Genomic DNA, 123,871 nt, shown 5'->3' with positions numbered 1-123,871 from the left:
TGAGCTTTTAGCCATGTTATAATAATCAAAAATGTACCAGGATTGTGTTTTGTTTCATGCACTCATGTTCGAGTAATCCTTTATTATTTTTCTGTTTACATCTCCAAAGCTGAAAATGCTCTATTCCGCCTTCTGATGTCATGTAGTGGTAGTTTTCATGCTAACACCTCCTTCAGCCTTGGCTTCACTTCAGCAGATTGGCAATTCCAGAGCAAATGTTTCTAGTGAAGGTGTATGGAGTTTAAAAACATAGTGGAGCACTTCCTGTATTACCACAAGATGACATCACAAAGTGGACCAAAGCGTTTTCTGTTCGAGAGGAAACGGCATTATAACATATATCAGAAAACAGTGAAATATGGGCCCTTTAAACAACTGAGTACTAAATCTGTTCAATCTTGTGCAAATAAGTGCATTTCCTGAAACAGAACCTCTCCCATACATCACCACTTATGTCAAAAGAACAGCATAATATATTCCTATATCAGGGCTGTATTTCTCCACAGTGTGCTGAGATTTCAGATTTATCAAAGCCCCGGTCTACACGACAGCAGTGGAGGATTCAAAGAGACAAGGTGTAAAGACAGAAGACGGGCGCGTGCTGTGAACTCCCAATAACCTCTGTACCTCCTATTGATATCAGCATTTCATGGCTTTAATAATTCAAGTTCAAGAGCAGATACTGTACGCCCTTATAGTTAAAAGGCCCATATTACACTATTTTCTGATCTGTTATAATGTTGTTTCCTCATCACAAACATACCTGGAGTTTAGGAGTTCTTCTCTAAAACAAAAAACACTGTTCAACCTTGTGATATCATGTGGTAATACAGGAAGTACTCTGCTGTGTTTTTAAACTCCATACACCTTCACTCGAATCATTTGGAGGATTTCAGACATGAAATTGCCAATCTCTACTGAACTAAAGGTAAAATGTAGCTGTTAACATAAAAACTCTGCTCCCACTCCTGTCCTCAAGCAACTCCACTGGCTCCCCGAACAATACCGCATTCAATACAAGGTCCTCCTCATTAAGTCCCTCCATAACGTGGTCCCTCCCAATCTCACTGACCTCTGTCTGCACTGTCCCACCCACCGCTTCAGATCAGCCGACATCAACCTCCTCACTTTCCTTATCAGGATAAAGTGGCGGACCTTGGGGGACTGAGCCTTCGCCTTTGCTGCCGCCCCTTCCCTCTGGAACTCCCTTACTCCCTCCTGCAGTCCATCAGGAACTTGGATTCACTGCAGCGCTTCAAATCACTACTAAAAACTCACCTGTTCAAGCTGGCATTCCCCTTTTCTACAGTGTCACTTCTTATTTGTTTGTAAAGCGTCTTCGAGTATCCAAAAAAAAGCGCTATCTAAGTCCAATGTGTCATTATTATTATCATTAAGGGTGTAACAATAACCAAAATATTGAGATATGGTATCGTCAAAGTTCTCACAATAATATCGTGGACCATCACAATATATCGAATTACAAGTGTTTTTGCTTAAATTAAGAGTTACGGTGCAAAAATAGCTAAAAAAAGACTACATAGATCAGGGGTGGGCAAACTACAGCACTCCAAACTTTAATAATAATAATTTTCAGTGTTTTAAAAGTCATTTCAATAAATAGTGAATACCGTGGGACTCGAAAGACAGATATTTTGTTATAATGATTTGTAATGATTTTCAGTGGGATATTTCCATAACATGGGATATATTTTCTACACATCCCATGCTATTTTTTTCTCTCATAAGGTGGATTACCAAAAAACTCAATCCATCTGCACCTGGTCCGGCCCTTCCGTCATATTTTAAAACCCTCTGTGGCCCGTGAGTCAAAAAGTTTGCCCACCCCTGACAGAGACCATGATTCTTTGCTCCATTTCAGTGTAGACTACATGAAGAAATAACAGTTCTAAGCACTTTTAAGTCTTAGTTCTTTGGATTAAGTCTTGTCAAGGCATTTTAAGACAGAAAAGTAGCATATTAACAGTTTTGTTAGCCTCCACAACATATTGCAATAAATGGACATTGTTACATCCCTAATCATGAGCCTCCCCACCATATCGTGAGTGATATCGCAATAAATATCATTCTGTGAGGTTCGTACTGTGACGATATCGTATTGTGAGACCTGAATATCGTTACACCCCTAACCACTACATGACATCACAAGGTAAAACAGGGCATTTTGAGCTTTGGAGATGTAGACAGACTAATAAAATTGGATTAATCAAACATGTGTGAATGAAACAAAAAACAACTCTGGCTATGTTTCTGATTAGGCGTCAACATTATAACATGGCTTAAAGCTCAATTTGTCTAATATAAATATAAAACCTTTAATATAACAAAAAGCGTTGCAAAATCAAGAAAAGACCATTATGAACCACTGCATTTCTTCCCATTAAAACAACAAGAACAAGAACTGCTATCATGTTGCTTTGCGGGGCTATTGCTTTAAAATCAGCATGAACATCATTTATAGTTGATGTATTTTGATGTTAAGGGAAGAAGCTCAAAGGCATCCACTTGTTTTCACACTGGGATCGAGACTGACTTACGCTTGTAACACATAATATTAGATAATTGGATTTTGGAATGATTTTAAGCAAGTGCATCCAAATGTGGAGTCTGACTTAATGCTACATCCCTGCACAACATGGAACTGATAAAAAGGGCTTCACATAAATGAGTCTCCACCAAAATCTTCTTTTCTTCCTCCTCCAACAACATCTGAGCTTGAATACCCTTTGGGATAAAACAGATCTTTCAAGAAGCAAGAGCTGCAGAGGCATCTCAAAGTGCATAAATGAGAGGAACTGGGAGGAAGGGAGAGAGGAGAGGAGAGATGGTTGGCTTTGTGAGTTAAAGATGAACATGGACCAGGGGCTAATGGGCAGACTCTCACACCAAAGAGGAAACAGGACTTTTGGGGGTGGAAAACACTGCCAGTCAATTAATGAAAGATTTTTTTTCCCCCCCTCTTAATGCGTACAATTAACTGGAGGGGAGGGAGGTGTGTGCCCTCTGATCTTACTGGTTTTGTTGGTGAGTATTCAGAGCAAAGAGAGTGCTTTTAGATTTATTTTCAACTGATTTTCTGATTTCAGTTGTGGGAACTGTCAGCCCAAATGTGAGACTCATTCTTCTTTCCGACTGGATAATTGTGTTGAAAACAAACACACCAAATTATAACATATCATAACAACTTGTGCAATCTTTTTCTAATTAAGAATACATTGACATTACAAATTTAAATGTTATCAATAAGACCAATATTTGAACCTGTTTACTTTCTATGAGGGGACACAGATAGATCATGTTTGTGAAATTTTAAATAAAAAAAATCTACATCTCCTCCCCTTAAATCTCAGTTTGACTGTGGCATTGGTGAAATTCAGGCCAATAATTGTAAATAAATATATGTTAAAACTTATAATCCTGTTGATAATAAGAAGAATATTGTACATGAAAACAATGCCAATACTGAGAGGAAATGTTAACAGATCTTTTTTCAAACCAGAACATTTTAAAAACAATTTAGAAAGATTTGCAATTTGATGGAAAATAAGAATGATTAAATTCACAGAGCACTTTTTTCAATTATCTTGGACGATTAACATCTCTGAGAAAATTGAAATAAAATTTAACTGTCAAATCAATACAAGAATGACCAGGATTTCACAAAAATGATAAATGTTGAGACCCCATGGAGATTGGATGTTTAGTTATCTGCAGAGCAAATTATTTCTCACATAAATAGTAACTTTTGCTTTTTGCTAACTGTGAACATTCTAAGTGTGATTTCAATTTAATTTTGATAAATCTCCAGCCACATTTCAAACCAAAATTTCTGTTTTTGTTAATCCCCAAACAAAACCCATTCCGATCACATCTGCAAATCAAACAACTTTAACTTTTATTCAATCCATGTAAGGACATCAGAGATGCAATGTGAACAAACAAGACATGTACTGATCCAAAGCAGTCCTCAGGAGCGTGTGGTCTGTAAGTGTCTGAGCCTGGGCCCCTCACACGGTGGTCACCCTCATGACCAGCTCCCGTGTGTTGTGGCTGGGCGGGCTGCTCCGGGGCTCTGTCTGTCGCAGATGGCTCAGGAGATGGAGGATGCTGTAAGGACAGTGCTCTGGGACCACACTGCCATTGGTGGTGTCACTGTGTGGGTCCAGTCCTGTCCCAGCTGTGACCACTGTGGTGGAGGTGGAACCAGCAGCTGTGGAGGCCACCACCATAAGCGAGGAGGTGGAGTGGGACACGCCCACCCCAGTCTGAAAACCAGCCTGTCTGGGCTGAGTCCTGTCCACTGTCACCTCCTTCAGCTCCTCACTGTCTAGAGACTTGTCATAGTTCAGCACCTTCCACTGCTGGTTCACAGCCTGCCACCGGTGGAAGATACGGAAAACTGAAGGACCCTCGTGGACTATCAGAGCTGTAGAGGAGAGGAACAGTTAGTAAAGGAGTCATAACAGGAAGTCAATCAGTATTTCCTGTTTACTTTCTGCTGGTATACAGTCACTGACTGTTTGAGACCAATTCTCTGAATGTTTTCAGACCTAACCTTGTTTAGTATCACTAAAAGAATAAAAAAATGCAGCCCAACCATGCTGCTGTAGGATCTGCTATAAAAGCCTGACTCATATCTAATTGTATGATCTGTATAACGCCTGAGCCTATAGGTAATTGTGAGGAGTGAGAGAAAATCTAACCTTGAAATGAGAATCCAGTATATATGTCTGCAGTCTTTTAAACCAGAGACACCATTTCAAAGAGAGTCGGTATGACACTGGTGTCAAGAATTTCATCATGTCCTTCACTGTTTAAAAAGCATACTGGTTTAAAAATATTCTGACAAATAATCTATTGTTATCACCAAAAATAATGACAAAGCAGAGGGGTAATTACAGAGGCTGATTCGCCCAAATGAAATCCATGTCACCAGCACATCAGTCATATCAGCCATAAATCGGGGTCAAGAAGGAGACTTAATTAGCCTCCTCGAGATATTCAATAGGATCTTATCACAGTTTAAAATTACATATTGATCTGTGTGCAATGAACTTTGAGAACAAAAATATTTATTAGACATATTCAAGGAACTATTAGAATGTGTGTTTGTAACAGTATTACAGCATAAGAAATGTGAAAATGTAACATTTCATAGTTAGACCTGTCATGATAAATATTATATTGACTTATCCTTCAGTACTAGTATATGAAAGCTGGAGTCTTTCTGAGGTCATTATTTATCATTTCTACAGTATCTTTGCAATAACTGGAGAATTTTATGTTATGTTTGGCTATTTGAGACATAAAAGGTTGAATTAATAACTTCTATGATTCATTACAGATGCAAACTTAGTACTAAAGTGTTTCATTCTGCTATTTATTTATTGCAACTGATGTTTTTTTTTAACAGTGTTCCACATTTAGAATAGTTTTAGTGGTTTAAATCTACTCTTTTGTGTCAGTACATAAACCAATTTCAATATCATCATTTAGTATACATATTTACTTACAATATATCAAGCCTACATATAGTCGAGTCAGAAAATATCTGGATACAAGGATTCCTCATAGCCATATAAAGCATCAAGGCTGTATTCTCTGGCATACGATAAAATGGTCACGGATCAGGTGCACCAGAGGGGTCAGGAATCAAGCCGGCGTTGTGACAGTCCAGGCTGACCTTTTCAAAAATATTAAGCTCAGTTCCACCTCTATATCCTCAATATGCAGCCTGTTCAAGTATGCAAAGGTTAAGTCACACTCAATAAACTCACTGTGTTTCTATGGCCCATGGTTTTCTGCATGAATATACGCTCCCAGACACATTATTAGCAAGACCTCCTTTAATACTAGTACTAAGAGTCTGGACAGATTACGCTCAAATTCTTATAGGACTATATCACAAAAATATGGTTATTATGATATTGTTCTGATTTTTATTTTTATTTATTTTTTATTGTTTTATGACTTCAAATATTAAAGGTGCATTGTGCAACAGTGAGTGGGGTCACCTCTTCATAGATCTGACCTGTAACTTGGTCTGGTTTGGTTTCCATGAAGATAGAAAGGTTTGATATCATTCTAGAAACAGCAAAAACATTTGAAGGAGAAAAGCATTTGACGAACCCTCCCCCAGAAACGTTGCACAGTGCACCTTTAAATTCAGAATTTAAATTCACAATTACCTTTGTTTATAATGCTTAAAGTGCTTTTCAAAACACTCAAGGACACTGTACACAACAAGTTAAAAACATAAAAAAGGTGAATAAAAACACACTAAATGCTACAATACAAAAGCGGATGATGTGGCGTGGTGTGTGATGTGGCATGAGTGGTTATGTGGTGTAAGATTGTTGGATTTTGGTCTCAACGTTTGGTCTGGCCTGATTGTGGCCTATGTGTGAAAAATATTATTGCAATAGTCTGTGTGCACAATAGACCTTTTTCACAACGGCTGGAAGTGCTGCAATATACGGTAAACGTCACTTATGTTAATGCTTTTCTATGGCAAAATATCTGTGGAAATGTCTCACGTATTCTCCACCAGCTTCATAAATTTGCCCCATCACCAAATCTTCAGCCAACAAGGTTGACAAAGGACATATTCTGTCCATGAAGTATTTATCCACAACTATCAAGGTAAGAAAGACGAAAACATAAAGGCGAACAACGACGAGCATTAGTGAACTACTCCTGAGCAAAACTAACATTATGGCCATGATTAAAACATAAGTAACTTGTTAACTCAGACTGATTCTACAATTAAAATAAAAAATTGATTTCATGATGTAGATATTTGCATAGACAGAGAGATTTGTGCAGTTTAAATGGTAGACATGTAATCTGTAGCATTCCAACTGCACAAATCTCTATGTATGCAAATATCTACATCATGAAATCGATTTTTTATTTTAATTGTAGAATCAGTCTGCGTTAACAAGTTACTTATTAATGAATTACTTATTACTTATGTTTTATTCATGACCATAATGTTAGTTTTGCTGAGGAGTAATTCACTAATGCTAGTCGTTTGCCTTAAAGTTTTCATCTTTCTTACCCTGATAGCTGTGGATAAATTCTTCATAGACAGATTAAGATTTATGAAGCTGGTGGAAAATATGTGAGACATTTCCACAGGTATTTTGTCAAAAACTATTAACGAGAAGTCCTGCTAACCTGCAGCGCGGCACGTCCAGCCATTCTGAAAAAGGTCTACAGGCGAGTTTCAGCTGACGTCCTTGTTATTAAAAGCCCGCGTTGCATGCTGGGAAATATTTTGGTCGGAGGCAAGAAACACGATAGCGGTCAAACACAGTGCATAACCTCGCGTATTTATCCCCGATAATGGTAAATTCCTGCTGCATTATCGGATGCACAAATAGAAGCACGAAAGAAGGAATGTCTTTTTCATATTCTGAGTGAAAAGAACCACTAATGGCAAATTAAATGGCTTTCAAACATCCGCAGAGCAAACGTAGATGATCCTAGCAAACCATGAACTCCAACAAGTTCAACAACGCATCGAGACTCTTGGAGGCTTTCATCTTTTCTGCTGTGAATGGCCCAGGAGTTTCCACCAAGTCATTGTGGATGTCGCTGAAGTGAATAATCGTCTTTGGTCCTCTGCCGTTAGAGTGGATAAATAACCGGTATCAATACCCTTTACGTGCTTTCTCACTCGGTCCGTCATGTTGAGTTAGTGTTTCTTGCCGCCGACCAAAATAATTCCCAGCATGCAAACGCGCGCTTTTGTCAACAATGAAACTCGCCTATAGCGCCTGGAAACCACAGTGTTAGGATCACTACTTCCTGTCCAATTGTGTAGCTATAGGTTTTTTGCTAAGTTGTGCTAAAATTCCTAAATATTTAAAGATAAAGATAAGATATTGGACAGTGAGTTACGGGTGGATTTAACCGACAACATGAATGAATGAATACTTCAGAGGAGGACACTTCTGCGTGTAGAAAGAGATGTTTTTTGTCTTAATGCTAATGCTAATGCTAACGAGCTGTTTGTGTCTCAGTACTAATGCTAACGCTAATGCTAACGCTAATGCAAATTTGAGGCATATTAAATTCTAAAACAACAATGCCACAAACTGAAGTATTCTACATCTAAAAATTATCTGGCAGCCTTTTTTAAGTAATTAGAATTTTAATAGATTGTTTATTTTATATTTTACGATTTTAATAAAAGTGACACTGTGAACTAGCTGGCGTACTTACATTGTTATAGAGATATTAAACTTAATAACTGATTTTTAATTTTTTTTTAATAACAACAAAATGCAAATTCAAAATGTACCCTCACTAACAGGTAATAATGAAGCAGTATATGAATATGTGAGTATGTGTTATTCATTACCCGTGATGGTATTAGCTGATAAATGAATCTGCACCAACACTGAATGAAATGACTCATCTTTTCCTATTGGCAGCAAAAGCCACTGTCTTCACTTCAGTGCCCCTCTCCAACCTTGTTTTCAGATAAGTGGAAGTCCGCCCTTTGCTCTTAAATGTCTGCGAGGTGACAAGTTAATCTGTGTAAAGACTCCACGGCCAACCTGAACAACTGCACTGGGCACGCTCACTCTTCTGTCTACCGCTGTAACAGTCAGTGGTTTCCTAATGTGAGACGCCTTCACCAAAAGTCTGCAGGGCCCCGGCTCCAGAAGAGGACTGCTGCTCAAAGCTCAGAGCCCACACACACCGAAGGAGGCCACAAAACACTCCACTCATCCCTTATTGTTTTTCTCAAGTCAATGGGGTGTGCAGAGTTCAACTGAGCAATGTAGTTTTTAAAGGAAACAGACTACATAGAGATTTTATAACTGCTGCATTTGAGCTTTCAGTTCAGTATTTACCGGAATGGTTTTAAAGGTCCTATGTTACACAATATTTACTCTTGTGAGCTTTGTTAAAATGTTGTTACCTTCTCAAAAACATACTTGAATTTGTGGTTTTTGTTGCATTCACACATGTCTGAGTAACCCTTTATTATTAGTCTGTCTGCATCTCCATAGCTCAAAATGCTCTGTTCCAACTTGTGATGTGATGAAGCAGCAATTTTCATGTTTTATCTTTAGTTCATTCACAAGTCATTTATATTGGGAGCACAATTTGTCAAGAAAAATAAAACATGATGACATGCTTGTCATCCAGACAAGTCATATAATTAGTACAATATGCATATGCTCCAAATTGTGTTTAATTTCTTTCTTTCTTTTTTTTTTTTTTTTTTTTTAATATATAAAGCCGGGTGTACACGATTTTTCACTCATGTGACTGTTTTTGGGATCTGGCTGACTCTTGGCTTAATTGTGTGACGTGTTTCATGTAGTATGTCGGTGTATGTCCGGCATAACAAGAGTCAACAAATACACACATAAAAACAGAAAGAAAAAAAAAAGGGCAAGTGAAAATTTTTAAAACCATGTCTGCTCTCCTGACATCCTTACATTCACGCAAAGTCAGGTCTCAAAATAGCAATATATTGGATCCACTTCTGCTAAAAAGAGCAATTCCAGGGCTTAAATCATCCAAATTATGTTGAAAAACACAGTGGAGCACTTTCACTGTTTTCTGTTTGAGAGAATAAATAAATTTGCAGGGTTTGTGTGTTAAATATGTGTGAATGAAATAAAACACAACTCTGGGTATGTTTTTGATGAGGATACAACATTATACCATAGATCAGAAAATAGAGTAATATGGGCTTTTTAACAGTCATAAAATTTGTTATAGCCTACCTACCATTCAACCATTTCAGCCATTTTGTTGAAAATCAAACTCCTAAACAGGACCATGGACACTTGTATTGATCACAGGCTCTTGAAAATGTGTTGCTTAAAACCATTTTATATATTTTTTTGAGTTTTCAGACTATATATTAAACATTTTGTCAGTTTTTGCATTTATATGTGTATTGTATCACCATGGTACCTGAACATTCCACCAATAGAGATACAGTTAACTAGTATTTTTTTTGCTCGACAGTAGGCGGGTAGTTTTTCTATCTTTTAACCAGTCGCTGCTTTTGTTGTGATGTATGTAATGTGCCGCTAACGGGGTTAACTGATATATTAAGCTTTTCCCAAATCCCATAGGAAGAAGGGCAATAACGTCTTTCCCCTTGATAAAATTCACCAAACATTCTCTTTGTTCCACCTTTAAATCCTCGATCTCGGAAGTCATTGACAACACAGAATGTATGGCTTTGTCTACGTCCATCTCGACCGCTTTGTTTACTGTTGTGCTGTACCACAAAAGGGACCCAGACAGACTCTTGAGTTTGACGTCATGGCTTCACAGCTCTTGGCTGATTGGCCGGCACGCGGTCTACAACTTCCGGGGTTCTTGCAAACCGTCTAGTAGTGTATTCTGATTCCTGACCTAGTCGCTGGAGACTCTCACTCACAAGTACCAAGTGATAAAGACTTCAAAACACATTGTACTCTTGGTTTAAATTCTTTCTCACAGTGAATAGGTGAAAACTCCACTCTTACCGATGCAGACGACGTCCATGAAGCCGTACATGCCGTAGCAGATCTGGAACAGCAGGTCTTGCCGTTGCCATCGCGCCGACGGACTGAACGATGACCACACCAGCCACGAGATACTGGCCATGAGGAACAAGGAACCCAAGATGGCCGCTGCGATCTGCACCTTCTCTATGACTGTCAGGGAAATGGCTTGCCACTGAATGAAAAAACAAGACAATAAAATAAATGAGAATCGTTTACTATTCTTTCTTTTCTGAACCAGACCACATGCTGTGAATTTTAATGTAGTATTTTAGCCATTAGGGTTTGCTGCCATATGCTATGAGAGCCTATTTAATTGATGTATATGTCGCAATGAATGGTACTAATCTTTATTTGAAAAGTGCCCTTTAATTATTTACATTCAAAGTTAGTCAGGCTGATAATTGAATTTTTGAACTTCAACATATTTCCACATAGAAGAGTGAGCTTGTTATTGAGGTCACAATCAGAAGTTCATTCACACAACTGCATCGGGGAGGAGGGAGGAGTTTAGCTTCAGTTAATTTGTATTCTGACATAAGAATCTAACGTTTAAAATTATTTTATGTGTGTCTAAAATAACAGGGCCAATGGATTTATTTATTTTTTTCATCATCAAAGGGGAAGTGTGTGAAAGTTGTGTTTGAGGAGACTTGCGATTTAACATAGGAATGATAATAATAATAGGAATAATTCCACCTGACATCTCCATGGAAATGATATTGCTTTGTCTAGAATGTTCCACAGTAAATATTAAACACAGGAGACAAGCAGGTTACAGCACTACAGTACATTACAATTCAGATCTTTGGAGAGTCGTCCCTATTCACAGAAGGAATTATTGTATTTTTTAGAGATAGAAACACATGTAATTAATAAATGCTAGATGGAAATGTTTAAAGTCATACCATGGGACATTCCTGGGAAAACAATAGTAGACCCTCCACCAGAAAAGATGAGCCGTGCACCTTTAAGCAACATATTTGATACTGGAACATTTTAGAAATAATGGGTCAGATTTATGTTTGTTGTTAACAGAGGTAGGACCAGGTCGTTGTTTTGCAAGTCTCAAGTGAGTCTCAAGTCTTTGACCTCAATTCCAAGTCAAGTCCCATGTCAAATACAGGCAAGTCCAAGTTAAGTCCAAGTCGTCTGCTTTGAGCTTCAAGTCATTTCAAGTCATTAAACCAAACTACCAAATATAGTTTAGATTTTTGCAATTTATATGACTTTTAAGATAAATTGTACTTAAAAAATCATGGTATATTTTTATATGAGTATTTATATAAGAGTTGTAGAAATGTATTTAATTTTTTTTTATGTCTTGACAAGATCTTAGCGTGAATCATTACATTCAGAATAGAAAGAATTGACATTTAAAAGTGCTTCTCAAGTCTACTCAAGTCACAGGCCTAAAATCCGAGTCAAGTCCCAAGTCAGTGACCTTCAAGTCCAAATCCAGTCCCAAGTCTTAGTCCATTTTATCAAGTCAAGTCTCAAGTCCTAAAAATAGTGACTCAAACCTGACTCGAGTCCAAGTCACGACTTGCAAGTTCCTACCTCTGGTTGTTAATAATGTAAAGCAGAAAGGTTGGTGGGTCAGTCTTTGTTTTAGATTTACACTGTGAAGAAGATGACAGTAAAACAGTAAAATTGCAGACAAAGAGAGTTCTTGTTTGCTTTTAAGTAAAAAATGTCCAATTGCACCATGACTCACATCCCCCACTCAGACTCTGTTCTGACAATGCATCTGTAGATGTATCCTCACCTGCAGTGGGTTCTTGGTGCTGATGGCGATGACCTGATACTTGTAGTAGCACAGCTCGCACGCCCACGATCCTCTCTCACTGATCCATTTGATGAGGCAGGGCTGATGAGTGCAGCGGACTGACCCACTGCAGCGGCACGGGCTCAGGAGCTCCCCCTACAGGCAAGAGGCAAAGTCACAACCACTCAGTGTCAGCCTCATCCCAAAGCAACACACTCATACAAAAACGGTCCTGTTTTTGTTGTTGTAATGTGCAGTGAATTATAATGTGCAGCGCTGCTATAGGACTGCTTCCATAATGCCTACGTATGCCCACAGTTTTGACAAAAGAACAAACACTGGTGCAAAACAGGTGCCTAGAGCAATTACCGCCAATCCTGTCAACTTCTCACCCCCCGCTGAAAATCCATTTCACATGCATTGTATTGTGGGTTACAACATGCAGATCATTTTTGTGGCTGTTCCTTTCGTGCTCGAGTATTGATTTTTTGAGAGCTTTGCATGTGCTGTCAAGTGCGAAAATGCATCTACTCAGAGCATACGGCGAGCACACTGCAAGAATAATATATACACATAACTAGCAAAAACCAGCTTGGATTTGAAACCAAAGCTTTGTCTGAGCTGTCAGGTGAGACGCCTTGATTACTCCTGATGACTGACTCAGCCATTGAACTACTTTGTGGAAATAAATGTAGCAAAAACAGTGAGTGGCAATTTAGCAAATGATTTTATTCATAATGCAAATAGGCTCATGTAATTTTCCATTCATTCAATGTAAATGTAATCTTGCATAATGAGTTTAAAATCATGCATTTTCAACCCTCGCTGTCCACTTTAAAAGGGCCAATATTACACTATATTTTGACCGCCGTTATAATGTTTCCTCATTAAAAACATACCTGGAGTTATGTGTTGTTTCATTCACACATCTTTAACACAGAAATCCTGCATATTTAGACTGAGTTCTTCTCTCAAACAGACAACACTCTATTCCATCTTGTGATGTCATGCAGTAATACAGGAAGTGCTCCATTGTGTTTTTAAAATCCATAGACCTTCACCAGAATCATTTGGATAATTTCAGCCCTAAAGACAAAAGATCAAGATAGCTGTTAACTTCCACCTCATGACATCACAAGGTGGAACAGATGGTTTTGAGCTTTGTAGACAGTCTTATAAACCCAGGGTTACATGTGTGAATGAAACAAAACATAACTCCAGGTATGTTTTTGATGAGGTAACAACATTATAACATGGCTTAAAACTCACAAGAATCAATTCTGTATAATATAGGACCCAGAGGTGGGGACTTGTAAGTCGTGACTTGGACTCGAGTCAGACTTGAGTCACTATTTTTAGGTCTTGAGACCTGACTTGATAAAATGGACTAAGACTTGGGGCTCGACTTGGACTTGAAGGACAGTGACTTGGGACTCGAGAAGCACTTTTAAATCTCAATTCTTTCTATTCTGACTGTAATGATTCACACTAAGCTCTTGTCAAGACATTTAAAAAGTAAAAAACAAATTTAATTCTGCAACTCTTCTATAGTCTACCAATACTCATATACAAATATACTATGATTTTTTTAAGTGCAACTTATCTTAAAAGTCATGTAAATTGCAGAAGTCTAAGGTATATTTAGTACTTTGGTTTAAAGACTTAAAATGACTTGAAGCTCAAAGCAGACGACTTGGACTTGACTTGGACTTATGGGCCAGTGACTCGAGATTCGACTTGGACTTGCCTGTATTTGACTTGGAACTTGACTCGGACTTGAGGTCAAAGACTTACTTGAGACTTGCAAAACAACGACTTGCTCCCACCTCTGATAGGACCTTTAAAACCTGACATTAATTTAATATCCACTGAACTTGAATGGCCTTAACAGACGTCTCCACAATGGTTCCCTTGTACAATATGTGAACTTCATACCTAATATCCTCTAATAGTTTTCTTAAAGTGAATAAAAGTATTTTCATTCAACGCGACTTTAAAAATGCTCTTGTTCAGATCACCATGACCTTAAAGTAAACTCAAATGAGACTTACATTTTTACATTACAAAGGAATGTGCTGCTGGACAAATGAGAGAATTATTTCACTCACAAAAAGCCTTAAAACCATTATATCAAGTTTCTTTGAAGGTGCACTATGTAACTTTTTGGTTAGGGCTCCGTCACCTTCTTGTTTCTATGGATATGTCATTGCTCTGCCTGGAATATTATTATATATATTATATCTTACATTTATTTAATTACAGGTGGTTTTATAGCTCAAAAAAACAGGCATTCTGACTATGAATGCCTTTCTCCTCTCCACAGATCTGACCTGTAACTTGGCTTGGTTTGGTTTCTATGAAGTTAGAAAGGGTTAAAGCAGACAAAAACAAAGAATCCGTGTATCATTCATTCGTTTTTCAAAATAAAATCAAAAATAAGAAAACTAAAAAAAAACACGACTATTTTCTTCATTATTTGTCTCCAAAACCAAAATGAAAAAAGGGATAATGATTAGTTTTTTCAGTTTTTCACTGTTTAAATGAATAATGGAAAAAACGGATAACAACAGTTTCCCGTTTTGGTGACTTAAAACTGCGATGCTGGAATGAACAGGACTGAACCAGAACTGAACCAGGACTAAACCTAAACCAGGTCTAAACCGATTGCAGTCCTGATCTCAGTCCCCGTCTGGTCCTGGTCTAACTCCTGATCCTGGTCCCGTCTCAGTCCTGGTCTGGTCCTAATCCTGGTCCCGGTCTCAGTCCTGGTGTGGTGGTCCTGGTCTGGTCCCAGTCTCAGTCCCGGTCTCAGTCCCAGTCTCAGTCCTGGTCCTGGTCCAGTCCCGATCTCAGGACTAAACCAGGACTGAACCAGGACTGAACCAGGACTGAACCAGGACTGAACCAGGAGTGTCGGAAACGGGAAACGACCGTTGTCCGTTTTTTCCATTATTCATTTAAACACAAAATCGAAAACTGAAAAAATTAAGTATCTTTTTTTTTTTTTTTTCATTTTGGTTTTGGAGACAAATCATGAAGAAAACTGTTGTTTTTTCATTTTCTTATCTTTGGTTTTATTTTGAAAAACGCTCCGCCAGAAAAAAAAAAAATCACACACTGCACCTTTAACTGTCATACGATGAACAAAATGCAAACTAGACAATTCCTCCGAGTTCTGGTTTAAACAAAAGTGAAATCGTAACAAATTCAAAGCGTGTTCTCGTTCTATAGATATTTCTTCATCTAAAGGGACCGAACGCTAGCCAGGCTGTATTGAATGAAAAGTAAATTAGCCGAGCCCCTGGACAGAAGAACCAGCTCTCTCAGTCACTCCGAGTTAGCCATTGTTACCTGTCTATTCAAAATCCCTTCTCCCCCCTCAACCTCCAACATGCCAGCCATATTGTAATGAGAAATCCAAAGAGCCGAGAGTGTCTAGATTACTTTCACTGTGGCGTTATTGTACTGGCAAGCCTGACAGATGGAGCCCAGAGAGGAAGAATGGAAAAGCAGGCAGTATGGGGTACAAAATGGGCTGTATGCAGATGGATGGGGTGGGCGTGGATTGGCACAGGCTCCGTGACACTTGCGCTGTGTCCAGTGGGAGAGCGCACTGTGACTGGTCCCGCCGTAGCCAAGAGATCACCGCGGTTACCAGAAAGCTCCATATCAAAGCCCACGCACGCAGGGAGTGATAAGTAAATGTCTTTTTGATCAAACAGCTACGATCATTACCGCCACACAAAGGAACAATGAGAGCTATTGTGTCGGGGGTCTGATGTGAGGCATCCTGGGAGCGTGTGGCAGCGCAGATTCACAGTGTCGGAAATTTCATCAATGTAAAATGTAATTAGCCGAGGTGGAAGAAAACTCAAAATTTTGATTCACGTTACAAATTACAACATTATTTCTTGAGTAATATTGCAAAGACCGTTGTTACCTCAACCTATAGCCTATTATTTTAACCACAGAGTATTAAATTACGCTATTTTATATTTTTACGCTAAGTTATAATGTTGTTTCCTCATCACAAACATACCTGGAGTTGTGTTTTGGTTCATTCACACCCATGCTCCACTGTGTTTTTAAGCTCTATACACCTTCACTTGGGGATGTAATAATAACTGAAATATGGTGATATCGTATCTTCAAAGTTCTCACAATAATATTGTGAAATCACAATATATCCATTATGGTTATGGTGCAGCAATAGCTAAAAAAGACAGAGGGAACCATGATCCTTTGCTCCATTTCAGTGTAGACTACATGAAGAATTAACATTTAAGTCTTAGTTTTTTGGATTAAGTCTTTCCAAGTCATTTTAAGAGGATAAATATCGTACTGTGAGATGTATATTGTGAAAATATCGTACTGAGAGATTTGGATATCGTTACATCCCTAAGGCTCCTAATCTCGTGAGCCTCCCCACCATATAGTGAGCTTTCCCAAAATATTGCAATAAATATCGTACCGTGAGGTTCATACCGTGACGATATCGTATTCTGAGACTTGGATGTCGTTACGCCCCTACCTTTACTGGAATTATTTTGATCCTCAGCCCTGGACTTGCCAATCTCTACTGAACAAAAGGTAAAAGGAGTTGCTACCGTAAAAACTACCGCTTCATGCCATCACAAGGTGGAGCTGAGCATTTTGAGCTTTGGAGATGTAGACAGACTTAATAAAATGTTACTCAAACATGTGTGGATGAGACAAAACACACCTCCAGGTCTGTTTTTGAGGAGATAACAACATTACAACATGCATTAAAGCTCAGAAGAGTAAGTTTTGCGTAATATGGGACCTTTAACCTTTTTACTACTTTTACTGCTATTTTTACCTTTTTGCTACGTTTACTTGCTTTACTTTAACTTGATATTACATCTGCTATTATACATATAATACAACCTAAACTTTCTCACCCACATGTCTCAAAATTGTTGTTTTTAAGGCAATCCATCTGCTAATTTAGCCATTAGAGTAAAACATTTTTAGACATTAATTACATATTTGCATGTGCACCTATGCAAGCAGGTCAAAGTCTTCAAAATTATATTATATTGCAATCAGATGAAAAATATCAATTAGCACATTGCAAATATTTAAGTACAGTTTCCTTTCAAACAACAACATGTGCTGTTTTAGTGCATAATCCTGCTTTAAAACTCCAAATCATGCACTATAATGCTGGCAATTCTTCACTTTTATACTTTTATCTACACAGAATCCTCCAATTTAAGCATAAATTGCGAGTCTAATAGCGACCACAGCGCTTGCCAGATTGTTTTCCCATGTAAAACTATTTAAAGAAACATAGACTATACGTACATCGTAGCTTTAAACCACAGGAAATTACATGTTGGAATTGGTCGGGGCCAGGGATCAATAGAAGTGAACTCTATCAACTCACATGGAACAGGGAGATTGTGGGATTATAAAGCAGCTTCCAGAGTAACTCCAATTTTTACAATGGCCCGTCCAATAATAGGCTTGGCTACAGGCGTTTCAATTTTTAATGCTACTATATATACCAGGATTATTGCACACATCATTACACAGAGTATGCACTTCAGAGCCATTTAAAAAGGTTACAGGGGATAATAAGCAATCACTGACTTAATTGATTTACCTATAATCATTTTACGCACATTTGTAGCACTACCATGGCATTCTGACATGATCTCTGTGTGTCTTCTCCTATTCTCTGCACTCTCCTCTCTAAAAGGAAATCTTAAAATGCTCATATTACTCTGATTTATGTTCTAATATTGTTTCCTCATCATAAACAGATCTGCAGTTGTGTTTTGTTTCATTCACACATGTTTAATACAACAACTCTGCATATTTTGGCTGAGTTTTTCTCTCAAAAATCACCTTCACTGGAATAATATGGATAATTTCAGACCTAGAATTGCCAATTTCTACTGAACTAAAGGTAGTAAAGGTTAGTCAAACGTGTGAATGAAACAAAACAGAACTCCAGATATGTTTCTGATGAGGTAACAACATTATAACATGACTTAAAGCTCACAAGAGTCTTTTTTTTTTCATAATATAGGACCTTTAATCTTATCTTTCACAATACATCAATGCGCTGTCTCTCAGATGCCCACATTAATATTTAAACGCATTATTCCTGTCAAGCACTGGAATTTAATTTGCAATGTATGCTTTAAATTCAAGATCCCTTTAAGAGCTGACATTTTAATCTAGTCCAGGAGCATCAACAATTCACAGAGGACTAAAATTTGAACAAGGATTTTCACATAATAGATATAAGTGTTGTTTTTTTTTTAAGAAGATTTTTTGTAACTTTCATAATACTGCTAATTTAGTTTGATTGCAATTTCCATAATCCCAAACCTCAATTTTCCCCAGTGCTCTTATGTCCCTTCACCAAACACACATTTCTGGTCTCATAATATTCTGGTTAGTAAATATTTGTATTAGTATTTTTATATTTTTTTACTTGTACATATACATTTATAATTATGCCTTATTTGACACCAGTCTCTTGTTATTTTTGCTACTATTTTGAATTTATTTTTACCATTTATATGTTTGCTTTTTGTCATTATTACATATTGTCATGTATAAACTACTGTGTCCAAATAATTTCCCTCGTGAATCAATAAAGTCCATCTAAATAAGTCTAAATACATCCTTTTGCTACTTATTTTGAATTTATTATAACCATTTATATCGTTGCTCTGTGTTATTATAATTTATTGTGATGTGTGAGCTACTGTGTCCAAATAAGTCTAAGTACAACACACAGACTGAGACAGCATTTTTACAGCTTTCCCCATACAGTCTACATTCTGTTATATAACTTGTTTATATGCACAAACAGCTGATAAGCCATCACCCAGTGTAAAATAGAGCCATATAGGAAAAATGGTGCTTAGCTGGCCCCTGAAGGCTTCTCATTGTGGTGCAGACAAATGCAGTGTACGAGTGCATTATCTGTGCTGTGATTTAGGGAGAAGACTGTGCATCTCCTCTCAGTGACGCTGGGACAGAGGCAGCAGAGGCCCCAAAGGGCACTTCATAATCCTCCATGACACTTTGGGTAAAAGGGGGTTTTATAGTCAGCTGTAAATGATTTCAATATAACTGTACAGTACGCTGGCACACACACAGAGGAAGGCTTTTCTTTGGGCCAGGATTAATACAGCAACAATATATAATAGTAATCATTTCGAAATGTGATTGTAGCAGAAAATATCACAATTTCATGATACTATAAACGTAAGATGTGATCATTTAAGTCAATTTTAAAAAAACCAACAACAATTAAACACAATTAAAGGTCCAATATTACACGAAATTGACTCTTGTGAGCTTTAAGTCATGTTAGAATGTTATTTCCTCCTCAAAAACATAGTTGGAGTTGTGTTGATTTATGTGTTTATTTTGGGCAAGTAAGAAATTTTGATTCGGTTACAATGGAACATATAACATTAATAAAATCATAGCAGAAATAAAAACAACAACAAAATAAATAAAAATAATAATACAATATTAGCCCAAAAAGGAGTGGGAAAAAGAAAACTTATTTAATCCCACCCCCTCTTCTAATCTAAAACAATAAACTTTCTTTCGAATTTTTCATACTTTTACATTAAACTAATGTTTTGTTTTATTCACTCATGTTTGACTAATCGTTTATTATTAGTCTGTCTTCATCTCCAAAGCTTAAAAATGCTCTGTTCCACCTTGTGATGTCATGAAGCGGTAGTTTTCAAGTGAACAGCTCCTTTTTAACTTTTGTTCAATAGAAATTGTCAATTCCAGGGCTGAAATCATCCAAATGACTCAAGTGAAGATGTATGGAGTTGGAGTTTAAAAACACAGAAAAGTGTTTCCTGTATTACCACATGACATCACAAGTTGGAACAGAGTGTTTTCAGTTTCAGAGAAGAACACAGCCTAAATATATGTTTAACAAAACACAGCTCCAGGTATGTTTAGGATGAGGAAACAACATTATGATCAGGAAATAGTCATGACTGTATAAAGAAGTGGACTAAGATCAAGTGTGACTCTGTAGTGTTCAGCTCCACTCACATGAAGCTCACGGTGCCCGACGGTTACAGGAGCGAATTTGCTCTATGTTATTAATAAGATGTTTTTAAAGGGCAAGATAGCAGGAAAAAAAACAGGATCACGTAGAGCGGATTAATACGAAGATTTCAAGATCAAAATGACGAGGCTCACAGCTGTAATCACAGAAAGACACGCCGCAATATTCCAATGTAAGTCAATGGAAGCCAGTGTCAGAAGGAGCCAGAAGAGCCTGAATTCAAACTTCCAATTTAATTTATTTCGGTCACAGGTATATTCTGACATTATTTCACAGACAGTCATATTTAACATACACAGACTGAAAAGGTGTAGGCTGAAGCTTGAGTTTATTATGCCCACCATTTATTCCTTTGTCAGAATGTCATCTTGACACCAGTACATATTCATAATTACAGCAAGAGGAAACTATTAAGGAGGAAACATTTATAAATACAGTCTATGGAAACAGTGTAATAATAGTGTTTGTTAGTAACTGAGTGTCAAAAATATGGAAATTATTCTGAATAAATCGTTCATTTGTCGTTTCACAAATGTCAATATAGGAATTATAGTAACAGGCCCAGTAGAAACAACAGGCACAGAGCGTTTATCACTGAAAATCTAAAGTGTGATTTTCCTAATGACAACTGCTTAATATCCCAAAAATAGCCTTTTGTAATGGGAAGCATCATTGTGACGCATCCTCTAGGCAGATTACACACCAAATCCAGCACAAATGAAAATATATATTCAAAAAAATCAAACCACCAAGGTAAGAAATGCTGTTATAGACCACAATCAAAGACAATATAAGCGTGTGTATCTCTCAGAGCCATGTCAATCGTCTTGCATCATGAAATTAGTCAGTGTAGCATCAGATCATCTGCCAAAGCAATCTTATGATCTAAGGCATGTTTCATTTGAGGGATGTCAAAATAAAATCATTGATACTCATATATTATTCAAAAGTAAAGCCAGGATTGAAACTATACTGCCTTTTATCAGAACTGCAATAACACCATAGTCTGTATAAAGAAGTGGACCAAGGGATTGTGACGTCATCCAGTGTTCAGCTCCAGTCAAATGAAGCTCACGATGCTCGACGTTACAGAGGGAGTTTGGAGCTAAATCCCATATTAGCAGTAGGAATTTATTTATGGAAAAAATAGCTAAATAAAAACACCAGGATCATGTAGAAAGGGTTAATATAAACATTTTAAGACCAAAATGACGAGGTTTACTGCAGCAGTTACACAGAGAGAGGTGACAATTTTCCACGTAAAGTTAACTGGAGCCAGAGCTGATGGAGCTGGAAGCGCCCCCATGCTCACTTCCTATTTGGAACATGGCAGCTAGTGGGTTAGCTATGTCCATTTATACAAACAGTCTAACACAAAATTATAATATTATTGAAACGGCTAAACGACAAATAAAAATTGCTATCCAGTATCAGCCTTTTACTTGGTATAAGAAATAAGTTTGAAATTAGAATCCTAACTAGAGATTAGGGGTGTGCAAAAATATTGAAATATCGATATATCGTGTCATTTAATGTGATGATACAGTATCGATATCGTGGGCTGCTGTCGATATATCGCCAAGAGTATTTTGGGTATAATTTACTAAATTATTTTCTTATAGCGCTACTATTCTGTAGGAAGAAAACTTGTCTATGCAACACATTTGACATTTTCACTGTTTTGATTATTAAAATGGGCTTGTTTCATACTAACATTGCACATGAAGTGGTTTAACAAAGACTTTTATTATCACAGCCATGATTTAGCCTTTATTTTTTACTGAAGCGCATAGAATCAATTTGAAACATATCGTATCGAACCAAAAGTGCACTGCATCAAGATATGTATCGTATCGTGGCCTATGTATCAAAGTATGTATCGTATCAGCAACTTCTTAATGATACCCAGCCCTACTAGAGATGCACTGATCTCAAATAAGAGGGCCAATATTGAAAATGTTGGTGAATCAGATATCGTTATGCAAGATATCGGTTGGTGTAAAGACAATTTACTCACCAATGTTGACTCAAAACCTCTCATAATATTAAACTTGTATTTTTACCAAGCTATTCTGTATTACTGTATTATAAATAACAGTTACAAAACACATTTGGAAGCCAAATAATCAAAGCACAATGTCAATCTAATAAAATAAATATAGCTGTATTTTTGTTGTTCTTGGCTGACCACCAAAAAATAAACGTTGATTTCTTGACGGCTAAATTGTTACAGCAACTATTACAGCGTGTATATGAGTGTATATGAGCACTAGAGGACTGTTCACTGCATATTAAATCCGAGTGTAATCATTTTAAACGATCGGGTCAAGCAATAAAAGTGTATTATTTTCTCTGCTTCACTGTGCCATTTGTATTCCACTACGCTACACTGTCTTTACCAGGCCAGCCTTGAGATGGAAGTGATTTGGAGGTGGATTGTCAGATCAGATACAGACACTCGTGGTCAATGTGACATCCCTGAGGCCGGAGCAGAGGAGTAGATAACTAATGTCCCTTGCTATTCCAGCTCTCCCCTGCTATATTATCCCTCCTTTCAGACCAAACTGGGGCCTGTTTACACCTCGCCTGATCCATATTTGGACTCGACCCAAACCCCTGGACAGAGACAAAGAAGGGAAGAACCTGGAGAGGGATGGGAGCTTGTGTAATGATAGGATGATGTGTTATTGACAAGATGCAATTTCTCATGAAAGCATTGATGAGGAGCATGGAGGAGGCCAAGGGAAATGCTGCAAAGTTTGAGCTGTGATCTGTATGCACTGCCAGAGTATGCTGAGGATGTGTATAGGGTATTAAGAACCACTTGTGTTTCTATAACCAGACCAGCGAGGACTTTTCACTGTTAACAGATGTGGGTATCTTCACTCAAACAGCTTTCCACCAACCTACATTAGATTTGCATTAGTTTTTGAAATATAGATCTACAACCGTGGTTCTAAAACTGTTCACAGATAATATTTGGCTTTCCAAGGACCACCCATAAACCACATAAAGAAGTGGACTAAGCGAGCGTGATGTCACCCACAGTGTTCAGCTCCAGTCAAAAGAAGCTCACAAGGCTAAAAATGAATTTGGAGCCGAGTTCCATATGAGGAATAGGAATTTATTCACGATAATAAAAACCCCAGATGATGTGTGAAGTAGAGTGGGTTACGAACATTTTAAGATCAAACCACAATGCTTAAGGACAGTGATGTAGTGGGGATTTTTTAAGTGGGGGTACGCGAATTTGTGACGTCATCGAAACCGAAAATCAGGACTGAACCAAGACTAAAACAGGACTAAACCAGAACAGAACCAGGACGGAACCAGGACAAACCAAGTCTAAACCAGGACTAAACCAGGACTAAACCAGGACTACACAAGGACTAAACCAGGACTAAATCTTGGATTTGAGAGTGAGAGAGCCCACGGAGCAGGGTGTCTGCAAAGCGCAATGCGGTGACTGCTGCGTTTTGCCCCGTGGTGCGCGGAGCTCTGGGCCGGTCCTTTTGCCTGTGGTCACCCGACAGTCTACGCAGGCACACCTCCGGGCCTGTTCCGATACTCAGTCCTGGTTCAGTCCTGTTTTAGTCCTGGTTCAGTCTTGGTTCAGTCCTGGTTCAGTCTTGGTCCCTCATGTTGCATGTCACTATAGGACAGTACTACAGATATCATGAGCCTATGCAGGATGTTGTTACCATTGCCAATATCTCTAGTTTGACATTTAAGTTGTAGCTATTATATTTGTTATTTTTTATAATGTTGGGAGAAGTAAGGGGACCCCCGCATACCACGCCCACTACACGCCAGCTTAAGGAGCAGTTACAGAGAGAGGTATCATCAGATATGAACCTGGACTATATAAGGCTGAAATTAAGGCTATAGGCTTTTATATTATCCATTCATAAGCTTCAGGCAAATGATTCCTTCTTGATTTGAAAGATTTTGTGAGCACTCCCCATTCAAAAGATATATTAGCTGCTATTTGAGATATTTGCGGTTTTTAGTGAATCAACTACTGGCCTTAAATCTCCAGCACAGGCTTGATTTCTTGTTTTGCCCAACCTGCTGCCTAAAGAGTACATGAAGCTTTATTTGACCACTTAGAGTATGTGCAAACACATACCTGCACAAAACGTGACTACATAGCTCTCTTATAGGTAAAAAAATGGGGCTGTGAGTGAGCTTCTAGTAAATTTAAATAACAGAATTTGGAGGAAATAATAAAAATTGGTCATATATAATGGCCCAAATATATCGGCAGATCTAAACAATCAGTATCTGCATCAACCATGAAAAAACATATCAGATTATTTCTAGTTCTTCTTATGCTTTTTACCCATGAATACCAGGTCTAAAATGAGACTAAACCATGGCAACAGCAGTATTAAAAATGTTAACCCAAAGAAGACCAAAAACCTTAATACATTTGTCTTTAAATGAAACAAATAGCCCCCTCAAACTGCAGAGATCCCCACACACCACCAGAGGCAGCCTGTGTACCATAATAGTGTATAGTAAGTAAGCAACACCCCCAGGAAACAGGAAAATATGAAATAAGATACTAAAAATGAGACACAGAAGATATATCCTACGCTTTCTGTAGCAGACCCCAGTAAAAACATTGGAGTAAGGCGTCCAGCGCATAGGAACCCTCTCAAATAAACGTCAGTAATAATTAGTGATTCTGCGATCAAGGGTGGACTCATGCACTAAATTGTGGCTGGAGTAATTAGCTGATAAAACTTCGATGATGTAGACTAAATGGTGTGTAACGACCATAAACGAGGAGATGCTGGGGTGAGGGGAGGCTAGAGACAATAGAAAATACAAAATAAAAGTTTATGCAGATGTAAAGGGTGGCTGGCCGGCACAGAATAGTTTAATGAGATTTCTGATGTGTCCTTACAGAGAGGCTGTTGTCTAACTGTATTTCATTGGTTCATTACACATTTTATGAGACAATTATCACAATGGACAAAAAGCCTGCTCTCCATTTGTCTCTAAAAAAATGTTTGTATTAATTTCGACCACGAGGGCAGCTAACAGTTTGTATCTAGGGGAATAGTGAAAATTAAACAAAAAGACAACATACAAAATTTGACAGAAAGTCTTTGACCACATGATCTGAAGACACCTCCACACAAACAACCAACGTTAAGTTAAATTCTCTTTAAAGGTGCACTGAGTAACTTTTCTGGAGAAGGGTCTGTCTCCATGGAGATGTAGATGGAGATTGCTTTGCCTGGAATGTTCCGTGGTATGACATTAAACACATATATCTAGCATTTATTCATTAAAGGCATTCCTATTACAATAATTCTCTCTCATGAATATGATTGCCTCTCCACAGACCTGACCTGTAATGTAGACTATAATTGTCTCCCTTGTGATAGGTTCAATCTGTACTGTGGAACATTTTAGACAAAGCAATAACATTTTCATGACGACAAGCAGGTGACAGACACTCCATAAATATACATACTCAGCTTTTTAGTTGGGTGGAGCTGTTCATGTCATCTTTTTATTCAAGTGATAACTGTATAAAATTATTGTTGATCAAAATTCACACTTCAGATGTTAAAGAAAACAAGGGTTGTCAAAAGTAAGAAAATCTGATATGAATGAATACTAAAACAACTATAGAAACTAGATACTCATGTGAACAAGTATCACATAAATCCCCCCAAAACTGAATGACATTAACAGGATAAAAAAATCTGATATAGCGAATAGTTTCAGAATGATCTTGAACTATTATAAGACCACAGAAACGAAAGCACCATTGTCAAAAAAGAGCAAGTTTTTTATTATCATTGTTGTATTGAAATCAGCATCAAGAATGAACCCTGTTTCTCTGTATCAAAATTGAGTTTGAAACCTAGATAGGAAACCACTAGAAAAAATATAATACTCACTTGCCACACACCAGTTCTCCTGTTTTACTTTTCTTTATCCCCTTCATCTCCATTACCAACCGCCGAGATGTGACGTGCTCGCCAACGTGTGCTCAAAGACTCTGTCACACAGTGTAACTAATGTCTCTGCAAATTGCTAAGCGCTGGCGTTCCCTGTAACAATTTATTATATTTTATTGCAGCCCATCTTAGCTGTCGTGTCTCAGATTTTCCTGTCCTGATTGATGCAGTGCCACATTATGATCAATATAGCCCCAAAGGCGTGGGCTGGGGGGAAGGGAGGGGGGTGATTAACTAAAAGGCTGTGCCCGTCTGTTCACCACACTCTTTTGTCAGTGTATCCAGGTGGTGCTGGGGAGTGACAGAAGTATTATTTGATTTTTTTTTCATGCATGTAATGTGTGAGATGAAACCCTATTTATGCCTATAATGAGTTGTAACTGCATCTCAGTGTATCCTCCACACTTGTCAACTATGGGGACAGGGTATTTCATTATCCTCCTACTGGAAGCTATAGCTATCTTTTCCACACAGGAGTTCAGACTGGAGTGGGATTTCTCCAGCTGCAGTATGACTTCACAAACACCAAAGCACTGGGGGTTCTCTGACCTGGTACTCTGCTCATTACGGCTGCTCTTATGCTACTGCAGAACTGAGGAAGCCTATTGAGAAAATGCAAGAGCACATAGTAACACAGTCTACATATCATCTCCAGATGAGCCTCATTACCAACATGAGACAAAGGTAACTGCAGGTCAGCGTTTTTTTTTTTTTTTCGGTGCTGGCTCATTTGTTGCCATTGTAAACAGTTTAGTTGCTCCATCTTGACTAATTTACATTTTTATTATGAAGTTTTCTATTTGTTCAAAAAGAACATTTTTAATCTTTAATTGATTTGAATCCCATCAAAAAGGAGCATACCTGCCCCTAATAATGTGAACCTACGCTACTCTGCCTTTCCTTCAGAAAAAGCTTTGCACTTTGCACAGGATTTAGGGAGACTGTTACTCACGTGTTCAGGCCCCTGGAAGCAGATCCTGCACACGGGCGTCCTGAAGCCACTCTCGGTGTAGCTGGTGAGGGAGAACCTCTCCTCCAGTTTGCCCTTCGAGCAGTCATCTGATGAGCTGCTGTGGCCGCGCAGGGCCGCTGACAGCTCCGCGGCGTCCACCCATACGCCCGCTGGTCCACTGGCTCCCGCTGTGGCCAGCGCGGCTCGGTCCCCCGCCGGCTGTTGCTGGTGGCTCCGTGTTAAAGTGTTATTGTTGTCGGGGACGGTGACGCCTGGCTCATGGCTTGCCGTCGCTTGGCTGCTCATGGGGGCGAGCAGGAGCACCCTCAGGTCACCAAGCAGGACGCAGCAGCGGCTCTTCAGCATGCCCTGGCCGCGCAGCATCAGCCCTTGTCCGGCCGGCCACCAGCTCAGAGCACCGCGGAAAGGAGCGGGGAGGTACTGGCGTGTACTGTACGTGACCCCGGCATCAGCAAACACTTGGTGTCGTGACAACCCACACCATCAAGGATATTTGGATTTATTTGTTTATATCCGTTTTCCAAACGCACCGTTTTAATTTCCTCCCAGGGGTATGCAAATCCAATCGACCAATAATTCCAATTGATGCAAACAAGTGTCTGAAGCCATTGAGCTGGACAAACGGAGGGCTAAAAGAACAAAGTTAATGTTAGATTGATGGGAATATGCATTCAAGTAACAAGCTACGGGCCGCTAACTGCGTCCACTGTCATTTCACCGCTTCAATAGTCTGCCTGCTCTGCACATGACCACAGGACAGGCTATTACCCAACGCTCACAACGGGCTGAGGATAGCTGCTAATATTGCCTGTAAGTAGTCGAATATAATGGGATGAGCCTTTTGAGGGAATTTTAAACAGCAAGGAGCGACATTAAAGCGACATTGTCACGGAGCTCGAAAAGCAGATCAAATAATTGATGGCGTGGCACGTTAAAGGCTAAATCAGTCTTACCTGGCGAGCTACACCAATTGCTATAGGACTCACAGTTTCAGGCTTTTCTCATGGATGCCCAGGCAGACTGCAGGTCGAAAACAAGTCTGTGTGAAGCTTACATCCCGAATGATCGTGTTTCCACTTCCCGGGGACACGCCAGTGGGGTTTAAATCCGTGCGTAAAATCCAGCGCGGGCAGGACGGTCCTGCCGTAGGTGAACGCGGTTTCTCTTGTGATCATTGGCCGTGGAGTCGGTGCTGCAGCTTCAGCCCCATGGTTCCTGGGACAGCTCCCAGACGCCACACGTCATCACCGCACACTGATGCAAGCAGCCAATTCAATAGGCTACTACAAGAAGCCTATGGATTCAAGCGAAGCACTGGACGCCAGTAAAAGCCACTACGCGAAATACAGACCTATACGTCCCGAGCTCACGTTCCCTGCAGTGAAGTAGTCTACTTAGTGGAACCGGTTTGTTCTTCTTGTCCCTACTTGTCAGATTAAAAGAAATGTAGGCTAGATATTGTATATGATTTATTTATTTATTTTACAAATATATATAGAGGCTACAAGAAAAGACTACTTCTCCAACACAAGGCTACAGTAATCAATGGAATGCACCCATGGCACTGGCATAAAAATGTGTTCATAATCATACCACTGCTAAACAGGGACAAATTGCACTTTCTCATAGAGTTCCTCTTGATCAGTGCTGATAACGGCGAGGTTCAAAAATAAATTTATTCTAACCACATGAGGAACAGAAGTAATGTCATAAAGGATATAGCTGAAATGTATGTATTGTTAGTGCCCGCAGCAGCGTTACTCAGTGGTTACTTAGCTCTAATCAGAGCATATTGTTGTTGTGTCATTGGGCAAGACACGTGATCCACTTATGTTATATGAACACCATAGTGGTGGCGGTCAGGGGTACGTTCAAATAGTAGACTTCCCAGTCAACTGATTAGAAAGATTGTTCCTCTGCAGCTAGCTATTTTCTATGACCACTCTCCATAAAAGCACTTAAATGTGAAATAACTGGTGGAGGGTTTGCCGCCTTGTGGTCTCCATGGAGATGTAATTGCAAACTAGAGAACATACTGTACCTTTAATGTAGCCCCAGTAGTGCAAAAGTCCCTAATGAGTGAACATTAAAAGTTATGAATACCTTAACTTACCTCGAAAACACCAGCCCAAAAAGCTTTGGTATATGGAAGATTTATTTATTTATTTTTAGTATGTGGCAGAAAAGAGGCTGCACGTGCTTTGTTGTTATTCTACGTCACTTCCTGCGCGGCAGAAAGGAAACTACAGCAGCAACTTCACTTTTAGCTGTTAGCATGTTTGTTTTGAGATCATCGCTCCACAACACTCTACTCAGGAGTTGACTTTGGCTTTTCTGGACATTGGCTAATGGAATACCGTCGTAACACCCATGTTGTTGACACTTTTTACTTCAAAACCTGACTTTTTCTGTACTGTTGCAGATTAGCATGCTACTAATAGCGCTGGACGCTGCTCCTAAATTGGCTAATAACGTGAGAAAAACGGAGATCACTTTTAACTGTATGTACTGTACGATTTTTAATCCCGCGTAGCTCACAGCATATTTAGAGCAGATTTGCTTTAGCAGCAGAAACCATCATGTCCAATCAACTAACAGCAGAGCAGCAGAGAAGAATCGAGGAGAACAGGCGCAAAGCTTTAGAGAGGAGAGCGCAAAGACGCGGACAAACTGCGCCTATAGTCAGACCTGCCACCGCCAGCGCGTCATCGGTGCAGAGCTTTCAGTCTCACAAGCCAAATGCAGCTCCCGTCGGTGTTATTGAGCCTACAGTGCCTCTTTCTCGCCCAAATCGGTTTGTCCCTCCTTTTAAAACGGTCCACAACAGTAACACCAACGTCCATGTACCTGACTTATCATCTGGCACAACCACACAAAGCAGTCGCAGTATGTCCACTGCACCTCCTCCTAGAAAGGTGAGAGACTTTCTTTATGTGTAGGCATGTCAAATGGTGATTTCCTAATGAATGATTCTGTGTTTTCTTGTAGATACAAATCATTGATGTGCAGCCTCAGAATAAAGGTCAACATGTTAGCAGCCCTGTCTTGTCCACTGGAGGCCTGGCTGTGAAACCGCTACATGCACAATCTAATGTTCCCTCCAGCATCTCTGAAGGTTCAGCGAGCTCTTTTTATAAACCACCCAATAAATCTTCCACAAATCCTGTGGCACGGCCTGCTCCAGGCTCCTCTGCTGTAAACCCTGCACCTGCGAAGAGACCTGCGATCTCTGTGAGAGGCAAGTGTGTGCCTCACACTGAGGGCCGCTTCAGAGTGGAGGTGGGATTTCATGCAGCACTAATAGCTGTCTTTAAATCCATCCCTTCTAGAAATTTTGGTAAGTAGTTCTTTTAAAGATGTACTCAAATATAATTAGTAGTTTCCATCATGACAGAGGTATTTATAATATATTTAATAATGGTTATATTAGGCAAATGGCCAGCCCACCAAGGCAGAATACAATAGTGTATTATATACACTATTATATATACACATATTATATTTGACAGGAGGCAAAGGGGTCGATTGTACCGGGTCCCTAGGTCAATGGACCTAATTATATAATTTATAGTATAATATTGTCCACATCTAAATGACACAGCTTAAATTAGGCAGTCTGCAAAATCACTTGCATAAAAATCTTTTTTAGACCCAGCTACAAAAATGTGGAACTTCAGTCTTGAAGATTATCAGCATCTAAGTAAGTAAATTCTAAATAATTATGAAAAACAGGTTGTTGTTGTGGATGTGAGGCTGCAATGTAAAACGTGCACTTGTTCATTTCGTGCTGCTCCTCTTCAGTGCGTGATGTAGCGTCCCTCTCCTCCGTGTCTCTGGGGCCTCTTGAGGGGATGGAGATGCTGGACACTGAAGTCTCGAGTCGCGCTCGAGACGGAGCGGCTCTGGAGGCTCTACTGAAGCTGTGCAGCGGGTGGCAGAAACCCAGAGCCACTTTACAGGGCCAGTGTGTCCTTGTGTCTCCATCCAAGTTTGAGGTGGACATTGGTTACCATGTGGATGTGATTGCTGCTTTTAAGCAAATGCCAACCAAGAGCTATGGTAATAACCCTTTACTGATTCTTACTACTGCACAATAATTTGCTTTGTATTCATAATACATTTGCTTTTCTGCTTTATTTGAATGCCAGACATGACAACAAGAAAATGGAGCTTCTCGCTCGAGGATTACAAACCACTGAGTAAATATCAACATATCCTTTGCTTGTATAATGTATTTCTGTGCTTTTTGTCTGCTTGGATTAGTCACCTTTTCTAAGCCTGTTGTGTTCCTTACTCAGTGGACCTCCTGAGTGGGATAGCAGCCGTGGAGGTGGAGCCTCTTCCCAGGGCAATAATCCAGGCTTTCTCTGCCAGGTTCGAAGGGCCTCAGGCCAGGTCTGTAGCAGTCCCTGAGGCAGACCTTTCCAACATCGACCCCACACTCACCACAAGCCTTATGCCCTTTCAGAGGCTGGGAGTCAAGTATGTGCTGTTAAACCACTTTGTACCACTATGAATCATATATGTCTGTGTAATCTCTCTGTCTTTTGCTGTGAATTATATATCTTGGTAACAAAAGAATGGCAACAGATCTTTTTTGTGTGTATCAAAGTTTTGCAGTGTCCAAAGAGGGTCGGCTTCTCCTGGCTGATGACATGGGTTTGGGGAAGACCGTACAGGCCATTTGTATAGCTGCTTACTATAAAAGTGAATGGCCTTTACTGGTGGTGGCTCCTTCTTCAGTCCGATTTACATGGGCCGAGGTAAGTCAGTTTAATGGAAAATATTTAAACAGCTCTTCTCTATCTCCCTTCCAATCAAAGAGTAGGATTACAGGATACTGCCCTTTAAAAGACTCAATTTTTATCATAAACTTGACAAATATTAACTACTATATTATTTTTTTATTACTCAACATAATGTTTCAGTCAAAGTTTTGTATATATTTTCTACACATGATTAAATGAAAGAACTACATAATCAACTTCATGTGGTAAATCTCATAAAATTAACTACCCCGGTCACGTACAGGCCTTCAAGCGCTGGCTGCCCTCCCTGAGGCCTGAGAGCATTAATGTGGTGGTAAAAGCCAAAGACGACGTCCGCTCTGGTTTAGTCAACATCATCAGTTATGACCTCCTGAGCCGAATAGACAAACAGAATCCTGGAAACCCCTTTAAAGTTCTCATCATGGTGAGTTAATGCATGTAGGGACAGGTAAAGTGTGCAGGGTTAACTCAACTTTTAATTCACATTCATGATGTTTATTGCAGGATGAATCCCATTTTCTAAAGAACATAAAGACTGCCCGTTGTAAAGCGGCTCTTCCACTTCTAAAGGTACTTTTCCTGTTTATATTGGTACTTTGCATTGACATCATGTTGGGGGATTCTACATCTCTATTGGTGGAGTGTTCAACAGTTGCCATGATGATAAAATGCACACATTAGTAAAAACAAAAAAATAAACACTACCGGTCAAAAGTTTTAGAACGCCCTAATTTTTCCAGTTATTTATTGCAATTCAAGTCGTGCAAGTCCAATGAATAGATTGAAATAGTACAAAGGTAAATACTGAACAGACATAGGTTAAAAAAAAAGATAAAAGATAATAAAACACAAGTCCAAGCTCTGCCAAAACTACCTCAGGAAAAAAGAACAAGATGGTGAGCTTGAAAAAATGGAGTGTCCAGCACAGTCTCCAGACTTAAGCGCCATTGAGCTGGTTTTGGATGAATATGACAGAAGAGTGAAAGCCAAGAAACCTACAAGTGCCACATATTTATGGGAACTTCTGCAACAGACTTGGGAAGAACTTTCTGAAGAATATTTGATTTCTATTGAAAAAAAAAATGCCAAGAATGTGTTCAGCTGTTATATCTGCCAAATGTGACCACTTGAATCAAAAGTTTAGAATAAGTTTTGGTCTATAAATTTATTCCATGATTTATTTTTCAACTCAGATTGCTTATTTATTCTATGCTTTCATTTCAGAGTGCAATGACACAATAAACAGTAAAAAAAATTTGAAGAACTGTGGTGTTATAAAACTTTTGACTGGTAGTGTATATATATAATCTGAAAAAATACAAACTGGATTTAAACGACACATGTGAGCGGTCCTGTTTAGGAGAGTGACTGACAGAAAAACTGTGACTGTGTGACTGTAATTTTATATGTGAGAGACTTATAAAAGTGCACAAATCATCTCAGCGCTTTCTGGTCAGACTTTGTTAGAATAAAATTTAGATTAAGTCTAATTTGTGTAACATAGCTTTTAACAGAGCAGTGCTTTCAGTTAGCGTCACACCTGCAGTTGCAAAGTATCAATTCTTCTAGTACTACATGTTTTTCGTACTTCTTTACTATGATATGTTTTTCATTGTATAGGCTGTTTTGTCATAGTAACCTTTGCATGTTATAAAAGCGTTCTACTATAATGCAAGTTAAGAGAAACAAAACTCAGTAAATGTAAGTTTTACTTCATATTTTCAACACAAAGAAGTTAGAGTAGATATTTGCAGTGTGTCTCCCATTGCATCCCAGGTACGCCCCAGTAGTGACAATACCTCCCCGTGTTTGGTTGGGTGCTTTTTAATTTCTTGCTCTGTCATCATCATCGGTCTCTTTTTCAATCCTCAGGCAGCAAAGAGAGTGGTTCTTCTGTCTGGGACCCCGGCCATGTCCAGGCCTGCGGAGCTTTACACTCAGATCCTGGCTGTCAGACCCACACTTTTCCCACGCTTTCACGACTTTGGCCTGAGATACTGTGATGCCAAACAGGTACCTGCGCTAGTCCACATAAGGTCAAATAAGGCAGTAGTTTAGTAAAATGTACTTTGGACAATACAAATGTACTTTCTATAACATTAAAGGGCCCATATTACTCTATTTTCTAATGTGTTACAATGTTGTTTCCTCATCACAAACACACCTTAAGTTGTGTTTTGTTTCATTCGCACTTATAATAACGAAACCCTGCATGTTTAGACTGAGTTCTTTTCTCAAACAGAAAACACTCTGTTCCACCTTGTGATGTCATGTGGTAATACAGGAAGTGCTCCACTGTGTTTTCAAACTCCATACACCTTCACTAGAATCATCATCATCATGAAGCTTTGAACTTGAAAACTACCACTACATGACATCACAAGGTGGAACAGCATTTTGAGCTTTGGAGATGGAGACAGACTAATAAACCATGGTTACTCAAACATGTGTGAATGAAACAAAACACAACACCAGGTATGTTTTTGAGGAGGTAACAACATTAAGCATGACTTAAAGCTCACAAAAATCCATTATGTGTAATATAGGACCTTTAACATACATTCTTCCTTAAATAATACTAATATTATTTAGTGTCATACCTTGAGTGCTAAGTAGGGGTGTAACGATATCCAAGTCTCATGATATGATATTATCACGGTATGAACCTCTCGGTAAGGGAAAGCTCACGATTAGGGATGTAACAATATCCAAATCTCTCGGTACGATATTTTCACAATATACATCTCACAGTACGATATTTTTTGCAATATTTTGTGGAGGCTAATATGCTACTTTTTCCTCTTAAAATGCCTTGACAAGACTTAATCCAAAGAACTAAGACTTAAAATTGCTTAGAACTGTTATTTCTTCATGTACTACACTGAAATGGAGCAAAGGATCATGGTCTATGTAGTTCTCTCTGTCTTTTTTTTTTTTTACCTATTGCTGCACCATAACTCTTAATTTAAGCAAAGACTTGTAATTCGATATATTGTGATAGCCCACGGTATTATTGTGAGAACTTTGACGATACGATATCACAATATTGCGGTTATTGTTACATCCCTATTAAATAATACTAATATTATTTACTATCATACCTTGAGTGCTCAGTTAACTAAATGATAATATATATCAGTAGTTAGGAACTGTATGTAAGATGTAGATGTTAAATTAATCTATCTGCAGGTTTAGGCACTGGCAATCAAAGTTCTTCTGAAACTGTAGTCCCCCTTTTGAAAACAGTCAGGGTACATACAGTTCCTTTTATGGATGACTGATACTGCGCTAAAATTTAGACATACTGCAAAGAGAGTTTTGAACTAAAGCTCTGAACTACATAGAGCTCGCCAAGTTCAAACTCAATAAAATAATATGTACCACAGTATTTTAAAATGTGACAGTAGTGGATGCAGCCTCAAATAAGTTTAAGCTAACACTAACCTCAAAGAACAAATTTGCATAACATAAAACACTCGAAAAATCCTCCAGAGTCGATCCTTTCACTTCACATTTTCTTTTGCCACTGTCTGTCCATGCATTCCCCAATTTCCTTTCTTGTGCGTCTGCCTTGATCCCCCCCCTCTTCAGATGAACTGGGGCTGGGACTACTCAGGCTCATCTAATCTGGGTGAGCTAAAGCTGCTGCTGGAAGAGTGTCTGATGCTACGGCGCCTCAAGTCAGAAGTCCTGTCGCAGCTTCCTTCCAAACAGAGAAAGGTGGTGACAATTACCATCGACGGAATCAGCACCAGAACCAAAGCTGCTCTGTCTGCTGCTGCCAAGGAGCTGGCAAAGGGACACCGCAATGTGAGTTAGATTATTGTCTTTCAGGAATCACAGGGTTCCTCACGATTTGAAACGATAGACGATACACGGCTCACAGTACGATATTATCACGATATGGCTATAAACGATATAATGTACATAATATATCACTTTTTTTTTAAAGGTGCACTGTGTAACTTTTTGGTTGGGGGTCCGTCACCTGCTTGTTTCTATGGATATGTCATTGCTCAGCCTGGAATGTTCCACAGTATGACATTAAACAGCTCTACCTTACATTTATTCAATTACATGTTTTTTATAGCTCAAAAATGCTTAGAAAAACAGTCATTCTGACTGTAAGCAGGCTTGCCTCTCCACAGATGGGACCTGTAACTTGGTCTGGTTTGGTTTTCATTATGCTAAAAAGTAGGGATGTAACGATATCCAAATCTCTCGGTACGATATTTATTGCCATATTTTGGAGAGATAATTCTAGATAACTGTAGAGCTTTTTTCATCATAATCCCAAGAATTCAAGTAAAAAAACATATTTCTTCATATTGTCTCCACTGAAATGAATCATGGGATATGTAGTTTCCAATGTTTATAAGCTGTTGCTACGAACTTGTAATTCAATCCACGATATTATGGTGAGACTTCTGACGATACGATATCACGATATTTTGGTTATTGTTACATTCCTAGTAAAAACCTTCAATGCTTTGTGAAACATTCCAGACTAAGCAATAACATCTCCAAAGAAAAAAGTATTTGACGGACCCTCCTCCAGAGAAGTTACACAATGCATCTTTAATAAGCAAAGACATAATTCTTGGTTAAATCACTACTTGTGCAAAGTTGATATGAAATACATCTATTTTTATGTCATGTGTATTGCATAAAAAAATTCCTTCCACCAAATAAGCAATAAAATTATAGTGTGATAACAAAAAAAATGCTAAAAGACACCAGAAATCCAACCCATAACGTGCTACATTGGTCTCCAGGAGGAACAGTTGATAACTAAGGTTCATTAAATACAATCAATCAATGAACCTGCCCAGGGACTACAAGTGGAAATTAGAACTGGTGCTACAACCTGGTACAATGCATCTCTCTTGTTAAGGTTAATGTAAATTGTGCACTGTCCCTGTCTCATTAAACAAATAAACTAAACTAAACTAAACTAAAATACTCTTGATACAGCAGCTCACTATAATTATACTGTATCACCAAATTTAGTATCACGACATATGGATATTTCACTATTTTTGCACATCCCCATTCTCCGCACGGCCCCAGAAAGCAGAAACATCCCCTGATAATATGAGTAGTAATGAGTTCTGAAGAAGATTGTAGAAGTGAAATTATGTTTTTTGCAAAAGTCTTCTAAGGTTTCAGTGATTGGAAGTGCACTGGAAGGACCAAGGGATCTGACTGAGTTGCATAATCACACTGTTCCCCTGAGTAATGGCAGCATTATTGAATCAAACAGAATCTGCTGTCAGTTCTTATCGTGTGCTTTTTCTTATCTCTTTCCCAGAAAATAGAGGAGAAGGAAGCACTGCTGGTTTTCTATAACTACACAGCTGAAGCCAAGTTACAAGCCATCATGTATGTACTGTCAGTTTCTATTAGTATTAGTAATTTTTTTTTAAATATAGTCTGAAAACTCAAGAAATCTTACGAACTGGATTTAATGGTGCATTGTGTGACTTTTCTGGTGGAGGGTCGATTAAAAGGTTTGCTCCACAGAGGTTTTATTGTTTTTTTTGGAATGTTTCACAGTTTGGTATTAAACCTGCCTATCACCATGGAGACCAAACCAGGCCAGCTTACAGGTCAGATCTGTTGAGAGTAAGGCTGTGCAATTAATTTAATTTTGATTTCGGGATTTCAATTTGTGTCAAACGATCTCCAAACTAATATAAACAAGTTGAAACAATTTAAAGCTTAACAAAGTTTATTTGGGGAAGTATATTTATTTTTATTTTTTATTTAAATATAGAAATAGAACAGCTGGATATATAGTTTATTTTCTATGCCTTATATTAAGTATATTTTATTCATTTTATGTTTTATACATCGCAAAACTGCTCTAAGGTACATATTTGTAGCTTATATTTATTTTCAATTTGAAAGTTTTCCACAAATTATCAATAACAAAGTGATTTTTTGAGAGAGAGAAATGCTGAATAAATGCATTGTGTAACTAAAAATAATCGTTTGAATAATCGTGATTTCAATATTGACCAAATAATCGTGATAATGATTTTTTCCATAATCCAGCAGCCCTAGTGGAGAGGCAAACCCACTCACAGTCAGAATGCCTGTTTTTCAAGGTATTTTTTGAGCTATAAAACCACCTTTAATTGAATAAATGTAAGGTAGAAGTGTTTAATGTCATATTGTGGAACATTTCAGGTAGAGCAATGACATCTCCATAGAAAGATGACGGCCTCCTAACCAAAAACGTTACACAGTGCACCGAAAATTTACACAGTGCTCCTTTAAACAACACATTTTCAGGAGTCTGTGATCAATACGAGCGTTTATGATCCTGTTAAGGAGAAAAAAGTTGAGAGTCTAACTGAAAAACTGCTATCTAGCTTATAACTAATTTTATGTGAGAGACTTATTAAAGTGCACAAATCATCTCATCTGTTGTAGTTCTAACTAAACCAAATCTTTGTGTTAAAATGAAGCTCAAATTAAAGTCTGACTTGAGTAACAGCGCTTCTAACAGAGCATTGCTTTCAGTTAGCATCACACCCCCAGGGATTGTTGACAGCATCAGTACTTCAGTGTGTTTCGATGTACTATACTATTTACTTCTGCTGATTTTCTACATAATTTCCACTGTTTTGTTTGCAGGGAGTACATCACAGACATGCTCGAATGTGGAAGGGAGAAGTTTTTGGTTTTTGCGCATCACAAGTTGGTCCTGGATCATATCACTTCAGAACTGACAAAAAAGGTGGATAACGCATTCATATAGTGTGTTGTGTATAGTCAATAAGGTTATTATATTCACGTATTTGTAGCAGTTACAAACCCCACTTTGGCTTGGAACAATCCGAAAAACTCAAAAAGTCAAGCTTTTAAAAGGGGCTTAGTGTAATGGGCCATTTTCATTCTAGCGCAATTCAATTCCATATGTATCCAGACGATTATACTGTTTTTATATTTTAATATAATAAATATTTACATAATCCCATAATTAAAACCTGATATTCAAGGTGTTTTATTATTGCCAGCATGTTTAAATTGTTTATTTTTTTACTTTGTAATAATAATGGTGAGCACATCTCATATTAATATGTTTATTTTAAGACATGTTGTACTGCTGTAACTTCATACCTGGAGTTGTGTTTTGTTTCATTCACACGTTTGATTAATCTTTTTATTATTATTAGTCTGTTTACATCTCCAAAGCTTAAAATGTTCTCTTCCATCTTGTGATGTCATGAAGCAGTAGTTTAGTTTTCAACAGCTCCTTTTACCTTTTGTTCAGGAGAGATTGGCAATTCCAGGACTGAAATTATCCAAATAATTTTAGTGAAGGTGTATGGAGTTTAAAAATTCCAAACTAAGATGCCCTGTGTAACTTTCTGGTTAAGGGTCCGTCACCTACTTGTTTCATTGCTCTGCTGGAAATATTCCACAGTATGACATTAAATAGCTCTACCTTGGAAATTCCAATGCTTGAACTCATCCAAATGATTCTAGTGAAGGTGTTTGGAATGTTTTCAGTTTAAGAGAAGAACTCAGCCTAAATATACAGGATTTGTGCATTAAATAAACGTGTGAATGAAACAAAACACAACTCCAGGTCTGTTTGTGATGAGGAAAACAACATTAGAACAGAAAATAGCAATCATAATATTGGTCCTTTTTATAGGTGCATTGTGTAACTTTTTTGGTGGAGGGTCCATCAAATGCTTTTCTTCATGGAGATTTTATTGCTTTGTCTGGAATGTTCCACAGTATAAACCTTTCTATGTTCACGGAGACCAAACCAAACTAAGTTACAGGTTAGATCTGTGGAAAGGCCTGTTTTTCTTGGTATTTTTGAGCTATTAAACCACTTGTAATTGAATAAATGGAAGGTAGAGCTGTTTAATGTCATACTGTGGAGAACTCCAGGCAGAGGATTTACATATCTGTAGAAGCAAGACAACGATGGACCCCAAACCAAAAAGTTACACAACGCACCGTTAAATAAAAAAACAATAAAACTTTAGTCCGTCGTTACCATGTTGAAGCTGTACTGCTGATCAGACGAAAGCAAACAGGAGCCCTTTTAACATTGACGTACTCTCTTCGGCAGAACGTGAGTTTGATCCGTATTGATGGGACCACTCCTTCAGCCGAACGCCAGCTGCTGTGTGAGAAGTTTCAGCACTCCACTAAGCCCTATGTGGCGGTGCTGTCTATCACCGCCGCCAACATGGGTCTGACTTTACACGCTGCTGACCTGGTTATCTTCGCTGAGCTCTTCTGGAACCCTGGGGTAGGTTTTAACAAAGTTCCTTCTGTGTACGCTCAGACTTTGCTTGAGGCTGATGGGATGTGGGTATGAGAGACCAAAAGTAGGCCTGTCACGATAACACATTTTCAAGGATTTAGACCTAGACAGTGGTGGATAAAGTACTCAATTAAAGATGCACTATGTAACTTTTTGGTTAGTGGTCTGTCACCTGCTTGTTTCTATAGATAAGTCATTGCTCTGCCTGAAATATTCCACAGTATGACATTAAACAGCTCTGTCTTAGATGTTTGAAATTACAGATGATTTTATAGCTCAAAAATACCTAGAAAAACAGGCATTCTGACTGAGTAGAGTCTCCTCTCCACAGATCTGACTTGTAACTGGGTCTGTTTTGATCTCCATGATCTCCTTGAAGGTTTTAGTACCATACTGTGAAACATTCCAGACAAAGAAATAACATCTCCATGTAAAAAAGTATTTGATTGACCCTCCACTAGACCAGGACCAAAAATTACTCAAGTAAAAGTAAAAGTTCAAGTATCAAGAAGTGAAACTGTTGAACTACTGCTTAAAAATGTGCTTAAAGAGTAAAAAGTAAAAGTACAATTAAATCATCAAATGTACTTTGATAAACAATTTAGTTGATGTGAGACAATTGATTTCTTTATTTTTGTAGCTCTTTTTGTGTTTTTGTGTGTTTGTTTTGCTCAAAGTTGGGACATCAACTCAAATTAAATGTGCTGAAAATAAGTCTTAGCTTTTTCAGCAGGTCTTCAAAAGTAAAACACAGAAAAGTACTTTTTACTTTTCAGTCCAGATCTAAAATGTAGTGGATTGGAAAGTACAGATAGCTGCTCTCAAATGTAGTGAAATAAAAGTAAAACATATAATAGTAATATCCACTGTAAAAATGTACAGATACCTAAAAATGTAACTTTTAATTTTACTTTTACTTTTGTACTTTATTACCTTCCACTACTGGACTTAGACAAACTTTACTGATCCACAAGGGAAATGATTTGGACACAGTAGCTCACACATCACAATATAATATAATAAAGAGCATAAAACTGTAAAATGTAATAAATGTAAGGTAGAGTAATTTACTGCCGTACTGTGGAACATTCTACACAGATCCTCATCAGTATATTGAAGTTCAAAATTTATTATTGTGACAGACTTATGCTGCTAACACTTTTATATATATTTTTTAAAAACCTCAGAATTCAGAACACAGCCAACCCAGACATCCTTTTTCTTAAATGCAGTCTGGTCTTTGATTTCCTGAGTGTGGAACAAATCAAAGCAGACTAAAGTGAATGACAGTGGCTAGACATTTGCTGATAGAAAAACTGTTTTAATATCCTCTCCTCTTCACTATTGAAAACCACACAAAATGTCTTAAATAACCACCTTACAACTTCTAAAATAGAGCAAAAGTCAGGGTATTTCTTCAAAGTAATTGCAACACTTTTTCAGAAATGTGGGCTTTCTTAAGATTCTTGTAAAGTATGAATATAATTTTCCCATTTCAGGTCTTATGAATGACTTCACCCACATCACCTCTACAATAAAGCCACTCACAATAAGAAAAAGACTGCGATTATTAAGTGTAGGGGTGTGCAAAAATATTGAAATATCGATATTTTGTGATTAGAGATTGATCGATATGGGTTTTTCCACTGCTGAGACTCCAAATCAACCAATAGCCGATAAGCTCTGCTGATATTTTTGTTGATTATTTTTCTCAAATTATGTAATTTAATGGTACTACAAACCCACCCACAGCCCTTTTTTTTTTTTACCACAAACCCATAAGAGAACTGTGTGGTCATGTTTTGTGCTTTTCTTTTCTTATTAAAGTGTTAAAATTAAGCTTTGTGTGTGTTTTTAAGCCACAGATTGACCAAAGCTAAATATGTATTGTATTTTTTTGTATCTACTAGCAATTTCTTTTGTCAGTGTCCTTCAATTTTGTTGCTTATTTATTGAAAGGAAACTTATTTATGCATTACACTTGTCACTGTTTTCATGATTAAAATAGATGTATTTATGCACAGGTTGGGGTTTAACAAATAAATGCTGTTGCTAAAATATATTTGGTTCTTAAAGATGCACTATGTAACTGTGGAGGGTCAGTCACCTGCTTGTTTCTATGGATATGTCATTGCTCTGCCTGGAATGCTCCACAGTATGGCTTTAAACAGCTCTGCCTTACATTTTGTCAATTATTCAACTAAAAAATACCTAGAAAAACAGGCATTCTTTCTGTGAGCGGAGTCGCCTCTCCACAGATCTGACCTGTAATGTGATCTGGTTTGGTCTCCATGAAGAAAGAAAGATTTAATACCATAGTGTGAAACATTCCAGACAAAGCCACCTTGAAAAAAACACAACATATCACAGTAAAAAACTATTGCATTCATTGCCAAATCGTGACAATATCATATCATGTGACTTGGATATCGTTACACCCCTAATAAAAAGTAAAAGTGATTGGCACATATTTTGAGATCTTAAAGGCTTCTAATGTAGTGATTTCGTGACAATTGAATGCGTTGTTTTTTTCCAGCTGTTTTTCTTTGTATATTTTTGTTTGCTCAAACTACAAATGTGTGAAAATCAAACCCCTTGCCTTTTCAGATAGTCTCAAACACTGTTCAAAAAGTGAAGTAAAAGCAAAAAATATCCACTTTAAAATGTACTTTAAGGTGCATTGTAAATCCGTGTATCATTCGTTCATTAGTTTTTCAAAATAAAACCAAATCTTGAAAGAAAACAGCAACATATCACAATAAAAAAGACAACTGCATTTATCGCCAAATTGTGATAATATCGTATCGTGAGCCGTGTATCCTGTATTGTATGGAATCATTGAGAGACCCTGTGATTCCCAGCCTTAATCAAGTGTAATCTTTTGTCATTACTATGACAGATTTTGCATTTTGTTTCAGGTCCTCATTCAGGCAGAGGACAGGGTGCATCGAATTGGACAAACCTGCAATGTGAACATCCACTACCTGGTTGCCAAGGGAACAGCTGATGACCACCTTTGGTACGTATGCATCAATGGCAGATACTTTGCTACTGTTCACCCTGTACTTATGTTCACTTTTGAGCCACACACAGACTGTAACTTGGTACTCAGTCTGAAGTGTGATATATATTGATTTTATTCTTATACAGGCCGCTTATCCAGGAGAAAATGAACGTCTTGGAGCAGGTCGGTCTGTCTGAGTCAAATCTCTCAGAAAATGCAATCAACTCCAGCTTCCACTCAAAGGTAAGCTATAGAATCACTGATATAGATATACGTGTGTGTTTCAGTCCGTGGTGGAAGAAGGGAAAAAAATCGACTTAAGTAAAAGTATTAAAGCACTAGTTTAAAAATTTGCTTAAACAGTAAAGTGTAAAAGTGTTTTGCACATATTTTGAGATCTTAAAAGGCTTCCAATTCAGTGATTTTGAAACAATTGAATGAGTTGTTTTTTCCAGCTATTTTTCTTAGTATATTTTTGTCTCCAAACCAAAATGAAAAAATTGATAACGATTTTTTTTAAAATTTATTTTCAATTTTGTGTTTAAATGAATAATTGAAAAAATGGATAACGGCCATACGGACTGAACTAGGACAGATCCCAGGACTGAAACGGGACTAAAACGGTTCTAAAACAGGATTAACTAGGTCTAAACCAGGACTAAACCAGGTGTACCAGGACTAAACTGGTCTCAGTCCTGATCTCAGACCGGGACTGAGACCGGGACCAAACTGAGACTGAGTTCCGGTCTGACTCCCGGTCTCAATCTCGGTCTAGTCCTGGTCTCAGTCTAGGTCTCGGTCTCGGTCTGGTCCCGGTCTGTTTCCCGGTCTCAGTCCTGACCACAGTCTATGCAGGTGCACCTCCAGGCCTGTCCCGACACTCCTGGCTCTGTCCTGGCTCTGTCCTGGCTCTGTCCTGGTTCAGTCCTGGTTCAGTCCTGGTTTAGCCCTGGTTTAGTCCTGGTTTAGGGCTGAGACCAGGACCGGGACCAGACCGTGACCAGGACCGGGATCAGACCGGGACTGAGACCGGTTTAGTCCTGGTTCAGATCTGATTTAGACCTTTCTATTGTCATGGAGACCAAACCAGACCAATTACATGCCAGATGTGGAGAGACAACCCCGCTCACAGTCAGAATGCCTGTTTTTCTAGGTATTTTTGAGATATAAAACCACCTGTAATTGAATAAATGTAAAGTAGAGCTGTTTAATGTCATACTGTGGAACATTCTTCACATAGACTTTTTCTCCGATATCTTCAGTGACAGGTTTCAGCAAGTTTGAGAATACTTTTGAAACACCCAGATAACATTTGTATATCTTTTAAGTCAATATTATTTTTGTTTTTAGGACCCAAATCAGAGGAGCATCATGGACATGTTTCAGAGATCATTCACAGATGAAGATGCCATAGATGAAGCTCTCTTGTTAGAAGCTGCAAACGAATGGGACGACACCTCCACATCTGCTGACAAAAACACAAGCAGCAATCCTAATCTGGTAACACAAAACACAACCAAATGAAGCATTGGGGACTATTTCAAGCGATAACAAAACCCGGAATAAATGTAAATGAGTATATACAGCTGAAAGTTATATTTTATTCCCCCATGATGTCCAAATATCATGACTGAAGTTGTGTTGTAAAAATGAATAGATGTAAAGTGATACGTTAATAAAAAGGATTTCTTTTACAAAGCAGATATAAATCCCTGACTCCAGAGGCTGTCTATCCATGAATTATTAATACTCCCCAGCAGAGAGGCATACAGCATGTGGTCACGGGGCATTCCAACCACCACAAATCTATGAAGTGTATTTTATTACCACATTTACTGCACAATCTGGTTGTTGTTTCTGTTTTGTCAGAGGATGCTAGTGTACAGATATGTCTTGCCGTTTGTTTCATTGGTCTGGGTCGTCACTTTCTTGTGTTTCGGTCTCTGTGCTGTAGAGATGCAGATCAGGGGGGAGACCTGTGGGCAAAAAAGTGAAAATACAAGAATTATACAAGCAGTGATGGGAAGAATACTACTGAAAATGTAGTTACAGAATACTGAATACCCAAATTAAAATGTATTTTGTTATCTATTCCGATACATGGCCAATCAGAGTATTGTGTTGTGAATACTTTTACAGTGAGTTGCATTATATACTATATATATATAACTACAAACAGTTTTATTTTTATTGCACTGTTTCTGGAGTGTCTGCTAACTGCTTGTCTCCATGGAAATGCTATTGCTTTGTCTAGAATGTTCCACACTACAGAATAAATCTATCACGAGGGAGACGAGGAGGTTACAGCATTACGCTACATTACAATTCAGATCTGTGAAGAGTCACCCCAAGTCTGATTCATCAGCCGATTTCACTTTGTGGAAACCGTCTGACCTCGCAGCATTAGGATTCGTTTGCGCGACGGTCGAGTACTTTTTAAAATTTAACCAATCGCTGCTATTTGGTTGATAAAATTCACCAAACATTCTCTTGTTCCTCGATCTCGGGAATTGTTGCCAACACAGAATGTATGGCTCTTCGCTGATTGGCTGGTGCCCAAACTCGCACTTCCGGGGTTCTTGCAAACCGTCTAATGTATTCCGATTCCTGACCTAGTCGCTGGAGAGAAATTAAATTGAGCGGAGGCACTAGGTGGTGCCAGCCTGGCTAGGTCTCCCCTACTCACAGAAGGAATTAATGTATTTTTGAGCAATAGAAACACCTCTAAAGAATAAATGCCAAATGGATATATAATGTCATACCGTGGAACATTCCAGGGAAAGCAAAAACATCAACATTGGAGACAAGTAAGTAGTGGACCTTACACCCGAAAAGTTGCACAGCGCACCTTTTTACTTGCAGTGCTCAGCATAAATGAATACACCTCTTTTGAAAAGTCACATTTTAAACAATATGTCAGTGAACACAAAACATTTGCAAAATGTGCACAGACTAATTTTAATGCAATATTTTAGGACAACAATCTAAGGTTAATATTATAACTTGGATTACATAATTTTCAGTTTTAGTGAAATTAGGGTGGTGCAAAAATGAGTACACCCCACAACAAAACCTACTACATCTAGTACTTTGTAGGGCCTCTATTATTTATAATGACTGCTTCAAGTTTTCTAGGCCTGGAATAAACAAGTTGGCAACATTTGGCAACATCAATCTTTTTCCATTTTTCAGCAATGACCTTTTTCAGAGACTGGATGTTGGATGGAAAGTGATGCTCAACTTGTCTCTTCAGAATTCCCCAAATTTATATTATTAACCTTAGCTTTTTGTCCAAAGTTCAACAGATACTGTATTAAACTTAGTCTGTGCACATTTTGCTAATATTTTTTGTGTTCATTGTTCGTATTGTATAAAATGTTACTTTTCAAAGGGGGTGCACTCATTTATGCTGCACACTGTACATCTAATTAGGGATGAAAAATTAAAAGGAATGTATGCCAAAAATGCACATATTCCTTTTCATTTAGGAAAGTAACTGTCACTGAATATCATAGAGTGGAAAAGTAACTGTACTGGAATACAGTCACTCAAAATGAGTATTTAGATTATTTTCAGATATTTTCAGTTAGAGATAGACCGATGTATCGTTTAGCCGATATTTGACCTTTTAAGTGTATCAGCTATCGGCCATAAATCTCCTGTAGAAGTTGATATTTTGTTCGGCTCAACCAGCTGCCTAAATATGCATGAAGCTTTAGTCCAAAGAAAGTACCGGTACAGCAAAAATATGTCTACACTGCTTTATTTGATAATTTGGGAAAAATTACCTGAATAGGTGCTACATATCAGCCCAAAAATATCAGTAGAGATCATTGTCCATTGGTGTTGGATTCTAAACTATCGGTATCAGCATTGGCCATGAAAAAATGTATGTGGATCTCTATTTTTGGTCCATGTTTTCAGTTATTTCCCCACACTGTATACAGTGTAAAGAGACAGACTTCCACTGACACTGCATAGTTTGAATCTGATGACAGCCAAGAGAGCTCTTTCAATAAAGCAAGTGCATTTAAATTCTGCCAACAACTGGAGGGGTATTTGAAACATATTGCTGGCAAAAGGGATATTTTTGAAAAGGACTCTCCGAAGTAAAGATGTTTGGAGGTTTCTCAATTGTGAAAACACAATTTTGCATAATATTCTGAAGAATGGAACAAATGCTTTCTCAGGATTGGTTGGTTTGAGCGTGTTTAAAGGACACATATTACACTATTTTTTACACTATTTTCTCATCTACGTTATAATGTAGTTTCACACACGTTTAACGCACAAACCCTGCATATTTAGTCTGTTTCATCTTATGATATCAGGTGGTAATACAGGAAGTGCTCCACTAAGGCTGTGCAATTAATCGAATATCGTGATTTCGTGTCAAACGATCTCCAAACTCATATAATCGAGCTGAAACGATAAAGCTTAACAAAATTTATTTTGGGATTTTTTTTATATAAATAAGTATATTTATTGTAGAACAGCTGGATATATAGTTTATTTTGGATACATTTATGTTTTTCTCTGCCTTATTTCATGTTCAAAGTATATTTTAGTCATTTTATGTTTTATACATCACAAAACTGCTCTAAGGTACAGAGCCTGAATTTATTTTCAATTTGAAAGTTTTGCATAAATTATCAATATATATATATTTTTTTTAAGAGAGAGAGAAATGCTGAATAAATGCATTGTTTAAATAAAAAATAATCATTGAATAATCGTGATTTCAATATTGACCATAATAATCGTGATAATGATTTCTTCCATAATCGAGCAGCCCTATGCTCCACTGTGTTTTTAAACTCCATGCACCTTCACTAGAATCATTTGGAGGATTTCAGACTTGAAATTAACACTCTCTAATGAACAAAAGGTAAAAGGTAGGTGTTAACTTGAAAACTTCGGCTTCGTGACATCACAAGGTGGAACAGCGCATTTTGAGCTTTGGAGATGTAGACAGACTAATGATAAACATGTGAATGAAACAAAACACAACCCCAGTTATGTTGAGGAGGTAACAACATTACAACGTGGCTTAAATTTAGCTCATAAGAATCAATTTTCATAATTTTCACCACACTATTTTAAATATAGAACTAATGAATGTCTTTTTTTATTTTGAAGATAATCCATACACCAGCGCAGTATAGGGGGTTGGTTTTCCATCTCCTATACCCCACTTACTGTAGAGATAGTCATTCACAGTCTGCTCTCATTTCTCATCTGTAAAACCTATTTACACTTAAGTAAAGGGGGAGTGATCCTTGGCAATAAGAATTCTTAAGTGAAATGGTGCTCTACCTCGACAGCTGTTGGGCTTCATAAAAATGCAGTTGGTTCTTTACACACAGATACAGAGCAGTTTGGATGAGTGTTTCGGATGCTGCCTGTGACATTATGAAGACGAGTAGCTTTGCTGTTATATAAATCAGGAAAACACAGACTCATCATCATAGCAATCTACTGGAAATTGTTGCAGGATGTATTTTCCAAACCCACATAACCAATAGACTGTCACTGCTGTTGAAAATAATGCTGCCTTATGTGCTTTTTGGATCCACTCCGCAACAGGTCAGTAATGGAGGACCCAAAGTTTTGTTATTTTGTTGGGAAACTTTCACGGAAACTCTGTAATGAGCTCAAACATTGTATGGATGTAGAAAAAGACATTTTTTTTTCTTGTCATTTTGATATCACAGGTCTTTGTTCCCAGCACATGGTGTCTAGAGTTTGTTTATCGCGCAGATGGCAATTAGCAATTATTAAATTAGTCCCTGATTATGTAAATAAGTAGTTCCCAAAGTGAAAGTTGGGGTTGTGAGGCACTAAACTGGTTTTAAGATACAATTACATTAGAAAAAAAAAAAAAAAGTATGACAATGTATTAAACAAATCCCTTGATGTAAAACAGCATGTTGTTTCAGAAAACTGGCTCCAATAACACAATACATATTCAAATAAACATTAAAGGGCTCATATTACACTATTTTATGATCTATGTTATGATGTTTTCATCATCACAAACAGACCTGGGATTGTGTTTTGTTTCATTCACACATGTTTAACACAAAAAACCTGCGTATTTAGGCTGAGTCCTTCTCTCAAACTAAAAACACTCTGCTTCCCCTTGTGATGTCAGAAAAGAAACAAAACACAACTCCAGGTATGTTTTTGAGGATGCAACAACATTATAATATGGCTTAAGTCAATTTAGTGTAATATAGGACCATTAAACCATCGTCTTGACACTTAAATTCACCGCTGTCAATTTGATTCTGCAGTGGTGTTTGTGAGGTTGTCGAATGGTTAATTTGGGGGTTCCAGCCTAAAAAGTTTGAAAACCCATAATTTAAATAGTCAAATGGTTGTGAGTAATTGTAACCTTTAAGAGAGCAAGTAGATTTTAAACCAATTTGGGACTAAATTACACCATTTTCATGAATTTCATCCACAGTGAACCAAGAAGTCTACACCTTTGGACCAAGACCCATGATTTGAGGCACTGTTTTGGATGTATTAAAGGGACAGTCTGGAATTTTGGACATAGGACCTCATTTCCTAGTTAGCCAGAGTGTTGGAGACGTGTGGAGACACTTTTTAAAATATTCCGTCCAGTCCTTGTATTTGCAGAGGTCGCTTGTGCTAGACTAGTGCATGTCAATGGCCATAGTTATCCTGCCACTAAAAACAGTCTTATTCACTCCACAAAACACCCGAAGCAAATCTGTTATTACGCCAGACTGTCGATGTAAATGTCTGTGTTGATCAAATAATGTCTAAAATAAAACTAACCTTGCATTGCATGAATCATTGCATGTTGAGGGACTATTTTCTCATATATCAATCGGCTGCTGCCAAGCTTTTTATCAGGAAATACAACTTGCTGCTGCTGCTCAGACATAAATCCTTCAAATGCAAGGTTGGTTTTACTTCTAAAATGATTCTATCGACACAGACATTCACATCGACAGTCTGGCGCTATAATTGTTTTGCCTCAGGTGCTTTGTGGAGTGGGTAACACTGTTTTTAGTGGCAGGATAACTGTCGACATGCACTAGCCTAGCATCAGCGACCTCTGCAAATACAAGGACTGGATGGAATATTTAAAAAAGTGTCTCCACATGTCTCCAACACTTTGGCTCACTAGGAAATGAGGTCCTATGTCCAAAATTCCAGATTGTCCCTTTAATAATAATAACAATGCATTACTCTTATATAGCACTTTTCCAGACGCTCAAAGTCGCTGTACAGTTTGATGCATTATTCATTCATTTCATACCCAGGTGAAGTGTCTAGCCTAAGGACACAACAGTTTTTTTTTTGTTTTGTTTTTTAACCTAGTGCCCCACTGTAGCACTTGATTTTCCCAGCTGTCTCTCATCCAAGTACTGACCAGGCCCGGCCCTGCTTAGCTTCTGAGATGTGACGAGATTAAAGTTTGACAAAGAGGTTTGGCTGCACAATACTGATATAAAAATTCTACTGTTACCGTCATACTGATGGTCCGACAAATGCCCTGAAGAACTTGACAGCCCAGTGTTCTCATCTGTGGTGTTGCTTTGCTCTTTAACTGGAAAAAAAATACATATTCATACATTTTCTATACACAATTTGATGAAAAAATATTATACTTTTTTATTTTCTTTTACCAAAAACATATCCTTCGGTTTCTGCCTCACTGCTGGTCACTTGCTCTGCACTGAGATCACCAAACAATAGCTGTATTTCTCTGTCTGCCTGGTCTACGCTGGAGGAGCCATGGACTGCATTGTGTAAGATGTCAGAGCCGAAGCGGGCCCTTAACAATTCCGGGGACATCTCCTTGGCTTTGTCTGGGTCTGTGGGGCCCATCAGCTCCCTCCACTCCTCCACCGCATTCTCCTTAGAGAGGACGAGCAGCAGACAGGGTCCACTGAAAACAAAGCAACGGGAACAAATGAGTCATGTAGGTAACATAGGTAAAAAAAAATATGTGAGTGAAACTGACAGTGTACACAGGTGGAGACCATTTTGAAATAATTTTGTAAAAAAGATGCGGACCTAGCTTCAGAATCAGAATTATTTGTCATTTCAGTATAAAAATACACAGAAACGATGCACTACACTCAGGTTATCAGTAGTATAAAAACAGTATAAGAAAAATAGCTTAAAATACTGTATGTCAAGTGCAGTCTTTAAAGGTGCATTGTGTAACTTTTCTGGTGGAGGGTCCATCAAACGCTTTTCTCCATGCCAGGCCAAGTTACAGGTCAGATCTGTGGAGAGGCGACCCCGCTCACAGTCAGAATGCCTGTTTTTCTAGGCATTTTTAAGCTATAAAACCACCTGTAATTGAATACATGTAAGGTAGAGAGCTGTTTAATGTCATACTGTGGAATATTCCAGGCAATAGAATGACATATTAACAGAACTAAGCAGCTGATGGATCAAAAAGTTGCATAGTGCACCTTTAGGGTTAGGGTTAGGGTCTTATTTTCATATTCAGCTTCATCTTTTAAACACAGTTTTGGGACTTGTCACGATAAAAACATAATTTGTTGTAAATTGTTAATTGCTATAGCAACGGTCATCATTTTTAATTATTCTCAAACGCCTGAATAGTTTATTTGTTTTAGTGTCCATGGAATGGTCAATGCTCATGGATTAAAGTGAAAAAAAATAAAATAAAATCATCAGAATTTTTTCTTGTGTCATGTCATGGGCCTATACCCACCTCGGCAATGCACACAGCACAAATGCTTTATGAAGAATAATTAGCCTAAATTGTATTTAAACTGAGGAAAACCACAACCTTCTTGAACTTTATGTAGTAGTAGTAGTAGTAGTAGTAGTAGTAGTAGACCTCGTAGTAGCCTAAAGCCAAATTGTTTCATAGCCGCTGTGCTGGTAGCCTACACTGAAGTAGCGTGGCATTTATTTAGCGCACAACAAAGCTTTAAAACATATGCTCCAAAAACCTGTCACAAGAAAGGGTTCAAGCAAAATAGATCACATGCCTTTCCCATCTCCCCTTATCTGTATCAGTCTCATGATTGACCTCGAGCGCCTTCAGTTGATGGAAATGCGTCACAGGGATGGACAACTTTAATCCATGAATGGTTTGTCTAAAATGTTCCACAGTACGACGTTCAACTTCTCTACCTCTGCAGAGACAACCACCATCAACAGGCCAAGTTACAAGTCAGATCTGTGGAGAGGAGACCCTGCTCACAGTAAGAATTTTCCTTTTTTTCCCCAGTAATACACCTCTAATTTAGTATTATACAATGGAACATTTCAGGTAGAACCCTAACATCTCTATGGAGACAATCAGTGTCACACAATGCATCTTTAAATCAGTGTATAAAACAACTGAGCAAAAAGAAATCTGTAGTTTAGACAACGTGTGTAATACCATAGTTTTTTAGACAGAGCCAGACGCTGAGCTGAGTGTGCGAGACAGTCAGGGTGAGCTCTTTTCCACTAGTGCTGCTAGACTGATATTTCTGCTATTACTGTCTGGGCAGCTGTTTTAAAGGTGCATTGTGTATTTGTTTCTATGGATATGTCATTATGAGTATGACATTAAACTGATTACATTTATTCAATTACAGGTGCTTTTATAGCTCAAAAATACCTAGAAAAACAGGCATTCTGACTGTGAGCAGGGTCATCTCTCCAAAGATCAGACCTGGAACTTGGTCTAGTTTGGTCTCCATGAGGATAGAAAGGTTTAATGCCATACTGTGAAACATTCCAGACAAAGCAACAACATCTCCATGTAGAAAAGTCTTTGACAGTGAACCTTTTAAGGCACTAATCAGAATAAAAAGGCAAATCTTAAATCTAGATGACAATTGGTACAATAGATGACAACAACATAGTCTTCTTACTCAGATTAGGTAGGTCTACTCTGATTTAAATAAAATACTAGATTTTCTGTTGCAAGAGCTGATTAAACTTTCAGAAGCAGTGCTGCAAATCTCTTTAATGTCTTTGAAACTGCCCTTTTGTGACTCCATTTTGGACAGGTCTAAACAGGATCCTCAAATACATCAGTTGGGAGTGCTGACATCGGCGTTCAAATGGACTTTTTATTGAGATTCGGATAATTGTCCAAACAAACCTGGCGTGTAATAGTTATTTTGTGGTTAATTATTAAAGGTATCAGATAATAGGGCCCAGCTCTGCCAGGCTCTGCAGGTGCCACTTTCCAACCAATAGAGAAGAGTGAAGTGAACTGATTTGACCCTGACTTGCTGCAGTGGTGGAAGAAGTAATCAAACTGTGTTACTTAAGTAAAAGTTCAGATACCAAAGCAAATAAAAAAAAGGCTCAAGTAAAAGTATCACATGAAAAAATCTACTTAAGTAAAAGTATTAAAGTACCGGTTTAAAATGTGCTTAAAGAGTAAAAAGTAAAAGTATTTCACACAGATTTGAGATCTTATAAAGCTTCAAATGTGGTGATTTTAATAAAGATTTGCGCTGAATTTTGTTCAGCAGAAACAACTAAATTGTTTTTCTCTATCTGTTTGCTGTTTGCTTGCTCAAACTATGGCCTTGATAGAAAATTATTTCCAGCAGGTCTCACAAAATAATACAAATACCTTTACTTTTCAAAATGTAGTGAAGTACAGAAACCTAAAATTTTTACTTTATTATAATAATTTACAACTTTTTCTCCATTATGTTTTGCCTCTGCTTGTTTGTAATGGTAGCCTACTGTAAATAAAGAGTTTCACTAACCTACAAATGAACTGGACCAGCTTATTGAAGAATGACTCCTCTTTGTGATCTCTGTAAAACTCCTCGGCCACTTCCTTGGACAAAAACGTCTCCTGTTTATTTTTAATTGTAAATCCTTTGCTGTGAATCTTCTCCAAAATCTCATCTGTTAGAATGAAAAACACGGCACACATGTAAAGAAAAAATAACGGTCCACATCTGTACATATCTGCAGCAGTATTGATATCAGTAATTGTGCGTGCGTGTATTAGCTGTAAAAATATGTCATCATTCTTACAACCTACTCATAGTTTGGAGTGTCACATTTTTTGCCTCGTGTATGCTGTGCGGACCGCGCCTCTAAACCAGAACTAAAACCAACCAGGACTAAAATCAGGACTAAAATGAGGGCTAAAATCAGGACTAAACTAGAAATAAAACCAGGACTAAACCAGAACTAAAACCAACTAGGACTAAACCCAGGACTAAACCAGGACTAAAATCAGGATTAAAACCATGTCTCTACCAGAACTAAAACCAGGACTAAACCAGAACTAAAACCATCCAGGACTAAAACCAGGACTAAACCAAGACTAAAATCATGACTAAAACTAGGTCTAAACCAGGACTAAAACCAGGACTAAAATCAGGAGTAAAACCAGGTCTAAACCAGGACTAAAATCAGGACTAAAACCAGGTCTAAACCAGGACTAAAATCAGGTCTAAACCAAGTTTAAACCAGGACTAAAATCAGGTCTAAACCAGGACTAAAATCAGGTCTAAATCAGGTCTAAACCAGGTCTAAACCAGGTCTAAACCAGGACTAAAATCAGGTCTAAACTGGAACTAAGCCAGGACTAAACCAGGATTAAAATCAGGACTAAAACCAGAACTTAAACCAGGACTAAAATCAGGATTAAAATCAGGTCTTAACCAGGTCTAAACCTGGTTTATGTCCAATTCTAAAGACATGATACTTAAAGTTAAAGCTATACGCCATGTTGTAATGCTGTTCAAATGCTGGTCAAAAACATACCCGGAGTTGTGTTTTGTTTCATTCACACATTTTTAATACAAAACAACATGCCTTAAAGCTCACAAGCGTCAGTTTTGTGTAATATAGGACCTTTAATACCTCGTAAACTTCACCCACCTTTATGCTCCTCCATAACATCAGGTTTGACGATAGCCAGAGTGTGTTGTTTGGGAAAGAAGAAGTTGATCTCGTGCTTTGCCTCCTCTGTGCTGGAGCTGCCGTGGAGCTGGTTGATGGGGTCGCCCTCTGAACAGAACAGGGCTCTCAGACTGCAGGGTGGGGACACAGGAGTCAGCGTGTGATCTGATGGTTTTCAGGTAAGTGCAGTCATTTTCTCCACTTCTCCAAGCCATCTCACTCAGTCTGTCCAGTCCAGTTCAGTTAGTCATTTCCTGAAAACTGTCGGAGAAAAAAACTACAAAAATGGGATCAATGGACAATTCAGGGAGAAAGAAAAGGTAGTGCACTGCAATCACACAAAGAGGTGGATTTCATTCTGTGCAGAAGTGGAGATATTCTTTGCTTTATGCTTTTGTATTTAATGAATTGAAAAGAGAGGTCTGGAGATGTGTTCTATCCAGGAAGTGCTTTTCTTCATTAGTGGTCCCATGGTGACGTCATTGGACTAATGGACTGGCGAATGTATGGATATAAATTAAAGCTCCTATATTATGCAAAAACAACTTTTAGTTATGTTATAATATTGTGACCTGCTCAAAAACATACCTGGAGTTGTGTTTTGTTTCATTCACACATGTTTAAGTACTCCTACATTATTAGTCTGTCTACATCTCCAAAGCTCAAAACGCTCTGTTCCACCTTGTGATGTCATGAAGAGCTAGTTTTCAAGTTAACAGCTCCTTTTACCTTTAGTTCAGTAGAGATTGGCAAATCCTGGGCTGAAATCACCCAAATAATTCTAGTGAAGAAAGACAGGAGCAGCACCATACCTGTACCATATTTTCCGGACTATAAGGTGCACTGTCATTGAATGGTCTATTTTCGAACTTTTTTCACAAATAAACCGCAACGGACTTTAAACGAAACACAACAGTTGGATGGGTTAGTGGGACTTTGTTTGGCGCGTTCACGGTGACTCTGGGCTTTGTTCAGTTGTGGCATGTAGGGAGGGTGCTGTCTGGGACCGCTGGATTGTTGGCATGTTCGCAGTGACTCAGTTGTGCATTTGTGGCTAGAAGTTGCACTCGCTTTTTCAGTTCGTTCCTCCGTTCCATTCGTCATCCGTGTGGAGTGATGAGTGTGGCTGTGGGTGTTTTTTGCTGCGCGGTCGCTGTCTGCTCCGTGCGTGTTTGCGTGCGCTGCAGGTGTCGTGCTGGGACACTCGAGGGGATTTGTGTATAGGGCGTTCTGGATTGTGGGGCATGCAGTCGTTTTTTGATGGGTTTGGGGGCTTATGAGCGCTCCCTGTGGTGCGGAAAATACGGTAAATCCACAGCGCATTCTCACTTTCGACACACGGATCCAGTGGTCTTGCTCGCCCCGGGGAAACAGAGGTACGGGGACACAAACATGATACAAACGTTTTTCACCATCTTGCAGTGTGTCATCGCGTCGGAAGGGTGACCGCTTATTTTTTAAGTGGAATAAACGTTTACATGACCTCGGAATAAATTAATTCGGCTTTATACTGAATAATCATTATGAATTAAGTGTTCACATGGTCTTTTTAAAGCAGAATTCATTTTTATTCTGAGTTAGATTATTAGATTATTCGGAGTTAAAGCTCTCAGGTAAATGGGGCACTCGTGATGTCATGAAGAGGTAGTTTTCAAGTTAACAGCCCCTTTTATCTTCAGTTCAGATGGGCAAATCCTGGGCTGAAATTATCCAAATGATTCTTGTGAATGTGTATGGAGTTTAAAAACAGGTGGAAGGTGGAAGTGTTTTCTGTTTAAGAGAAAAACTCAGCCTAAATATGCAGGGTTTGTGTGTTAAACATGTGTGAATGAAACAAACACAACTCCAGGTCTGTTTGTGATAAGGAAACATTATAGTATAGATCAGAAAATAGTGTAATACAAGCCCTTGAAAGACAGAACTCACCATTCTGGATTTTCATCTTTAGCTTCAACCACATCAGACGGACCAAGCATGTTTTTCCAATCCTGGACTGCCTCAGCTTTAGCCAGCACTAAAGCCAGCACAGGTCCACTGTAACAAATAAGAGTGTCACCTATCTTCAGTTTGGTGTTAAAAAATCATTGACATTTTCTTTGACTTTTGTGCTTGCTGTGATGCTTCAGACCAAAATATCAAATGAACAATTTATAGTGTAGAGACAAAGGTTAAAAAAACAACTACAGTTATTATGCATTCAAGTCAGTTAAAGGTCCTAAACTGATGTTACATATTGTACAAAACTTTAAGCCTTGTTAGAATGTTAGAATTGTGTTTTGTTTCTTTCAGACATGCTTGATTAATCCTTTTTTATCAGGCTGTTTACATCTCCAAAGCTCAAAATGCTCTGTTTAACCTTGTGTAGTCACGTATTGGTAGTTTAGAAGTTAACAGCTACCTCTTTATTGAGTAGAAACTGGAAATTTCAGGGCTGAAATTTTCCAAATGATTGTAATATGGAGGCATATGGAGTTTATTTTATGTATTACCACATGAAATCACAAGGAGTGTTTTCTGTTTGGGAGAAGAACTCAGCCTAAATATGCAGGATTTATGTGTTAAATGTGTGTGAATGAAACAAATCACAACACCAGATATGTTTGTGATGAGGAAACAACATTAGATCAGAAAAAAAGTGAATAGTATAGGTCCTTTCTTTATATAAAATTGCAGTGTATACCCAGAAATACGGTCGATAAGTATAAAGTATGACAGTCTGCAAGTTACCTGGTCATAGTTTTGAGCAGTGCTGGGAAGTAGCTCTTATCCTCTTGTTGGGAGTAAAACTGTCTGACCTCCTCCTCTGTCAGCGTCACCTCTCTCTGAAGAGTCACAGTGAAGCCCGCCTCGTGGATTCTGTTCAGGATTTCATCTGAAAATATGAATTTAAACAAAAGAGGAGTCATTACTGAAATATTCACATCCAAAGAGTCAAAGTTGTCAAATTCTCTTGTCATTTATGTGTCCTTTGAAAAGTGAGCTGTTAAAGGGTCCGTTATAATGTTGTTTCCTCATCACAAACATACCTGGAGTTATGTTTTGTTTCATTCACACGTTTAACACACATATTTAGGCTGAATTCTTCCCTCAAACACATGACATCACAAAGTGGAACAGAGCATTGGAGATTTAGACAAACTAATAGTAAAGAGTTTCTCAAACATGTGTGAATGAAACAAAACATAACTTTATGGATGTTTTTTTTAGGAGGTAACTGCATTATAACATGGCTTAAAGCTCACAGTCAGCAAGTTTAAATGTAATTTTTTTTTAAAAAAGGCCATATGAGTATGAGCCGTATGAGCGCATAAGCAATGGTTGTCAGAGCATTACAAAAGGGTTTCAAGTTCACATTATAGAATTTGATGTTAAGATTTTATGAATGGCAAAGGGCAGATGTAACTCAATTGGAGAGAAAAATGTGCAGAAGAGACGACATTGAACTTAGCATCAGTTGTCATTTCATATGAAAAGGCCCAGAAATGACAAAGATTTGAATCGTTTGAATAAATTATACAATCGAACTTCTGCTCTCCACCTCAAGTTGAAATTATATAATGACATTAACAACAGTATCAAAAATCAGATCATAACTGATACTTATTATTAGTGGTGTGCAAAAATATTGAAATATCTATATATCGTATTGTTTAATGTGATGATACAGTATCGATATCATGAGCTGCTGTATCGATATATCACCAAGAGTATTTTGGTGTATTTTAATAAGTTATTTTGTTACAGAGCAACAGTTTTGTGGTTTGTTTAGAGCAGGCATGTCCAAACCTCTAAACTTTAGAGGAAGGAAAATCGTTTATGCGACACATTTGACATTTTCACTGGTTTGAGGATTAAAATGGGCGTGTTTCATATTAACTTTGCACAGGAAGTGGTTTAACAAAGATCACAACCTCGATTTAGCCCTTATTTTTTATGGAACCGTATCAAATCGATTTGAAATAAATCGCTTCGAACCGAAAGTGCACTGTATTGAGAAAGGTACTGTATCGTGGCCTATGTATCGAGGTATGTATCGTATTGGAAACTTCTTAATGATGCCCAGCCCTACTTAATATCCTTTAATTAATTTTCTGTTAGTAATGTTTTTATCTGTCTCCGTGCAGCACTTTGGAAAATGTCTGTTTATTAAATGTGCTATATAATTAAAGTGGATTGAACTCTAAAACCAGCATTAAAACTAGATACTAATTTCAGTATTGCATCAGAACAAGTATAGTACCACATAGACAAGTATACGCCACATGGTAATGTAAAAGAAAATACTGTGATTTAATGTTGAAAATTCTATTGCCTATTAAAGAAATTATTGCGGTATTGGAATAGGTTATAAGTAGGGATGTAACGATATCAAAATCAACGATATTATCACACTGTGCATCTCACGGTATGATATTTATTTTGGAGAGGCTGATATAATTGTAAATAGGACACTTTTTTGCTTTTAAAATACCCTGTCAAGATTTTGGTGTGAGTTATTACCATAATCCCAAGAATTCAAGTAAAAATCATATTACTTCATGTTGTCTGCACTGCAATGAATCATGGGATATGTAGTTCCCGATGTTCATAAGATGTTGCTACTATAAAACCACGCATTTAAGCAAAGGAAGTCAATATATTGTGAGACTTTTGACGATTCAATATCACGATATTTCGGTTATTGTTACATCCCTAGTTATAAGTATGGAGTCTATTCCTTAGTGAGTTTGAGATTTTAGTATCATAAAACACTAACTAACATCACAGCATGAACGCAACCCCTTCAAGAATATCTGTATTTTCAATTACGCTCAAAACTAATGCATAAACTCAAACTCATGCTTTGAAATTGCTTTGAAATACCACCACATCTTTTCATCAGCCTATATGCAGATTCACAGCACATCCCCTTATGCCAGTGTGCTTGTTTTTGTTGCACTTGGCACCTGCCCTACCCCTTCTCTCTCGGGCAACGCCAGGCCGGATGAGCGCCAGTGTCCTCTCCGCAGGCTCTTCCTTCCCATCATGCTCGGCGGCTGTGGTCGTCCTGAAGTTGGGGAAGAGAAAGGCGAGTTCCCTGCTGGCCTGGTCACTGTCCCCGCTACCGTGCACCGCGTTGTACAGGGATTGAGTGCCGTATTGTGCCCGTAAGCTGCGGGGTGCCAGGGGTGAAGGGAGAGGAGAGCAGATGGTAACTCAGCTGGCATTCCTCCGACAGAGAGGCATAATATTTGGGTGTGTCTGACAGAATGGGCCAGAATGTGCTGTTCGTTTCCCTTTTTACAGCCCTTGGACCGGGGTTGTTCACACTGTTCCAATCAAGTATGCAAAAACATGTCCCTCGGCATGACTCAGGTGAAATCAGTGGTTTTTAAATTGGGTTTTACGAGATACTACACTTGGTACGTTGGCATCTGTCGTTATATGCCAGGATATAGGAGTCATGCAGTTTAGTTAAAGGGCTCATATTAGGCTATTGTCTGATTTATGTTATAATGTTGTCTCCTCATCAAAAACAGACCTGGAGTTATGTTTTGTTTAATTTACTTATGTTTAACGCACAAACCCTGCAGATTTAAGATGAGTTATTTTCTCAAAAACAGAGAAAACGCTCTGTTCCACTTTGCAATGTCATGCTGTAATAAAGGCTTGAATTATCTGCATAATTTCAGCCCTGTGAAAAAAAGTGTAGAAACTAGTGGAAAAGAACGCCATGGCCTGTACAGGGGCAAACTCCCTTGATTCTGTTTTCCACGTAGGAAAACAATACAAAAAAATATTCCATTGTCTATTTTCTTGTCCCTACACAAGAGAACAAGTTCCTTCTCACACGTTAAGTCGTGTGACGTCACATGCCCATTCTCTATTGCCAATAATAAAGGATTACTCAAATATGTGAATGAAACAAAACACAACTCCAGGTTTTTTTTTGAGGAGGTCACAGCATTATAACACATCTTACAGCTCACAAGAGTCAGTTTTGCTAATATAGGACCTTTAAAGCTGCACTGTGTAACTGACATGCCACCTGTATGTCTCCAAGGAGATTGCTGAAATTTTCCACAGCATGGCATTTATCTGTCTATCTACAGATGAAATATCGATATCATGAGCTGCTGTATCAATATATCACCAAGAGTATTTTTGTTATAGTTTACTCAATTATTTTGTTACAGAGCTACAGTTTTGTTGCTTGTTTAGAGGAAAGAAACTTGTTTATGCAACACATTTCACATTTTCACTGTTTTGAGGATTAAAATGTTTGTGTTTCATATTAATTTTGCACAAGAAGTGGTTTAACAAAGACTTTTAGTATCACAGTCATGAATTAGCCTTTATTTTTTTATTGAACCCTATCGAATTGATTTGAAATATATCGTATCGAATTGAAAGTGCACTGTGCATCGAGTGCATCGAATTGATTTGAAATATATCGTATCGAATTGAAAGTGCACTGTATCGAGATATGTATCATTTCGGCAACTTCTTAATGATACCCAGCCCTACAGACGACACCAGGTTAAGTTACAAGTCTGATTTGTAATTATTGTGGTTTTGTAGTTCGTAGTTTGAAATGTAAGCGATAAAAATACCTTTGTGTGAAAATGGTTTAATGACACTGTGGCAAAGGAATAATATCTCCATGGAGACAAGCACATGGCATGCCCTCCATTATAAAATGTGGAATGTGCTGTGCGTTTCCTTTTTTACAGCCCTTGGACCGGGGTTGTTCACACTGTTCCAATCAGATATGCAAAAACACGTCCCTCTGCATGAGTCAGGTGAAATCAGTGGTTCTTAAATTGGGTTGCACTCGATAATACAGTTGGTACACTGACATCTTTCATTAGGATACAGGAGTCATGCAGTTTAGTTAAAGCTGCACTGTGTAACTGTCACGCCACCTGCACGTCTCCATGGAGATCGCGGGAATGTTCCACAGCATGGCATTAAACTTATCTATCTACAAATGACACCAGGCTAAGTTACAAGTCTGATCTGTGGTGTTTAGGTTAGTTTATTTCCCATTTGTCGTTAAAATACACATTGGAAAAACATGCACAAAAAGTGTCTCTATGCCATGAAAACACCTTTATGTGAAGACATACAAGATAGATGAGTTTAATGCCACTGTGGAACATTACAGCCGACCCAATAACATATCCATGGAGACGAGCAGTTGGCGTGCCCTCCATTCTAAAAATGACATCAAGCACCTTTAAATTGTTCTTTATTTTAGTTTTATTCATATAGCTGCTACATTTGGACCTGTCTAATTCATAGATATTTAGTCCTAGTTTAGTCCTAGTTTAGCTATGTAGATTTTGTAGATGTTGTTCTTGGTCCAAAGCTCATTTTGCTGCATTAAAGATTAAATTATACTTAGAGACTCCAATATTTTTTCATCTCTTATGCTTAGTGTAAAAAGCTTCAAAATCAGCCAATTGAAAATAGAGATTATAATGTTTATTAAAGTGTGTATGACAAATTTTTACTTAACTTGGTGGGATAATATCTGTAAATATAAGTGATAGTTTTACACAAGAAGCAGTTTGTGAAGAAAAGATGAAAAATATGTTGAAAATTACAGGAAGTAAGAGACCTGTTCTAAAGAGTTCCAGACTGATCACATCTCACTAAGAGAATTCTAAACTCAGTCAGTATTATTTAAGTATTATAATTAAGGTGTTTTCTTATATTTTTGTCTGTCAAATAATAATCTCTGTGTACATTAGGAGTATTGGCTCAGTCTATGGTTGCTTGGTAACAGTAATGAAATTACCTAGCGTGATGTCATGATTTCCAACCAGAAAGTTTATAAAATTTTCAGCAAAATCTTAAATACAATGATCTTGTGTGTGTGTGTTTAAGTAAAATGAGTAGTCCAACTTGTCATGGGCACTTCAAACTGTGTATCAAGCCGACTTTGTGCGCTGTGTGGTACATTTGCATAGACTAACCTTTGTGGCTTGTCTCTCCTGGCCTCCTCAGTATCTGCGGGGCCAATGAAGTCAAGCCACTCGCTGACAGTGTCTGAGCTGTCAGACTTGGACAGGACCAGCATCTGAGAGGGACCACTGGACATGAACTGCACCAAGTCCTCAAACCACGGCTGAGCATCACAAGAACACAAAGAGAAAGACAGAACAGATTAAATTATGAAGAGATGGCACTTTCTTCTTATTTTCTTATGTTCTTCCTTTTGCACATGAATTATTTCTCATCTTAACCACATACTCCGCAGGCTCCTTTATCTTACTAACTACCTTCATTTACTCTTTTAAGGGCCTGTATTATACTATTTTCTGATCTATATTATAATGTTTCGTCATCAAAAATATACCTGGAGTTGTGTTTTGTTTCATTTATTGTGTTTTAAAACTTGACACACCGTCACTAGAATCATTTGGATAATTTCAGCCCTAGAATAGCCAGTCTCTGCTCAACTAAAGTGAAAATGTAGCTGTCAACTTGAAAATTACAGTTTCATGACATCACTAGCTGGAACAGAGCATTTTGAGCTTTGGATGTAGGCAGACTAATAATTAGGATGACTCAAACATGTGTGAATGAAACAAAACACATGTTTTTGAGGAGGTAACAACATTATAACTTGACTTAAAGCTCACAAGAGTCAATTTTGCGTAATACAGGACCGTTAAACTCTTTAATTTCATCTGTCTTGGAGACAAACAGGGGATGCCAGTCAGCCAAATTACAGGTCAGGTCTCTGGAGAGGCAAGACTGCACACAGTTATAAGAATGCATATTTCAGGGTATTACCACCCATAACTGAATGCATGGCAAAATATATAAATTTAATGCCATACTGTGAAACAAATACCTGCTCGAATGTCCCCTGGCTTGAAAGTCCCCAGCTAGAACGTCCCATTCTCTCAAAGGGAACATCCCCCTCCCTCCCTGCACACGAGTAACTGCTGTGCTCGGGAGGGGGGGGCATTCTCACCATGTCACGCACTGATGTATTGAGTTAGAAAATCAGCAATCTATATCATAATAAAATGTGAATGTAGCAAGATCCAAAATTCTGTATTCCTGGTTCCTCTGCTGATGCGTACTTGAATCGTGGAGCTCCAGAGCTGTTTTATTGTGCACATATATAACGTTTCCCCGCATCCCACTTTGCTGCCTGTAATGAGGCAAAGATTGCAGACATTACCCACACTGGCAGTGCTTTTAAATGCTACATTGGTCACAAAATGTTTTTGTGTTTTTCAGTTTACAGTATATGTATATAGATTAACTAACTTTGTTTCATAAAGGGTACAATTCAGGGAGACTTTCCAGGTTCCTGTGAAACATTTCGGGCAAAGCAACATCTACATGCATGAAGCAGGTGATGGACAGTCCCTAGGCAACAGAGTATTGCCTCCATAACAATCATTTGAATCAGTAAAGTGAACATGCTGCATACAACCACTGTAGCTGTTTAATTCCCCTAATTATCTAGCCTGGACATGTATTCTTGTTATATTTGTATTCAGAATTTGTAACCATTAACTCCCATCACAAATAGGCTGATATGCAGGAAAAAGCCGCTTACACAGCAGCTCTATTTTTGAGCCCTGTGAAAAATGCAGATGGACGTGAGATGTGCTGCAGCTACTAAATGAAATGATTCTGCACCAGCTGTGACTGCTCCCTGCTCTAAATGCCAAGACTCAACACAGACTTTCTTCACACTCAAAAGGGCCCATATTGCACTATCTTCTGATCTGTTATCATAATGTTTCATCATCACAAACATACCTGGATTTGTGTTTTGTTTCATTCACATGTTTAACACACAAACCCTGCATATTTAGGCTATGTTTATATGACGATGGTCTGAACAGAAGACGCAAAAGTGGTGTCGCGTCTTCACTTTTTATTCCCTGTTTAGACGAGGCGGATAGGCAGTGACACTAGGTGGTAATGCATGCGACGTAAACGCGTACGTTACGTGAGCAGATCTGACCAGAGTTTTGCGTCTTGGGCAGTGTCGACAGAAGCGCTACGGTGGAGCGTATTCAACTTTTTCACTCTAGAAGGTGGTTTCAGATTTTTGCATTTTTAAGCCCCCAAAACGATGTCACTGTCTAAACGAAAGGCACTTCCGATAAAATATTTTGTGTTTTTTACCCGCAAGTGTTCTCATGTAAACAGGCCTTTAAGTTGTGGTCTTCTAAGGGCCTGTTTACACGAGAACGCTAGTGGGTAAAAACATCAAAATATATAGTCTAAACGCGGAATAAAAAAGTGAAGAAACAACGCCACTTTTGCATCTTCTGTTCAGACTGTCAACATATAAATGTAGCCAAAGTCCCATATGCATTTCAGACCATTTGTCTTGATCAAAATATTATGTTGTGTGATTGCAATTTATTTGTTATGATAGATTTTAGTACTTATTAGGTGAAGCGTTTTGAAATTGTTTTGTATTTTAGCATCTACTATATAAATTAAGTTTATTTTTAAATCATCCCTTTTCGAAACAATAGAAATAACAGGACTTCATCATTCTCAGCGTTTATTTATGTAATTCTACTACGTTGTACCTCATCTATGTTTTTGAGTTATGCTCACTTATACCCACAACAGTTCCCTTTAATTTAATTTTTTTTTTTTTAAATTACTCAAAAAGAAGAACATGTTACAGCAACTTGACATAATTAAGTTAGTAGGACTGTCTAAAACTTTGAGTATACTTAATCTATTTATTTACTTTAAAAGTTCAGGTTTACAGTGTGTCATGTCATGTGGGAATACAGGAAGTGCTCCACTGTGTTTTTAAATTCTAGACATCTTCACTAGAATCATTTGGATGATTTCAGCCCTGGAATTGCCAATCTCTACTGAACAAAAGGTAAAAGGAGCTGTTACCTTGAAATTTGGAGCATTTGGAGCTTTGGAAATATAGAGTAATAGAGTAATAATGAAGGATTACTTAAACATGTGTGAATGAAACAAAACACAACTCCAGGCATGTTTGTATAACATAACTAAAAGCTTCCGAGTTAATTTTGCATAATAAAGGACCTTTACTGCTCCCGGTGTTATTTACAATGTTCACTTCTGCTTCCTAAACCCTGCTTTTTAAACATAATTCATAAATTGCAATTCATGTGTGAAAAATCCCAATTACAATTTTTTCCCCCCAAACCGTGCAGGCGTCAAATGCAAACTCTTGCCTCCACGCTATAAGCTTCTTTAGTGTATGCGCTGTATGCTCTTTTATCCCCTAATACATTCTCCTTGTTTCCGAGCAGTACCTCTTGTGCTTCGTGTTGATAGAAATCTCGAGCCTCTGTATTTGTTAGCGTGCGCTCCTCGTGGACCAGGATCTCAAAGCCAGCGTCTTGGATCTAGCCAGGGGAATAATAAGAAGCGCTTTAATTGATGTCAGCAGAAAAGCTCAGGCGGTGTTCAGAGATAGTCCCTGTGTACCTTCATTATGATCTCATTTGCCTTGCCATGAGCTACAGCATCTGGTTTGAGAATGGCGACCGTGCAGGATTTACTGGCAGGCACTAAAACAGAGGAGAGCAGCCCGGGCGATTACTGCTAATACTGTTCAATGCAAATGAGTGAGATAGCAGTAAGTGGTTATAAAGATAATGCTATTGTAATCTAGTCGTACCAATCATGTTTTCTTGGTCTTCTGGCTGAGGTGCAGGCTCCTCATCCTCGTCGAGGCCTTCATCTTTGATCTGATAAATACACAAGCACAAGAGAATAATAACTATTTATTAAAGGGCACATATTACACAAAATTGACTCTTGTGATCTTATAATGCTGTTACCTCATCGAAAAACATACCTGGACCTGGAGTTTTTTTTTATTTTATTCATTTCACACATGTTTGAGTAATCCTGCATTAATAGTCTGACTACATCTCCAAACCTCAAACTGCTCTGTTCCACCTTGTGATGTCATGAAGCAGTAGTGTTCAAGTCAAAAGCTTTTGTTCAGTAGAGATTGTAAATTAAAAACACAGTGAAGCATTTTGTATATTACCACATGACATCACAAGGGGGAACAGAGTGTTTTCTGTTTGAAAGATGAACTCAGTCTAAATATGCAGGGTTTGTGAGTTAAACATGAGTGAATAAAAAAAAGAAACACCTCTCCAGTAGGGCTGGGTATTACGGAGAAGTTGCCAGTACAATACATACCTTGATACACAGGCAATGGTATGATGGTATAATACATCTCTATACAGTGCACTTTCGATTCAGTACAATATATTTCAAATTGATTTGATACGGTTCAAGAAAAAATAAAGACTAAATGATGGCTGTGATACTAAAAGTCTTTGTTAAACCATTTCTTGTGCAAAGTTATTATGAAACACGCACATTTTACTCATCAAAACAGAATAATATGTTTCTTCACCTTCAACTCACAAAAACTCAAAACTGACTATCATGACATAAAACAAACTTTAATTACTTTTGTTTTTGAGGTAACAGCATTATAACATCGCTTAAAGCTCACAAGAGTCAATTTTGCGTAATATAGGACCTTTAAGAGAAGTTAGTAGTTAATTCAACTTTACAAAGATATTGGCAAATTACTCACTGCGTAAAATAAGAAGGTCGGTTCACATTTGCCTCGATATCTTCCCAGAGCTTCAATACTGTCTGCTTCTGCCTAAAAACAGATATTTTCAAATATTGTTTCAGATTGTATTAATATAAAAGTCCATTTACAACTTGTAGATAAACTTACTGCGGCAAAATGCAAAAGCTCATCTCCCAATTCGTTTTTAATTTTTCTCAGAAGACTTATCACAGCTCGACACGGGCCACACCACTGTTGGTACACATCCACAACTACAGATGATAAAGACAAGGAGACTGTGCTTTATACAGTGACCACAAGAGGGCAGCAGAACACTTCAAACTCGGACACATGCTCGGACATGTCGGCATATTCTCCTTTTAGCTTTGTATTTATTCAAGGTTTTTGCTGATTATACTCTTACCAGTAAGGCCTTTGGTAGCAAGCATTTCTTCCCATTGCTCCTGGTTACTTAAAGACACCTAATTATATAAAGTGAATTATAGTCAGCTTTACATATTGAATCAGAAAAACAATTTAACAAGGTCTTTCTTAATTTTAACTCCTTTTACGACACCTTACAAACCTGTAAATTCGCCTCCTTCTTCTTGCCCGCCATTGAAACACCAAAACGCTACTGCTAATACATAAATTGTTAAAAAATAAATAAATTAAAATGCTTAGCTCTATCAATAAACAAACAGAAGTAGTTTTTTTTCCTGGTTAAAAGTCTAAGAGAGAGGCGATGTTTCTAAACTGTTTCAGCCCAGCACGAGCTCCAGTTTGTTTGGGCGATGGGTTACCTGGCAACCGTGCTCAAGCTATGCAGGGAGCTTACCGTATAAGGATCAAAGTGTCGTAAAAAAGCGCGCAAACCTTGACATCACAACGCTAATTTGAGTGAGTTTATCTTAATTTTACGTGCACTTTTAAATCATCTCGTACTCACCACGTGTCTCTCTGCAGCGACAATCGGGCGGGAGCATTAACTGTGAAAGGCAAGTTGTTAAAACACAATTTAGCATTTTACGATAGCTAATTTACAAGACCTCGTGCTTGCAATGCTCATTGCTGGTGGAAAAAATTAATCGTATATGTAATCGTATCGTCAAAAGTCTCATAATAATATCGTGGGCTGTCACAATATATTGATTTACATGTTTCTTTGCTTAAATGCATGTTTTTTATAGTAGCAGCATCTTATGAACTTTGCAAACTACATATCCCATGATTCATTTGTCCCAACTAAACTAAACTAATGAAGATATATGTTTTTTACTTGAATTCTTGGGAATATAATGGAAATAATTCACACCAAAATCTTGTCAAGGTATTTTAAAAGCAAAAAAGTGTCTATCAACATTTATATCGGCCTTTTCAAAATATCGCAATAAATATCGTACCGTGAGATGCATATTGTGATAATATCATACCATGAAATTTGGATATCGTTGCATCCCTAGTTATCTGTAGTAAAATACTGGGCTTTTGTTTGTAATAATCAACTAAGACTTCTAAAATAAAAGTGTTCGTTGTAAGAGCTGATTGTAAGCAGAACCCAAAAGACCAAAACAGTTTTAAATGATTTATTTATAGAGGTGTTGGTGAGGGCTGGGGCTGGGTCCACAGGCGCAGGTACTGGAGATGCAAAATCCTCAGGCTAAAACGCTGAAGATATATAGGTAGGTGGGAGCAGTGACAGGCACAAGGAGGGAACGATAAAGGCAGAGAGCTGAAGGATTATGACAGTATAGCACTAACTATAATTTTACAGCATTTATTGGCAGCACAAGCACAGTAGATGGATGGGACTCAAAAAAATTCAGAGGAATACTGTCCTTTTCTTTCTAACCATGCACCATACGCTTCACAGTCTGCTTTTGCCATGCACGTGTCACTCCTGTTGATGACTTCCCATCTCTCCCTGTGCTGTTTATGCATCCGGATGGGAACAGCAGTCACCTCTTCTCCATCATGACAAGGTTCTGGTCTGACAGTCGGCTTGCTCTGACAAATGACACTCACAAACCTGCATCCTTTTATTCATTCTCACTTAATTCCATGTGTTTCATTCAAATGTTGCCCTTGATGTCCTCAAACATCATCTACAATGCCTACAGATTTGGCTACAGTAGTTTTTAGGGTGCAGACACGTGGGGTAGGCCTATATTTACATGGCCAGTAAAAATCAGATAATTAGAATAATCAGATAGACTTAGAATTAGACAAACTATTGATCCACAAGGGAAATTATTTGGACTTCGTAGCTCACACATCACATTAAAATATACTAACAAAGAACAACAAATATAAATTGTAATAATAAATTGAAAATAAGCAGCAAAAATAACAGGAAACTGTTATCCAATAAGGCTTAATTATATAAACATTTACAATTAGAAGTAAAATTTAAAAATCAGATAGCACAATAATAAGATCTGAGTTTTTATGTGTATTTACATGCACAAAAGAAAGTGAATCTTTAAAACAACTGATGATATGTGTGAGTTAATCCATTGATTTTTGTGTAAGTGTTGAATTTGGAAGACAAAGCATAATTCATTTAAAAATATCTCTTTCAATCTTTAACATTTTCCTTTTCATTTTTTTCTTTGTGATATTTGTCTGACCTTCAGAAAGAAACCAGATTACTCACATCAGATGCAACTGTTTACATGACATTTCATTAATCTGAAAACTTCACAAATCAGAAAATGATCTGATCTGAGCATATGGGAACGTGTTTGTAATAGACTCGCCATTATCATTCATGTGTAGCCAAATTCATAGTTGATTCAGTTGTTTTTGTTGATGAGAAAATGGAGCTCCCTGATGTTGCATTATGTAAGAAACATTTTAATTTCTAGAGCTAAATTTCTGCAGGTAATTAGTTTGGTATTATAATTGACTATAAACTTAACTTTTGTACAGCAGTTTTTTCCAGGCAATTAAAATACTGAACATCTCATTTTACTAATAGCAAAACCATAGCAACCCACCCCTTACATAACAGCATAAATTCACCACTGATCTGATATTGACTTAAGGGCCAATATTACACAAAACTGACTCTTATAATGTTGTTACATCCTCAAAAACATACCCGGAGTTGTGTTTTGGCAGTTTTCAAGTTAACAGCTGCCTGTTATCTTTATCCAGGGCTGAAATCATCCAAATTATTCTTGTATAGGTGTATGGAGTTTAAAATATAGTGGAGCATTTCCTGAATTAACACATGACGACACAAGGTGGAACAGAGTTTTTTCTATTTGAGAGAAGAACACACCCAAAATATGCAGGGTTTGTGTGTTAAACATGCGTGAATGAAACAAAACACAACTCCAGGTCTGTTTGTGACGAGGAAACAACATTATAAATTGTTTGTTAGAAAAATGCAGTATGGGTCCTTTAAATGTAATGGCCAAATAGGTTTTGGTATAATTTGGAATAACATTTGTTTGTTTAACCAGGGCCACAAAAAACTACCTAAAGATTAATAGATTTTTACTTCTTCTACCTTTGTGGTAGTTATATTATACTTATAATACACTTATAGTAGTATAATGAGGAAATTATGTTTATGCTCATAAAAAAACTGTCTTAGTGTGTGATGAAATGCGTGAATTTGAGCTACATAGACAACAGAATTTTACCTTTTGGGGAAAATATTTATCTAGTTATCTATTTATCTATCTACCTAAAATGCACCAAACCAAAAAATGAAGTAGAGAGACAGTAGAAGATATTTAGGGACGAGAACAGACCAATGTGAGACTATATCAGACATGAGGTGCCGATAGTTAACTCGCTAGCTCCTGCGCTCCAAATAGGAAGTGAGTGTATTTTGTCCATAAATAAATTCCTATTCCTATTCCTAATATTAGACTCGGCTCCAAATTCGCTCCTATAACTGCCAGCATCATGAGCTTCATTTGACTGGAGCTGAACACTGTGGGTGATGTCACTCTCCCTTAGTCCACTTCTTAATACAGTCTGTGATGTCAGACTAAATTAAGTCCAGATCTGGTTGCCTGCTGTTTACCATTACAAGATTAGAAAACCACCACCAACAAAAATATGATCTCCCAAGCCAAGATTTCTTTAAACATCAACAACTGAGACATTATCTAAATAAAAATACGGTGTTGGGTTCTTTGCAAGCTCCACCTTCAAATATAGAAATCTTTTTTACATCTGTGATTTAAAAAAATCAATTACTAGCAAATACATATCTCATATCTACAAAATACTACAAGAAGTTACCACAGAGAACACACTACATAATAAGGAGAAATGGGAATTAGAAATGAATACAATAATTAAGGATGAGGAATGGGAGCTGACGCTTTGGGAAGGGTACAAAATTACACACAGCCCAGTACTAAGAGAGTTTGAATGGAAAACTAAAATTAGATTCTTTAGAACTCCTTTTTTTACATGTAAATTTGGTGGGACCTCAGATAGAAGTTGGAGGGGCTGCAGTCTGGACGGAGATCATTTCCATATATTCTGGGACTGTCCTAAACTGGCAAGATTTTGGAAGGACGTGCAATGTGAAACTGAAAACTGTTGGGGGATCAAAAATTATATTAGAGTGATCCATTGTGTTGTTGGAAATTTTTCCAAATGACATAAGAGCAAATATTAGTTTTCATTTGCTGAAAATTGGACTCTTAATTGCCAAAAATGATAACAGTCTCCTGGCTCAGGTCGCTGCCCCCTAGCCTGATTCATCAGCCGGTTTCACTTCATAGAAACCATCTGACCTCGCAGTGTTAGAATTCTTTCTCTTGACGGTAGGCGGGTACTTTTTTTCATTTAACCAATCGCTGTTATTTGGTCGTGACGTATGTAATGCCCCGCTAATGGGGCTAACTGATATATTCAGTTTTTCCCAAATCCCGTAGGAAGAAGGGCAATAACGTCTTTCCCATTGTTAAAATTCTCTAAACATTCTCTTTGTTCTGGCTTTAAATCCTCAATCTCAGGCATTGTTGCCAACACAGAATATATAGCTCTTCGCTGATTGGCTGGTGCCCGAACTCCCACTCCCGGGGTTTTTGCGAACCATCTAGTGTATTCTGATTCCTGACCTAGTCGCTGGAGAGAAATGAAATTGGGCAGAGGTACTAGGTGATGCCAGTCTGGTTAGCTGCCCCCCAAAATGACCCAGTGGAAGTAAGTAAGTAAGTCTTTATTTATATAGCGCTTTCACAGACATTTTCTGTCCCCAAAGACGCTTTACAGAGCATTATTCAGCACTATTCATTCAGCATTCATTCATACAGCATTATTCATTCACTCTATACCCTGGTGATGGTAAGCTACTATTGTAGCCACTAGCCACAGCTGCCCTGGGGCACACTGACAGAAGCGCGGCTGCCATGACACTCTGCGCCATCGGTCCCTCTGACCACCACCATCACTCACACACACACACCACTTTCATACTAGGCAATGAGGGTGAAGTGTCTTGCCTAAGGACACAATGATTGAATTGATTGTTTTTAACTGACCTTGACTATCAACTGTTCATGGAGACCTGTAGCATGTTTTGGGTTGAAGTAAAATAAAGGATGTATATCTTATGGAGCAAATAACTTCAAGGTTACAAATGAAGACAGATTTATTCATGGACAAGTGGTCTTCAGTTCAAGCCTATATTTCAAATGGATGACTATCTTTTATAGGATTTTTGTGTGTGTGTTTGTGAGTTTTTGGGCAATATTATGATTAGTAAATGAGGAGACTATGTGTATGACTGCATCTACACTGTAATTTTATTGTCATTTTACTTTTATTGTATTTTTACTGCTGTTTCATAACTATGTAGCGTGCACCAAAAATTATTAAATACAAAGTAAAAAAGAAAACCACCAACACGTTTTTCTTCAGGATCAATAAGTTATCTAGCTCTATCTATCCATCCAATATACCAACAATGACAATACTGGTGAGTGTCATCCTCAACAGACATCATTTATTCCCCATCTGAACACATCATTTCCCCTGGTGACCCTTTGGAGTACTTAATCTCTGCAGTGTGACCACAACACAGAGGATTTGAGTCTGGCACAGCGCACCCCATTAGCCCCCATTACCATGTCTTAAGCACGGAAGTCATATTTAAGACCCTTTAAGAATAACTGCATTTGTTGTGTGTATTTTCTGCAGCTTTAGGCTCCACTCCTCACTGCGTTAAGACTTAAAGGACCCCATGCTGTTGTCTGAAAGCAAACGTCAAATTAATCCCAGTCGCTTTGTCATGTCTTCAAGGATTTACGTAAACAACCTAAACCCCTCTTTAAACTGTGTGTCCTGGGCGCGCTCAGCTGTGAAACTCTACCTCTATAATGACATTTTGCACATTGTTGTTTGGATGTGTGGCTGTTAAAGATTGATTACATATCCTTAATTTTCAGCGTTAGGTCCTATATTACACAAAATGGATTCATGTGAAATTTAAGACCCGTTAGAATGTTGTTACCTCCTCAAAAACAGACCTAGCGTTGTGTTTTGTTTCATTTACACATTTGAGTAATCTTTTATTAGTCTGTCTGCATTTCCAAAGCACAAAAAGTTTTATTGCACCTTCAATCCAATCCAATCCACTTTATTTATATAGCACATTTCATAAATTGTTTCCAAAGTGCTGCACAAATACAATAATAAAATGATAAAATAAACGCTCAGATTTAATCATACTAGTCTTAAAATAATAAAACCAGTAAAATAAAATAAGAGCAAAATCATAGAATACATTCAAAATAAATAAAAGACACAGAGGACCACACAACTCATGCAGTGTTTAAAGCCAGAGAGTAAAAATGTGACCTTGTGATCTCATGAAGTGGTAGTATAAATCAGAATACACTAGACGGTTTTGCAAGAACCCCGGAAGTTGTAGACTGCGCACCGGCCAATCAGCGAAGAGCTGAACCAACCCGAACTGTGATAGCAGACTGCATACTCTATCCTCCTTTAGACTTCGTTTGTCAAATACAAACTTCGCATTTTTATTGCACCTTTAATTCACAAGTTCACCTCGCAGAAACGACAATGAGAGTTGAGAGACATGTTCACTCTCTGCTTTGTTTGCTGTTGTGCCTGCAGTTGCTTAGACACCACTGAGCGTTCCGGCGCATTACATACAACACGACCAAATAGCAGCGATTGGTTACATAAAAAAAGTACCCGCCTACCATCGAGTGAACGAATCCTAATGCTGTGAGGTCAGACGGTTTCCACGACGTGAAACTGGCTGATGAATCAGGCTAGAAGTTTTCAAGTTAACAGCTCCTTTTACCTTTTGTTCAGTAGAGATTGTCAGTTCCAGTGCTGAAATCATCCAGATGAATCTAGTGAAGGTGTGTGGAGTCTAAAAACAGAGTGGAGCGCTTCATGTATTACCTATATGACATCACAAGGTGGAACAAAGTGTTTTCTGTTTGAGAGAACAGCTCAACCTATATATGCAGCATTGTGTGTTAAACATGTGTGAATAAAACAAAACACAACTCCAGGTCTGTTTATGATGAGGAAACAACATTATAACATAGATCAGAAAATAATATGGGCCCTTTAATTATGCATTTTTAATAGTTTAATGGCTGCGTGATGTGGTGTGAATAGGCTATCAAAAACAAGAACTTAATGTGTCCTTGGGGGTTTGTTTTCAATTTAATATTCTATCAGCGAAATTAACAATGTAGTTACTAACAATAAAACTAATTGGCTGAAATACACAATATTAAATGTAATACGCATGGATAGACATCACATCTAGATATTATAAAAGACACTATTGAGCAGCCTTAGGTACTGATACTACAGCTGATTCATTCACTGTGGGTGTGATGCTAACTGTAGGCTTTGCTCTGTCTCAGGCTTAGTTGGAACTAAAGTAGGTGAATTGATTTATGCTGTTAAAAAGTATCTCACACATAAAATTACAGTCACAAGCTAACTGCAACCGTTTTTCTCACCTTTTTAGTTGAAAATCAAACTCCTAAACAGGACCATGAACGCTCCTATTGATCACAAGTTCCTGAAAATGTGCTGTTCAAATCCATTCTGTGTTTTTTCCTGAATCCGTGTATCATTAGTTCATTTGTTTTTCAAAATTAAACCAAAAATAAGAAAATTTAAAAAACAACTATTTTCTCCATTATTTGTCTCCAAAACCAAAATGAAAAAAAAAAAAAGGATAATAATTCATTTTTTCAGACTGGGATTGAGACCGGAACCAGACAGGGACTGAAACCGGGACCAGACCAGGACTGAGACCAGTTTAGTCCTGGTTTAGATTTGGTTTAGTCCTGGTTTATTGCTGGTTCATTTCTGGTTTAGACCTGGTTTAGACCTGGTTTAGTCCTGGTTTAGTCCTGGTTTAAACCTAGTTTTGAGCTGGTTTTGTCCTGGTTTAGTCTTGGTTTAGACCGGGTTCAGTCCGTATGCGGTGCAAAAGTCCGTCATCTCAGTTTAAGTCACGTAAACGGGAAACGGCCGTTATCTGTTTTTTCCATTATTTATTTAAACACAAAATCGAAAAACTGAAAAATTTAATTGTTACCCATTTTTTTCATTTTGGTTTTGGAGACAAATAACAAAGAAAATAGTCAATTATGTTGTCAATTATGCATTATTAAATTTTTTTCTCTTTATATTGCGATTAAAATTTTAGACCATCCTGCCCTAATCACATTACAGTTGGATTTTGCATAGTACATATTTTTCATTGGTCAGTAAGTTCTCACATGTAAACTTTGGTTCAACTTTGCCTTGCCATGTGTTGTGACTACTGGCTATAAAATGTTTATTTCATTGGAAAGTCACCGCGTACACAGTTTATATTCTCTTGGGATTTCAGTGTCTGTTAGGCACAAGTTGCACTAGTATTGCGGTCTTTCCTGGATATGTCGAGGTTAACGTTCGCCCATAACAATGCATTAGATAAATAACACCAATAAAACTCCACCAGAGCAGATATATGTTTTGTTATTGATGTCAGTTCAAATACATGTGGTTCATATGTCAGCAGTAAGTGAATTATAAAACTTGCAGAGTCTGATCTGGTCTGAACAAATTCTCGGAGGAGATGAGCTGTCCCTCAGGCAAAATTTTCACATATTCTGAGAGAGATGTTGACGCTAATGTTTGGCCATGATATGACCTAAGCCATGCTAAATCCATACTGTATCTGACTGTAAACACTAGTCAAGACAGAGCGTAAGAACACAACTCCCATATGCAAATATAATAAGAAAAGATAAGATAAGATAACTTGGCTACAAAGTCAGTCTTTTTTTTTTTTACGGGTTGAAAAAGATTTGCGTCCATACACGTGTCTGATATTCACGTCCAGTCGACAATGGAGCACTGAGTGAAAACAATATAATACGTATGCCACACCTGTATGTGGTGCTGTTAACAATGATAATAATATTTAATAATTCATCTCTCATCACAGTTTTTTAAACTTTTAAGGTAATTTAGCCTGTTTTAGATGTATCCTAGAAATATAGCCGTTTTGTTTTGCAAAAGTTAAACATAAGTTTTCGTCTTTAGCCATAAGATTTGGGTGTGAATTATTAGAATAGCTTGGTCTTTAATTACCCGTGTGTAATTTTTGTTATTGATCCTTGTGTGTAATCTGTGTGGTGCGTGTTGATAGCATTAGTGTTAACATCATATCTCGGTTGCTGGGTGATGGGAGCGGCTCCGTGGGCTACATCTGTCTCATTTTGGCAACACTCTTGCAGTCCATGGAGGCTAGATCAAGGGCTGCAGCCTTCACTGCATTGGAGAACCCTGGCTTTTCCAAAAGCTGTGGTTTGCTAGTCCACGTGACGCAATGGTGGCATTCTCAGATTTTTCCACTCTGGAACCCGTTCCATGTGGACGAAAGGCCAAAACGACTACAAACTTCACCGGTTTGACCAAAAAATGTTGTTGTGTGGACAGTCCCTCAGTTTCTATGTCTGTCTTAATCCTTATTTGAACTGCAGTCAGTCAACAGTAGTAGTAGTAGTAGTAGTAGTAGTAGTAGCAGTACTGAATAAAGCAAAAAATCAACCCTCAGTATTGGTGGCAGTTGAGGACATACCTTGCAGGTGTTCTGTGCCTATTGGGAGAAAGGGGCAGAAAATTGTTTTAAATTCCTGTAGCGTAACACAGATCCATACATTTTTATGGAGTTTTGAGAGAAGGAGAAAGTCTTTTTCTTTCAGAATACTTCGATGCATGCTTATCAGCTCCTGCAGCCCCGTCCCCGATCCTGTAAGCAATACCAATATTGAATACAAAATAGCCTTATTTCTGACGGCATATTTGTTAAGTCATGGTGGATAATGCAAAGTACTGTCAAAGAATTTTATCTTGTGTAACAGCTACTATGCTTTTTAGGGACATAGAGTGGTGCATGTTGAAAAAAAATGACAGCATGCTAATGGGAGAGAGCCTTTTTTCAATGATGTAAAATGTATACAGTGAATGGGAAGAAAGAATACTTAATAAAAAATGTATTTAGTTACAGAATACTGAATATCTGCATTAAAATGTATTTTGTAGCGTATTCTGAAACACGGTCCAATCAGAGTACTGGATTCTGAATATTTAGAATACTTTTACATTGAGTTGCATTTAAACTACAGTGTAAAAATGTAACATAGTATTAAAAACAGCTTCATATTTGTTTCGCTGTTTTTAAAGCATCTCCTATCACAGGAATTACCAGTACAGAGACAGTTCCTCACTTAATGGAGATGGAAAAATCCTAGCTTGATTCATCAGCTGGTTTCACTTCGTAGAAACCGTCTGACCTTGCAGTGTTAGAATTTGTTTTCTCGATGGTAGGCGGGTACTTTATTTTATTTAACCAATTGCTGCTATTTGGTCGTGATGTATGTAATTTGCCGTTAACGGTATATTAACTGGTATATTAAAATTTTCCCAAATCCCATAGGAAGAAGGGCAATAACGTCTTTCCCCTTGATAAAATTCACCAAACATTCTCTTCGTTACGGCTTTAAATCCTCGATCTCGTTGCCCGAACTCGCACTTCGGGGTTTTTGCGAACCATTCCGATTCCAGATCTAGTCGCTGGAGAGAAATGAAATTGAGCGGAGGCACTAGGTGGCGCCAGTCTGGCTAGCAGTAGCTAAAAAGGGGGAACTACATCAACCATGATCCTTTGCTTCATTTTGGTGCAAACTACGTGAAGAAATAGCAGTTTTAAGCACTTTTAAATCTTAGTTCTTGAATTAAGTCTTGTCAAGGCATATTAAGAGGAAAAAGTAGCATATTCACAATTTTGCAAGCCTTCACAAAATGTCGCAATAAATACCGTACTGTGAGATTTGGATATCGTGACATCCCTAGTAAAAATGCAACATGCAAAACAGCTTTATATTTGTTTCACTGTTTTTAAAGCAGATGGAAAAATCCCACATGCAGTCATCACAAGAGTAGAAATGTCTATTTTTCTCACTAATTTTGTGCAGTTTGAAACCTAAATTACATGATCAAATAGCGTATATAGTGTATTCCTTTGATTTTAGAAAAGAACCTATAACCTAAATACCAAATGAAAGAGTAACTGTACTAAAATACCCAAAATGATCCATCATGTATGGACACAGACAAGTGTAATGATGATGTGTCAGTTGAACCCCTCCCACTTTACAGCACACAGATACAGTGACAGAGGAAGAGCGAGTGTGGAGGAAGTCATCTGCATCTAAATAAAGGGAGCTAGTGGCTTTGTCAGAGTCCATTAAGCAAATTGCTATTTTTGATAAATGCATCTACAGCTCGGTCTCTTCCCTCTCCCCCCACACCGCTAGTCTGTACTGTAGTGAAAATGACTTCCTGTTTATGAGGGTGGAATATTATGTAGATGTGTACTGTGTAGGGCAGTGCAAGTTTTAGGAGTAATTGTGATGCATTGTACATACACAATATAGGAGTCAGTGGCAATAACTAGGTATAATAAAAAGGCGTTTCAGTGCTTTGGAGTGCATTTTTCATAAAGGATGGATTGACTATAAGAGTTCATAGTGCACAGACCATCTACTAAGGCATTAACCTCACAAGGGTACATAATAGGGATGTAACAATAACCAAAATATTGTGATATCGTATCGTCAAAAGTCTTACAATGATATCGTGGACTGTCACAATAAATCGAATTACAAGTTCCTTTTCTTAAATGCATTTTTTATAGTAGCAACAGCTTATAAACATGGGAACTACATATCCCATGATTCATTTCAGTGCAAACAATATGAAGAAATATGTTTTTTACTTGAATTCTTGGGATTATGATGGAATTAATTCACACAAAAATCTTGTCAAGGTATTTTAAAAGCAAAAAAGTGTCCTGTCTACAATTATGTTAGCCTCTCGCAATAAATATCTTACTATGAGATGCATAACGTGATAATATTATACCGTGAGATTTGGATATCGTTACATCCCTAGTACAAAATGTTCCTAGACATGCATTAGCAGTCTAGCTTCTGTCTTTCCCAGGGCAGCTACAAAAGTAGGGATGCACCGATCCAACTTTTCCAGTTCCGATACAGATTTTGATACTTTGCATAGATACAAATTCAAACATTATGAAACTTTCTGGACCGACTACGACCAGTAAATAGTCTTATTACATCAATGTATATATGTCCAGCTAAGGTATCAGCTGAATGGATATTTGGAAGCCAATATCCGATCCAGCTAATATCCGATACCAGTATCAGATCAGTGCATCCCTGAACAGCGAACCACCATTGATAGAGTGAATTAATAAAATACAATACAAATGGAGTGTATAAAAGCATCAAATCAGACAACTACCCAAATTGTACATATTTCAGTTATTATTTAATTATTTAGTATTGGCCATTTCCCATCAGATGCCCATTCTGGAAAATTACTCACTTTTTCACTGTCCTCTTCATTCCCCGTTTACACATGCACAGGTATTTTTAAAAACAGAGACATTTCCCTTCGTTCGTACTCATCTTTACATGTGTTTGCATTTGCAGACACAGCTGATGTACCATGTTGATGACCAGAGACGAATGAGGGCTCAGAGGTCAGCAATTTTCACACTTCTTTAACAGATCTGTGGAGAGGTGACCCCGCTCAGTAATGCACTTTTTTTTTAGGTATTTTCGAGTCATACACACAACTTTAATGAAATAAATGTTACAGGTTTAAATCTAATCCAGGTGCCGCCCATAGGCTTGGCGTATTTATGACTGTGCAGCATGGCGTATTTATGTGGGTTGATGTAAACGAAAACTTTTTTGAAAACAATGCTATGTGCTCGATGTTATTTTGGAAAACAGAGGGAGGGAAATATTTGTTTCTCACCATACCCGGCTCTGTGTAAACATAGCCTCAGTGTCATGCTGGGGGTGTTTTATGTGTATGTTTATCCTTTATTGTCTGATAACTCAAGAAAAAAGACACATTTCAGGAGCCTATGATCAATATGAGTTTTCATGGTCCTGTTGAGTTGTTTTTGCAACAAAAAGAGCGTGACTAACTGAAAACTGTTGGCTAGATTGTGATTGTAATTTGAGAGAGACTTGTTTCACAGTACAAAAAAAATCAGCTCTCCTGTTGTAGTTCCAACTGAATCAATTCATTCTGGTCAGATTTTGTTGCACCAAAGCTCAGATTAAAGTCTAATAAAGTCTCAGAGAGAGCAGTGCTTACAGTTAGCATCACACCCCCAGACAATCATCAGATACAAAGTATCTTGTATTAAACATGTACCAAAAAAGACACAGACACAACACCATAAATAAAAAGACATCTGCTGCCATGGAAACATCAAATTATCTCTGCAAACATTAAATATTTCTACTGTCTGGTTAATATAAGTAACAAGTAATATAAATCTCTGCTAGTTCTCTTAATTAAAGCACTATCTCATTCACAGAGATACCAGAGTGTAATTAGCAGTGTGTCTATGTTATCAAAGCTAACAGGGCTGGAGGTTAATAGCAGCTGTGGTTGAGTGGAATTCTTCAGTTCTGCTTCATTTCCCGCTCTGGCTCCACAGGCTCAGACTGAACGAAAGCTGCCTCGCACTAACTCATCTTCAATTCATAAATTATGTTCAAACTGAAAATTTTACTCACAGAGAAAGTCAAGAGCTGTCTCCTCCTCAAAGCAAAAACAATGCTGCGAAGAGCTGCAAAGCTAAACAGAGACTGAGCTCGGAACGATCTATATGAGGTCAAATTTTGAGCACTATCTTGTTTTGGTTATTTACTGCTGGGATTGACAATATATCAGTGATAATATCAATATCTGTGTACGTATTGGCTGATATGGGGGATTTTAAAATCTCCGATATATATCACTAATATTCTTCTAAATGACTTCAGTTGCCAATGGGTCATTCCCAGTTTGTCCCCAGGGCATCAGAAGTGTCTTCTAAAACAGATTATGTATTAAATAGAACAAGAAGAATGAAACTAAAATGATAATATGAATTATATCATAGTTTAAATAGGTTCAGGTACACGGAAATTTGTCCTCTGTATTTGACCCATCCTTCAATGCTTCTGGGATTCCTGAGGAGCAGTGCTCAGGGACCCATCTCCATGAGCTTGCTGCTAGGCTTGGTTAGGACTTATGTTATGACGGACTGAACAGAAAAGTGGTGTCGCGTCTTTTTGTCACTTTTTATTTCCCATTTAGACTAGCTTTTTCGGGTGGAAATCAGCGTGCATACGGTGACGCAAAAGTCTGTGGAATTCGATTGGGTATGCTTGTACTTAAAGCAAAAAGGGCATGTTTGGACATACAGAAGTTTTCACGCCATACATTTTCATCAGTTACTCCTTCCACAAAGTTGTCCCACCATCGACTGGTGCTCCCAGGTCTCGTCCATAGCTGTCTGGCTCACATCCAGAATTTGACAGAGGTGATTGCAGATCCTTCTCTCTTCACTAATAGTATCTCTGCATATTTTGTACATTTGTTAGGATGCCTCCTGTAAGTTTGTTAGAGCTGTCAGAGCAGCTTGAAGGTCCGACGCATGGAAATGATCCAATACGTTTGTTTCTGTGTACTGTATGTATGTGATGTAAACACGTACGTGACGTGAGCAGATCAGAGTTTTGTGTCTTGGGCAGTGTAGATGGAAACGCTACGACGGAGTGTATTCAACTTTTCACTCTGGAGGGTGGTTTTAGATTTTTGCATTTTTAAGCCCCAAAAACGCTGTCACTGTCTAAACTAACTTCTGATAAAATATTTTGTCATTTTTACCCACAAGCGTTCTTGTGTAAACAGGCCCTCAGAACCTTCTTGCTGTGAAGCATAAGTGCTAGCCACTGTGCTGTAGATGGAGATATTTTGTAATTCGTAATTCTGCGGTGTAAATGGCCTTGCTATATATCTTAAAATATTGATAATTATATGATATCGACATTGGTTAAGGGCCACAACTACATGATAAATACTGGTGTTGGCAGAGAAAAAAGACTGACTACTTCTAATACAGGTTCCATTACATTACCTTTGCAAACAATAGCTAAAATAGAGATGTACCCATATGGTTTCAGAATAAGAAATTAGGACATTTGTCATAATGACAATTTAAAACTCAAAATGTTGTTGCTGGTGTTGTTATGATGTCATACCATTTAATAGTAATTCAACTGCTTAACATTTAGAATTACCCTTTAAAACTGTCTGGCAGATTTTCACCGTACTTCTGAAACCTGTGAAAGTTGTTTCACACCACTCGTACACACAGAAACAGCACTTGAAACCTTAGAAGTTGGTGCTGTGTTTTGCTCTTGATTGCAGAACGCGGGGGTGCCACAATTGCTCCAAAAATAATCTATTTCTAGCACGCAAAATCACCAGCTGCACTGTGCTATAATTTAAAGAAAGCAGTAGCATACATGTGTATACTGAAGGTGTGAAGATGCAGACCCAGTTTCACACCTGTCATTGTCATCAACACCTTTCGCCAACAGGGCACCGCTGCGATCTGATTGGACGAGCCACAATCGCACATGTGTCCTCTTCGCTATCTTGTCCTGATTTGCACAACAACACAATGCCCAGGAGCTGCTGTGGTCGGGGAATAGAAGAAGACGAAGAAGAAGAAGAAGAAGGGAGGAAGTATCAGAGCTATTAAGTGGATCCGGATTTATCTGCAGTGTGGCGTATAATTGGTTTCGTGTTATCATGGCCACGTCAGATAGTTGCTAATTGAAAAGGCGTTTTTATTAGCGCATAGACAGTCTTTGCAGGTTAAGAAGGCGGGGTGAATGTCTGGTCTGAGATGCCCTCCCAAATGATTATAGATAATTCGCATGGAGCTTTCAAAGACTGATGAAGCTCCCATATGATTTTCATTTCCTATTCATTCCCATTATCTCCAAGTGTGATTGGTAGTCAGAACTGTAATTTATAGAAAATTATAGTCAGTGGTAGTAATAAAAAGTAATGACTTAATTAATTACCAGTACTGTAATTGAAAAGTAGTATGTTAGAAAGTATGTTCGAGGGATAAAATACTGTATTTCTTCATGAATATGTGTTTATAAAGTGAATGCATGTGAAATTGAAATGTACATTACCAGTCAGAAGTTTTAGAATACCACACTTTTTCCATTTTTTTTACTGTTTACTGTTGACCAAAATGTATTCTAAACCTTTGATTCATCAAAGTAGCCGCCTTTGGCAGATATAACAGCTGAACATACTCGTGGCATTCTTTTTTTTTACAATAGAAATCAAGTATTCTTCAGAAAGTTCTTCCAAAGTCTGTTGCAGAAGTTCCCACTTGTAAGTTCCTTTGCTTTCACGCTGTTCATCCCAAAACCAGCTCGATGGGGTTTAAGTTTCCATGTTTTCAAGCTCACCATCTTGTGCTTTTTTCCTGAGGTAGTTTTGGCAGAGCTTGGACTTGTGTTTTGTTATCTTTTATCTTTTTTTTCAACCTCTGACTGTTTGTACCATTTCCAGCAATTCATTGGACTTGCACGACTTGAATTGCAGTAAATAACTGGAAAAATTTGGGTGTCTAAAACTTTTGACCAGTAGTGTATATCGCCTACATTTATTCAGCTTCAGAAATCAGATAATTGATAATTTATTTACAGAAGGAATTTGGATAATGTTGGTCCATCACTTCTTGACTTCTTGACTGATTGACGATATGCATTTTTTCATGGGCAATGCCGGTAACAATCCAGATTGTTAAAAATCCAGAGGAACCAATGGCCGATGACCTTTTCCAATATTTTTGGGGTTGCTATGCAGAGCCGATTTAGGTAATTTAAAAAAAAAAAAACATTTAAAAGGTGCACTATGTAACTTTTCTAATACGAGTTTTCGTCCATGGAGATATGCTAGGGAGATTGCTTTCCCTGGAATGTGCTACAATATGGTATTAAACTTACTTATTATGTAATTATAGGTGTTTTGTTTTTTTGTTTTTTTTTATAATATCTTGAAAAATATGCATGCTACTGTAAGCAGCCCACTTCTCCACAAATCGGACCTGTAAATTGGCTTGGTGCTTGTCTCCATGGAAATAGATATAAACTATGTAGAGTTTTATGCATATACTGTATTTTTCATGCATATTTAGACTGCAGGTTAGGCCAAACATTTATGGTCAATACCTGATATGCTAAAAAGGACAAATATCAGCCTGATATTTATGTCTATCCCTAATCGCTCCAAAATACTCTGCTGCTACTACAAAGACTAAAAGTATCTGATGGGAAAAATGCTGAGCCGCTGCTGCCCACTCAGATCATTTGTCTGGATCAGTAGTATTTTTACCCACAGTAGCTCCTTCATTTTTTGTAATCTTCCAAAGGCGACCGGCACAGACCTGGACAAAATGCTCTTGTTCTGTCGTCCGCCTAAAAGAAGTAGGTCTTAAGAGAGCTATAAATGACTGTAACACAACCAGCAGATGATGATTTATTACTGCTTTTGCTCTCCGCCTATAATCAACAAAACATGTCTGCTACTATACTGAGCCGTACCTTAAATGACTCCAATCCACTGTGTCCTTGTTTGCAGTTTTGTGCTTTGCCTTGCCTTCCACTGGTAGAAAGTAAGGACACAAAAACATGAACCATACAGACAAGTAAAGAATGGAGGAATAACAAAAACAGAAATAAAAGAAAAGATGAAAATCTTGTTTTACTGTTCTGAAGAGCTTTGTGCGGCTTTTGTGGTTCAGATCAATAACCATGTAATTTTGTTTTGCTCGGCCTGACGCTTTTGACGTTTTGAAATGCCAACTGAACATGACATCACTGTTTTTACACTAGGATTCTGTTTTAACCAAAACCTTTCATCCAGTGGCCACTTAAAGGTACACTATGTAATTTTTCTGAGGAAGAGTCTGACCCCTGCATGTTATTTTTGTTTTTTCTTTTGTTTAAAATGTTCCACAATATGGTATTAAACCTATCTATCTACATGGAGATAAGCAGTTGATGTCAGCAGGCAAGTTGAAGGTCATATCTGTGGAAAGGCGAGTAAGTATTTACTGTAACAATATGCAAGTTGGCCAAGTTTAAAGGTCCTATATTATGCAAAATTTACCCTGTAACCTTTTAGCCATGTTATAATGTTGTTACGTCCTCAAAAACTTACCTGTAGTTGTGTTTATTTTTCATTCTCACATGTTTGAGTAATTCTTTATTAGTTTATCTACAACTCAAAAGCACCTTTTACCTTTTGTTAAGATTCACAATTCCATGCCTGAAATTATCCAAATGATTCTAGTGAACAGGTGTACAGAGTTTAAAAACACAGTGGAGCACTTCCTGTATTATCACATGACATCACAAGGTGGACCAGAGTCTTTTTTTAAATATGCAGAAATTGTGTGTTAAACATGTGTGAATGAAACAAAACAAAAGTCCAGGTCTGTTTGTGATGAGGAAACAACATAACATTGATCACAAAATAGCATAATACGGGCCCTTTAATGCCTTACTGTGGAACATCTCAGACAAATAATATACAATAACAGTTGTGTTGTGTACAAGCTTCGACATCTTTCCAAACAGATTTTCTCTTCTGGTCTGTAATAGTCCTTCACACCAGATGCAGATTGACAGTGAACTGTCCAATCATCTGTCACAGAGTCTCCCAGTGAGCAGCGGACTGACAGCTGCCTCTTCTGCTTCTGCTTCAGAGTCACTATAATTAATTAATGGAGATGCTCCTCTGCTGTAGAATAAAATGATTCAAATGTGCGTTACCATAGAGACGTGGATTACACTGTGTTTCACTTAACAGGATTGTGGCGTTGCATTGGTCTATTGTTAGATTAACATTCAGTAAAAATAATGCTATAGCACATAGTATAATATATATTATTAGTATATATAACAGTCTCTATTAAGACAGTTTAACAGTTACATTACCAGTTTAATTACCCTTTTTATAATGTTGTTTCCTCATCAAAACCATACCTGGAGTTGTGTTTTGTTTCATTCACACATGTTTAACACGCAAATCCCACATATTTAGGCTGAGTTCTTCTCTCAGACTGAAAACACTGTTTCACCTTGTGATGTCATGTGCTAATACACTTCACTAGAGTAATGTGGATGATTTCAGCCCTGAAATTGCCTATCTCTAATGAACAAAAGGGAAAACTACTAAGGTAACTACAACTTTGTGACATCACACGGTGGAACAGAGCATTTTAAGCTCTGGGGATGTAAACAGACTAATAATGTAAAGTTATTCAAATGTGTGAATAAAACAAAATACAACTCCAGGTATCTTGCCGGTTGAAATGTGTTCCCATCCCTCCATGGAATAACGAACTTTTAATATTTTCAGTCAGTGTGCCTCGGGTTTGTACCTTGCCCATTTTTACATTTTCTAGTAAGGGTTACATTCTGTTGAGATCTAAATTTAACCCGTGTTGAGCACCTATACTGTTATTTTAAAACTTTTTATGACCCAATGAAGCGCTCTAGTTATGTTTTTGATGAGGTAACACCATTATAAAATGTCTTAAAGCTCACAGTAATACATTTTGCATGATGTGGGACTTAAGTAATTTTCTATTCCGTATTTTTCAGCTAACAGTAACACATTAAATGAGATCCTAAGAATTCCTGCATGCCACCTCCCCATGTGCTAACTGCATAGTGCTTCAGGGTATGCCTTTTATCTCTCACCTGTACATCTCTGAGTACATACTCCACACAGAGTACTATAGTGAGCTTGAAAATACCTGAAAAATATAGGTCTAAATCACACACTCTCTCTCTTTACCCCACCTTTTGTATATAGCATAGGTACATTTTGTACTTACTATATTTTGTCGTGTACATAAAGAAATTGTATTATTGTGCCTAATTTCACACCAGTTTATTGCTTTTTTTTTTTAATATATAATTTTAGATTTATTATTACCATTTATATGTTTGCTCTTTGTTATTATATTAGAGTGTAATGTCTGAGCCACTGCGTTATCAGTGAGTTAAACTAAAACAACTGGACTTACTTAGTATAGCCTCATCTGGCCTACTGTTTCCAAATATAAATAATATAATTTCTAAGTCTGTCTTTGCATTATGTGTAGTCGGCGGGTGCTGTTTTTGCACTCTTGCTGCTATTTGTGTGGACTACAATTTATATTTTTGTGCTTTGTTATTATATTATATTGTAATGTGTGAGCTACTGTGTTATCAGTGAGTTAAACTAAAACAACCGGACATTTTGAAGCATTTTGATGTTAAATGTAGGCTTCATTAGGGCTACTAAATTCAAATGATTTCTCAAAAAAAAAAAAGTTAGTTTAAGACTGTCTTTAAAGTATGTACAGTCGGGGGGCGCTGTTCTTGCATCTTGCTGCTATTTGTGAGCACAGATGGGGTGCCTGTAGCCTGGCTGAGAGGAGAGGAAGTGCCAGAGAGCCTTGTGCATGTGCTGCTGAAGCATGCAGTGATCGGCCATGCATTATTCAAAGTGGAGAGCCGAGGATGCTGGGAGATGGACTCCCTGCCCGGCCGCATCTCTTGTTCCAGTCAGCTGTTTTACCGTGCACACCCTTTAACAGAGAGAAAAGAACATGCTGAGCTTGTTGGGGTGATATGTGAAATCGCTTTTGAAAAATTCTTCTTTAATCTCGTAGTCAGAAAGTGCAGGTGAACAAACTCTGCCTCCTGAAGTCCGAAACAGTTCAAACGATGAGAGATAGATTTCAAAACTACATGAAAAAGGTTTTCGTTTGCTAGAGAGGGCTTTAGATGTATGTGTTGTACAGGTGAAGGTGTAAAAACTGTTCATGCTTAAATGTGCACTGTGTAACCTTTCTCGTAGAGGGTCCGCTACTTGCTTGACTCGGTGTTGTTTTTTTCAGAAATGTTCTACAGTATTTAAGCATTTAATTTGCAATAACTGTCTCCGTGGAGATAAGCAGGCCATGTTTTGCTGTAGTTTTAAGAAATAAAAGTATCTACAATTGAATAAATACAAGATATATTGTTTAATGGAAAGTTACACAGTGCAATTTTAAAGGGGGTATTATCATTCTATGTGGTATTAATTGTTAACACATACCATATTTAGATCACAATGTTACTGTTTATTGTTTTGAAAATTATATATAATCTTGTATTCAGACAAAACAGCCCATTAGTTTCACCGCTCCCTGTGTTAAGTCACTCCCCCTTCAGGGTGCCATCACAACACAATCAGCGGCGTTCCCTTAATGATACACTGCACATCGCATCAGGTTTGTGAAGTTGTCGTGTATTGTTTTGAATGATGGTATATTTGGGAAACATGGGAGCATTGCAGAGACCTTTCTGTTTACATAGGCTTGTGGGCAGAGCCTTGTAAAAGATTGCTGGTACTGACTGTAAGGAGGGTTTAAATCGTGCCCAGGAGAGAGGGCAAGAGCACTCAAATAAGTAAGGATTACATATAAAACCACTTCAGGCATGTTTGTGACGAGATCTTACATATGGTAGAAAGTAGAAAGCTCCAAAAAGTACAAATAATACTCCTTCTTTAACAAAGTAATTATAGCATTGATGTGATTTGTTCATTCAGTCTCCAATATGTTTAAAGCATTGTGTTGTTGTATCCTTGAGCAAGGCTGTAGCACCCTCAAGTACTTAGCATGAGCACAAGGTTTTTAACAGGGTTTATTTACTCTTCACAGCCCGTGAGAACTGGCAACAAAGAAGCGCAATAAATAAACATCAAATCATCTTTGCACCTTACATTATATGAAACTAAAAAATAAAAGCACACAGACCTCGTGGGCTGACATCCACGAGGGGGCTAATAACTTATTTGGCTTCAGATTTCCTCTTTCACATACTAAATAAAAACAATGAACAAATGTTTACATTGATATTCCTATTACATTTTTATCTGATTTATTCTGATCTTACCGGAGACCTTCACATGTCTGTGGCGAGCCCTGGGGTTTCAAAATGGCCGTCCATTTAAGTCAAGTGGGCTGAGCTCAATGGCGCATGATTCCAGATTAGCCTAGGTACTTCCGGTGGCTGTGGGCCAATCAGAGCAGAGCTTAGCTGGAGCTAATGATTATAAAGTGTTTTTTAAGACAACTGAAGTATTTTGAGCTGAGAAAAAGTTTATTATCTAAAAATAGGTAAAAATGGCCAACAAATCCGATATTTTTGAAAGTTGTAGGTGCCCTGTCAGCCGAACATGAGCAGTTTGTGATTACATTGCCCTCTGAGAAAAATCCTTTCTCAGCTCAAGGAATTTTTTCCGCTGTGGTTCCTGTGAGTGGCCACTACGTCAACTGGAGGCAGCAACAAGCACCAATATCCTGTCCAGTTATTTTAATAGATCCATGGTCTGTGGCGGTGCGCTGATGGCAGAGTGGGCAGCTAATTAGGTTTAGGCAGTACTTTTTCTTATACTTTGTTCCACCACCAGATGGCGCAAAGTAAAATACAAAGACAAACACCAAATTTAATACATTAGGACTGTTAGAAAAGCACTTCACTTTAACCCCTTTGTTGCTACTCTCTGGTTGGTACTGGCTGAATCAGTGAATCTGTAAGGGCTGTTATCTCTTTGAAGTGCCAAATAACTGACTATTTAGTGTTGTAAATTGACCTAGTTTGTGTATACATCACAATAAACTGGTCAGCCTCTTTTCAGAACACGGCGTAACGATAATGGGGACACTGGGATATTTCGCTGTATCATTCAGTATATAGAGCACAGGCCAGGAGATTTCATAATAAAACACAAGCTAAAATATGCACAATAACAAAGACTTCCAAAACATTTTTTTCAACATTTAAAGTGCCAGTATTAGGTTGTTTTCTATTCTATTTTATAATGTTATTTCCAAGCGTACCTGGAGTTGTGTTTTGTTTCATTCACACATGTTTAACACACAAACCCTGCATATTTAGTTCTTCTCTCACATAGAAACCACCTTGCGATTAGGGGTGTGCAAAAATATCAAAATATGGATATATCGTATCATTTAATGTGATGATACAGTATCGATATCGTGAGCTGCTGTATCGATATATCGCAAAGAGTATTTTGTTTGGTAGATTTTACTTAGTTCTGTTGCTTGTTTGGAGGAAGAAAACTCATTTACATCTCACATATTCACTGTTCTGATGATTAAAATGGGCGTGTTTTATTTTAACTTTGCACAAGAAGTGGTTTAACAAAGACTTTTAGTATCACAGCCATTATTTTTTATTGAACCGTACTGAATCGATTTGAAATATATCCTACTGAATCATATCGAATCGACAGCTCACTGTTTTGAGATATGTATCGTATTGTAGTATGTGTATCAAGGTATGTAACGTATCGACAACTTCTTAATCATACCCAGCCTTACTTGTGATGTCATGTGGTAAACTTCTACTAAACAAAATGTAAAATGTAGCTGTTAACTTGAAAACTACCACTACATGACATCAGAAGGTAGAACAGAGCATTTTGAGCTTTGGGGATGTAGACAGACTAATCATAAAGGATTATTCAAACATATGTGAATGAAACAAAATACAGCTCTTGGTATGTTTTTGAGGAGGTAACAGCATTATAACATGGCTTAAAGCTCATAAGAATATATATTTTTTTGTAATATAGGCCCTTTATGTTTTATAGAGCAGTTTTATAACATTATCTCTCCACTGTCCAAGTTGTTCTGACCACAGTTGTCCAACTTTTAGCCAATGAAGTGAATTGCATTATATTTCTGAAGGCTATACTGAAAGCTACCGTTCACTGTTCCATATTTCATGGAACAATAAGCAAAAATTCAAAAGCCAAATGGTACAATAAGCTGTGAGTTTGAATGAGCTGAACGTACATTCAAGGCCCCTTTAAAAGTCGGGGACAAACAGTGTCTATTAAAGCTCTTTCTATTCTGCTTCTACTGAGAGGAGAGGAGTCGGATACAAAATAAAACACTGAAAAATGCAAGTGATTCATTGTTTTTCTATACAGTATGGCCTTGTGAAAGTGTATAGGTATTCAACATGAGCTTCTAGATAGTTGTCTTGTCTGAAGTCTTAATGTTTAGTTTACAGATTTTAGTTCACGAATCTTACATAGCAGAGTTGATAGTCCATACAAGTAAACATTTTTTTAGGCAAAATGGGTGGTAACCTTTCCCAATTGAAATGCAGAAACCATAGTATGTGTTATGTGTATACAGTATTGTGATTGGTTGAGATACTGGAGTGAGTCTCTGGATGGAGCTTGGAGAAGAGCCAATGCTCCTCCACGTTTTGAGGAGCCAGCTGAGGTGACTCTGGTGTCTGTTCATCTTCTTGAATGATTTGCTGTGAAAAATGTAATGGGACTCACTCTCAGGTGGGAGTGGGAGATACATAGTGACAAAAAGAAATACCTCAATTTGTTTGGGGTATTACACTAGCTGCTTTTGTCTGCGTAATCCCTCAATTGTCCAGCTAGGCTCCTTAGCAAAAGAAACAATTTATTCTTTCAACTCACTCTAAAACTTCTGTCCAGTTTTTGTCTATCATTAGGTATATTTTTATGTTTTCAATTATAAGCAATATTCATGGTAAATTCATACCATACTCCATACAACTGTACAACAACTCACCCTTATGTAAGAGATAATACTCCCTACAACTGTACAACAACATCTCACCATTATGTAACCTATAACCCTATGTCCTATCATCATATTGTTACACTGTCTTCCTATGACCTCTTGTATAAGGCTGTGAAAAACTGTACATTTACATTTATATAATTATGTCTTATTTGACACCTGTCTCTTGCTATCTTTTTTGCTACTTATTTGGAATTTATTATTACCATTTATATTTTTGCTCTTTTTTTATTGTATTATATTGTGATGTGTGAGCTACTGTGTTCAAATAATTTCCCTTGTGGATTAATAAAGTTTGTCTGAGTCTAAGTCTACATCTGTCTAATTAAACAACACTACAACAACAATTCTAATTTGGCACTTCTGTAAAAACAACAATTGTGATACCAGTTTTTCAGTATACTGTATATCACCCACTTCTGTTCTCAGATGGCTTGGACAAACCTTAGACCCTGGATAAAGTAGAAAATGTGTGAATAGATGAGCTTTGGAGCTTGGCCTGTCATGACCATTACTATAACTGTTTTATTGTTCAGTATATGAAAGCTGGAACAGTATATTTTGGGGCTCAAAATTGATCACATGTACAATTCCTTTGTAAAAGTGGGGAGATTTGAGGTATTTTTGTTGTAATACGATAAGATTTTGAGCAGTAGGGGGTTTAATAGATCAATTCTTTGGCTAATTATTGGTTAATTCTGCTGTTTATTTGTTGCAGCTCAGCCCTTTTAATGATACTGTCTTTTTAAAAATGGCTCACTGGGATGTTCTTGCGTTATATTGCTACTGTGTGGCATAAAGTAGTTTCAGTACATTTGTTTATTAGGATATCTCTCTGCACATATATATCACGCTTCAAAATGTGTTATCGTGACAGGCGCATTTGGAGCATATTGGACCAGTTATGTCTACTTTTCCTAAACTGAATCCAAACAACATTATTATTCCTCTACTTGATACATAATTATAGCCTATTATAACGCCTTTAGCACATCTGCTGTTTTTTTCTCACTTCAAGGCTCTGTAACACAAGGTCTTAACATTTTATTGTTTCTTTCTCCAAACAGATCTCTGCTGGGCACACACTTGAGTGGCTCCCTCATAGATTTCCATTGAGCTCCGCCTGCAGAGCTGTAAATAAACTGGAGGTATGTTGTGTTAATGAGACCCTCAGTGGCCCAGTAACACCTCTCACATTACACAGTCTAATACATACTAATGTCATCAGTGGTTTACACAAGAACCATCTGATAAACAAGTTTCACTTCCCTGGGTCTTTCTATAATAACATAATGTACATTCAGTTTTGTACCAATTCAAACTGTACTTAAAGGGCTCATATTACATTTATATTATAGCTTTGCTTGTACATATACATTTATATTATATAATTAATTCTACCTTTAACACCAGTCTCTTGCTATGTTTGCTACTAATTTTGAATTAATTAATGCTATTTATATTTGTTCCATTCCATTTTCTTCCGCTTATCCGGGGCCGGGTCGCGGAGTCCGGGTCCGCTATTTATATTTGTACTACTTGTTATTATAATATATTGTGATGTGTGATTTGTAAAAATTTCCTTTGTGGATCAATAAAGTTTGTTTAAGTCTTAGTCTATTATGCTATACATTCAATATTGCACCAATTCAAACTGTACTTTAAGAACCATTATGCAACTTTTCTGTTTGTAGGTCCGCCACCTTCTTTTCTCCGTGGAGATGTTAGTGCTTGTTCCCCGGTGTAAAGTTCCAGTAGTTTGCAAAATTGACTCTTGTGAGCTTTAAGCCTTATTAAAATGGTGCTACCTACTCAGAAACATACATGGAGTTGTGTTTTGTTTCATTCACACATGTTTGAGTTATAATTATTAGTCTGTCTACATCTTCAAAGCTCAGAATGCTCTGTTCCACCTTGTGATGTCATGAAGCAGTAGTTTTCAAGTTAACTCCAGCTCCTTCTTCAGCAGAGATTGGCAATTCCAGGGCTGTTATTATCCAAATGATTCTAGCGATGTTGTATTGAGTTTAAAATCACAGTGGAGCCCTTCTTGTATTACCACATGATGTCACAAGGTGGAGCGATTTCTGTTTGAGAGAATACCATATGTGTATGGAACACATATGTTCTCTCAAACAGAAAAACAAACTCCAGGTGTTTGATGAGGAAACAACATTATAACATAGACCACAAAATAACTTTAAATATTTAACTGAAAAAATATTAGTTTCCCAATTGACAGCTGACAGTTTTGTATTTCTTCCACAATAACAGATAAATAGTTTCAACTTTCCTTCTCAGCCACACATGAAACAACAAATTCTGCTTGTTGCTTTTTGTACTGAAAAGATTATGCTAATGTGTATGTTTTGAGCTCATGCAGGATGAATGCTCGTTGGCTGCAGTATTATCCATCACTACAAACCACTATCATGGATGTTCAAACGATCTCTCAATCTCTTACTGATTATATGGGGGTTCTTCTCAAGCTTTTTGTTCTGTCTCTCCTCAGCGCTCCTGCTCGTCACCCCTGGAGACCTGAGCACGGCTGCGCCCAAAGTTCAATGGAAAATGATCCAAGCTCCATCAATGGCTAATGCAGATGAAGGGCCTGTTGAACATCACATGGTAAGATTAAAAGCCCTGAATGATAATCACCTTTAGCTGGTCACTGAATGAGAAAAGTCTGTTCTTTGAGAGCGCTCGGTGCAGAGGATCAAAGTGAGGTGATGCTCAGGTGGAGACTGATTAAAAAAAAAAAAAAAAAAGTAGATAAATTTTAACATACAACAAAACAAAATTAGACGCCCCTATAAGCCACTACTTTTTTCTCACAGTTTGAAACCTGCGTCTTATACAACGATGCAGCTAATATATGGACGGATTCTTTGTATGGCACATTGTCATATATATATATATATATATATATATATATTTACACGGTTTATGGTTTGGCAACACAGCAGAAAACGTTGCTGTCTGTGCAGTTAACATGGATCTAAGGTTAACATGAAGTTGCTCCAATAGTTTATTGTCGTGTGATAAAATAAGTTATGATGCTAAATTAACATAAGTGAGGGGGATATGTCTTACCCGTATGCGTAAATGACGAGAAGCATCGTCTCAAACTTTAGTAACCGGACATCCACTCATATCTGATTGATAGAACTAACCTCGCCCCCGAGACAGTCTGAAATCTGCTGAAATCCTCCAAAACACTGACATGATACAGACCGGACAGAGACTCTTTCTGCAGGAGCGCGGGAAGAGACGGGGGTGATGCGCCGAAGAAGATGCTATTTGATTGTGTTTTGAAGAGTTATTTTGCGCTTCATACACACACCCTCCTCATGGAAAACACACGAAGAAATGCAGATGATGCAGCTTTTAAATTAAAAGCGACTGAGCTGCGGCACGTGAGCTCGGCATCAGTGAGTCGATAGTGAGATTTTGGCGACAGCAGCGTCACAAATTGACTCAACTCAAAAAGACGACAAAAGCTTTCAGAGGCAATAAAGGGAGATGACTTGAACTTGATAACATTCTTGAAGACGTGGACACCTGTGGCTTATATTCAGGTGCGGCCTATATATGTGCAATTTTAAAACTTTGTTAAAATTTTCTTGATGTGGCTTATGTTCAGGTGCACTCAATAGTCCGGAAAATACGGTATTTCAACAGTCACCCGAAGTTTAGTTTAATCTTGCCAGTATGTCCAAGAAAAGAGCCCACATCAGCTTGAAGTCTCGTTGTATCCCTCTCCTTGCAGTAAGATAACAGTTTGTTAGTCTGGATATCTTTATATTTAACCAGGAGAGAAATTCAATCCAATAAAAAGTTAATTGAATAACTTTGGGCCCATGTAGAGATAAGAATGAGTTCTGCTGCTACGGTGGAGATAGAGTGGAAGAGCCTAGAAGCAGCTGAAATCGTAGAAGAAGGGAAGAATGAGTGTGTTATATGAAATTTCATAGAGTAGGTGGTTGGTTGGCTGACAGTGACAGGTGACAGACAGGTGACACGAGGCAGGGACAAGAAAGTAAAAGCAATCTATCTAGAATCTTTCTAACATTTTGATTAGGTAATTTCATCAAGGCTCTTTTTCCAGTTCTTGTATGCATATTATTGACTCTAATTTATCATCGTCAGACCTGTATTATTGTGTCAGACCTTGACATTTCGGCTGCACTCTGCTGCCATGTGATACTTCAGAACATTCAGAACAGTATGCCAGATATGAGAAAGTTTGTACGCCCCCTCATCCCGATTTATAGTCTGGTGGGTGTGTTTCCGGATCTTGTTGTCTTCCCTGACCCAACTATGGTATGTGTTTCTTTCTGTGCTGATACACTGGACAGAAAAAGCAGACTTGAGCAGCTGCTGTTCTGCTTGTCTCATAGTGACTCGGTTGCATGATTTCGTCTTTTTTAGGGATAAACTTATGCAGCTTTTTCAGATCCGATACCAATTCTTTGACTTAAAGTATCTATATTAAGAGATGTTCTAGGCCAAAATTAGGATATCGCTTTAACTCAGACCTGTCTGACTAAAATATAATTATTATTTATTATATAATTATGATAAAATATAATTATATTTTGCCCGTGAGATCATTTCAAATATGTATTAGAGCTGGTCCGCTGGCTACAGATAGACTATAGAGACATTATTTATTACAAATTTTGTTATTGTTTTTATATTATGCTTGTTCTGGATTCAATGTTTAAGCAAAACTATTATAAAACATTTATTTTAATAAGAAAAGGTTTAACATTACATATCTCGAAAGAAGAGAAAACATGCAGATATTTTCAATAAATATTTAGTTTGGCCCATGACTTAGTCCCAGTTTTTAATTTTGGCCCTCTGTGACTTTGAGTTTGACACCCCTGATTTAACTGATATTATGGAACCCGGTCCAACAGATGTTTCAGTATCAGTGCCGATAATCGACACCAGTATTATATCAGTGCATCCCTAGTGTCTTTGAATACTCTTTGTTGTATTCTTGTTCCCCCTGTTAAGGCATAACATAATAATATAGGTCTCACTATAAGAATCTCATTAATACGGTGGCCGACGGGGGCCAAACGCATTCCAGCGGCCCATTGCGTCTCAGTTAGAGAAAACAACTTCAAGTACAGAAACGATGCAAATTCACAAACTCAAACACACGTTTAAATGAGGTACAAACAAAGAACATGGCGCAAATGATTTAAAAAAAAAAAAAAACAAGCTGCAAGAAACAAAGACAAGTGTATCATCATCAAATGAGCTGCAAATAGAGAAACAACGCAAAGCACAAAACACTGAATACCATGAAAACACCTGTCCACCACCGCAAATTAAACATGAAGCCCTAATGAACCTATCTGGACTATGCATTGATTTCCATTCCATCTTATACATGGTACAGCAAGATCACTGGTGCACACGATTTCACATTGCATAACAATTGCTATTGAGTTCTTTGTAGTGCTGGGCCTGGAAACCATCAAAAATGTTGCCTCTGAAAACATTAAAATCAATATCTGACTTGTTCTGGGATAAATAGTTTAAAGTAAAAAAGCTAGACCTAAACTAAATGATAAAAACACATTCGCACATAGGAGAGTGCTGTGTCTTGCCCAAGGGCACATGAGCAGTATACACTGTAACCGTATACACTTCTATACTTTACCTTGAGCTGCAGATTCTTTCTTTTTTTTCCCTCTTCATTCCATCTTGTTCCACTCTAGGCAATGAAACGTGTCTGAAATGCAGCTGTTTCAATGAGGGCTGGAAATCGCATGGTCCCTCATGATTCGATACGATACTTGATATATGCCTCACAATACGATATTATCACGATATGGCGATACATATGATAACCAGTATATTACAATTTAATATATATCACTATTTTTAAGAACCAAATACATTTAACAACAGTATTAATTTTTAAAACCACTACTTGTGCAAAGTCAATATGAAATAAAACTATTGCAACCATTAAAACAATAAATATTGGGATGTAACAATAACCAAAATATCTTGATATCGTATCGTCAAAAGTCTCACATAATATCGTGGGCTGTCACAGTATATTGAATTACAAGTTCCTTTGCTCAAATGCATGGTTTTACAGTAGCAACGGCTTATAGACATAGGGAACCACATATCTCATGATTCATTTCAATGCAGACAACACGAAGAGATATGTTTGGGTTTTTTTTACTTGATTTCTTGGGATTATGACGGAAATCATCCACACCAAAATCTTGTCAAGGTATTTTAAAAGCATAAAAGTGTCCCATCTACAATTATATCAGCCTCTCCAAAATATTGCAGTAAAAATCGTACCGTGAGATGCATATCGTGATAATATCGTACTGAGAGATTTGGATATCGTTACTAGGGCTGGGTATCATTAAGAATTTGCCGATACGATACATACCTCGATACATAGGACATGATACGATACATATCTCGATACAGTGCACTTTCAATTCGATATGATATATTTCAAATCAATTCGATACGGTTCAATAAAAATAAATACTAAATCATGTCTGTGATACTAAAAGTCTTTGTTAAATCCCTTCTTCTGCAAAGTTCATATGAAACACAAACATTTTAATCATCAAAAATCTCAAAAGTGTTGCATGAAAACGAGTTTCTTTTCACTGAACAAGCAATAAAACTAGCTGTAACAAAATAATTTAGTCAAATAAACCAGAAACTACTCTTGGCGATATATCGATACATCAGCCCACAGCATCGATACTTTATCATTACATTAAACGATACATTGCTATTTCGATATTTTTGCACACCCCTAATCGTTACATCCCTAATAAATGTGTCAAGTATACTGCATAAACAAGTTTCCTTTCAACATTGTAGCACCGTCACAAGTTATTTAGTAAAATATTCCAAAAAATACTTGTTACAGCAGCCCACGATAACGATACTGTATCACCAAATGTCGTTTCACGATATATCAACATTTCGATTTTGATTTTTATATTTTAGCACATAGTTTAAATCAGTGTGTACAATAGTAGTTAATATTTGTTACATTCTTTTAAGAGCCAGCTTTGAAACTCCAAAAAATAGGCAGAGTGACTTTTTCATCACCGTCTTTCAACTTTTATTCATAAATCCTGTGGCATACGTTATAGTAGATTCAAATGAGGACTTGCAGTGACTGACGAGCTCATTTTGACCTTGCAGTTGCTAGCGGGAATGTTTAGTAATGAGCTAAAACCCTCTTGTAGGACTGAGGCCACGACTTAGTAATTAAAAAGTGCTCCGCCAGCCCCACGCGCAATTATTTAAGACCTGCCAATGTCCGTAAAGTCTTTTCGCAGGCCAGAGTTCACAGAGCTAAGATAAATTTTACCTTGGAGTACACTGTGGCATTTCAGAAAGTCCACATCATTCTAATTGGAAGCGTTGCTCCACCTATGAATTCTTTGTGGTCCTTTTTCTGTCTCTACTGTGATGATTGTGATGCGCATGCTGTTGCCAACGGAAATGTAACAGCTGAGTGGTCCAGGGACAAACATATAAAGGTCTTTCAGATTTCATTGAGATCAGAAGAAAGTTCAACTGTGTCCAAGGACATAAACAGAAGCTACTTGAGGTCAACCTGATGTTTTCTCAAGTTAATGGAGTTGCTTACAATGAAAGAAGCATTCATGAGAACTCAGCATGCCTATTAGTGATATAAAGGTGCATTGTGTAACTTTTCTGGTGGAGGCTCTGTCACCTATTTGTTTTGATTTTTATATTTTATTACTTATCTTTCTAGTTTTATATTGTATTACTTACCTTTCTATTTTATTTTGTACTTGTACCTGTACTTGTACCTGTAAATGTAAATTTATCTTATTTGACACCTTGCTATCTTTTTTTTTTTTTTGCTACTTATTTAGAATTTATTTTTACCATTTATGATTTTGCTCTTTGTTAATATTTTTATTGTGATGAGTGAGCTACTGTGTCCAAATAATTTCCTTTGTGGATCAATAAAGTTTAAGTTTCTATGGACATTGCTCTGTGTGGTATGTTCCACAGTAGGGCATTAAACAGCTCTGCCTTACATTTATTCAGTTGCAGATGGTTTAATAGCTTAAAAATACCTAGAAAGACAGGTATACTGACAGTAAGTGGGGTTGTCCCTCCACAAATCTGACTTGTCACTTGGTCTGGCTTGGTCTCCATGAAGATAGAAAGGATTAATGCCATACTGTGAAACATTACAGACAAAACAATAACATCTCCATGGAAAAAAGCATTTGATGGGCCCTCCACCAGAAAAGTTACATGTTATCCTCAAGATGTGGACAACAATTTGTCAAGGAATTCCGGAAATTAGAAAAACTGGAATCAAAAAGGACATGTTTCTGTAACCATCTCCGATTCAACCTGCGTTGCCGGGACGAGGGAATTATACCAGCCTGGACCTCAAGAATCCCAGCCCAACCCAGAATGCGGAGAAAACTGTAAAAGGAGCACGCCTCACACCTCAAGTCAAGGTCTACACCTTATACTTTTAATGCAACCATATATTGAAATAAATTCAATACTGAATATTTAATAATAAATTGCCATCTCTGACATATAGCCCTTTCCATTATTAGCTGTGTGATTCATGCAGACAGTTATTGCTTTAAACATATATATTTAAGATGGACACCACAAGGCCAACTTATGTACAGGTCAGATCACACACTCACTGTCAGAATTACTGTTTTTCAAGGGGTTTTGATACATTAAACACCCATAGTTTAATGAATGCAGAATAGACCAGTTTAAAGCTACACATTGAAATATCCAGTGCAAAGCAATAAAATCTCTATGGAGACAGAACTGATATAGTGCACCTTTAAAACAACCTTGAGCAATCATAAAAGTTTAATGTTTTTTCGTGGACATCTGTTGCTTAAAGATATGTAAGATGCTATATAAATCACCCAATAAGGATGACGTGTTTAGCCTTTTTATTGAGTAAAAACACTCTTTATTTAGACAATATAATGTGATTTTCAACATTAAGTAATAGTACTTTCTTTTATATTACCGTGTGGTCTTGTATCTGTGTAATCCCTCAGTGGTCCAGGTAGGTTCCATAGTGGTCCATGGGCGTATACTAGTCCATAATCTTTCCCAAAGACTGAGTTGCAACCTTCAGGTGGATCGCAAGAGATTTTTTTGGGGGTCACCTTGTCACGATCTGCATGTAGGTCTGCAATATACATATACATATAAATATACATATACACCTCTGCGCACCTCCTGCTCCTCACTTCTTCTCCACGCAACTCCGCTCCTCACATTTGCGGCAGTACCACCGTAGTTTTCAGACTATAAGGCGCACTTAAAACCCTTTATTTTCTCAAAAATCAACAGTGCACCTTATAATCCGGTGCACCTTTTGTATTAATTCTGGCTGTGCTTGCTGACCTCGAATTGATTTTCACACATATTCCATTAAGTCGTGTCCTTTAGTCCGACAGAAGCTGACTGCATCAGCGGCACAAGGAAAGAGCTGGGGTTTTTTTGTTATCGCTTATAGTTTATGCAAATTAGCCATGTGGTTTTAAATTTTGTTTCTCTAACGTGTAAACAAATGTGTGCAAAGCTGCATCAAAGTCATTATTGCTCAATGTATATTTGAGTCCTCCTCGAAGGAAATAAAAACAATTTCAAGTGTCATCCATTTGTTTCGCTTATAATCCCGTGCACATTATAGTCCAAAAAAATATGGTAATACTAATTGCTCAGAGAAACATAATCAGTCAACAATAAAATATCCTCATTAATGTTCAATAATGTTCACAAAATTATTTTGTGATTTACGAATAATGTCTATTGACTTGGGTCACAAAGATTTGTGACTTTTAAAATAGGGGTCCCCAGAAAAAAAGTTTGGGAAACACTGTACTTTGTTCTGATACAGCTCAAGATCATTCTAAAGCTATTCAAGAAAGGTTCATTTCTGTCCTGTGAATGTGTCTTTTAGTATTGATACTTGTTTTGATACTTGTTTTAGGATTGATTAATGCTAATATCAGATTTTTCAATACTTTTGTCAACCCTAAAAAGAACTTAAATGCATTTTCTGAAGTTTCTCACCAGGCACAAGCTTTGAGAATTTACTTCAACATCTCCTGACAGTTCATTTAATTCACATGTGCCTAAAGGTAAAGTATGGTACTGCTGCTGTCTTGTGTGTAGCAGTTGGGGGCTGGAGTGTGGAGATCTCCTGGAGGTTGGTCCCCATGAGCTCCCTGCTGTGCCACCCCCCTCTGCTGTTCAGCTTAAGGTTATGAATGCACCTGGAATAACACAGTGGAGTTGTTTACCATGGGCCCCAGCAGGAGGTTTGAGGTTTGGTGCTTTTAGTTTTGACAGTCTGAGGGATGTAAAACAAAATTATTCTAAATGTTTTCCCCTTGAATCCAGCTATGTATTATTTACAGCTTTAAATATGTTTATGTGCGGCAAAATTTCTCTATTTGGTGTTTTTGTAGCACAATTTTGTCAATAGGGGTTGTAACAAAGAGGGACACATTTCATTTAATTTTACATCTGTTTATCAATAATCAACTAAACTATAAAATACTACTATCTGGGTTTTTTTTTTGTTTTTGTCTTTGTTTAGTTAAGTTAATCACAATACACACAAGTTACTTTAATTATTTTATTTGGTTACATCTATTAATTTGGTTATACATTTCACTTACCAGCTTACCTGTTACTCCACATGGTCTGGAGACAAAAGAGGGGGAGTTCCCTTGTACGGCCTTTTTTAAAACCTTTGGGGGGGCATTTGGACCAGACCATGTGGAAGGGAGAATTGGTTTCAGTTCTCTTTTGTTTTATGGATTTTGGTTGTTTGATTTACATATTTGAGTATTTATAGTTTATTTTAAGTAGAGCCCGACCGATATGGATTTTGCTGTGGCCGATATGAAACCGATATAATGGGAGTTGGCGCTGCCGATAGCCGATATAATCGCCGATATATTTAGTGATGTAAAAATTCACTGTAAATGTTGAATTGTTTAAAAAACTTAGGTTTGGCTCTGGTGGATTTTAAATTGGGTTTATTTAGGCAACATTTATTGTTATTCTGCCTCTTTACATCATATTTACAGACAGTAGGTTGGTTTAATGGCATTTTTGCATCACATTCTAGACACTCGTGATGGGTATTCCAGTTCTTTTTAGAGAACCGGCTCTTTTGGCTCGGCTCACTAAAAGCTGCTGGTTCTTTTGGCTCCCAAGCGGCTCTTCAGATTGTTTTGTTGCAAGCAGGACTAAAGCACGTCTAAAGCAGGACTGAATCAGGACTGAACCAGGTCTAAACCAGGACTGAAAAAGGACTAAACCGGGACTTATTTATTTTATGCTAAACTACAGCCAAATATGCTCCTTTTTTTTATCCTATGTACACGCAAATTTCTCAAAGTTTCGTTTTCAGCCGCTGCCGCTGTCAAACCACGAGTCTGCACGTGGCGTGAAGAGAAAAAAAGTGAGAGAAAGAGAAAACACGACTCCCAATAAGGATCAGGCTCCCGTCGTTCGCGTCAAAGAGTCGGCTCTAAGAGTCATTTCGTTCGCGACGGACCCATAACTAGTAAAGAAACAATCGCTATTAGCCTTTAGCCGTAAATACGTGCGCGCCGCGGTAATTAATTATATGCGCAAATGTCATAATTCACACGTCTATTCACAGCTCATTTACATATCAATGCAGATCCAGTAACAAATATACGGCCAATATAGTCACTTTACAATATGCCAATAGAAAACAGCCTGTTTATGTGCGAGAGCTACAGCAGCTAACCCATACAAATGACCAAAACTAGCTTCAAAGTCGACATATTTCCAACACTCACCGCTCATACAGGCTCCTCCTCACATCACAAGTCTGCACTAATAAATGTCCTTTTAATCCAGACTCAAACCGATTGTCCGTAAAAAGAATATAATCTCAGTGTTGGGCACCGCTGCGGGTGTAAACAAACGCACGTGAATGACGCGACTCTGTGGTGTGTTCAGGGACAGTACGGACACACACAGACAAATGACTCCGAAGATAAATACTGATGCGGAGCCACATATTAGGACATTTATCTGTCTGTAAATTGGATTAAATGAACAGAATGTAGAGAGTCTAAGATTTTTAACGATGTATCACATGCCCACGTGAAATATCGGCCCCTATCAGCAAGCATATCGGCCGATAGCCGATATGCCTCCAGGTGCCCATATCAGCCGATAATATCGGCCAACCGATATATCGCTCGGGCTCTAATTTTAAGCACTTGTATTTACAGGGGATTTACAGGGCCCTTGTAACAAATTGAACAGCTCACTTTAGAAACAAGTAAAGTGACCAGGAGAACTAACCCGTGTGAGTCTGAACTGACCTGGAGGGAGGTACTTCCTGTGGGGGGAACTATAAATTCAGTGCAGTTCAGCCTTTCTGGAGTTCACCTCAGTGTAGCTGTGTACATATGGGTTTTTCCTTAGTTTCATTAATTTTTGTTGCTTTTGAATTTATTTGAGCAGATATTTTTTTGTAAATATGTATTATTTAATTTTTGCCACAAAGCCACGGTGAATTTAAGAATACTTTTTTTTGGTGAAATGGACATTTTTGAGTTTGCTTCCTGACCACATTGGGCAGCTTCCCCACAGGAGTTTACACAATATCATAACATTCTAAATATACTGTAGGGATTTTTCTAACTGAGGAAGAAGGCTGATGAATTTGCACTTTAACAGCAGTTTATGGTTCTGTAACGTCGGTTGACCGTGAGCGGCTTGGGGTTCAGTGAGCAAGGTAAAAAACAAATCCAGACACAGACCGGTACTTGTGGTCCACAGTTTACTTTTGTTTTTTTGTTTTTTTTCAATGATTACAAAAGTGCAAGTGCAAAAAGTGCAGGGTGCAAAACAGAGGCAGGCAACAGTTTCCTCTCCAGCAGCAGAACACAGACTGATCTTGAAGGCGCCTTTTATGCCGGTCCTACTGATTGGATAAAACCACTATGCTAAAACAGAGATGGTTAAAATCATCATTAGCGTAAAATTAAAACCTAAACCTCCATAAAACAACCCAAAACCCAGATAACTATTAAAACCACCAGCTATATACATAAAACCCTAAAACCATTACACCATTAAATGTTAAAACCCATAAACCAATAAAACACCTAACATAAAACCCCTGTACAAAATGTTACACGTGGTCCAGCCCGGAACCATAAAAGAGGGAGCTCGTTTCCCCGGGGGACTCTTTTCACACCTGGACAGAAGATAAAAAGGGGAGGTAAGTAAAAGCAGATCCACCATTCATTAAAACACAATAAAATACACTAAACACATCAACACTTAAAACATTCTAAAACAGATATTGCACCATATTTATTGCACAAAGTCAATTTAAAATGTAATTTGTTATTGTCTCCCTTTTCCTCCAGGGACAAGCAACTTCCAATTAAAGTGCTGTGCCTCAGGAATAAAAAAATGGTTAAAGGAAAGCCAATAAATATTTTTTAAAACCAACTGTGTGCAATTTATTTTGTGATGTGCAAATATGTTAAAAGTGCTGTGTGCAAGGAAAGTGTAGTGTTTTAAAGTGCTCTAGTGAAGGGTGAAGGTGCTAAGTGTGGTTCTGGGGTAACAAACCAGCCTGTTTGTTACAGGTTCATATCTGTAATCGTGAAAGAAGCCCTTTATCAGTTTGAAGTTGATTTGATTTCAAAACTCTACTCAACGTATTTGAACATCTTGACAGGACTAGTTTTTGTGTAGATTTGTAAGTGTGATGCATAGGGGTGTGCATTGCCTTGAGTCTGACGATCCGATACAAATCATGATTCGCATGTCACGATTCAATATATCCCTATAATTCTAAATACTAAAGCAATACTAAAAGAATGGATGATATATTGTGATTTATCAATAATCACTCTTATAATACAGTCAACTACACCTTCAAGAGAACACAATTGTCTGAAACATAATTTATAAACATTTTAAAATCATGACAACAGTGAATGTAACTGATACATTTTTGTGAAAAATATTATTTAAAAGATTGATTTGGATCCATTTTGAATCAATTTGAGAATTGTGCAATGAAGTATCTCGATATATCACTGAATCAGTTTTTTCTTATACCCCTAGTGATGAGTGAGGTGAGAGGCATGGTTTGTGTGTTTTTTTCTGTTTGTTTGTTTGTTTTTTTGTCTATTTTTGGTTTCATTATGTAAAATAAAAAAAAAAATAAATAAATACTGCACTTATTTCTAAATTTACCATTGACATTTTTCTACTTCTTCGTCATATTTATTCTCATGAAGAAGCTAAAATTACCCTTGTCACAATATATCCTTTAATTATTGACTGTGCCTGTGTATTGTGTTACACGCTGAGATTTCCTAATGAGCAGGCGCCTGGCGAATGACTGTTTTAATGATGTACATCTAATCCAGGTTGTATCCGGAACACCTGGCTCTCCGGTCGGAACCACTGCTGCGACCTCCAGGATTCAGTTATAGCCGCCCCTGTCAGGAAGCCCTCTGGAGCTAATTGGTGAGTTACTGTATATAGAGGCGGTGTAGCTGATGGCATTTGTGTGTCTGTCATGTAATTAAACATACTTCCTGAATTTAAAGCAATTACTGTCTTTCAACCTTGACCTTTGAGCCAGAGCTTTGATGTACGCTGTGGGCGATGAGGCAGAAAGTAGATCCAACTGAGGAAAGGACCATTTATGGAAAGAAGGGCTGCAAAATACATTACTTATTAATTTTACTGTTTTTCTGACAGATTTGAATTTCCTTTATATTTGTGATTTCCAAGCCTGGGTTCAGTTCAGAGTGCACACTTTAAAGATAGTCAGAAGCTTTTACATTTGAGCAGATTTAAATGTGAATTCCTAAACTAATACATAAATTACATGCATTTTAACGTGTTAACATTTTTCTATACAAGATATTTTTCAGATTTAAAAAAGCAGGATTTTTTTGGAGGACATTCTCTTAAAGGGCCCATATTATGATATTTTCTAATCTTTGATATAATGTTGTTCCTTATCACAAACAGACCTGGATGTGTATTTTGTTTCATTTACACATGTTTAACACACAAATCCTGAATATTTAGTTCTGTTGGTAAAACAGGAAGTGCTCCACTGTGTTTTTACACTCAGAATCTTTTGGATGATTTCAGCCCTGGAATCGCAAATCTCTATTGAACAAAAGGTAAAATGTAGCTGTTAACTTGAAACCTGCCACTAGATGACATCAGATGGTGGAATGTAGCATTTTGTGCTATGGAGATGTAGACAGCCCGATAATGCAGGGTTACATGTCTGAATGAAACAAAACACAACTCCAAGTATGTTTTTGATGATTCTAACAAAAAACTAGACAAAACTAGAGTGGGAGAGTCAGTTTTATGTAATATTAGCCAGGCTGGTGCCGTCTAGTGCCTCCGCTCAATTTCATTTCTCTTCAGCGACTAGGTCAGGAATCAGAACACACTAAACAGTTCACAAAAACCCCAGAAGTGTGAGTTCGGGCAGCAGCCAATCAGCGAAGAGCCGTACATTCTGTGTTGGCAACAATTCTTAAGATCAAGGATTTAAAGCCGGAACAAAGAGAATGTTTGGTGAATTTCATCAAAGGCAAAGACATTATTGCCCTTCTTCCTACAGGATTTGGGACCAGTTACCAGTTAGCCCCGTTAGCGGTGTTTTACATACATCACAACCAAATAGAAGCGATTGGTTAAATGAAAAAAGTACCCGCCTACTGTTGAGCCAGTGAATCCTAATGGTGCGAGGTCAGATGGTTTCTACAAATTGAAACTGGCTGATGAATCTGGCTAGTGTAATATAGGACCTTTAAATTATTTGATTTGATTTGTGAAAATGTGTGTTTTAGATTTGATTGTGATTAATTCCTCACCATCTATTTTTGTGCACTATGGACCAACTTAACAAGTCAAAAAATTCTGTTATGCTATTGACTTTTTAGAAACGTATTACTTTACCTAAAATATTGTCCATTTTGTCAACTTTTTACAACCCATTTGGTCTCACTTCTGCTGCAAGAACAAGGAAAAATTCAAACAATAGGACAGGGAAAGTTGGATTATTATGTTATAAATATAAAGTCATGATGTGGACTGCTGCGGAGTGGGATGTCTCCGGAGACATTCAGTATGCATGTATAGGAGCATCGCCCATATAGAAAGAATGTAACTGAGAACCGTGTGCCTCCAACTTAGTACTCCCAAAGCGCAGGCGGTGGTAGAGAAATTTTGCTTTATTTTTGTTGCACTGGAGAGTCCAACAGAATAGGCAAGACAAGTTTAGTTGTATAGCACAGTTCGTACACGAAGTAATTCAAAGTGCTTTACAGAATAAGAAAGACATTAAAAGTGCACTGTGTAACTTTTTGGCTCGTTGCTCTGCTGGGAATGTTCCACAGTATAACATTAAACAGCTCTATGTTGCATTTATTGAATTACAGGTGGTTCTATAGCTCAAAAATACCTAGAAAAACAGGCATTCTGACTGAGCGGGGTTGCCTCTCTACAGATCTGACCTGTAACTTGGTCTGGTTTGGTCTCCATGAAGATAGAAAGGTTTAATGCCATACTGTGAAACATTCCATTTAAAGCAATAACATCTCCATGGAGGAAAGCATTTGACCCTCCACCAGACCCTCCACCAGAAAAGTTACATAATGCACCTTTAAAATCACAATACAAACAAATCAACACATTAGGGATGTAACAATAACCGAAAAATCGTGATATCGTTTCATCAGAAGTCTCACAATAATATCGAGAGCTGTCACAATATATCGAATTCCTTTGCTTAAATGCATTGTTCTTCAGTAGGAACAGCTTAAAAACATAGGGAACTACATATCCCATGATTCATTTCAACGCAGACAACATGAAGAAATATGTTTATTACTTGAATTCTTGGGATTCTGACAGTAATAATTCGCACCAAAATCTTGTCAAGGTATATTAAGAGCAAAAAAGTATCCTATCCAGAATTATATTTGCCACTCCAAAATATTGCAATAAATATCGTGCTGTCAGATGCATATCGTGATAATATCGTATCGTACAGAGAGATTTGGATATCGTTACATCTCTACATCACATAAATAAGCCATAATAAATTTAACATTAATAGAGAAGAGAGAAGAGTGCGGAATAAAAAAAATAAAACTTTTTAGAACCGTTTTGAACCTGGATTTAATAGTCAGAATAGAGTTTTGTCTCATATCTTTAAGAAGACTGTTGATTTCAAATTTAAAAAGTGATTAAAAAAAAAAAAAAAAAAGACTATTTTAGACTGTTTAAACCGTTTTAAACAGATTTTAGCTCCATAACATTATTGCACTGAAGATGTTATCAACAAGACTTAGCACCAAGGTCATGCACACATTCCCCATTTACACCATGGAGAAGATTTAGTCATAATAGATGCCCAGACACATAACAACCCATCTGCACAGCCGCACTAAAAATAAAGTACCAATTAGCGCTCCAAATGAATGTTAAGTGGGAGGAAAATAAGTCCTGTTTTTCATCTGGATTTCAGGGAAAACCTTGAAAAAACAAAAAAATCTGGGTTAGGGAAAGTCCATATCGTTTAGGATGTAGCAGGACTTACAAGATTAAAGGTGCTATATTGCGCAGAATTGACTCTTGTGAGCTTTAAAGGTGCACTGCGTATGTTTTTGATGAGGAAACATTATAACATAGATCAGAAAATAGTGTAAAATGGTCCGTTTAAGATACCACAATTTCAGGTTTTGACATTTATTCAAGGGCCCATATTGTGGTGTTGGACCTTTAGAAGTTTTATGTACGAAATAAAACATTTTTGGGAGCAGTAAGTTTCACTTTTACGGCGGACTCTTGGATAAGTTGCTTGTTGTCCTCTGCTGACACTGAAGAGGAATGAGCTCACTGTAATAGATAGCGAGTCCACAAAACCCTGCTAAAAGAATGTGCCTGATGTCACCCTCTTTTTTCTATGGATAGGTTTCTATATCTAGAATGCTCCTCAGTATTTCATTAAACTTATCTTTGTAAGGAGGTGATACCATAAAAACTTTACTTTTACGTTAAACTTAAAGGGCCAGTATTACGCTATTTTCTGATATGTTTTATAATGTTGTTTCCTCATCACAAACATACTATACTTGGAGTTATGTTTTCAGGGTAGCCGCCAGGTCTTAAAAGTCTTAAAAAGGATTTAAATTTCATGTTCCTAAATTAAGGCCATAAAAATTTAGGCTATTTTTTGTATACTCCACTGGGCTGCAGTGCAATGTTAAATGGAGGGAGGAAAAAAAAACAACTATGTGAAATCATGTAACGTGAATGAACGTCTAATTTGGAGTATGTGCAAAAAATACTTTGGTTTTTGATGCCGACAGCAATGAGTAAAGAACAGTAGAGTGGAGGAAGATGCTGGATGGATCTTGGGGAAGTGTAGGTTTAATCCACAGAGGCTCGCACAGAGGTTTGAGATATATAGTACGGTAGTTGGTTGGTCATTATTAGAATTGGATCTGGTGTTTTTTCGTTCACATAATGGGTCCGATGTTGGTCTTAATTTTAATTTAAGTGGTGTTAACAAGGTCTCAAAAAAGTCTTAAATTTGGGGTAGTCAAACCTGGAGATACCCTGGTTTTGCTTTATTCACACATGTTTAACACAACAGTCCTGTATATTTTTATGTTGTGTTCTTTTCTCAAATGGATAACACTCCGTTCCACCTTGTGACATCATGTGGTAATACAGGAAGTGTTCCACTGTGTTTTTAAACCACACACCTTCACTAGAATCATTTAAATCATTTCAGACCTAGAATTGCCAATCTCTACTAAACTAAAGGCAAAAGGTAGCTGTTAACTTAAAAACCACCTACCTATGTGCCATACCAACTTGTCAAAGCCTGATCCCGTCAGATCTTTGAAGTTAAACAAGGCTGGGCCTGGTTAGTACCTGGATGGGAGACCGCTGGGAAAATCATGTGTCACAGTGGGGCGGCAGTCACTGAGGTTGGAGTGAATGAATAATGCTCTGTAAAGTGTCTTTGTGACATGTATGTCTGTGAATAGCACCATATGAATAAAAACCTACTTACTTACTTACCACTACATGACATCGTAAGGTGGAAACAGGGCATTTTGAGCTTTGGAGATGTGGACAGAGTAATAATAAAGGGTTACTCAAACATGGGTGAATGAAACAAAACACAACTCCAGGTATATGTATGAAGAGGAAACAACATTATAACACGACTTAAAGATCACAAGAGTCCATTTTGTATAGTATAGGATCTTTAATATACCTTCTTATTTACTTTCTTCTATACTTGGACTAAATCAATCGCTCTCCTCTGTTCCCAGGTGCTCGTGCTGCCACCTGCAATCAGTACCTCCAGACCCACCACGCACTTCTGACACCCAGAGACAGACCCCAGATGAGGGGAAGGAGCCAATCGGCAGACCCTTGCTCCAGCACCACCTGCCCTCACACACACAGACACACACACATGTACAAACACACAACCACAGACACACACACAGCTGCACGCACACACATAGACACACACGAGCACACAAACACACACTAAAGCTTTAAAGGTAAGTCACACTTCTTCTTTTCTCTCCCTCTCATCACCTTCACAGCATCGTCCATCGCTCCCATCCAGAGGTGAGCAGATTTAACACAGTCCAGTGACAACCATGACAGAAGCTGCTATGGTTTAGGTATGAATCTGCTTGTACAAACACGAGGTCCGTGGGCCTGTGTGTTTGACAGTTGTGTTCTCGATGCGCGTTCCATTTTCAATTTTCTTTCAAAATAACATCTTGAAAGCCATGTCCGTCTACATTAGTGTCAGTGTTTCGTGTGAGTCCTGAGGGTCCAGTTTGGCCGACCGCTCTGACAGCAGCTCCCCAAAGCCCCCGTCTCACTCTGTTATTCATGCTGCTGCTTTTGAGCAAATCATTAGGCAAGAACTGAGTCGCTGAAAAGTCTCTGTAAATGTTGAAGTGAACCTATAGCCGAAAATGACCAGTTTGTGATTTGTAGACTTGACTAGACTTGGCCGTGCATGAATCACTGTTGTCATATTTTGATCCTTACTCAGTGTTCTGGGGTGAAGATGTGCATATCAAACAAGATTAGGTTTTGGCAATACTGATGTAACAGTAGACTTTCCAAAAAAAAAAAAAAGTATATTAAAAGGTTGAAAGCATTCTCAGGGATAATCAGCTACGTAGTAACTAATGAGCACAAGACCTATAGTAATTTCAGGACTGTAAGTCGCTACTTTTTTTCTCACACTTTGAATCCTGCGGCTAATAAAACGATGCAGCGAATATATGGACGGGTTCTTTGTTTGGCACATTGTCCATTCATATATACAGTCTATGGTTTGGCAGCACAGCAGATACGTGCAGCCTGAGTGCAGAAAACGCTACTGTCTATGCAGTAACACATGGATCTAGGGTAGGCTGACCATATTTCCATTTGTGAAAATCCGGACACCTTACCGGGGGTGCAGGGTGGGGCCTCCACACTGAACTACTCTCACCTCACAACCTGTGCACATTGCCTCCCACTTGTCCCGACCGGGACGGAAAACGGAGAATTTCTTGTACAAGTCATTGTTAAATGCGCATTTGCGTTTCGATATGTTGCAGGCTGACTGACTGTTTGTGTTTGCTCGCTCCTTCTGAGTGCACAGAGAGCTATGAGAGCAGCTCAATTTAATGTCCCAATGAAAGGAAATGAAAACCTGGACATTTCCATCACTTTAAAATAAAAACCCTGACGCCCAGGACAGGACACAAAAAACTGACATGTCCGGGGAAAAACAGACGTTAGGTCACCCTAATCTAGGGTTAACATGAAGTTGTGACACTAGCTATATTGACATATTGTCAGCGCACTGAAATAGTTTATCGCCATGTGATAAAATAAGTTATGATGCTAAATTAACATTAGTGAGGGGGATATGTCTTACCCGTATTTGTAAATGACGAGAACTCAGTAGACATCTACTCATGCCTGATTGATAGAACTAGCCCCGCCCCCGAGAGAGCTTGAAATCTGCTGAAATCCTCCAAGACATGGACATGATCCCAGACAGGACAGAGACTCTTGCAGGAGTCATGTGTTGTAGAGCGCGGGGAAAGACGGGGGTGATGCCCATAATGCTTTTTGATTGTGTTTTGAACAGTTATTTTGCGCTTATGGAAAACACACGAAGAAATGCAGATGATGCAGCTTTTAAGTTAAAGGCAATTGGTCTGACTGTCAAAGAAGGAAACAGCTGCTGCGCGTGAGCAAAAAGACGACAAACGTTTTCAGAGGCACTAAAAGCAGATGGCCCGAACTTGAAAACCTTCTTAAAGACGTTGACACCTGCGGCTTACATTCAGGTGTGGACTATATATGTACAATTTTAAAATCTTGTTAAAATTTTGTTGATGTGACTTATATTCAGGTGTGCTCAATAGTCCAGAAAATACAGTAATTTTATTTAAAGCTTTCTGAAACCACAAAGTTATTAAAACATTTAGTAGAATCATGTGTTTTAAATGTGCATTTTTGGACTTAAAACAACCTCGTTATGGATATCAGTTAGCTTGTAACTGATTAGTCTTGATGTCTTTGTCTTAATATTTGAATTTTTTTTAAGTCTATACGAAAAAAATATGGAAAATTTAAATGTGATCACTGTTGAGATCCATAGCATTCTCGTGATGTTTCTATGTTGATGTTTTAGCTGATGTATCATTTTGTTTAAGAAGAGATCTGCACTCAATTGAAAGTGAAATTGCAGTTTATTGAAAAAGTCTTATGGAGCTGTTTTTTCATGCTGAGTTGTTAGTTTTATAAACAAAAACACAAAGATAAATCGAGCTTCTGCATTTGTCCTTGTGCAGCACAGATCAGTCTATAGCGGAGAAAGCTTTAAAGAAACCACAGCTCTGTTTTTGCTATTCAAGTGTGTTCAAAACCTTCAGAGGTCATTCAGACAGTTTTTTTTCTCTTCTTGGACATTGACAAGTTTCTTAGAATTCATAAAGAAAAAGTAGATTGAATCCTTACTGAACTGATGAAGTATTCTATCATTAAAACTGTACATCTTCACAAAAACATACATTAGAAGACACCAAACTAGAATTTTACACTCCCAGCAAGTTTTCCAATTAATATTATTATTCACGTTTACCGGAAGATGTTTGGAAACATGCTGATGATGACTTCCATTGTAGTTAATGACACATGTGATAAAACCGTGGATTCAGCAGTGGCATCTTCTCAACCTGCCAAAACTTTTCATTCGATGTCATGTACAGGCAGCTGGTTGTAACTGTTGATCTTCTGAACATAACAGAACGCTACAACAACGCTACGACATCTTTTTTTTTTTATAACGTTAGACAAATTATAATAGACAAATGAATAAACAATTTATAAAACAAAAAAAGAAAGAATACAGTGACATCTAGATGAAGAAAACCAGGCCATTTTCCCAGTTTTCCCATGTTTTGTCAGAATTCAACCCAAAACAGAAATAAATCACTCTCCACGAAGAATAGCTAATAGCTGAGGTCAATTAAATACAATTAATAATTTAATCTGCCCAGGGACTACAGGTGGAAATTAGCACTGGTGCTACAACCTGGTACAATGCATCTCTCCATTTATTGTGTACTGTCCCTGTCTCATTAAAGGGACAGTCTGGAATTTTGGACATAGGGCCTCATTTCTTAGTGAGCCAGAGTGTTGGAGACGTGTGGAGACACTTTTTAAAATATTCCATCCAGTCCTTGTATTTGCAGAGGTCACTGACACTAAAAAATTTACCCACTCCACAAAACACCCGAAGCAAATCTATTATTACGCCAGACTGTCAATGTGAATGTCTGTGTTGATAGAATAATATTTGAAATAAAACTAACCTTGCAGCGCATGAATCGTCGCATGTTGAGGGACTATTTTCTCAGCAGCAGCGGAATTTTACTTTGCCAGTAAGACAGGTGCAAGTTGATATCAGTCCGGCATTGCCAAACTTTCTATCAAGAAGTACAACTTGCTGTTGTTGCTCAGACATAAATCCTTCAAATTCAATGTTGGTTTTCCTTTTGAAATTATTCTATCGACACAGACATTTACATTGACAATCTGGCGTTATAATAGATTTGCTTTGGGTGTTTTGTGGAGTGGGTAAGCCTGTTTTTAGTGGCAGGATAACTATGGCCATTGACATGCACTAGTCTAGCACCAGCGACCTCTGCAACTACAAGGACTGGATGGAATATTTAAAAAAGTGTCTCCACACGTCTCCAACACTCTGGCTCACTAGGAAATGAGGTCCTATGTCCAAAATTCTGGACTGTTCCTTTAAATAACTAAACTAAACTAAATTACTATTGCCAACAGAGTTCAAAGGCAGGCATCATCTGCATGTTTCCAGACATCTGCCGGTTTTGTGACATAAATGTGAATAGAGGCCATCAAGCAAGCAGTCATTCCATAACTATATTTCCACATGCCTCCCTGGTCTGCTGGCCCTGTTGTTATCTATAATTATTCATATATAACAGTTTATTTCAATGCACCCTGCCTGTGTAATACCTCAGTCATCCAGATAGGATCCATAGCGAAAGAGAATTTCATATATTACTGTCTGGTGGATGGAAATAAGGCAGTGTCCACCAGCAATAGGACCAGAACCGAAGAAGCTGCTTGGATGAGCTGGGAAACATCTTCATTCATAAAACATTTGTCCAGTTGACAGAATTGAATTTTCTTTTGCTTTCAATGGACCCTGTTTAAATAATCTATATTTAGAGCGTGCACATTTGGACTGATACCAATTTCCAAAGATGTCCCATGGAAACAGCCTTGAGGATGGAAGCTACTCGTATGAAGCTCTTATTCCCAGGAAAGGAAAGAAAATCATCCACCTCCCTCCTCCCCGAGAGATCAGATATGTAGATTTTTTCAGGGGAAAGTACTCACTCACCACACACAGCAGCAGATCACTCACTCCCACACACAAATTAACTGTCTCACCAGACATTAGACAGCCATCAGTGTTGAACGTGAACCGAAAATACATACTCAGAATACTAATTTTGAGGAACTGCACACTGGTGTTACAGTTATTTTTCATTTGATGGTGTACAGTGACTTTCCTCAAACCAAAGCAATACACTGCAGTGCGTGACTGTTTAGTGCTATTGGTTTAGTAAGTCTCTATTAGTTTAAAGGTCCTACTGTATATTACACAACACTGACTCTTGTGAACTTTCAGTCATGTTATAATGTTATATATCATCAAAAATATATCTGGTCCACCTTATGATGTCATGAAGTTGTAGTTTTCAAGTTAACACCTACTTTTTACTAGCCTGATTTATCAGTTGGTTTCACTTTGTGGAAACCATTTGACTTCGCAGCATTAGGATTAATTTGATTGACCGTAGGTGGGTACATTTTGTATTTAACTAATTGCTGTTATTTGGTCTGGTGAGCTGTCTACAACTTCCAGCGTTCTTGCAAACCGTCTAGTGTATTTTGATTCATGACCTAGTCGCTGGAGAGAAATGAAATTGAGCGGAGGCACTAGGTGACACAAGCCTGGCTACAACATTATAGCATAGATCAGAAAATAACGTAATATGAGCTCTTTTTTGAATGTCTGTGTCAATAGAATAATTTTAAAAGGAAAACCAACCTTGCATTTCAAGGATTTATGTCTGAACAGCATCAGTGAGTTGTACTTCTTGATAGAAAGCTTGGCAGCGGCGGACTGATATATGAGAAAATAGGCCCTCAACATGCGACGATTCATGCGATGCAAGGTTACTGGTATTTCAGACATGATTCTATCAAGACAGACATTCACATCGACAGTCTGGTGTAATAATAGATTTGCTTCAGGTGCTTTGTGGAGTGGATAAGACAGTTTTTAGTAGCAGGATAACTATGGCCATTGACGTGCACTAGCCTAGCACCAGCAACCTCTGCAAATACAAGGACTGGATGGAATATTTTAAAAAGTGTCTCCACACGTCTCCAACACTCTGGCTCACTAGGAATTTAGGTCCTATGTCCAAAATTCCAAACTGTCCCTTTAAGATATGATCGTACAATCTGGGTCTCTAGTCGTTAGAAATGACAAGCAGATCTTCAGTGTTCTGTAGACATTGTCAAAGTATTCTTCCAAACACTGGCAGCCATTTTGAAACTGCACATTAAAGGCCAGTATTGGACAGCGGAGTGTGTACAGTAAATGAATCATGTGTCCCCATATGACTGTGTAGTGGCTTTAGCAACATTTTATGCCTTTATTTTATCCCTATTACACAACAGTTGTACAGTCGCCATGGTAATTTGCTCCCAGTGTGCACAGATGAAGTGGTCCTCTCTGCGCATGCTAATGGTCTATCAAAATGAATGGACATGTTTGGGAGACGACAATTGAATGTTGAGAATAGGCTCCCCTTCTCCTAGGTGCCGTGATAATTATACTGGAATGTTGGCATCAAGCAGAAAACAAAGCTAATTTTCTCCCTCCACGCTGAGAAATTGCGTTTTTGTCCGCTTCAAGGCCCCCATGGGAAGATCTGTCAGTCGGGAGGCCTGTAGGTCAGAAGCTGTTTTTCTTTTCAGTGATTTGTGTTTTACTCTCGTGAATTTTTTTACATTTAGATTGGACAAAAAAGGGTCACGTGTTGGTGAGTTACATCTCTTAAAGTTTCAAAAAGCAGTACTAGAATGGAAAAAAAATGAAATCAAATAAATAACAAAATAGCAAGACCAAAATTAGAAATTGAATTGTGAGTTTTATATATTAGGAATTATGTTAAAAGTCTCATCTCGTCTTGGGTCTTGTTCTTGTGGGCCCAATCTTGTATCACGTTTTGTCTTGTGGAAATTGCATTGTTTCTTGTACCACTCCTTCAGATATGATTTAGTTTATCTCATATTTTTGTGGTCTTTAAGAAATATTAGATTATCTGCATTATGTCATGTTTTGTACTTTCCATTTGCATTAACTACAACTTACAAATCAACTTGTAGTTGTAGACATTTACATTTATAATCACTCTTGAGTACTAGTTTGCCCCCAAAATGTTTTTTTTTTTTTTAGCCTTGTTGTAACTTCTGAGGTCGAGGATCAGCTACTTGCTTGTTTGTTTGTCTGGCATATTCCACAGTAGGGCATTAAACATATCTCCCTTGCATTTGTTCAATTATAGTTGTTTTATAGCTCAAAAATACCTCAAAAAACAAGAATTCTTACCATGTGCAGGCTTGCTTCTCCATAGATCTGACTATTAACCTGTCTCTATTGTGATTAGGTTTTGGCCCAAATATTTTTTCTTACCCTTGTTGTTAAATTTTTTTAACTATCTCGTACTTCTACTAAAGTAAAATGGATTAAGTAACTGTACTCTTTTCATTTTATTTATTTGTTTGAGTAACATGCGTGTATAAGATATATTACAACACAAAGTACATATGTTGGTGCCATTTCTGCTGCTCAAAAGGAGTAGATTGAAGTTTAAAAATGTTAATGTAAAATGTTAATGGGTACTCTATCCACCCCTTGAATCAAACCCAAAGCTAATGAAGGTTTTTAAAATTGTGACTCAAGATAATTATCATAACTATTATATTATTATATTTAATCTTTGCTCTGTTTTTCCTTACCCAGCTCTTCTATATAGGTGAGATATATTATTTATGACTATATTTCTATATTTTATTTTTACTTATAGATATACAGTTGTATAATTATGCCTTATTTGACACCAGTCTCTTGCAATTTTTTATACTTATTTTGAATTTATTATTAAAGGTGCGCTGTGTAACTTTTGTGGTGGAGGGTCTGCCACCAGTTTGTGTCCATGGACATTATATTTCTTTGCCTGTTATGTTCCACAATATGACATTAAACATATATTTCCACCATAATAGGCAATTAACGCCACCAGACCAAGCTACAAGTCAGATCAGTGGAGATGTTACCCTGTTTACAGTATGAATTCATGTGTTTTGTTGAACTTATGAACAATAAAAACACCTGTAATTGTAGTAAATGTAAAATTTAAGTTTAATGTCATACTATGGAACATATGAGAAAACACGATGACGTCATGTCCGGAGTCACTGAGTGCGGCAGAATGGAAGATGATAAAATATGGGGTCACTGAGTGCGCCAGAGCGATCTGTCAGTCAGCCAGCCATCTTCCAGAGAAAACTGGTCAGGGAGATCGATGCGAGTTTTAACTTTTCAAAGTAACATTTTTGATCCTCAATGTTCAGTGACTTGGTAAGAGTAAGATGATGAAGTCATGTCAGAATAATTAAATGCAAAACCTTCTTGAAAATAAGACGAGTTATCTCATGACAGACATACTCAACGCAACTGTCAACACAAATGAGCGGCCCCACTGACTTTTTACCTACCAGCCATTGCACACATGCGGAAAAGCCGGATGTAAACAAAAACAACATTTTCTCGTATTCGAGGAAAAGCAGTATGATCTCCATGGAGACAAGCAAATGCAAACACTCCACCACAAAAGTTAGGCCCCGTCCACACTAGTACATATTCAAATCGTTTTCATTGTGGATGCAGTGTTCATTCACACTAATCCGATTGAAAACTGCTCCAGAGACGGAATGATCTGGTGCCTCCAGCTCCCACGAATTCATCTGAGTACAGATCTAATCCGGCACTGTGTGGACACCTGAAAACGCTGATACACTGATGTAGTTCTGTGCGCTGCAAAGTAGTTATTTCACCGCCAACATGCTAAGAGGCTAGAATATATCTCCATTCATATATACGCTCTGTGCGTATGACCTGTAGACATATAATCTCTGAAAAATTTCAGATAAACCATCACCAGCGTGATAGAAGCACAGAACAGGCTCACCATCAGCAGAACACCCCTCTGTCACAGAAAGAACACATATATTCCACTGAGTCGTGTCCTTTAGTCCAACAGAAGCTGAACCGCATCAGCTCACAATAGTGAGCTGATTTGAGAGCTCAGTTTATGCAAATTAGCCATGTGGTTTTAAGTTTCGTTTCTGTAAAACTTAAACAAATATGCTCAAAGATGTGTGGTAAGGATGGGTTGCGGGCACAGAAACGACGTGTGTGGACAAAGATAATTTCTGATACGGTGATACAGTGATATGCGGATTCGTTGCAGTGTAAACGGGGTCTTACACAGTGCACTTTTAACAATTACTGTATATTGCTCTTATATACTTATACTTATTGCTTTGTCATTATATTCTGTCGTGATGTGTCAGCTACTGTGTCCAAATTATTTCCCTTGTAGATCAGTAAATTTTCTCTAAGTCTAATTTTGCTTTCACACAAAACTATTCTTTCTGATAATATTTGATACATATTCAATGGCAGTATCCAATCACACAGTGTATTTGAATATATGTATGTTGTTTTTCCCTTTTACAATATGCTTGATTTGACAGTTTCCCACTAATACAAACAAACAGTCAGCATGTACACTGTGTAGCGCGCTCGTCTCCGTGTTTACCTTCTCGTACGGGGAGCAGATGGCTGGATGCTGGTGCTCTGTCCTCCTCTGGTGTTCACTGGCCTGTCAGGCAAATGTTCACCAGCGCATGCAGCAATCACAGCTCCTTTTCACACTCACTTTGCATTCAGCAGAGTTCACACAGTCTTAAACAGCATTAGCTCTGAAGTGGAGACAGGTGCGAGCCACTGTCAGCGGGCTGCAGCTGGGGCTGCTGCGCTCGTTGCCATGGAAACGGCGAAGCAGGACCACCCATTCCCGGTAAAATCACAGCAATATGTTCGTTAACATTCGCTGTTAATGGGGTTAATGACACAAACCAGAGCTTGTAACCCCACCAAAGGCAGTGTCCCTGTCTCGCAACGACTCAGACTTATGATCAGTGTTGAAGTAACTGAATATATGTACTGGAAATACTACGAATTCTGATTTTGAGTAGCTGAATTCTGGTACAGTTACTTTTTTATTTGGTGGTTTTCCTTTTAAAATTGAAGGAGTATATTAGGGTATTTGATCATCTAATTTAGGCTTCAAACTGTGCAAAATCATTAACACCTGTAATTGAACAACTGCAAATAAATGTATTTAAAGCTGCACTGTGTAACTTTTCTGGTGGAGGGTCTGTCACCTGCATGTTTCTAAGGACATGTCATTGCTCTGCCTGGAATGTTCCACAGTATGACATTAAACAGCTCTACCTTACATGTGTGGTCTTATATCTCAAAATTATCTAGAAAACCAGGCATTCTGACTGTGAGCGGGGTTCCCTCTACACAGATCTGACCTGTAACTTGGTCTGATTTGGTCTCCATGAAGATAGAATGGTTTAATGCCATACTGTGAAACATTCTAGACAAAGCAAAAACATTTTCATGGAGAAAAACATTTACTGGACTCTCCACCAGAAAAGCTACTCAGTGCACCCTTAAGGCCATGACCATGACAATAAGCAGGTGGTGGACTCTCACTCAAAAAGTTACACATTTCACCCATAAAGAGACACTTGTTGTATTATTGAAGCCATTATTGTTCAGACGTAATTCTTTATAAGAGCCTGAGTGTTTGCAATGAATCATCCACAGAAGTTAATTATAACTGTGTAATCACTTAAGATGCATATTCTCGTAGCTCCTTCACACAACTTCAGCCTTTGTGTCAGTTACACTTTTTAATTAAATCAAAGTCAAGGCAGACATAAGCCTTTAATTTGCACACTACAATTGATCCTTTAATAGAGTATGTTTTGAAATTATTTTGATGCTTGATATTTGTCTGCTAATCCCAAAGGAAACCAACAATTTTTGCTTTTATTCAAATATTACTAGTAAGACTAACCCAAAGATGTTAATTTTGTCGTCTTATGTACTTTTACTTCTTGGGTTCTTTCTAAAGACAATACAGTAAAATGTGTTTACCTTGTTGACATGTTTCGGCTGCTGGCTGCAAGTCATCTTCAGAACTGTCACGGTGTTGGTGGTGACGTGTTGTATATCGGCTATTGTTACTTCCTGTAGGCGTGGTCAGCCTGATTGACATGGCAGGTCACTCAGACTTAGTAAGACTATTACCACAGACTATAGGGATGTAACAGTAACAGAAATATTGTGATATTGTATTGTGTTTGTGTATTTATTTTGGGCAAGTATAGATTTACATTCTTATACAATGGAACATATAACATAAGTGAAATCATAATAGAAATGAAAGTAACTACAACAAAAAATCTGCACAAAAAGGAGTGGGAAGAAGAAAACTTATCTTCTCTTTAAGTCTCACAGTAATACCGTGGACTCTCAAAATATAGCAAATTACAAGTTCCTTTGCTTAAAAGCATGGTTTTATAGTAGCAGCAGCTTATGAACATTGAAAACTACATATCCCATGATTCATTTCAGTGCAGACAACATGAAGAAATATGTTTTTTATTTGAATTTCTGGGATTATGATGGAAATAATTCACAGCACAAGCTCGTCAAGGTATTTTAAAAGAAAAAAAGTGTCCTATTTACAATTATATCATTCTCTTCAAAATATTGCACTAAATATCATACCGTGAGATGCGTATTGTGATAATATCGTGAGATTTGGATATCTTTACATCCCTAATAGACTGTATAAATAAGTGGACTAAGGGAGTGTGACGTCGGCTCCAGTCAAATGAAGCTCACGAGACTAGCGGTTATGGGGCGAATTTGAA

General features: G+C 37.8%; 3 protein-coding genes across 3 annotated transcripts; 1 reads left to right on the top strand and 2 right to left on the bottom strand.

Moving 5' to 3' along the window:
- Window positions 1–4,028: 4,028 nt before the first annotated feature.
- Window positions 4,029–27,718, bottom strand: marchf4b (membrane associated ring-CH-type finger 4b). The gene is made up of 4 exons (XM_020931935.2): window positions 27,335–27,718; window positions 12,316–12,471; window positions 10,530–10,722; window positions 4,029–4,447 (listed from the first exon to the last, which is right to left on the bottom strand). The coding sequence occupies exons 1-4, from the start codon at window positions 27,716–27,718 to the stop codon at window positions 4,029–4,031; spliced, it is 1,152 nt and encodes a 383-aa protein (XP_020787594.1).
- Window positions 27,719–29,590: 1,872 nt separating this feature from the next.
- On the top strand, window positions 29,591–45,520 carry smarcal1 (SWI/SNF related, matrix associated, actin dependent regulator of chromatin, subfamily a-like 1). Its single transcript, XM_020931888.2, has 17 exons — window positions 29,591–30,270; window positions 30,344–30,692; window positions 31,005–31,055; window positions 31,157–31,414; window positions 31,504–31,554; window positions 31,654–31,837; window positions 31,968–32,118; window positions 32,387–32,548; window positions 32,629–32,694; window positions 33,997–34,137; window positions 35,716–35,934; window positions 37,436–37,506; window positions 38,767–38,869; window positions 40,223–40,405; window positions 43,339–43,439; window positions 43,571–43,667; window positions 44,775–45,520. The coding sequence occupies exons 1-17, from the start codon at window positions 29,935–29,937 to the stop codon at window positions 44,946–44,948; spliced, it is 2,697 nt and encodes an 898-aa protein (XP_020787547.2). The 5' UTR covers window positions 29,591–29,934; the 3' UTR covers window positions 44,949–45,520.
- Window positions 45,330–68,359, bottom strand: nme9 (NME/NM23 family member 9). The gene is made up of 15 exons (XM_055148725.1): window positions 68,309–68,359; window positions 68,053–68,156; window positions 67,903–67,974; window positions 66,961–67,030; window positions 66,768–66,850; window positions 66,593–66,685; window positions 63,281–63,432; window positions 60,275–60,471; window positions 58,047–58,191; window positions 57,246–57,353; window positions 55,299–55,450; window positions 54,167–54,311; window positions 51,089–51,351; window positions 50,929–51,009; window positions 45,330–45,400 (listed from the first exon to the last, which is right to left on the bottom strand). Exons 1-15 carry the CDS (start codon window positions 68,331–68,333, stop codon window positions 45,330–45,332), a joined length of 1,761 nt encoding a protein of 586 aa, XP_055004700.1. The 5' UTR covers window positions 68,334–68,359.
- Between the last annotated feature and the right edge of the window lie 55,512 nt (window positions 68,360–123,871).

Source organism: Boleophthalmus pectinirostris, unplaced genomic scaffold (assembly GCF_026225935.1).
Source record: "Boleophthalmus pectinirostris isolate CB_2022bp ecotype Guang Dong unplaced genomic scaffold, ASM2622593v1 HiC_scaffold_1, whole genome shotgun sequence".
NCBI lineage: Eukaryota > Metazoa > Chordata > Actinopteri > Gobiiformes > Gobiidae > Boleophthalmus > Boleophthalmus pectinirostris.
Note: the sequence above shows the minus strand (reverse complement) of the source record. Positions and strands in the feature narration are given on the sequence as shown.

Bases quoted from the DNA above. Each gene is read 5' to 3' on its own strand.
- nme9 (XM_055148725.1), bottom strand. From the start codon at position 68,333: ATGCTTGCTACCAAAGGCCTTACTG. The intron at 60,472-63,280 runs GTTAGTCTATGC...GGCACCCCGCAG, and splicing joins AGGAGAGACAAGCCACAAAG to CTTACGGGCACAATACGGCA. The intron at 51,352-54,166 runs GTTAGTGAAACT...CTTTGTTTTCAG, and splicing joins CTGGTCCAGTTCATTTGTAG to TGGACCCTGTCTGCTGCTCG.
- smarcal1 (XM_020931888.2), top strand. From the start codon at position 29,935: ATGTCCAATCAACTAACAGCAGAGCAGCAGAGAAGAATCGAGGAGAAC. The intron at 32,119-32,386 runs GTAAGTCAGTTT...GGTCACGTACAG, and splicing joins TCCGATTTACATGGGCCGAG to GCCTTCAAGCGCTGGCTGCC. The intron at 38,870-40,222 runs GTGGATAACGCA...TCTCTTCGGCAG, and splicing joins CTTCAGAACTGACAAAAAAG to AACGTGAGTTTGATCCGTAT.
- marchf4b (XM_020931935.2), bottom strand. From the start codon at position 27,718: ATGCTGCGCGGCCAGGGCATGCTGAAGAGCCGCTGCTGCGTCCTGCTT. The intron at 10,723-12,315 runs GTGAGGATACAT...TTTTTCATTCAG, and splicing joins GCACCAAGAACCCACTGCAG to TGGCAAGCCATTTCCCTGAC. The intron at 4,448-10,529 runs GTAAGAGTGGAG...TCTCCTCTACAG, and splicing joins CATGGACGTCGTCTGCATCG to CTCTGATAGTCCACGAGGGT.